Source organism: Convolutriloba macropyga, chromosome 8, assembly GCF_964194025.1.
Source record: "Convolutriloba macropyga chromosome 8, txConMacr16.3, whole genome shotgun sequence".
Lineage (NCBI taxonomy): Eukaryota > Metazoa > Xenacoelomorpha > Acoela > Convolutidae > Convolutriloba > Convolutriloba macropyga.
This window is the reverse complement of record NC_134475.1, coordinates 34,680,612-34,813,203: the sequence shown is the minus strand read 5'-3', so window position 1 is coordinate 34,813,203 and position 132,592 is coordinate 34,680,612. Positions and strand designations below refer to the sequence as shown.

At 34.8% G+C, this 132,592-nt stretch overlaps 2 protein-coding genes across 2 annotated transcripts; one reads left to right on the top strand and one right to left on the bottom strand.

Annotated features, from left to right (window-relative positions):
- Positions 1–29,331: 29,331 nt before the first annotated feature.
- Positions 29,332–123,388, top strand: LOC142344703 (adenylate kinase-like). Its single transcript, XM_075396572.1, has 3 exons — positions 29,332–29,613; positions 110,078–110,248; positions 123,031–123,388. The coding sequence occupies exons 1-3, from the start codon at positions 29,356–29,358 to the stop codon at positions 123,283–123,285; spliced, it is 684 nt and encodes a 227-aa protein (XP_075252687.1). The 5' UTR covers positions 29,332–29,355; the 3' UTR covers positions 123,286–123,388.
- On the bottom strand, positions 56,428–58,871 carry LOC142344704 (uncharacterized). The gene is made up of 2 exons (XM_075396573.1): positions 58,756–58,871; positions 56,428–58,110 (listed from the first exon to the last, which is right to left on the bottom strand). The coding sequence occupies exons 1-2, from the start codon at positions 58,812–58,814 to the stop codon at positions 57,765–57,767; spliced, it is 405 nt and encodes a 134-aa protein (XP_075252688.1). The 5' UTR covers positions 58,815–58,871; the 3' UTR covers positions 56,428–57,764.
- Positions 123,389–132,592: the final 9,204 nt, after the last annotated feature.

Below are 132,592 nucleotides of genomic sequence, written 5' to 3'. Positions count from 1 at the left end.
CTCCACCTCCATCTCTCTCTCTCTCTCTCTCTCTCTATCTCTCTCTCTCTCTCTCCAACCCCTCTCTCTCTCTCTCTCTCTCTCTCTCTCTCTCTCTCTCTCTCTCTCTCTCTCCACCCCTTCTCCCTCCAACCCTTCCCTCTCCACCCCTTCTCTCTCCACTTTCTCTCTTGCTCTCTCTCTCTCTCTCTCTTTTCTCTCTCTCTTTCTTCATACCCCCCTCTCTCTCTCCGTCCCTCCTCTCTCTCTCTCTCTCTCTCTCTCTCTCTCTCTCTCTCTCTCTCTCTCAATTTTCGTTCAAAAAAATTATTTGAAATCATAGGCTTGTAACCGTGTTTTTCTAGGCTGCATAGGCGTAGAATGCAGGCATCAAATTTTTATTGCGGGTAATTTTGAAAATTTCACTCTATTTTAGCCGTATCTTTAGTTTTCTCGAAAGAAGCATTCTTTAAGTGGACAAAACTCTCTCTTTTTCAACACTTTAAACGGAAATAGGAATTTTCTTCTGTTTAGGGCCCCTAAAATAAGCTTACAGTGCTAGTCAAGTGTATTTTCTGTCATGAGACATCCTGTAAAAAGATGGACTTGAAAACATTTTTCAAAACGCTTAAGGCCTCTTTTTTTAAAAAGTTTCGTTCTCATTTTTTGGTTCAAAAAATAGTTTGAAGTCAATGGGCTTGTAACCTTGTTTTTATAGGCTGTATACGCGTAGAATGCACTCATCAAATTTTCATTGCGGCTAATTTTGAAAATTCACCTCTATTTTAGCGGTTTCTTTCGTTTTCTCGAAAGAAGCATTCTTTATTTGGACAAAACGTTCTATTTTTCGTTTTTAAAAACAGAAATAGGATATTTCTTCTGTTTAGGGCTCCTAAAATAAGCTTACAGTGCTAGTCAAGTGATTTTTCTGTCATGAAACATCCTGTGGATGGACTTGAAATTATTTTTCAAAACGCTTACTGCTTCTTTTTTTTAGAAAGTTTTGTTCTCATTTATCGGTCAAAAAGTTAATTGAAGTCAATGCGCTTGTAACCCTGGTTTTCTAGGCTGGATACGCGTAGAATGCACGCGTCAAATTTTTGTTGCGGTTAATTTTGAAAATTCCGCTCTATTTTAGCGGTTTCTCTCGTTTTCTCGAAAGAAGCATTCATTGTTTGGACAAAACTCTCTATTTTTCGTTACTAGAAACGGAAATCGGAAATTTCTTCTGTTTAGGGCTACTAAAATAAGCTTACAGTGCTAGTCAAGTGATTTTTCTGTCATGAAACATCCTGTAAGTGGATGGACTTGAAAACATTTTTCAAAACGCTTAATGCTTCTTTTTTTAGAAAATTTTGTTCTCATTTTTCGGTCAAAAAGATATTTGAAGTCAATGTGCTTGTAACCCTGTTTTTCTAGGCTGTATACGCGTAGAATGCACTCATCAAAGTTTCATTGCGGCTAATTTTGAAAATTCCACTCTATTTTAGCGGTTTCTTTCGTTTTCTCGAAAGAAGCATTCTTTATTTGGACAAAACGTTCTATTTTTCGTTTTTAAAAACGGAAATAGGATATTTCTTCTGTTTAGGGCTCCTAAAATAAGCTCACAGTGCTAGTCAAGTGATTTTTCTGTCATGAAACATCCTGTAAGTGGATGGACTTGAAAACATTTTTTTAAAAAACGCTAAATGCTTCTTTTTTTTAGAAAGTTTTGTTCTCATTTCTCGTTCAAAAAGTTAATTGAAGTCAATGCGCTTGTAACCCTGTTTTTCTAGGCTGGATACGCGTAGAATGCATGCGTCAAATTTTTATTGCTGGTAATTTTGAAAATTTCACTCTATTCTAGCCGTTTCTTTTGTTTTCTCGAAAGAAGCATTCTTTATTTTGACAAAACTCTCTATTTTTCGTTACTAGAAACGGAAATCGGAAATTTCTTCTGTTTAGGGCTACTAAAATAAGCTTACAGTGCTATTCAAGTGATTTTTCTGTCACGAAACATCCTGTAAGTGGATGGACTTGAAAACATTTTTCAAAACGCTTGACTCTTTTTTCAGAAGGTTTCGTTCTCATTTTTTGGTTCAAAAAATAGTTTGAAGTCAATGGGCTTGTAACCTTGTTTTTATAGGCTGTATACGCGTAGAATGCACTCATCAAATTTTCATTGCGGCTAATTTTGAAAATTCACCTCTATTTTAGCGGTTTCTTTCGTTTTCTCGAAAGAAGCATTCTTTATTTGGACAAAACGTTCTATTTTTCGTTTTTAAAAACAGAAATAGGATATTTCTTCTGTTTAGGGCTCCTAAAATAAGCTTACAGTGCTAGTCAAGTGATTTTTCTGTCATGAAACATCCTGTGGATAGACTTGAAAACATTTTTCAAAACGCTTAATGCTCCTTTTTTTATAGAAAGTTTTGTTCTCATTTATCGGTCAAAAAGTTAATTGAAGTCAATGCGCTTGTAACCCTGGTTTTCTAGGCTGGATACGCGTAGAATGCACGCGTCAAATTTTTATTGCGGTTAATTTTGAAAATATCACTCTATTTTAGCCGTTTCTTTCGTTTTCTCGAAAGAAGCATTCTTTACTTGGACAAAACGTTCTATTTTTCGTTTTTAAAAACGGAAATAGGATATTTCTTCTGTTTAGGGCTCCTAAAATAAGCTTACAGTGCTAGTCAAGTGATTTTTCTGTCATGAAACATCCTGTAATTGGATGCACTTGAAAACATTTTTAAAAACGGTTAATGCTTCTATTTTTTAGAAAGTTTTGTTCTCATTTCTCGTTCAAAAAAAAATTGAAGTCAATGCGCTTGTAACACTGTTTTTCTAGGCTGGATACGCGTAGAATGCATGCGTCAAATTTTTATTGCGGATAATTTTGAAAATTTCACTCTATTCTAGCCGTTTCATTTGTTTTCTCGAAAGAAGCATTTTTTATTTGGACAAAACTCTCTACTTTTCGCTACTAAAAACGGAAATAGGATTTTTCTTATGTTAAGGGCTCCTAAAATAAGCTTACAGTGCTTGTCAACAGAATTTTCTACCATGAAACATCCTGTAAGTGGATGGAATTGAAAACATTTTTCAAAAGGCTTAATGCTTCTTTTTTTAGAAAGTTTTGTTCTCATTTTACGGTCGAAAAATTAATTGAAGTCAATGCGCTTGTAACCCTGTTTTTCTAGGCTGGATACGCGTAGAATGCACGCATCAAATTTTTATTGCGGCTAGTTTTGAAAATTTTACTCTATTTTAGCCGTTTCTTTTGTTTTCTCGAAAGAAGCATTCTTTATTTGGACAAAACTCTCTATTTTTCGTTACTAGAAACGGAAATCGGAAATTTCTTCTGTTTAGGGCTACCAAAATAAGCTTACAGTGCTAGTCAAGTGATTTTTCTGTCATTAAACATCCTGTAAGTGGATGGACTTGAAAACATTTCTCAAAACGCTTAATGCTTCTTTTTTTTAGAAAATTTTGTTCTCAATTTTCGGTCAAAAAGATATTTGAAGTCATATGCTTGTAACCCTGTTTTTCTAGGCTGTATACGCGTAGAATGCACGCAACAAGTTTTTATTGCGGCTAATTTTGAAAATTCCACTCTATTTTAGCGGTTTCTTTCGTTTTCTCGTAAGAAGCATTCTTTATTTGGACAGAACTCTCTATTTTTCGTTTTTAAAAAGGGAAATAGGATATTTCTTCTGTTTAGGGCTCCTAAAATAAGCTTACAGTGCTAGTCAAGTGATTTTTCTGTCATGAAACATCCTGTAAGTGGATGGACTTGAAAACATTTTTTTAAAAAACGCTTAATGCTTCTTTTTTTTAGAAAGTTTTGTTCTCATTTCTCGTTCAAAAAGTTAATTGAAGTCAATGCGCTTGTAACCCTGTTTTTCTAGGCTGGATACGCGTAGAATGCATGCGTCAAATTTTTATTGCTGGTAATTTTGAAAATTTCACTCCATTCTAGCCGTTTCTTTTGTTTTCTCGAAAGAAGCATTCTTTATTTGGACAAAACTCTCTATTTTTCGTTACTAGAAACGGAAATCGGAAATTTCTTCTGTTTAGGGCTACTAAAATAAGCTTACAGTGCTAGTCAAGTGATTTTTCTGTCATGAAACATCCTGTAAGTGGATGGACTTGAAAACATTTTTCAAAACGCTTGACTCTTTTTTCAGAAGGTTTCGTTCTCATTTTTTGGTTCAAAAAATAGTTTGAAGTCAATGGGCTTGTAACCTTGTTTTTATAGGCTGTATACGCGTAGAATGCACTCATCAAATTTTCATTGCGGCTAATTTTGAAAATTCACCTCTATTTTAGCGGTTTCTTTCGTTTTCTCTAAAGAAGCATTCTTTATTTGGACAAAACGTTCTATTTTTCGTTTTTAAAAACAGAAATAGGATATTTCTTCTGTTTAGGGCTCCTAAAATAAGCTTACAGTGCTACTCAAGTGATTTTTTTGTCATGAAACATCCTGTGGATGGACTTGAAAACATTTTTCAAAACGCTTAATGCTCCTTTTTTTATAGAAAGTTTTGTTCTCATTTATCGGTCAAAAAGTTAATTGAAGTCAATGCGCTTGTAACCCTGGTTTTCTAGGCTGGATACGCGTAGAATGCACGCGTCAAATTTTTATTGCGGTTAATTTTGAAAATATCACTCTATTTTAGCCGTTTCTTTCGTTTTCTCGAAAGAAGCATTCTTTACTTGGACAAAACGTTCTATTTTTCGTTTTTAAAAACGGAAATAGGATATTTCTTCTGTTTAGGGCTCCTAAAATAAGCTTACAGTGCTAGTCAAGTGATTTTTCTGTCATGAAACATCCTGTAATTGGATGGACTTGAAAACATTTTTAAAAACGCTTAATGCTTCTATTTTTTAGAAAGTTTTGTTCTCATTTCTCGTTCAAAAAAAAATTGAAGTCAATGCGCTTGTAACACTGTTTTTCTAGGCTGGATACGCGTAGAATGCATGCGTCAAATTTTTATTGCGGATAATTTTGAAAATTTCACTCTATTCTAGCCGTTTCATTTGTTTTCTCGAAAGAAGCATTTTTTATTTGGACAAAACTCTCTACTTTTCGCTACTAAAAACGGAAATAGGATTTTTCTTATGTTAAGGGCTCCTAAAATAAGCTTACAGTGCTTGTCAACAGAATTTTCTACCATGAAACATCCTGTAAGTGGATGGAATTGAAAACATTTTTCAAAAGGCTTAATGCTTCTTTTTTTTAGAAAGTTTTGTTCTCATTTTACGGTCGAAAAATTAATTGAAGTCAATGCGCTTATAACCCTGTTTTTCTAGGCTGGATACGCGTAGAATGCACGCATCAAATTTTTATTGCGGCTAGTTTTGAAAATTTTACTCTATTTTAGCCGTTTCTTTTGTTTTCTCGAAAGAAGCATTCTTTATTTGGACAAAACTCTCTATTTTTCGTTACTAGAAACGGAAATCGGAAATTTCTTCTGTTTAGGGCTACCAAAATAAGCTTACAGTGCTAGTCAAGTGATTTTTCTGTTATGAAACATCCTGTAAGTGGATGGACTTGAAAACATTTTTCAAAATGCTTAATGCTTCTTTTTTTTAGAAAATTTTGTTCTCAATTTTCGGTCAAAAAGATATTTGAAGTCATATGCTTGTAACCCTGTTTTTCTAGGCTGTATACGCGTAGAATGCACGCAACAAATTTTTATTGCGGCTAATTTTGAAAATTCCACTCTATTTTAGCGGTTTCTTTCGTTTTCTCGTAAGAAGCATTCTTTATTTGGACAGAACTCTCTATTTTTCGTTTTTAAAAAGGGAAATAGGATATTTCTTCTGTTTAGGGCTCCTAAAATAAGCTTACAGTGCTAGTCAAGTGATTTTTCTGTCATGAAACATCTTGTAAGTGGATGGACTTGAAAACATTTTTCAAAACACTTAATGCTTCTTTTTTTAGAAAGTTTTGTTCTCATTTCTCGGTCAAAAAATTAATTGAAGTCAATGCGCCTGTAACCCTGTTTTTCTAGGCTGGATACGCGTAGAGTTCACGCGTCAAATTTTTATTGCGGGTAATTTTGAAAACTTCACTCTATTCTAGCCGTTTCTTTCGTTTTCTCGAAAGAAGCATTCTTCATTTGGACAAAACTCTCTATTTTTCAATACTAAAAACGGAAAAAAGATTTTTTTTCTGTTTCGGGCTCCTAATTTGAGCTTACAGTGCTAGCCAACTGAAATTTTTGTCATGAATTATCTTGTAATTGGATGAAATTGAAAACATTCTTTCAAAACGCTTAATGCTTCTTTTTTTTCGAAAGTTTCGCTCTAATTTTTAATTCCAAAAGATTTATTTGAAGTCAATGGGCTTATAACCCTGTTTTTTTAGGCTCGATAAAAGTAGAATGCGCGCATAAATTTTTTTTGCAAGTGTTTTTGAAGGTTTTGCTTTGTTTTAGCCTTTTTTTCGTTTTCGCGACAGAAGCATTCTCTATTTGGTCAAAATTCTTTATATTTTAATGCTTAAAACCTAAATGCCATTTTTATTCTGCTGAGGGCCCCTACTTTGAGCTTACAGTGCTAGCCAAGTGAACTTTTGGTATGAAGCATCTTGTAAGTGGCTGAACTTGAAAACATTTTCTCAAAACGCTAAATGCTTTTTTTTCGAATGTCTTGTTCTCATTTTTAGTTCCAAAACATTATTTGATGTCAATAGGCTTATAACCCTGTCTTCTAGGCTCGATACGAGTAGAAAGCGAGCATCAAATTTTTATTGCAAGTATTTTTGAAGTATTTACTTTGTTTTAGCCTTTCTTTTCGTTTTCTCGACAGAAGCATTCTTTATTTGGACAAAAATCTTCATATTTTGTTGCTTAAAACCTAAATGCCATTTTTATTCTTTTGAGAACTCCTACTTTGAGCCTAAAACAAAAAGATTTTTTGCTATAGCTTGTCTAGCAAAAAGATACTATTTCATACGGAAATTTGCTATTCTTTCGATTAAATTTGCGATTATAATTCTAAAAATAGGTCTTTTCGTCGGGTCGAGGAGTTGTTCAAATCTAACCAAACTCGGCATGGAGTTTCCCATGTGTACCTAGAGCCTAAGAACCAATTTTTGCTATAGCTTGTCCAGGAAAAAAGTTATTATTTCATACGGAAATTTATTTCGAATAACAAATATTAAATATAGTTATTTTTGATTGGGTCAAGAAGTTGTTCAAATTGAACCAAACTCGGTATGTAGTAACCCCTGTATATATAGAGTCTAAAACAAAAAGATTAATTGCTATAACTTCTCTAGGAAAATAGTTAGTATTTCATACGGAATTTTGCGATTATTTCGAATAAATTTGCGATTATAATTTTAAAAAAGGTCTATTTCGTCAGGTCGAGAAATTGTTCAAACCTATTCAAACTCGGCATGGAGTATCTCATGTGTACCTAGAGTCTAAAATAAAAAGAATTCTTGCCCTAGCTTGCCTAGGAAAAATGTTCAAGTCAACGATCATTTTCGTAATTTTTTTTTATAAAGTTTCTTTATTTGATGTTTTATAAATTTGTACTCTTTACTCCTGTGCAATGCTAGCGAGTAAAAAGCGCAGGGGAAACCGTCGCTGCCTGTGTGGATTTATCAATTCTACCTTTTTGTTATAGCTTCTCTCTGGAGAGAGTTAGGTTTTCGCACGTAAATTTGCTATTAATTCGAATAATTAATTTTGAAAATTGGTCTTTTTCAAATGGTCAAAAAATGGTTTGAATTGAAATCTATTGCGCTTCACATAGTTATTGTTTTGTGCAGTTTTAAAGAACAAACTTCCTATTGAGTTTCTATATAGATGTTTTATACGTGAAGTTTGTTTCAGTGAAGCTACGCCACGTAGTTATAAAAAAGTCAAAACGGAATCGTACGATAAGAAGGATTTGGAGTTGGCCATACTACAGATACGAGAAAATGGTTATCAAGTATCAACAGTACGGGACAGGTATGGCGTTCCCGAGCAAATTATCCGTGATCAATTGAAGAGAGAGGCGAAAGATCGAACAAGTTGTTTTCTGACGATTTTGAGAAAAAAGATATCAAGAGTACTCATGAAGTTAGCGGAGGCAGGTCATATACGCAATTGGACTAATGTCAGGGAGCGTGTATTCAAAATGTTGAAAAGCACTGACAGTGTGGTGTCTGAAGCATGGAGGAGTGCAAAAGAGGCCAGCTGGGATTGGCTTTATTCTTTTCGTGAGCGACATCAACTTAAACTTGACTTCCGAAAACGAAAAATTATTGAAGCGCCGATGTGCCCAGCTTTTGAATGCAACTGTGGTAGCAACCTTTTCCAAAAAGATTTGTTTCTCTTTGGAAAATGCATGGCTGGTCTTGCAAAAGTTGTTTTTGCTGAAATCAGTCGCAAAGATTGCTTTGGTAAAAATCAGTTGTTTGATTTATAATTGAAGAGTAAAAATACTGATGGGGCTCTACCAGTAGCTTGTGTATCTGTCTATAGATGTGATTTTTCTGTTTTCTGATATGAATTAACTTCTTTGTGTTCCTCATTTGCTTTTTCCTTAAGACCGTTGGTTGAGTTTTGAACGTTGGTTGTCAATGAAGGTTTTTTAGGGCAAAATGATCGGCGTTGTTTCTTCTCCACAAATTGTTGGTAACGAAGAGCCTTGTAATAGCGAAGAACTGCAAAAAAGCTATTTGTGAGCTGAACGAAAGTGTAGAGAAGTTTGATAAGGAGATAGAGGAGTGTCAAAAGCTAAGACGAAAGTTAGAACTCTTCTGCCAGCCACTCTTACCAGCCACTTCTGAGATTGAGACGGACGAAACGGCTAGCTTTATGTACGGCGAATTGAATCTGAGAAAGATACCTGGTTCGAAGCCTTTCAAGAATGGGGTTAATTTAGCGAAAGAGTTGTTTACGCAAATCGAGTTGTTAACACAGATGTTCGATCCGTCTCGTTCTGGTGAGGGGTATAGGACATCTCTTGACGTCATAAAAACCGCTCTTATCAAGAAAGCTGTTCTGGATCGGTTCAAGCGAAATTGTTGGCCGGAGGCAAAGGAAGCTATTAGTCGCCTAGGCCGCAAGGCGAAGCGCCAAAAACGAGCAAGAGCAAGCAGCAAAATCTCAAAGTTGAAAGAAAACTGACATTTAATTGAAAAGCAATCGTTTAAAGTTGAAGAAAAGCTGAAGCTTAATTGAAACCTTATGATTGTATGCACCGATTTGCTTTCTTTACTGGATGTTTCAAAATGTTCACTTTTCAACTCACTCAATAAACGGAGTAATTTTATTATTGAAATAAGGGTTGTATCACTTGTGCTTAAAGCTCTTAAGTTTTAACAAATTTCAGAGAATCTAATGCCTGCCTCAAATAGATCACCAAGAGACCGTGGTGTTGTCTACACGCAAGATCAGAAAAATACGCATTTTCCTAGTCTTTCATCAACTGAACAAAAGATATGACATTCTTCCATTGGACCATCCGGACTGGGGCGAAAAATTGTCAAGAAAAGAAAAATTGGAGCTTATAGAGGGACATGCAATTTGGTTGTTTCATAAAGGAGATAACTTCGAAGGCTTAATGCTTCGCAAGGGATCATATGGAAAACTGACCAGGAAGCGAGACAATCTGGTGCGAAAGCTGGATGAAAGCAAACCCAATGTTTCCGTATATCATGTGGATTTCTTGGACATTTCCGAAAATTGTCATTCCTTTGCCTCAAAAATTAGCCAAAGTGGGAAGAAAAATATTGACAATCAGGCTCCAAGAGCCAAAAAATCCAGCAAGGCTAAAACACTTTTAGCTTTCTTGGAAAGCGAATCGAGTGGAGCTAAAAGTGCGATCGAAAATGATGATGAAAAAAAGGTCAACGATGGTAGAAAAAGTGTGTCAATGGGTGAAATGACTTCAGTGTCGTCGGGAAAAAAACCCAGGAAATGAACTTTGATATGGATTCACAAAAAAAATTACGAGACTACTGCTAAAAAGCTGCAAGTGTCATTCTATGACGAAAACGCAGCTTGTAGTAATAATCAAAATGTAATTGATAAGTTGGAGAAAAACAAAGAGATGAGAGAAAAATGCGGTTGATTCTGTTCTCTCTGAAAGTTTGAGTGGAAGTCTGTGTGGGGTTATGAGAAGCGTGAAAGACAGCCTGGACCAGTCACGCAGAGACGACAGAGATTGTTCCTTGAGCGGCTCACGTTCTCCACTGATAGTTCTGCATCGAACAGTGCTGCTGCTCCAACGCAACAGAAATTGGCATAGGACATCTTGTTTGATGACGTGAATCTGTCCTTAATTGAGGGAAATCGCCCTGGAGTTTATGGAATACGAATGGCATGTGCGCTATTCACCGTAACAGAGCTCAAAGAGGGAATGATTGACCCTTCGAAATCTGATGAAAAAACAAGATCGAGGCTCTCTGATGGAAAGGTAGACGTAATTCGACGGGCACTAGAGCAAAGGTATCCAAAGCAATGGGAGCATGCTAAGAGTAGCATTAACCAAAAAAGAATTGACTTAAGGAAGCCACAAAAAGTTAATATTCCTGCGCGACTGGAAAACAACGAAAAAAGCTTGGAAAATTAAAGATTGGCCGCTTTCTTCGAAACACCTATGATGTTATTATTGCTTCTTATATGTTGGTCTCCAAAAATTTTTATTGTTTGTTATATGGAGTCAGTTTTCTTAATTATTTGCTCCTTTCCAATAATAACCAGATGAACTATGTTTGATCTCTATGTTGATCTATTTGGTATCTAGATTTTTCTCTGTTTTATATTATGTGCAGTCTTTTTTCTTCAACCTGAAACTTATTTTGTTCATTGTTTGTTTTTTACTTGCGGATGAAGCATGGATGCTATTCATTTTAAAACTCTCAAGAATTATTTACTTTACAGTAACGTAAAAACGTTTATCGTTTTTTTCAGAGAATTGAAGTTTTTTTTAGCGTTTTTGCTCAGCGTTTAATGAACCTAAAACTCTCATTTAAAGTACGTTTTATTTTCGATAGAGTGAATGTTAAGTGGAAAGATTTGGCAAGAATTGATGGCCTGCTCACTAGAATTTGTTGATTCAGAGAAAAACAATAGTAATAAGATTAGAGTTGAAGTAAGGCTGACATGAAGTTCGAATTAGAAAAAAGCGAGCTGTATCAAAAAGTCGAGAAATCGTACGAAATGCTGAAAAATATTGTGGATATTAAACCGCTGTGGGGTAACTAATCAAGATACAGTGGCTTCGTCAGCTACGGTGATATAAGGGATGGAGAAAAAGATTTCTCAATTTTTGATTGATCAGGTACTGAGAAACTCCTTATGCTCGGGCCCGCCTCATTTATCAATTCTTCATGCAGGAACAACTCATTCTATGATCCACAACAAAAGGAAAGTAAAAGGAAAGTTTACTGTACATCAAAGTGATTGCAAAGTCTAACTTACCGGGGCAGGAAATAACAGTTCTGTACAGTGGAGGTTATTTCGGACCAAATCGAATCAATTACCAATGCCCTCACGCGGAAGTTCAAGGCGCGGATCCATACGTTTTTGCTACACGAAATCGATCCGGCAAAGTGTTTGCTGAGAATGATTGTATTAGTGATGCTTCTCATGAGGAAAGAGTTGAGTAGATTGAAAACAATAATATGGGGCCATCAGCTGAAGAACAAGATGCTGATAACGAAAGCAACTTTCCAATCAAATTGCAACTAGAAAATAATAGAATAAAAAGCAGAGTGACAAAGCCAACTTTTATACCCTACAGGAGAAGAAAAAAATTGAAGTATTTGCTCTACCGCAGGTTCCTAGCGCCACCAGGGCTTATTCTTCAGACTCGGAGACTCAAAAAAGTAACGCTGACCGTTCTATGAGTGAATTACTTTATTCTGCGTTTTTGGCCCCTTTGCATTCAACGCCGCAAAAAGATGTCCTGATCGGGGATCAAATATGTTCATCCAACTCTGATGATGACGCCCCTACATTGCATGAGTCTCCGGATTCAAGTTCAGGCTCATCTACACAAGATGAGGGCTACGAAGAGGAAAAGTTATTTGAAAATTCTTTGCTTTCCTTGAATGATTGTCGTTCTCAATTACTGCAGATAGCCACTCAGCAGTCTTTTTCTTATTGAGCGCTGAAATCTGTACACTGTCTAGTCGCTCAATGTATGCCAGCAGCAAATAACTTGCCGAATTTCAATTCGAAAGAAACGTATCAATCAAATTTATTGAACTCAGTATCAAAAACAGTTTGCTCTAATGGAGTCTGCCTTACTTTGAATATCAAACCACTGCTATCAAAAGTGATCGAAGTTAATCTCTAAATTTTGGATCAAAACTGGAATCCTGAGAAAGTTTTGAAGCTGCCTTCTGTGTCTAACGATTCCGTTAAAATAATTTATTTGATCATCATTAACACCGACGGAATTTCGCCCAGTAAATCATGTAAATACCAACTCTACCCTGTTTGGTTTCAAGTTGGGAATGTTCGATTCGATCGGAATATAAAAACCATATACTGGCGGCCTTGATCGGAGGAGTTGTAAAGCCAAATTGGGATGTTTTCTTGCATTGTCCGAAAAATCAAATGAAGCAACTGATTGAAGAAGGATTTGAATAGGCTTTAGATCAGAGAAACATCCAGGTAGTCTCCTTTTGCTTTACCTTTTTGTCCTTTTTCATCAAATTGAATTGACTTTTATGTTTAGGTGAAAGTAAAATGCTTTTTTGCCGTTTTTGATGCGGTTGCAAAAGTGTCCTTAATTAAGCAGACTCAATTTAATGGAAGGTACGGCTGTCCAAATTGTTTGGCCATGGGTCGCAGAGCATCAACTAAACAAGTTTGGATTTATCCTTACAGTAGTTCCGCAGCAAAGCGAACCACATCAAGCCGACGACAAATATTGAAAACTCTTGCGAATTGGCAGGCTCTGGCGCCGTTCAGAGGACTTAGTGGTAAATTCTTTTGTTGACTTTTGATCTTTCAATAGAGTTGATAAGAAATTGATTGTTCAATTTGTTGATGTGTGTGTTTAGGGCCATCTATCCTCGAAGACACTTTAGAATTGCCGAAAGCTGCTATCATCGATTATATGCACCAAATTTTTCTTCGGCGTCGTGAAAACTTTTCTGTTCAACCTTCACCGGAAAAGATTGAGCAATAGGAATTCAGAAGTTGGCTCGAACCAGTTAAAATCAATTGTTTTCCCAATTTGTTTTGGAAGGAAGTTCCGATCTCTTGACTTGATTAAGTACTGGAAGGCGTCTGAGTTGAGAAATTTCACGCTTTATGGGCTATCAGCACCACACGGTGTAATTCATGAAAATTTATATGCCCATTTCTGTTTGTTATTGTCATTTCTGTATGGCAATAGGAAAGCTTGCCGAATTTTCGGCTACAAATGTAATCCGCGAAGCGCGTTCCTTTATTGCAGTTTAGCAGAAAAAAGTGACGTCGTTTTTTTTCTGACTCAGCTGAATTACCAATTAACGCGTACGCTTTCGCAAACAGTCACTTCTCAAGCAACACCTGACCTCGTTGTGAAAAGATACCTACGTAAATTTAACGTAGAGCAAAGACAAAAAAGTAATTACAGCAACGAAGTTACGCTTTCAAACAAAATTGTTTAAACCGGATTGCCTACCCATTTGCAGCCGTCAGATCCGTTCCAAAATTATTTGAAGATAACTCTGAGCACAAGAAAGTTTTTTGCTCACAAAAGTAGCTGCAAAGAAACCGGATGCTCCCATTTTGCTACATATACTGCTAAAACAAAAGCTGGTTCTACCACTAAAATTGGACGTAAGGAGGAATTTATTTCATCAACCTCTGATCATTATGTGTATGTCAGGTCCTTCAAGACTGTGTCGAGTCTTTTATCCTTAGCTGAACAGGATTGCAACGACAAAAGAAATAAAGGACTGTCTCCAAAACTCACTTGAAGCTCGACATCTGCATTTTACCATAGAACCAGAAAATAATTTCAAACTCCTCCTAGCTTCCTCGTTGATATCTCCATGCATTGTTTATAAATGTGGAAGCTTCCTTATGTGTTCAGTTTTGTGTAATATTGTTGAACATGATTAAATTGTCTTCAAAAAATACCAAGGAGATGTATTTCTGCGTTATTTCTTTTCCTCTTTCGCTGTAAACGGCTTCGTGCTCAGGTGTCAAAATGCCAAGGAGATGAACTTATGCCAATTGATTCGCACATTGAACGCTCCATATGGATGCTGCGTTGCTTTCTAAAACTGATGTCTCTTTTTTCACATAAAAATTTTCTATTTAGCAAATAGTTTCAAATAATTTGCTCAGACCAAAATACATGTCTTATTTACTAGAGCAATGTTTTATGTGTCTGTGCCTAGTGGGAACACTCTTTGTGGCGGTTGCAACATGTTTAGAGGTAAAAATCAGTACACGAACTCGATCCGGCAAAGTGTTTGCTGAGAATGATTGTAATAGTGATGCTTCTCATGAGGAAAGAGTTGAGGAGATTGAAAATAATAATATGGAGCCATCAGCTGAAGAACAACATGCTGATAACGAAAGCAACTTTCCAATCAAATTGCGACTAGAAAATAATAGAAGAAAAAGGAGAGTGACAAAGCCAACTTTTATACCCTACAGAAGAAGAAAAAAGATTGAAGTATTTGCTCTACTGGAGGTTCCTAGCGCCACCAGGGCTTATTCTTCAGACTCGGAGACTCAAAAAAGTAACGCTGACCGTTCTATGAGTGATTTACTTTATTCTGCGTTTTTGGCCCCTTTGCATTCAACGCCGCAAAAAGATGTCCTGATCGGGGATCAAATATGTTCATCCAACTCTGATGATGACGCCCCTACATTGCATGAGTCTCCGGATTCAAGTTCAGGCTCATCTACACAAGATGAGGGCTACGAAGAGGAAAAGTTATTTTGAAAATTGGTTGCTTTCCTTGAATGATTATCGTTCTCAATTACTGCAAATAGCCACTCAGCACTCTATTTCTGATTGATCGCTGAAATCTGTACACTGTCTAGTCGCTCAATGTATGCCAGCATCAAATAACTTGCCGAGTTTCAATTCGAAACAAACGTATCAATCAAATTTATTGAACTCAGTATCAAAAACAGTTTGCTCTAATGGAGTCTGCCTTACTTTGAATATCAAACCACAGCTATCAAATGTGATCAAAGAGAATCTCCATATTTTGGATCAAAATTGGAATCCTGAGAAAGCTTTGAAGCTGCCTTCTGTGTCTAACGATTCCGTTAAAATAATTTATTTGATCATCATTAACACCGACGGAATTTCGCCCAGTAAATCATGTAAATACCAACTCTACCCTGTTTGGTTTGAAGTTGGGAATGTTTGATTCGATCGCAATATAAAAACAATATACTGGCGGCCTTGATCGGAGGAGTTGTAAAGCCAAATTGGGATGTTTTCTTGCATTGTCTGAAAAATCAAATGAAGCAACTGATTGAAGAAGGATTTGAATTGGCTTTAGATCAGAGAAACATCCAGGTAGTCTTCTTTTGCTTTATCTTTTTGTCTTTTTTCATCAAATTGAATTGACTTTTATGTTTATATGAAAGTAAAATTCTTTTTTGCCGTTTTTGATGCGGTCGCAAAAGCGTCCTGAATTAAGAAGACTCAATTTAATGGAAGGTACGGCTGTCCAAATTATTTTGCTATGGGTCGCAGAGCATCAACTAAACAAGTTTGGATTTATCCTTACAGTAGCTCCGCAGCAAAGCGAACCACTTCAAGCCGACGACAAATATTGAAAACTCTTGCGAATGGGCAGGCTCTGGCGCCGTTCAGAGGACTTAGTGGTAAATTCTTTTGTTGACTTTTGATCTTTCGATAGAGTTGATAAGAAATTGATTGTTCAATTTGTTGATGTGTGTGTTTTGGGCCATCTGTCCTCGAAGACACTTTAGAATTACCGAATGCTGCTATCATCGATTATATGCACCAAATTTTTTTTCGGCGTCGTGAAAACTTTTCTGTTCAACCTTCACCGGAAAAGATTGAGCAATAAGAATTCAGAAATTGTCTCGAACCGGTTAAAATCAATCGTTTTCCCAAGTTGTTTTGGAAGGAAGTTCCGATCTCTTGACTTGATTAAGTACTGGAAGGCGTCTGAGTTGAGAAATTTCACGCTTTATGGGCTATCAGCACCACACGGTGTAATTCATGAAAATTTATATGCCCATTTCTGTTTGTTATTGTCATTTCTGTATGGCAATAGGAAAGCTTGCCGAATTTTCGGCTACAAATGTAATCCGCGAAGCGCGTTCCTTTATTGCAGTTTAGCAGAAAAAAGTGACGTCGTTTTTTTTCTGACTCAGCTGAAGTTTATAACATGCACTTGCTTGGTCATTTGGCAGACCAAGTTCAATCAAAAGGTCCATTGGCTGCAATTTCGGCAATGGGATTTGAAAGGGCCATTTATCAATTAACGCGTACGCTGTCGCAAACAGTCACTTCTCAAGCAACACCTGACCTCGTTGTGAAAAGATACCCAACGTAAATTTAACGTAGAGCAAAGACAAAAAAGTAATTACAGCAACGAAGTTAGGCTTTCAAACAAAATTGTTTAAACCGGATTGCCTACCCATTTGCAGCCGTCAGATCCATTCCAAAGTTATTTGAAGATAACTCTGAGCAAAAGAATGTTTTTTGCTCACAAAAGTAGCTGCAAAGGAACCGGATGCTCCCATTTTGCTACATATACTGCTAAAACAAAAGCTGGTTCTACCACTAAAATTGGACGTAAGGAGGAATTTATTTCATCATACTCTGATCTTTATGTGTATGTCAGGTCCTTCAAGACTGTGTCGAGTCTTGTATCCTTAGCTGAACAGGATTGCAACGACAAAAGAAATAAAGGACTGTCTCCAAAACTCACTTGAAGATCGACATCTGAATTTTAACATAGAACCAGAAAAAAATTTCAAACTCCTCCTAGCCTCCTCGTTGATATCTCCATGCATTGTTTATAAATGTGGAAGCTTCCTTATGTGTTCAGTTTTGTGTAATATTGTTGAACATGATTAAATTGTCTTCAAAAAATGCCAAGGAGATGTATTTCTGCGTTATTTCTTTCCCTTTTTCGCTGTAACTGGCTTCGTGCTCAGGTGTCAAAATGCCAAGGAGATGAACTTATGCCAACTGATTCGCACATTGAACTCTCCGTATGGATGCTGCGTTGCTTTCCAAAACTGATGTCTGTTTTTTCACATAAAAATATTCTATTTAGCAAATAGTTTCAAATAATTTGCTCAGACCAAAATACATGTCTTAATTACTAGAGCAATGTTTTATGTGTCTGTGCCTAGTGGGAACACTCTTTGTGACGGTTGCAACATGTTTAGAGGTAAAAATCATATCACAGAAATAGTTTTTTCCTCGATTTGGGGTAATTTCGTGTTGTATGAAACAGCATTGTTATTTCATTTCCTCTTTTCCTGTAGCTGGCTGCGTGCTAATGTGTCAAAGTACCAAAGCGATGAACTCATGCTAATTGTTCGGCGCATTGAACGCTCCGTATAGATGCTGCTTTGGTTTCCAAATTTAGTGTCCGTCTTTTTACGTAAAATTTTTCTTTTTAGCAAATAGTTTCAAACAATTTGCTCAGACCTAATTTCATGCCTTAATTTCTACAGCAATGGTCAAATGTTTTATTTGTCTGTGTTTAGTGGGAACAGTCATTGGTGACGTTTTCAACATGTTCAGGGTCAAAAATCATATCACAAAAATAGTTTTTTCCTCGATTTGGGTTAATTTCGTGTTGTATGAAAGAGCATTGTTACTTCTTTTCCTAATTCACTGTTGCTGGCTGCGTGTTCATGTGTCAAATCACCAAGGATATCAACTCATGCCAATTGCTTTGCACATTGAACGCTCTGTATGGATGCTGCTTTGCTTTCCAAAGTTAATGACCGTCTTTTCACGTAAAATTTTTCTTTTTAGCAAATAATTTCAATCAATTTGCTCAGACCTAATTTCATGTCTTAAATTCTACAGCAAGGGTCAAATGTTTTATGTGTCTGTGTATAATGGGAACACTCATTGGTGACGTTTCCAACATGTTCAGATGTAAAAATTATATCACAAAAATCGTTTTTTTCCTCGATTTGGGGTAATTATGTGTTGCATGGACCAGCATAGTTAGTTCTTTTCCCCTTTCGCTGTAGCTGGCTGCGTATTAAGTTGCCAAAATACCAAGTTGATGAACCCATGCCAATCGCTCCGCACATTGAACGCTCCATTTGGATGCTGCTTTGCTTTTCGAATTTAATGTCTGTTTTTTCACTTAAAAACTTTCTATTTAGCATTCAATTTCAAATAATTTGCTCAGACCTAATTACATATTTTAATTCTTACAGCAAGATCCAGTTTTTTATGTGTCTGTCTCTAGTCTGATCACTCATTGAAGACGTTTCTATCAAGTCTAGAATTGTAAATCATATCACAGTATTCGTTTTTTTCCTCGTTTTGGGGTAATTTCGTGTTGTATGAAACAGCTTTTTTTTTTACTTCTTTTCCCTTTCACTGTAGCCGGCTGCGTTTTAACGTGCCAACAAACCAAGTTGATGAACCCATGCCAATCGCTCCGCACAATGATTGCTCCATTTTGATGCTGCTTTGCTTTTCGAAACTAATGTCTGTTTATTTACGTAAAAATTTTCCTTTTAGCATTCAATTTCGAATAAATTGCTCAGACCTCATTACATGTTTTAATTCTTAGAGCAAGATCCAATGTTTTATGTTGTATGTGTCTAGTCTGATCACTCATTGAAGACGTTTCTAACAAGTTCAGAGTTGTAAATCATATCACAGAAATCGTTTTTCCCTCGTTTTGGGGTAATTTGCATGAAACAGCATTGTTACTTCTTTTCCTCTTCCGTTGTAGTTGGCTGCGTGTTAATGTGTCAAATTACAAAGTTGCTAAAACCATGCCAATCGCTCCGCACAGTGAACGCTCCAAATGGATGCTGGTTTGCTTTCCGAATTTAATGTCTGTTTTTCCACGTAAAAAATTATTTTTTAGCATTTAATTTCAAATAAATTGCTGGCCTAATTACATTTTTTAGTTTCTACAACAAGTGTCCAATGTTTTATGTGTCTGTGTCTAGTGTGATCACTCATTGAAGACGTTTGTAACAAGTTTAGAGATGAAAATCATATCACAGAAATCGGATTTTTTCCTCGTTTTGGGGTAATATCATGTTGTGTGAAACAGCATTGTTACTCCTTTTCCTCTTTCGTTCTAGCCGGCTGCGTTTTAAGGTGTCAAAATATCAGGAGATGAACCCATCACAATTGCTCTTACAGTGAACGCTTCGTATGGATGCTGCTTCGCTTTCCAAAATTAATGTCTATTTTTTTCACCTAAAATTTTTCATAATAGCATTTAATTTCAAATATTTTGCTCGGACCTAATTACATATTTTAACTCCTTCAGCAAAGGTCCAAATTTTGCGTCGTTGCCTAGTAGGAACACTCTTTGAAGACGTTTCTAACAAAATTAGAGGTGAATACCATATCCAAGAAATTGTTTTTTTTCTCGATTTTGGGTGATTTCGTGTTGTATGAAACAGCATTGCTACTTCTTTTCCTCTTTCGCTCTAGCTGGCTGCGTGTTATTGTGTCAATATACCAAGGACATGAATCCATGCAAACTGTTCCGCAGAGTGAACGCCCAGCATGGATGCAGCTTTGATTTCCATTTTTTCATGTAAAATTTTACTTTTTAGCAATTAAATTCAAATAATTTGCTCAGACCTGATTACATGTTTGGCTTCCCACAGGAAGAGTCATATTTTTTTCGTGTCTGATTCTAGTGGGAACACTCATTGGTGACGTTTCTGGCAAGTTTAGAGGTGAAAATATATCACAGAAATAGTAATTCCTGGACTTGGTTTAATTCCGTGTTGTATGAAACAGCAGTAATTTTTTCCTCTTTCGCTATAGCTGGCTGCGTGTTAAGGTGTCACAATACCAAGGAGATGAGCCTATGCCAATTTTTCCGCACAGTGGACGCTCCATATGGATGCTGTTTTGCGTTCCGAAATTATTGTCCGTTTTCTTTAGTAAAATTTTTCTCTTTAGAATTTTTGTTTCGAATAAATTCTTAGACCTGATTACATATTTTTGTGCCTACAACAAAGATTTATTGTTTTTTGTCCTTCATTAACGGTAACAGTCATTGTTGACGCCTCTAAATGTTTTGGAAGTAAAATTCTTACCACATAAATTGTTTTCTTTCTCGATTTGGGGACAATTTTTAAATAAATGAAATATCATTGATAATCTGATCCTCATTCAAAGTAGCTATGATTTTTCTTTTTTTGCCGGAATAACAAGGATATGAGCCCATGTTAATGCCTCTGCTCAGTTAGTGCTCCGTGTTGATATTGTTTCGCGGTCTGAAATTAATCTTTGGATATCTGACAAATGCTTGATTGTTTTTTCGTATATCTCACACTTAGTAGAAGTCTTCCCACTACTTGGTGCGACTGTTCTTTCAACTTCTCCAGTCTCTCTTTTAGTTCTTGTTATTTGGACTTGCCAGCACAATTTTTATACGGGCATTTTTATTACCTGGATTCTCACGTCAAGGTTTCGAAATTCCTGGTAACAATAGTTGTTACCTTGGGATCAATTGAGTAGTCACTCACACTTTTCTTAACATTTCACTGAGCAATTTTCTGTTCTGTCCGGAAAACCTGGAACATACACTCGAAGATTTGTGATATCTTGCCTTCCTAAGGAAACACCTACAGGAACCACAGTTTTTCCTGGAAAACTGACTTTCTTGATTTTGCCGTCTTTTCTATCCCAGAAACGACTTGCAATGATTATCGACAACGTCATTCACAATAAATTAGCTTTTCCTCTAGTTTCCAAGAAAATTCAGAGAAACACTCCAAGACTTGCAAGATCTTGGGTTCCCACGGCAAGACTTCCAAGAACCAGAGTATTTCCTGGAAGGGTGATGTTCTTGGTCTTTCTGTTTTTTTAACCCAGAAAAGCACTTTAACAATTAAGCACAACGTTATTCTCCAATAAATAACAATTCTCCCTAATTTCCAAAAAAATCTTTAGAAAACATGCCAAGATTTCTCAGATCTTGGATTCCCACGCGAGCGTTTCCAAGTACGTGCAAGTTCCACGCGAGCGTTTCTAAGATCTTGGCAAGATCTTGCAAGTCCTCGCGTGGTTTTCCCATTATCTTGGAAGTCCTCGCGTGGGGTCGCGCACTGGGATGCGAAATAATTTATAATGAGTGCCTCTAAAAGGTTTTGTCAAATGATTATAATGTCAAAGTTTCCAATAGTTTTTCTTTTAAAAAAAGAAAAAAACTAAATTAAGAAATGCCCCACCCCAAAACTGACTGAATATTGGATGATCCGGTGACCTCCTATCACTACCTCTTCATAAAGATTTTCGTGATGTTTAAATCTATCAATAAAACTACAATAATTTACATAAACATTAGCTGAGAAAAATAAACAAAAGACAAGCAGTACAAGATTACTAACAACTAATGGCGAAATTATATGAGTCAAACTAACAGCCTCCCTTATTCAACAACAGCTACCGCTTAGGCATCAATTCTTCGCGCCGCTTAAATGCCCTTAAGCTTCGAATGCAGAGGATGGAGCTCCTTAGGAAAGGAAAGCTGATTTTTGTCCTTAATTATGACATGTCAGCGTAGTTGTCCTTTTTTCGCAGAGAGCTTCGATGCCAGTTGTTTCAGCGCTCTTGAAGCTGATGGACCATCTTCTCCACTGTATGCGAAGACAATTGGACAAAATGTTGCTTTTTCAACATCAATTACACTTTCTTTGTTCATATTTGTTCTTAACATTTTTATTTAGTTGCAAGCGTCGCTAGACAAATGATGCTTTAATGGGAGCTGTGGTTAAAACGGGTGGCTGCTAGTCTGACTCATCTAATTTCGCCTTTAGTTCTTTGTTTTTTAATGCTCTCTGTCTTTTGGTGTACATTGTTCTCAGCTGTTGCCTGTGTATAATTTTCAATTTTGATAGATTTGAACACTATGAAATTTTTTATGAAGACCTAGTGCTGGGAAGGACACTTCTTAATTTAGTTTCTGGTATGTGTGTAGGCTTCCCTACAGCTCTCAGGGCTACTTTGAGCCAGCTGTTTGAAAATTTTTGAATCAAAATATGTCTTGTTGAACCTGGATTTCTTAAAACAATTGGCATTGATATCTAATCTGGAATCACCCTCAGCTGTCGTTAATTTAAGAGCAAAATCTTTATTGCCACGGTTGAAGATGAGTTTCGACATGATGACAGACATTGCGGACAAAATATCTGGACGCCAGGCAGACAAGCAGACAGGACGCCAAGCTACACTCCTTCAGAGGTGGCAGTCTCGGGGGAGAGAACAGACCCTCCAACAGTATAACCAAAAAAATTACACACTGTAACTGTAATCACTGGTTTTAATAATCAGGGGACAAATGCAATTTATTTTTCAAATAACTTGAGCAACTTGATGAACGCAAGGATTCAGAATTTCATGCTCGTTTCATCGTCATCCCATAATCTATTGGCTCCACAAAGATCGTTTTATATATAAACAAATAATTAATCTAAATTATGCTCTACAAAAAGTAATTAGTAGTTTTATTCTTCCAACCGTTCAGATTTTCTCGCCATACTTCAATCTTCCACTTAATCCCTTCTGTAGAGATGGTATTTTTTTCTCTTTCTATGCTAACCATTTGTTTGCCTCTTTTTTAACCCACATGATTGAAAATTTCACTAGCTAGTTAATAGTTAATCGTGTTTTAAGACTACTAAAAGGCTATTTATACCCCACCAACTAATGTCCGTGCAGTCATACTGCTCAAATTGTTCAAACCTTTTGCAGAGGTGGAGGGTTCTGGTGTTACTCATGTGTCACTTATAGCACGTTAAGTGTAGCGGACTCAGCCCTAGGCAAGAACACGATGAGAACTTTCGCTAATTAAGCTGCGACACTAAAGGAATTCTAAACTCCACGGAATCAAAAATTCTATGCCATGCGGCAGCCGACAGCCAAACATTACAAGCTTTTAGGGCAGCCTGTTCTGGACCCTGCAGATACTGAAGTAAACTTGAAGAAAGCAAAAAAGAGCTCATAAAGAACATCTACCAACAATTTGTTCAATGGAAAGCAATCTTTTTTACGCTCCCAAGAAACAAGGCAGAGAGACTTGAAATCCAACGATACCTTGAATGAAATCTTGTCTCAAGTTGAATGATTCTAACGCGGAAAGGCGATTTACTGCGCAGTGCTGATGCCTCATCCTATTCCTGCAGGAACGGAGGATGACGCATCAAACAACAAAACCCTTGCAAGACGGTTAGAGCAATGGATAAAGTGGATAATAGATTCTCTGTTTCTTAAAGCAAAAGCTATCCAGGAACGTATGAGAAGAACAAAGTCAAGACGATCTGCTAATGAAAACAAAGAATTTGATAATTGAATGTCAATAGAAAAAATTTCAATGCCATGATGACGTTTGCTATGATGTCGAAGTTGAGCCGACTCTTAAGATGCTTCAAGGCGAGTCCTTTATACACAAAACTACTAACTGATGAAAACGCGCGTTTAGACAATAAAGCGGATGACCGTTCAGCCGTTATTTCGACGTGAAGATCTTTAACCCACTTGCCAAGTCATGCCTGGAAAAGTCCGTAGAAGCGTACAAGTATCATGATTCGTTGAAGTGCCTGAAGTATGAGCAACGAATAATTGACATCGAGAAGAGTAACTTCGTTCCGTTCGTGTTTTCCTGCATTGGGGGGGCAGGATTTTCCGCAACGCGCATTATAAAACAACTAGCTAGCAAAATTGCTGAAAAGAAAGACGAATCATACTGGGACGCAATAACGTACATACTCACGAGAATAAGATTTGCTCTTCTGCTCATAGCTATCATATGCCTCCGAAGGTGCCGTCGTTCAGAAGGTGCCGTCGTTCCGACAAAAATTGATAGTTTTTTTTGCAGCACGTATATTAAAATTATAACCATACGGTTAAATATACTTGAAACAAAAATACTTCAAATCATTCAAACAAAATAAAGTAACAAACATCAACAAATTTCTGAAATCACACTATAAAATTTTTTCCGATTGTTTTCTTCCTGAAAATAAAAATATATTTTAAAAGCTCCTACGTTACTATTCAAAGGAATTTTTCATGTTGTGAGAGCAAAAAATCATTCAAAGTTTTTATAAAAATGTTTCCATTTTTTGCCAGCCGAAGCCACTCTGGTAACTTAATCCAGTTTTGTACGCATTGACAAACAATCGAATTTATTCCAAAGCTGGTTTTGGCATTCTGTCTAATTTTGAATTGTTTCGTTCGAGTTTCTTAAAGCAAAAGCTATCCAGGAACGTATGAGAAGAACAAAATCAAGACGATCTGCTAATGAATACAAAAAATTTGATAATTGAATGTCAATAAAAAAAATTTCAACGCCATGATGACGTTTGCTATGATGTCGAAGTTGAGCCGACTCTTCAGATGCTTCAAGGCGAGTCCTTTATACACAAAACTACTAACTGATGAAAACGCGCGTTTAGACAATAAAGCGGATGACCGTTCAGCCGTTATTTCGACGTGAAGATCTTTAACCCACTTGCCAAGTCATGCCTGGAAAAGTCCGTAGAAGCGTACAAGTATCATGATTCGTTGAAGTGCCTGAAGTATGAGCAACGAATAATTGACATCGAGAAGAGTAACTTCGTTCCGCTCGTGTTTTCCTGCATGGGGGGGGGCAGGACCTTCCGCAACGCTCACTATAAAACAACTAGCTAGCAAAATTGCTGAAAAGAAAGAGGAATGATACTGGGACGCAATAACGTACATACTCACGAATATAAGATTTGCTCTTCTGCTCATAGTTATCATATGCCTCCGAAGTTGCCGTCGTTCAGAAGGTGCCGTTGTTCCGACCAAAATTGATAGTTTTTTTGCTGCACGTAAATTAAAATTATAACCATACGGTTAAATATACTTGAAACAAAAATAATTCAAATCATTCAAACAAAATAAAGTAACAAACATCAACAAATTTCTTAATTCACATTATACAATTTTTTCCGATTGTTTTCTTCCTGAAAATAAAAATATATTTTAAAAGCTCCTACGTTACTATTCAAAGGAACTTTTCATGTTGTGAGAGCAAAAAATCATTCAACGTTTTTATAAAAACGTTTCCATTTTTTGCCAACCGAAGCCACTGTGGTAACTTATTCCAGTTTTGTACGCATTGACAAACGATCGAATTTATTCCAAAGCTGGTTTTGGCATTCTGTCTAATTTTGATTTGTTTTGTTCAAGTATTTTGATGAAGACTCAGATACCCGTGAAAGTTTTCAGAATTTTCTGGCCTGCCTATATCATAATGAAATTTGATTAGTGACATTGTTGCTATTTTTAGCTCAGCTGGTAGGGTATTTGTCTGGATTAGCAGATCTTTTGCTTTGTCTTACTTTTTGCGTAGAAAGCACACCTTTATAACCCAATTAATTGTCGATTAAGGCCTTTTCGTTTTTTTTGCAGATAAATTTTGAAAAAAGACTGCCGAAAATGAAAGTGTGAAAGCACAAGTGGTTTTAGAAGAAGAATTCGCGCGTTCAGGTGAATTTGATGTCTTATTAAGTAAATTGATCCCATAGCATGAGCCATTTTTATTCAGCTGCTCATCGAAAGTAAGATTCCTGTCAATTTGAATACCAAGATATCTGCAATTTTTTTCTGTTGTGAAAACTTCGTTTTTGTAAAAAATAGATCCGAAATCAGAATTATTGCGCGAGAAAAATATTACTTCGGTTTTGTTTGTATTCAAAGTTAGTTTGTTTATCTCTACATATTCTTCTGTTTTTTGTAAAATTTCCATGACTTTTCCATGTAAGCTATTTCTCTGTCAACAACAGACAATACTTGTGTCATCTACGAATTGAATTAATTTTTCCGTTGTGTTTATATTAGATGAGAAATCGTTCACATATAAAAGAAGAATGAGTGGTCCTAAAAAAGTTCCTTGTGGCACATCATGATTCACAATTTCACAGTCAGAGAACATGCAATTAAGTGTTACCTTTTGTGTGCGGTTGGCAAGAAATGAAAACAGTAATTCTTTTGCTTCGTGGGAAAACCCATACATCTCAATTTTTTAAGGAAAAGGTCATGCGAAATAGAATTGAACGCTTTTGCGAGATCTGGAAAAATAGCAACAGTTTCTTTGCTTTGATCTAAATTAGATGAAACTGTTTCAACCAGTTCTAAAACTGCATCTGTAGCTGGCTTTTTTTCTGAAATCGAAATTGCTCTTTATTAATAATTTTATGGGTCTCAATGAAATCCATCATCTGAGTCAGATGGAGGCGCTCAAAGATTTTTTGCAAAACTTGGAGTTACAGAAATTGGCCAATAGTTTGTGCTATCTAGTTTATCACATTCTTTGAAAATTGGAGTTACATAGGCTAGTTTTATTTTTGTTGAAAAAATTTTCTCCTTAATGCACTCGTTTTAAGCGAACTGTAGATGTACGCCTATAGCTATTTTGCAGGACTTTATGAGACGATTTGAGATTTCACCTGGTTCCGCTGCTTTGCTATTATCCAGCGAGTCAATGACTGAATAAAGTTCTTTTCTAGTCACAGTTCTGAATGTGAATTCAGGTATAATAAGTTTATCAGGGTATTTACAAGCAATATCCGAACCTTTGAAAACACCTAGATTAGCAAATGATCTATTGAGACAATTGACGATTTTTTTTGGTTCCCTTGAAAATTCAACGTTTCTAATCTGATTTCATCATCCTTGACACTTTTTTCACTGAATGATCTTCTGTTTGATGAATTTCCATGGTTCCTTATTTGTTGGTAGTTTTTGGAAGAAATTCATGCAAAAACCGTTGTGCGCCTCCCTTAGTATCCTATTAACTAAGTTTCTTAAACGTCTAAATTCTTTGTATGTTTCGCAATCAGGACTTTTTTACCATTTATTGAACAAAAAACGTTTTTGGGCAATCAAATGCTTTAACTCTTGTGTTAACCAGGGCTTAGAATTCCTCAAATTTTCTCTCCCTTTTTTAACAGTCTGAATTGGTGCGTGTTTCTCAACACTTTTTGCAAAAACATTGAAAAATAAATCAAACATATCGTTGCCATTTTGACATTGCTACTTTCTCCACCATTCGGCAAGGGCAAGATCTCTGTTATATTTAGAACGTGAGAAATATCGAAAATTTCTTATCGTTATTATATTGTCACTCTCAGATTTCAATGAGAGGTTTGATTCGAAGATAACAAGAAAATGGTCGGAGTTAAAATGATTTGTTGTGACATTGTAGGCAATTATCTGATCTTTCGAAATGAAACGGTGATCAATAAGAGTAAATGTTTTATCAGTACATCTGGTTGGATCCCTTAAGTTAACAAATTCTAATCCTGAATTGGACGCAAAAATGTCTAGTTTACTTTTTTCTGTCTTGTTTAGATAATTCAGGTTGTAATCTCACAGCAAAATAACGTTATCTGTAACGCTATATGACCCCGATAGTTCGGTAATTAACTGATCAGGAAAATACTCCCCAAGACGTTTGTTTGGGTAAAAAGAAACATTAACAAATTATTTTTCAGTCAGAGGTTCAGTTACTTCAACCCAAAAGGATTGAAAAAAACTCCCATCAATCGTTTCAATGCTTGAGTTAATACTGGCTGTAAATTTTTTCGGAAAAAAATTACCTACTTCTCCGCCCTTTAAAGCCCCTGTTTTGTCTGATCTATATTTCCAAAAGAAAGAATGTGATGCTGTTAAAAAATTATTTTCAATATTACAATCAGCGTCCAACCAGGTGTTAGTTACAGCGACAAACGTATTAACGGGTGTTGTTTGCAAAAAGTTAGAAAACCCTTCAAACTTGTTTTTCAGGCTATGCCAATTAATAAGGAAAAATAATGGCGAATGGCTTGATTCTCTGTTTTTTAATGTAAAAGAAACCGATTGGTCAAATTAGAGTTACTTCCGATAAATAAAACAAACGTTTTCGAACTTTACGTTCATCGTCAGGTTAAAACTGTTTACAAATTGTTAAAAGATAAAATAAATATGTATTTACATTTGTCTGAGACCACATTTAAAACAATTTCAGGAACTATTCTAAAAAAATCAATCAAAAATTTTTCCATGTGTACAATAGTTAGCCTATTTACAACTCATGTTTGCATCTGTTATCAATTTATTTAAAAACTTTCCTATTCCGGATTTTTCGATTTTGGCCATGTTCTTGTATTTTTAGGGTTATTCCGAATTTGCCCTAAACTTAAGTATCCCTCTTGTGGAGGTTTTGCAAGTTTCGTTTTGTCATGCACAAAATGTTTTTTGCCCTATGTATCCTCATCTAGTCAAATTTATAATTTGAACTAATATTTTAACGTGAGTTCCCACCCCCGATTTTGATCGCGTGTGTTTAGTGCCGGCTTCAGTTTGCTGATGTATAGAGCTTCGATAATCGTTAGTTTTTCTACCGTCCGACAGTCGGCCAGAATTTTCCGGGATTTTCATAAAATCCGGAATAAAAAATGAATTGATTTTAGTGTAATAAGTGTAAATAAAATGTTGTAAATGTGATTTAAACTGTAAATAATTTCAAAAATTCGATGTTATTTTAACTCATTTCTTAGAATTATAGTCAAAGACAAGTTTATATACTTTGGAAATGATTTCATTTAATTTTTGAAACCTGAGGATGAACGCAATGTTCGAAAACGTTCGTTTTAGTTAATCAATTTAAGTTTTAATTGACAATTACTTCTCTGCATCTTTCCATTCAATGTCATTCGTGGCGCCACGACATTCAACCAGATGTTGACCCACCTGTGAATCCTTTTGATGTTCTGTTATCCTTGTGGTAACATGCCGGCTTGTTTGCCCAACCTAGATGGATCCGCATGCATTACATTTAATTTTAAGTAATTTTAAGTTTTTTAAGTAACTTGAATACTCAATCAAATTTTGCAGTTGAGGCCCTGGGTACAGTTCGATGTCACCTGACAGCATGAGACGTACAAGTGAACAAAAAACTACCAGCTTTAGGAAGAAAACAAAAATGTATGAATCAACTGTTCTTGCAGTGCGGGAGGGGAGACTAGATTCATAACAATTTAGCTTATATAGAAATTCAATTCTTTTGACGCAGCTCTAAAAGAGTTATATTGCCTTGTCTTTAAAATTGAATACGATGCAGTAATGTCTCCTAGTGGGGGATCACGACTCATCCATTGGATTGTCCTACGCTGCTTAAGAGCAAACCCCCTTTATTGTTTTTTTAGAAAAAGAATTTATAAAAATGCAGTAAATGATATATTTGAGTTAGATATGGTTTGGTCCAGCGGGCGCAAAAGAGAAGAAAAAATTAGGGCTATTCTGCTGGGACCACCCGGAGCTGGAAAAGGAACTCAAGCGCCATGGCTGGTGGAGAAATATAATGTATGTCACTTGAGTACTGGCGACATGCTGAGAGCTGAAGTTTCTTCAGGTTCTCCTCTGGGAGGAAGATTGAAGAAGGTCATGGATGCAGGAGCTCTTGTTTCTGATGATTTGGTTATTGATCTGATCAACACTAATTTAGATAAGGTAAAGACTCATTTTTTCCCTAGCAGTTCGAGCGAATAATGCTTTAAGCCCACGAGCAGCTTTCATAACTTTTTATTATTAATTTTGAGCTTTAATAGCAATAAGGGATTGATGAATGAAGATCAATGAATTTTTCTGTCAGGTGATATCAGTCGGCCGCTAATTGCAATCACTCCTAATAAATCGTATTAACTGATTATGAATTGGTTAGTAATAAATTCCATATTCAATTAACTGCAGATTAGACAACTGCTTATGATTTATCAAGTTATTAATGAGTTGATGCGTGGCTGAAGCACAAGTGAAATAGTTTATAATGAGTGCCTGAAAACGGGTTTGTCTAATGAACATAATGTCAAAGTTTCCAATAGTTCTTCTATTAAAAATAGAAAAAAACTAAATTAAGAAATGCCCCACCCCAACACTGACTGAATATTGGATGATACGGCGACCTCCTAGCACTACGTCTTCATAAAGCTTTTCGTGATGTTTAAATCTATCAATAAAATGGCAAGAATTTACATAAACTTTAGCTGAGAAAAATAAACAAAAGACAGGCAGTACAAGATTACCAACAACTAATGGCGAAATTATATGAGTCAAACTAACAGCCTCCCTTATTCAACAACAGCTCCCGCTTAGGCATCAATTCTTCGCGCCGCTTAAATGCCCTTAAGCCTCGAATACAGAGGATGGAGCTCCTTAGGAAAGCTGATTTTTGTCCTTAATTATGACATGTCAGCGTAGTTGTCCTTTTTTCGTAGAGAGCTTCGATGCCAGGTGTTTCAGCGCTCTTGAAACTGATGGAGCAGCTTCTCTAGTGCATGCGAAGACAAATGGACAAAATGTTACTTTTTCAACATCAATTACTCTGTTCATATTTGTTCTTAACAGATTCATATTTTTTAAGGCTTCGCTAGACAAATGATGCTTCAATGGGAGCTGTGGTTGAAGAAGGGTGGCTGCTAGTCTGACTCATCTATTTTCGCCTTTAGTTCTTTGTTTTCGCCTTTATCTGCTTTCGCCTTTAGTTCTTCTAATTCTAGCCTAATTGTTGTGATAAACTTATTAAATAGAGATCCGTCTCTATTTAATAAGTCATTCTAATTGTTGTGATAAGCCTAATTGTTGTGATAAACTTATTAAATAGATTTGTTATGGAAAAATCCTTGTACTGGGGACCTCCAATGGGAGGGTTTTAGAGGCAAGGTTCGGGTATGGTTCGCTAGAGTCAAGGTCCGATTCATCACATCAGGTCGTACCATTCTAACAGATTTCTATTTTAGAACAATTTCTTGTGTTTTTGAATGTTAGCAGGCTCCGTGAATGGGATGTTTTGATGCCAACCATCTTCCTTCATCACATCAGGTCGTAGCATTCTAATAGATTTCATTTTTAGAGCATTTTTTTGTGTTTTGAATGTTAGCAGGCTCTGTGAATGGGACGTTTTGATGCCTACCCTCTTCCCTCCAGCTGCTCGGACTTGGTCTTGGGTACTTCTCGTACCAAATATATAGACGAGGGTCAAGTAAAGGGTTGTGTTTACTCCTATCGAGGTGCTAAACTGCTAGATCTCTGATGTTATCAATAAATACCCAGACCAGAAGCTGAACACTGTTGTAGTAATTGCCGGCTTCAATGATCACCGTAGTAGTATTGAAACTTTCATAAAGCATTGGAAATTCCTCATTCAGCTGATTATTGTTAAATTTAGCCCAAATAATTTGATTGTTCCCAAAGTTATACCCACCAGCTGTAATCGCCTCATAAATAAGAAAATCAGTGCCCTTAACTACGCTTTGTATAATTATATTGATTATTGTGCCCTAAAGTTGTTTATTGTTTCACCCTCATTTAGAAATGTTCTTGAACCTAAACTGTTCTGTAAAGACACCGTGCACTTCTCCTTTCATGGAAACCATGTTTTCACTATTATTCTGTTTAACATCATTCAACACTTTAAATATCGTTGCTGTTATTACTCTCCTATAATTAACTTAATCTAGTCCCCCTCAGTGCAGCCTTCCCAACTCCTAGCCCGCAGCTTGATGGCTGATCAAACCCATTGTCCACTCTGCAAGGGTCCCCTACGTAGGGGAGGCGTCTGGTGTCATACATGTTATAAATATTTGCACGTGAAATGCAGTGGTCAAGATTGGACCAAAAACTTCAGCTGCAAAAACTGCTCTGAGATCACCGCAGCCACCGAAACAGCAATCGCAACGCCGGCACCACACAACGCTTTGACCGTTCCCGACACTGCACTCATAGATCCTGCAATAACGCACGCCCCCGAACGTTCCGTCGCCGCAGCATCGAATAATTTTTGGGACCACTTCCAGCCTCATCACGCGGTAACAGTGCGCGAAATATACCGCGAGGTCGTCACTTGGAAGCCCTCGTTCTTCACGCTCGGTAAGAATAAGACAGGGGAACAGTTCGCCGAAGCCCTTCACAGTGTCCTCTCCCCGATTGCCGTAAACACGGATAGATCCGATATATCTCTGACCCTCTGTATGATACTTCCGCACCTAACCCTCAGTCGAACAAAGAACACGGACGATGGATCGAACAATAAGACCATCAAGCGCAGACTGCAAGCATGGTACAGCTGCAACTTCTCAGAACTGTTCTGTGAAGCGAAGGCAATCCAAATGAGAATGAATTCAAGGAACAAACAGCAGCACTCTGACCTCAAGATGTTCAACGATTTCATGTCTCGTGGTAAGATCAGTAATGCTATTCGCGTTCTTTCGGATGAGCACAAAGGCGGCGTGCTCGCACCTACCGATCTCATAGACGGTAGACCGGTCCTCGAGATTTTACGCGACAAACATCGTGAAGGTCAACCCTTGGAGCCCAACTGCATTCAGAGCGAACATCCACGCACGCTTCCTTGCCACCCCGCTGTCTTCGACAAAATCAGTGCCAGGCTCGTCCGAAAGCATGCAATGAAGACTCATGGCAGTGCCGGGCCTTCAGGTCTCGATGCCGATGACTGGCGTAGACTAATTTCTGCTTTCGGGCAGACCTCCACGAACCTGTGCAAGCTTGTTGCCAAGTTTGCTAAGAGGCTGGCCACGTCCATAATACCACCAGATGATTGATTGCGTACAATGGTTGTCGACTAGTGGCTCTGGTTAAATGTCCAGGTGTGAGACCTATTGGTATTGGTGAAGTAATGCGTCGCATCACCGGACGCATAATCGTCGACTGCATCAGGCAAGATCTAACATCCCTCGGTGGAAACATGCAGCTGTGCCTGGGCCCGAAATGCGGCATAGAACATGCCATACATTCGCTTCGCCACAGTTTTGATGATCCCGAAAACGAAGCAATTCTACTAATTGATGCCAAAAACGCATTTAATATGCTCAATAGACGAACAGCATTAGAGAACGTGAAAGCCTTATGCCCATCTTTGCATGTTGCCTTACAGAATTCCTATAGCCACCCGTCTCATCTCTACATCGGTAAGTCGACCATACTGTCTCAGGAAGGTACGACACAAGGCGATCCCCTTGCGATGGCAATGTATGGAATCGCAATCCTACCCCTAATAACAAGACTTCATAATGACTCTTTGACACAAAAATGGTATGCTGTTGATGGTAGCGTCGTCGGTAAGTTAAAAGATATCAGGGCACTCTTCGACAAGCTCACTGAGCTCGGTCACAAGTATGGATATCTTGTCAATCCTCCGAAGTGTCAGTTGATAATTAAGCCAGGAGGCGAGCGCCAAGCGTCAACTGTGTTTGCAGGCACAAATGTTGGAATCACGCAGGGCGCTCGAGTCCTAGGATCAGTTATCGGAAGCTCTGAGGCCAGTAAAAATTTCCTGAAAGATGCAGAAACTAAATACACAAAAAGTTTAGACAGACTTGGTCAATTTGCTCTCACCTCTCCCCAGAATGCCTAGCATGTTTGACGAAGGGGGTTCAACAGAAGTTGAGCTTCCTCTCGCGTACTACACCTTCCATGGACGGGGTTGTGGACAAGGTGGAGGAGCGGCTTGGCGGAGTCATACCGAACATCGTCGGCAAAGAAGTAATCCAAGAGGAAAGAGAACTTTTTTCTCTCCCTCTCGGAATGGGTGGGCTTAACATCGCCCTCCCACAAGATCTTCACAAAAATCTTGAGCAATCAGTTGAACTGTCAAGACCATTGGCGTCATTCAATAATATTCAACAATGTGAAGTAGAACAAACCAAGATCAGTCTCAGACAGAAAGCAGACAATCAACGTGAACTCATCTCGAAAAAATCCAGAATCGAAAACAATCTACCAGAAATGAAGTATACCATCCAGCTGGTCTCGGAGAAAGGAGCATCAAGCTGGCTTAACGCGCTTCCGTTGTCAAAACATGGTTTTGACCTCACGAAGACTCAGTTCCGTGATGGAATAGCACTTCGCTACACCTGGGAAGCGAAAAACACGCCAGCCATATGCCCATGCGGGAAAGAATTCAGCCTCACCCATGCCCTCCATTGCGCCAAAGGCGGTTATACGCACCTACGACACAGCGAAATTAGAGATGTGTTTGCAAACCTGATGGATGACGTTTGCCACGATGTACAGATAGAGCCAAAACTTCAGTCGCTCGATGGAGAAATTTTCTCGAGTAATTCCACCAGCACTGATGATGACGCTCGACTGGACATCAAGGCAAATGGTCGGTGGGGCTACCGCTTTAATCGCACTTTCTTCGATGTGAAGATTTTCAACCCTCATGCGAAGAGCTGCCCTAAGACCATAAAAGATGCATACAAATATCACGAGAGCATCAAGCGAAATAAGTACGAAGAGCGAAACCGAACACAGCAACTTCAATGCACTGGTTTTTGCTTGTTCGGGTGGTGCAGGTCCATCCGCATCGCGCGTTATGAAACAACTCGTAACCAAGATCAGCGAAAAACGCGGAGGGCCGTACGCCGACACTATAAGCTACATCCGAACGAAAATCAGCTTCGCACTTCTGAGGAGCTGTGTTCTCTGCTTGAGCCTCGTGTTCTCAGTGAGACTTCGATTAGCGCCGTCGTGGAGGAGGGAAGGCTGCACTGAGTGTTTGGCTGCTTATCTTTATTCTTTGCTTATTCATTTTTATTTTAATCCTTCCATTCTAGTTCCCTATGTGTGCTATATATATATAGGTGCTTTCCTCTCCACTTGTTATTTATTTTTGTGACTGGGCCGTCTTTACACTGTCTGGAGGGGAACAGCTTGGAGTGCAGCATCCGGCTACTAAGTGCTACTCATCATGCCCTATTTTTCGACCTACATCCATCGATGCCGGATGGTGTACACGGCCCTTTATTGTTATTGACTATGATATAAATTTAATAAGTCATTTCAGTTGAGTTTGCCTCTTTTGCCGGTATTACCCAGCGCCCTCAAGGGATTTCGGAAAATCCAGCCTGTATGTACCGCTCTAGATTCAAGGCCGAGGAGCTGCCGTGGCAATCAAGCAGCCTGATAATTGGAACATCGAGGACAAAATACGTCAGGAACAGGGAGGTTGGAGCAACAGTGCACTCCTACCGAGGGGCAACCCTTTGGATCTCATAGAAGTAGTGCAACAGTACCCGCCCCTCAACTTGAACTGTGTCACCATCGTAGCGGGCTTCAATGATTACGGTAAACCGAGTAGTAAGGTCAGACTGTTCTTCAAAAAAACTTATTGAAATCGTGACTTACAAATTCCAACCGAGCAGCATAATTGTACCCCAGATTATACCTAGTGAAAGTAACAGTGCTATTAATCGAAAAATTTTCAATCACAATTGTAAACTGCATAATCTATTCAAATACTTTCGACCCGGCCCCAAAATTGTGCATCCTAGACTATCTTGTTTCTTTGATAAAAGTTATTGCAGAGACGGAATTCGTTTTTCGTATTATGGAAACTTCGTTCTGACAAATGTGCTCAGAACACTGATTCAAATGTTCTCTTTCTGTTAATAATTTGAGCCTACCCAAAATGTCTTCACAAACTCACTATAGCTTCTGCAAGAAGCACCTGGGAGGACATGGTATATGGTGCGTTATTTGCGGTTATTTGCACAGAAAATGCAGTGGGTTAGCCCCTACCGAACAGTACCCTGAAAAATTCATCTGCAATAACTGCAGCCTGTCAACCCCAGTCAACGAGACAACAGCTACCGTGGAGCAGAGCGCTCAGACATGCGACACAGAACAGCGAGACATGGATCAGCTGTGGACAAACCTCGATAGCTATTAAGAAGAAATCGACAAAATTTACTTCAGTGTGGTACACTGGAGGAGCCGGTTTTTCTCACTTGGCAAAAATAAAGGTGGGACCAAATTTGTAGACACAATGAGAGCGATTTTACAAATTTTTACAGACAGAAAGGGCAAGAACGACATCCCAATGAAATTGATGATGATATTACCCCACTTGATACTACCCAGGACAAAGGCTGAGAATGCCGGCTCAAATGCAATCATCCAGAGAAGACTAGATTCCCTCACACAATGCCAGTTCTTGGAGCTTTATAATGAAGCACGAGCGATACAAGTGAGGCTGCCTAAACAAAAAACGCCGAAAGAAGAGTCAGATTTGAAGAGCTGCAATAAATTCATGTGTCAAGGAAAGATCTCGAGTGCACTGAAATGTCTGTCCGATCACCAGAAAGGAGGAATTTTATCATTGAAAGAAAAAATCGGAGAGAAAACCGTTTTAGATCTATTGAAAGAAAAACACCCCTCACCTGGAACATTGGAGGAAGATTTTATTACTGACAAAGTTGATACCCTCCCATATCACGACTCAATTTTTGACAAGATCAACGCTGCGACGATCCGCAAAGCAGCCATGAGAACACATGGCAGTCTTGGGCCTTCAGGTCTAGATGCGGATGAATGGAGAAAGATCTTGACCAACTATGGACAATATTCAATAGATCTGTGCAAAACTATTGCCCAACTCGCGCAACGAATAGCCCGCGAGAAGCTCACTGAAAATTATCCAGAAGCATACAATGCGTGTCGACTCATACCCTTAGACAAATTCCAGACATCCGCTCCATTGGAATTGGAGAAGTTCTCAGACGGATTATCGGCAGATGCATAATCAGATGCATCTCAAAAGATCTCCAAACGATTGGCGATGCAACCCAACTATGTCTTGGACAAAAATGTGGAATTGAGCACGCTATACATTCGCTTAGAGAAACATACCAGCAACCAGAAACTGAAGCTATCCTCCTAATTGATGCATCAAATGCCTTCAATGCGCTCAATAGGAAACTAGCTATGCGGAATATTGACAGAATCTGTCCTTCGCTAACATCAGCAGTCTACAATTCATATATCTACCCGTCTAAACTTCAATGCACTGGTTTTTGCTTGTTCGGGTGGTGCAGGTCCATCCGCATCGCGCGTTATGAAACAACTCGTAACCAAGATCAGCGAAAAACGCGGAGGGCCGTACGCCGACACTATAAGCTACATCCGAACGAAAATCAGCTTCGCACTTCTGAGGAGCTGTGTTCTCTGCTTGAGCCTCGTGTTCTCAGTGAGACTTCGATTAGCGCCGTCGTGGAGGAGGGAAGGCTGCACTGAGTGTTTGGCTGCTTATCTTTATTCTTTGCTTATTCATTTTTATTTTAATCCTTCCATTCTAGTTGCCTATGTGTGCTATATATATAGGTGCTTTCCTCTCCACTTGTTATTTATTTTTGTGACTGGGCCGTCTTTACACTGTCTGGAGGGGAACAGCTTGGAGTGCAGCATCCGGCTACTAAGTGCTACTCATCATGCCCTATTTTTCGACCTACATCCATCGATGCCGGATGGTGTACACGGCCCTTTATTGTTATTGACTATGATATAAATTTAATAAGTCATTTCAGTTGAGTTTGCCTCTTTTGCCGGTATTACCCAGCGCCCTCAAGGGATTTCGGAAAATCCAGCCTGTATGTACCGCTCTAGATTCAAGGCCGAGGAGCTGCCGTGGCAATCAAGCAGCCTGATAATTGGAACATCGAGGACAAAATACGTCAGGAACAGGGAGGTTGGAGCAACAGTGCACTCCTACCGAGGGGCAACCCTTTGGATCTCATAGAAGTAGTGCAACAGTACCCGCCCCTCAACTTGAACTGTGTCACCATCGTAGCGGGCTTCAATGATTACGGTAAACCGAGTAGTAAGGTCAGACTGTTCTTCAAAAAAACTTATTGAAATCGTGACTTACAAATTCCAACCGAGCAGCATAATTGTACCCCAGATTGTACCTAGTGAAAGTAACAGTGCTATTAAGATTCGAAAAATTTTCAATCACAATTGTAAACTGCATAATCTATTCAAATACTTTCGACCCGGCCCCAAAATTGTGCATCCTAGACTATCTTGTTTCTTTGATAAAAGTTATTGCAGAGACGGAATTCGTTTTTCGTATTATGGAAACTTCGTTCTGACAAATGTGCTCAGAACACTGATTCAAATGTTCTCTTTCTGTTAATAATTTGAGCCTACCCAAAATGTCTTCACAAACTCACTATAGCTTCTGCAAGAAGCACCTGGGAGGACATGGTATATGGTGCGTTATTTGCGGTTATTTGCACAGAAAATGCAGTGGGTTAGCCCCTACCGAACAGTACCCTGAAAAATTCATCTGCAATAACTGCAGCCTGTCAACCCCAGTCAACGAGACAACAGCTACCGTGGAGCAGAGCGCTCAGACATGCGACACAGAACAGCGAGACATGGATCAGCTGTGGACAAACCTCGATAGCTATTAAGAAGAAATCGACAAAATTTACTTCAGTGTGGTACACTGGAGGAGCCGGTTTTTCTCACTTGGCAAAAATAAAGGTGGGACCAAATTTGTAGACACAATGAGAGCGATTTTACAAATTTTTACAGACAGAAAGGGCAAGAACGACATCCCAATGAAATTGATGATGATATTACCCCACTTGATACTACCCAGGACAAAGGCTGAGAATGCCGGCTCAAATGCAATCATCCAGAGAAGACTAGATTCCCTCACACAATGCCAGTTCTTGGAGCTTTATAATGAAGCACGAGCGATACAAGTGAGGCTGCCTAAACAAAAAACGCCGAAAGAAGAGTCAGATTTGAAGAGCTGCAATAAATTCATGTGTCAAGGAAAGATCTCGAGTGCACTGAAATGTCTGTCCGATCACCAGAAAGGAGGAATTTTATCATTGAAAGAAAAAATCGGAGAGAAAACCGTTTTAGATCTATTGAAAGAAAAACACCCCTCACCTGGAACATTGGAGGAAGATTTTATTACTGACAAAGTTGATACCCTCCCATATCACGACTCAATTTTTGACAAGATCAACGCTGCGACGATCCGCAAAGCAGCCATGAGAACACATGGCAGTCATGGGCCTTCAGGTCTAGATGCGGATGAATGGAGAAAGATCTTGACCAACTATGGACAATATTCAATAGATCTGTGCAAAACTATTGCCCAACTCGCGCAACGAATAGCCCGCGAGAAGCTCACTGAAAATTATCCAGAAGCATACAATGCGTGTCGACTCATACCCTTAGACAAATTCCAGACATCCGCTCCATTGGAATTGGAGAAGTTCTCAGACGGATTATCGGCAGATGCATAATCAGATGCATCTCAAAAGGTCTCCAAACGATTGGCGATGCAACCCAACTATGTCTTGGACAAAAAATGTGGAATTGAGCACGCTATACATTCGCTTAGAGAAACATACCAGCAACCAGAAACTGAAGCTATCCTCCTAATTGATGCATCAAATGCCTTCAATGCGCTCAATAGGAAACTAGCTATGCGGAATATTGACAGAATCTGTCCTTCGCTAACATCAGCAGTCTACAATTCATATATCTACCCGTCTAAACTATTTGTCAATGGTGAAACCCTACTATCCGAAGAAGGAACAACACAAGGCGACCCAATAGCCATGACAATGTATGGCATTTCAATCGTGCCAATGATCAGAAAGTTGAATCCATCAATCGTTCAAAAATGGTACGCTGATGATGGCAGCATAGCCGGGACACTTCCCGATTTGCTGGATGCCTTCAAGACCCTCGAAACAATAGGGAAAGCCTTCGGCTATTTTGTTAATGCCCCGAAATGTCAACTGATAGTGAAAAACTGCTTACGTAAGAAGGCGGAGCGCATATTCAAGAATTCTGAAGTCGAGATTACTGATGGTACTCGAGTTCTGGGATGAGTAATTGGGGAAAGAAGAGCCTGCGCGGAGAAAACGAAAGATTTCACAGAAAATGATAACCATGATACAAAACTCGCCAAAACATCACCACAGAATGCCTACGCATGTCTGACCAAAGGCCTGCAAAGTAAATTGACATTCATGTCCAGAACAACACCAGATTTGCACCCACATTTTGACACAATCGAGAGTCATATTAAAACGGAACTGATTGCAGCCATCACTGGCAAACCCAATCCCGATGAAACTATGCGGAAATTGTTGGCTCTGCCCCTCAGACATGGAGGCCTGAATATACAACATCCAGATCAGCGACTGAATGACTACACGAACTCATGTCTAATTTCCGATGCCTTCGCAGCCTGTCGAGAAGACGAATCTCAATTAAGCAAATTAACGATACAGATAAGACAACAGAACTCGAAGTCGTTAATTGAGCGCAGAAACCAAGTACTGAATGATATGGACGAAAAAGAACAATTTATTGTGACATTAGCTTCAGAGAAGGGTTCGTCCAATTGGTTGAATGCTCTGCCACTTAAAAAATACGGATTCAACATGAATAAATCAGAATTTCGAGATGGGCTGTGTTTGAGATATCATTGGGACCTTGAGAGAACCCCCGAACTTTGCGCATTTGGAGAAAAATGGACAATCGCACACTCCCTCCACTGCCCGAAAGGAGGATATACTCACCTGAGGCATAACGAAATCCGTGATTGTTTCGGAGAGTTGTTGAATCAGGTTTGCCATGATTTAGAGATAGAGCCGAAACTTCTTCCGCTTCAAGGCGAGAGCTTTGCAAGCAACTCAGTAACCAAAGATGATGAGGCTCGATTCGACATTAAAGCAAATGGATTGTGGGAGTCACGATTCCACCGTACCTTCTTCGACGTCAAGGTCTTCAACCCGCATGCCAAATCAATGTACAAAAAACACCAAGGACGCTTACAGGTATCATGAATCACTGAAGAAACTGAAATGAAAAGCGGATTGTCGAGGTTGAACAGAGCTCCTTCACGCCACTGATCTTCTCATGTACTGGTGGAGTGAGTCCCAACACGAACAAAGTCATCACAAGGATAGCTCAGAAATTGAGCCGCAAACGAGAAGAGTTTTAGCGATATTGTTAGTTTCATACGGACGAGGTTAAGCTTTGCAGTTCTACGAAGCTGCCTCCTATGCATAAGAGGCTGCAAAGTTTTTAAAAAAAACGGAACTAACCGAATCATCTATAGGGGCCATTATAGAGGAGGGAAGGCTCAAATAATTTTAGTTTCTAAACGCGATGAATTTTACTCATCTAATGTTCCTTTTAATGACTGAATTCACGCTTTTCTCCTTTTAAATTGTATACACCTGCTAATATTGTTCTATGTACCTTGAATGTACGTGCTTTTCTTAACGCTAGCTTCAATTTGATTTGTAATTTGTTGTACCACCGCGTTAAACTGAATTCACGCTTTTTCTCTCTTAGTTCTTTGTTTTCTAATGCTGTCTGTCTGTTGTTTTGCATTGTTCTCTGCTGTTCCTTGTTCATAATATTAATTTTTGATATATTTGAACACTGAAATTCTTTATGAAGACGTAGTGCTGGGAGGGACGCTTCTTAATTTAGTTTTTGGTATGTATGTAGGCTTCCCTACTGCTCTCAGGACAACTTTTCGCCAGCGTTTTGAAAATTGTTACATCAAAATATGTTTCGTTGAACCTGGATTTCTAAAGACCGTTGGCCTTAATATCTAATCTGGCATCACCCTCAGCTGTCGTTGATTTAACAGCAAAAGTTTTCCCACCCTGAGGATCATATGGAATCGCAGCATGGGGAGGGTTCATCTCTGAAGCCTATGTGCAAATGCTAGAGACGTGTGACAACCAAGCAGCGCGAATCATCACAGGATGTCCCCAGGGGACAAACTTGGTGTACACTAGAGTGGAAGCAACTGTCCGTAGCATCAAACAGACAGTGGATGAAGAGACAGCGAAGTTGTACGACAAGTACACGGAATCCCCCTCCAACCACCACCTGCGGAAATTATTGAACACAGGAAACAGTAGACCTAGACTAAAATCAAGAGGAAAACAGAACTACAGGACAGACTGGCGACAGACAAGCAAAAACTACTACAGGCCGCTGAAACCACAACCGTGTCAAATGAAAAGTGCTGTGCACGCGAACAAGAAAAGGATGCACTAAGATTATACCTCCAAGACAAACCCTCTCTCAGACTACCACAAGTTCTGCAAAGGCTGCGAGCCCCCAGTTTATAAAGAAGCCGTAACGAGACACATGGAAACCACAGTCTTCAGGCTCAGGACAAATAGACTGACGGAACTTCAAGAATGCAGAAATATCGCTTCGGAAGAGAGAGCACAGGAATATGCCCACATTTTCGACAAAATCAGTGCGAGGCTTGTCCGAAGGCATGCAATGAAGACTCATGGCAGTGCCGGGCCTTCAGGTCTCGATGCCGATGACTGGCGTAGACTAATTTCTGCTTTCGGGCAGACCTCCACGAACCTGTGCAAGCTTGTTGCCAAGTTTGCTAAGAGGCTGGCCACGTCCATAATACCACCAGATGATTGATTGCGTACAATGGTTGTCGACTAGTGGCTCTGGATAAATGTCCAGGTGTGAGACCTATTGGTATTGGTGAAGTAATGCGTCGCATCACCGGACGCATAATCGTCGACTGCATCAGGCAAGATCTAACATCCCTCGGTGGAAACATGCAGCTGTGCCTGGGCCCGAAATGCGGCATAGAACATGCCATACATTCGCTTCGCCACAGTTTTGATGATCCCGAAAACGAAGCAATTCTACTAATTGATGCCAAAAACGCATTTAATATGCTCAATAGACGAACAGCATTAGAGAACGTGAAAGCCTTATGCCCATCATTGCATGTTGCCTTACAGAATTCCTATAGCCATCCGTCTCATCTCTACATCGGTAAGTCGACCATTCTGTCTCAGGAAGGTACGACACAAGGTGATCCCCTCGCGATGGCAATGTATGGAATCGCAATCCTACCCCGAATATCAAGACTTCACAATGACTCCTTGATACAAAAAATGGTATGCTGATGATGGTACCGTCGTCGGTAAGTTGAAAGATATCAGGGCACTCTTCGACAAGCTCACTCAGCTTGGTCCCAAGTATAGATATCTTGTCAATCCTCCGAAGTGTCAGTTGATAATTAAGTCAGGAGGCGAGCGCCAAGCGTCAACTGAGTTTGCAGGCACAAATGTGGAAATCACGCAGGGGGCTCCAGTCCTGGGATCAGTAATCGGAAGCTCTGAGGCCAGTAAAAATTTCCTGAAAGATGCAGAAATTAAACACACAAAAAGTTTGGACAGACTTGGTCAATTTGCTCTCACCTCTCCCCAGAATGCCTATGCATGTTTGACGAAGGGGGTTCAACAGAAGTTGAGCTTCCTCTCGCGTACTACACCCTCCATGTATGGGGTTCTGGACAAGGTAGAGGAGCGGCTTGGCCGAGTCATACCGAACATCGTCCGCAAAGAAATAATCCAAGAGGAAAGAGAACTTTTTTCTCTCCCTCTCAGAATGGGTGGGCTTAACATCGCCCTCCCACAAGATCTTCATAAAAATCTTGAGAAATCAATTGAACTCTCAACTCCGTTGGCGTCACTTAATAATGAATCATTCGAAAGTCAAGAATGTGAATTCGAACAAACCAAGATCAGTCTCAGACAGAAAGCAGACATGCAACGTGAACTCATCTCGAAAAAATCCAGAATCGAAAACAATCTACCAGAAATGAAGTATACCATCCAGCTGGCCTGGAAGAAAGGAGCATCTAGCTGGCTTAACGCGCTTCCGTTATCAAAACATGGTTTCGACCTCACGAAGACTGAGTTCCGTGATGGAATAGCACTTCGCTACACCTGGGAAGCGAAGAACACGCCAGCTATATGCCCATGCGGGAAAATTTAGCCTCACCCATGCCCTTCATTGCGCCAAAGGCGGGTATACGCACCTACGACACAACAAAATCAGAGACTTGTTTGCAAACCTGATGGATGACGTTTGCCACGATGTCCAGATAGAGCCAAAACTTCAGTCGCTCGATGGAGAAATTTTTTCGAGTAATTCAACCACTACTGATGATGACGCTCGACTGGACTTCACGGCAAACGGTCTGTGGGGCTCCCGCTTTAATCGCACTCTCTTGGATGTGAAGATTTTCAACCCTCACCCGAAGAGCTGCCCTACGACCATAAAAGATGCATACAAATATCACGATTGCATCAAGCGAAATAAATACGAAGAGCGAAACCGAACACAGCAGTTTCAACGCACTTGTTTTTGCTTGCTCGGGCGGTGCTGGGCCATCAGCATCGCGTGTTATGAAACAACTCGCAACCAAGTTCAGCGAAAAACGCGGAGAGCCGTACGGCGACACTATAAGCTACATCCGAACGAAAATCAGCTTCGCACTTCTGAGGAGCTGTGTTCTCTGCTTGAGCCTCGTGTTCTCAGTGAGACTTCGATTAGCGCCGTCGTGGAGGAGGGAAGGCTGCATTGAGTGTATGGCTGCTTTCCTTTGCTCATTCCTTGATATCCTATTTTTAATGCTTCCTTACCAGTTCCTTATGTGTGCTATTTATATATATTGGTGCTTTCCTCTCCACTTGTTAGTTATTTTTGTGACTGGGCCGTCTTTACACTCTCCGGAGGGGAACAGCTTGGAGTGCAGCATCCGGCTAAGTGCTACTCATCATCCCTTATGTTCCGACCTACATCCATCGTTGCCGGATGGTGTACACGGCCCTTTTTATATATATTAGAAGAAATATGCCCACGCTGCCAAGAAGATGACGAGACAGCTATACACTTCCTTCTGAGATGTCCAAAGTGGGAATAAATCAGGAAGAAGTGGGGAATATGCGACCCTTTTGGAGACCCCGACAAAATCACCGGATTCACAATCGACACTGAAATCATCGATTTCTCAGCATACCAATAGCTGACCAGTACAAGAACAAGAATAACAATTGCTTCTTCGTTGCGATCTTTGCGGCTTCTTTGTAAAAATTTTCCTTTATGCCCTCGTTATGTAAGGATCCGTTAAGGTGATAACAGTGGAACTGCGCCACTGGCTTAATTGCTTCAATTCGAATCATAATCGGTCTCGTTGGTTTTACGTTATGTTGGTGTACTGTTTAATCGGATAATAATTCCTGACTGTTCCAAAGCGCCATTTTAGGATTACTCTCATAGGAGTAATTCAGGAAAAAGGTGGAGGTTAACTTCTCGCTGATTTATTTTAAGTTATTTTTGACTCTGTGGTTATCGTAGAGGAATAGATGATTACTGAGAGTGTGAGACCGCTTTTTCCCATGCACCCTATAATTGTTCGACTGTACATCCTTCGGTGTCGGATGAAGGAAAGTTAAACGAGTTAAACGAAAACGAGCGTTTTCAACTTTGGTTTAACTTCCATCAACCGTCACCGAAGGATATGCAGTCGAACAATTATAGGGTGCATGAGACGAAGCTGTTAAATTAAATTAAATTAATTTGTTCCTTCAGGCATCAAATGGTACCTGAAGAGGACAGCTGAAGAGCGGGAAAGCTCATCTAGCAGCTGCCCCAAGAAGTATGAAATCAAACAAAGACAAGGAAACAAATAAAGACACGATAAATACAATGAATTGCGGAGTTCAGATTCAATTTAAAACCGTCAAAAAAATTTAAGTAGATACTACCTTATATAACTTATATATTGGTGCAACCCCCGACGGCATGCAGGGTGCCTCACAGCGCTGCCGACTTGAGAGTCTAAGTACATTCTGAAATGATTAGAATGACTTTCGAGTGCTCAATTAAGGCCACCTCGTGAAGAGAGGTTCAGTTCCACACCTTTGAGCACTGAAAGACACCCCGCACAAGCCAGAGGTTGCACCAACTCAAAAACAAAAGCAATACACTTTATGAGACTGTAGGGTTTATATTAAGGAAGTTACAAAAATTTTAAAACTATTTGAAAACTAAATCCACAAGTTGTGTATCGAAGAGTAGAATATTATCTTTAAAATTATGAACAAAAACGTCTATTTGCGATGCTGTCATAGGCTTATCTACATTTAAGCCAAAAGAGAGCAAAACGTTATACAACTTTCCACCTCTACACTTTAAAGAGTTTTTTTGGAGCGAGTTCTTAGCTCTGAAAGACTTTAAAACACCAGCTGCTGATGCGCGCGTATTTCTGCTTATGCTGCAGCAATTAAAGTAATCCTTAAAAATATATGGACAGTATCCATTTTTAGATCTTAGCACAAATTTAAGTAAATCATAATTATGAAGCTTGAAGACATCGAGAACGCCTTCTTGGCAAAACAAATCCTCAGCGGAATCAAATTTCCTTTTGAAGTTTATCAGTCTCAAAAACTTCTTTTGCAAAAACTTAATTCTATTAAGTTTAACTTTGCTGCTGCAACCATATACCAGGCAGCCATATTGTATTTTTGGTTTAATATAGTAATCATAAAACTTTAGAAGAACGTGTTTCGGTAGAAAGTATCTCAGTCGGCTGACTAATCCTACTAGTTTTGAAACCTTTTTACATACAACGTCTATATGTTTTTCAAAAGTTAGGCTATTATCAATCTGAACTCCGAGGTATTTAGAACATTTGACTACATTCAACACTTCGCCATTGATACGTAGAGAACCTACTTTACTCTGCCTAAATAGTAACAATTCTGATTTGGAGCTGTTTATGGTTAACTTATTTTTTGCTAGCCAGCTTGAAACTGCATCAAGATCTTCTTGAAGGCAACTAGTTGCGGATGATGTTTTCAGCTCGAAAGATATTGATGTATCATCTGCATAATGCAGAACTGAGCTATGCTTGCAAATTGAATGCATATCATTAATGTACAGCAAGAACAACAACGGACCCAAAACGGACCCTTGTGGCACTCCACATTCCAGGGTTTTATAGGATGACATGACACCGGTATGAGAAACACATTGTACTCTTTGACTTAGAAAACTTTCAAGGATCGCTTTAAAAGGACCTCGAATACCAAAAGTTGCAAGCTTTCTAACTAATATTTTGTGATCAACAGTGCCAAACGCTTTTTTTAAATCTAGGAAAATACAAGCGAACAACTGCAAGCTGGATGAAGATTTTATATTCTCTGTTAATTCAGCAATAGCATCTACGCAAGAAAACTTAGGTCTAAAACCAAACTGTTTACTGTATAGCAAATCGTTCGTTATTAGATGATCCATTAGCCTAGCATAGATTATTTTCTCAAGCACTTTACTTAGAACAGTTAAAACCGATATCGGTCTAAAATTGTCAATTTCGTCCGAACTTCCGCTTTTTGGCAGCGGAACAACTTTAGCTTTTGTCAGTGAGCTTGGAAAAAGACCATTCTTTAAACATCCATTGATCATTATGACTAAACGATCAAGGATAACAGGTAAGACGATTTTTAATGACTTATTATTAATGCCATCACAACCTACACCTTTGGAATCAGATAAACTCATAACGATCTGACTTATTTCTTCAGCATTCGTGGGGCGCAGCCAGGCAGAAAAGGATGGTTCTAAAACATCATCTTGATCACAGTCATTGAAGTTAGCAGAAAGAGATGGTCCAATGCTCACAAAATACTCATTCAACACTTCAGAAACTTGAAGAGGATCGTCAACAAGCTTCCCATCTTTACAAAGTTTGACAGGATTGGAGGGCTTCACATTTTTACCGAGTAAGCTATTGAAGAGGGGAAATAATTTACTCGGACTATTAAGTGCTTGTGATACTCGTTTGGTGTAGAACTCTTTCTTTTTAGATCTCATTAAAGTAGTCACCTTATTCCTTATCTGGCAGTATTTAGTTCGAAGTTCTTCGCTGGGAGACAGAATTAATTTCCTAAAAAACTTATCGCACTTTCGAATAGCATTTCTCAACTCCTTGGAGCGTACCCAGTTCTTTTTCTTTTTTGGCACTGACACCTGGCAGGGAGCGAACCTATCAAGCTGACAGTTGATCATGTTGATGAGGACATCAAAGGAACAATCGAGCGACACGTCTACGGTATTCTCGAGATCACTGTCAAGAGCTGATACAAAAGTACTTACCACGTTTTGATTGGCAAAACATTTGAAATTCCGGGACATTTTTCTATTATAACTAGCAGCTAGCACAATAGAAAATGAAACGGATATAGGATAATGATCAGTGATTGTGGAATGGAAAATCGACGGGGAATGGTAATCGCAGAAATTGGTGACAATGTGATCCAGGCACGACTTTGATGTCTCAGTTACCCGAGTATGTTGGTATATCAGTTGTGAGAACCCATTGGAGGAAATGGCTATAGAAAAAGCAGTTTGAGAATGTCCAGTTTTTAAGAGATCAAGATTGCTGTCACCCATAAGAAGCCACTTTCTGTCTCCCAGCTGCTCCAGCAACAAATCGAACTCGTCCACAAAAGACGGAACGTTAGTTTGAGGTGGTCGGCAGTAGGCACCAAAACCCACCGAAGTGCTCCCTGCCTTGCACTCAACTAGGAGGCATTCGAATGCCTGACTGGTCAAGTCCAGCTTCTTTACAATTGTGAGGTCATTCCTCAAGTATAGGCCTACGCCTCCGCCTCTGCCTTCCCTGTTTTCATCTATTAGCTTATGGTACCCATCAATGGCGAAGTGTTCAGTATCATCAACAACATCAGAGAGCCATGTCTCACTTAGAACAATTGCTAAAGGCGGATATTCACAATTCGTTACAAATAAACAAAGTTCATCATAATGTTTGCGAAGAGATCTTATATTAAAATGGACGGCAAACTCAGTCCTCTTCAATGATTGTCTCGCCTCTGTCAAGTGAGTCACTTGTTTCTTCGATCCGAAATGTCTCATGTTCTCTTGACTGGTATTTAGCATTGGGGGTTTCCGATAGCAAGCCTTTCACGTAGTCCACTAGCGCATCACTGTCACTTATCCGTGCCTTCATTTCTTGTAGTATGTCTCTAAGTTCTTTCCTTTCTTCAACGGGAGATAGGTTGGTCCGGTTTCTTTTCAGTGGCGGGATTCTCAGTGACAACGGGGTTCCGGGATGTATCAAAGCAGGTTTGACGAGAGAAGGCATTGGTGTTTCAATATCGTTAGTCGCAGTAGCAGGGTGTCGGTTTTGAATTGGGGTGTGTGCTGACGGTGGCGTGGGAGCTTTTCTGGACTTCTACGCAACATCTTTTAGCTCAAGGATATCCTGTGTTGAGTTGATGACTTGACTGACTCGTTTTCCGTCTTGAACAACATAAAGTAAAGGCTGCGAATTGTACGTTGATACAAAGAGGTTGTGTTGCTCAGCAGCTTGCTTCAGTTCCACATCATACTTAGTCAAGCGTTCGGTAATGAAAACTGGCTTCAAGTTGGAAGGGTTTTGATACGAACGTAGAAGTCTCTTTCTTGCCCAAACCCGGTCTTTTTGATCATTGTAAATGAACTTAGCCACTATTTTCGGAGGATAGCTGCTTGTTCCTTTGCCCAGAGGATGGCAAGCCTTTAGATCTTCTTCGCAAATGTTGACTTGTAGGATGTTTCTCATGAACGCCACAGTATCCGACAGATAAGAGCCATGCTGGCCTATTGGAAGGTTATGAAAAATTAGACAATCTTTGGACTCATAACGCTCAAGCTCATTCACTTTGATGGTTACTCCTGTCATCTGGGACTCAAGCTGCTTTATTCTTTCTCCCTTCCTTTCATTTTCAGTCACGAGATATTGCATCAGGGTTTTGACTGATTCCTCAATATTTTCGGAGGCCATAACACGCTGGAGATGTTCGGGAATATTCATTTTTCGTAGGGGCATCATGATGATACTGCTGATAAAGCCACCCAGTAAGGCTGTTTTATACACTATACAGAGCTCTGAAAAACTTTGATAAACTTACCAAATAGTGAGTCTATTTAATAAGTTTATCACAACAATTAGGCTAAATTAGGCTGTCTAACACTCACAGCAATTACCTGTTCCTCCGCCATAACCGCAAAGTCAAGAATAACTTCATATACATGAGCGAAATGTTAACCTCCCCCTTTTTCCTGAATTACCCCTATGAGAGTAATCCTAATTGGCGCTTTGTAACACTCGGGAATTATGATCCGAGTAAATGTTTCTCATGTGTATGTATGTATATATGTGCATATGTGAGATTGAATATTTCAAGTTCCGCTTGAATGTTTCTACGAGTATATCGTTATCTTGCGATGCCTTCGCATTTATATGATCATCTCCGTACTCAGTTGGGATTTCAAAAAAGTATTTGTAATGAAAAAAAGAATCGTTCGGTAATCGAACTTTATTCTTTAATTCCGGGAAATTTGCTTTTTAGTTAAGATCACTGCCGTAATTGTTTTTTTTTTTCATTTGCTGAGGATGTGTTAGCTTCCGGTCGGGGTGGGTAGTAAATGTTCACTGTGGGCTCTTATTGGCTCAGTCTTTTTAATAAGTTTGAGTTATTTGAAATTCCTGCCCAATTATTGTAATGGGTACGGTGGTTGCTGTATTTTGTTGGTAGAAGTTGGTTCTGGGGGTCTTCGTCGGAAAATCACATAGTCTGACTAATTTGCTACTTATATTGATTTCCATTGATTTGGTGAAAGAACGATTTTTTGTGTTGCTCCTGGTGTTGTTTCGCGTTTGAAAATCTTAAATTCGGTTGTAGATATCGTTTGGGTCTGATATTTACTTCTTGATTATAGCCGATTTTATTGTATTAATATTTATTAATAGCCGCACAGCGATAGCTGGGGCTATTATTGGCCTTCTCTTGGTTTTTATACAATTCAAAGAATTTGAATTGTATTGGGGCGCTGTCTTTTTTTACAATTCAAAGAATTTGAATTGTATTGGTGAGCTGTCTTTTTTTTTAAGATCTGTTCACACATTTTCATGATTTTTGAAGTCAAATCGGAGTAGTGATTTTGGTCACGCCGAAACAGGAAATGGAGCGAAAAAGCGAGTGGTTTTGCGGCGTGAAATTTTTTCGCTCTAATTTTAAAGTAGAGTGCGAAAATGGTATTTGAACAAAAATTCGGTTTCTCGATAGTGGTTTTTTGTTCACATGCGGCAATTTCACTCTGATTTTCACTGTTTTTTTTCCGATTTTTTGGATCGGTTTTTTTTTCTAAATGGTTTTCCCAATCCACTCACAGCTCATTCTAAGCCTAGTTTTTTGTTTGAATTAAATTTTCATTTCTCGCTAGTGGTTTTTTTGTTCACATGCGGTATTTTAACATTGATTTTTTGTTTTTTTTATCTGATTTTTTTTAAAATGGTTTTTTCAATTCACTCATAGTCCATTTTAGGTCTAGTTTTTCTGTTTAGTCAATGAAAATTCTTTGAATTGTACGTCAGGACTTGTCCTGCTATGTTTTTTTTAAGATCTGTTCACACATTTTTATGATTTTTGAAGTCAAATTGGAGTAGTGATTTTGGTCACGCGGAAACAGGAAATGGAGCGAAAAAGCGAGTGGTTTTGTGGCGTGAATTTTTTTCGCTCTAATTTTAAAGTAGAGTGAGAAAATGGTGTTTGAACAAAAATTCGGTTTCTCGGTAGTGGTTTTTTGTTCACATGCGGCAATTTCACTCTGATTTGTACAGTTTTTTCGATTTTTTGGATCGGATTTTTTTCTAAATGGTTTTCCCAATCCATTCAAAGCGCCGTCGTGGAGTAGGGAAGGCTGCACTGAGTGTATGGCTGCTTTCCTTTGCTCATTCCTTGATATCCTATTTTTATTTTAATCCTTCCTTACCAGTTCCTTATGTGTGCTATTTATATATATTGGTGCTTTCCTCTCCACTTGTTAGTTATTTTTGTGACTGGGCCGTCTTTACACTGTCCGGAGGGGAACAGCTTGGATTGCAGCATCCGGCTAAGTGCTACTCATCATCCCTTATGTTCCGACCTACATCCATCGTTGCCGGATGGTGTACACGGCCCTTTTTATATATATTAGAAGGAATATGCCCACGCTGCCAAGAAGATGACGAGACAGCTATACACTTCCTTCTGAGATGTCCAAAGTGGGAATAAATCAGGAAGAAGTGGGGAATATGCGACCCTTTTGGAGACCCCGACAAAATCACCGGATTCACAATCGACACTGAAATCATCGATTTCTCAGCATACCAATAGCTGACCAGTACAAGAACAAGAATAACAATTGCTTCTTCGTTGCGATCTTTGCGGCTTCTTTGTAAAAATTTTCCTTTATGCCCTCGTTATGTAAGGATCCGTTAAGGTGATAACAGTGGACCTGCGCCACTGGCTTAATTGCTTCAATTCGAATCATTATCGGTCTCGTTGGTTTTACGTTATGTTGGTGTACTGTTTAATCGGATAATAATTCCTGACTGTTCCAAAGCGCCATTTTAGGATTACTCTCATAGGAGTAATTCAGGAAAAAGGTGGAGGTTAACTTCTCGCTGATGTATTTTAAGTTATTTTTGACTCTGTGGTTATCGTAGAGGAATAGATGATTACTGAGAGTGTGAGACCGCTTTTTCCCATGCACCCTATAATTGTTCGACTGTACATCCTTCGGTGTCGGATGAAGGAAAGTTAAACGAGTTAAACGAAAACGAGCGTTTTCAACTTTGGTTTAACTTCCATCAACCGTCACCGAAGGATATGCAGTCGAACAATTATAGGGTGCATGAGACGAAGCTGTCTAACACTCTCAGCAATTACCTGTTCCTCCGCCGTAACCGCAAAGTCAAGAATAACTTCATATATACATGAGCGAAATGTTAACCTCCCCCTTTTTCCTGAATTACCCCTATGAGAGTAATCCTAATTGGCGCTTTGTAACACTCGGGAATTATGATCCGAGTAAATGTTTCTCATGTGTATGTATGTATATATGTGCATATGTGAGATTGAATATTTCAAGTTCCGCTTGAATGTTTCTACGAGTATATCGTTATCTTGCGATGCCTTCGCATTTATATGATCATCTCCGTACTCAGTTGGGATTTCAAAAAAGTATTTGTAATGAAAAAAAGAATCGTTCGGTAATCGAACTTTATTCTTTAATTCCGGGAAATTTGCTTTTTAGTTAAGATCACTGCCGTAATTGTTTTTTTTTCATTTGCTGAGGATGTGTTAGCTTCCGGTCGGGGTGGGTAGTAAATGTTCACTGTGGGCTCTTATTGGCTCAGTCTTTTTAATAAGTTTGAGTTATTTGAAATTCCTGCCCAATTATTGTAATGGGTACGGTGGTTGCTGTATTTTGTTGGTAGAAGTTGGTTCTGGGGGTCTTCGTCGGAAAATCACATAGTCTGACTAATTTGCTACTTATATTGATTTCCATTGATTTGGTGAAAGAACGATTTTTTGTGTTGCTCCTGGTGTTGTTTCGCGTTTGAAAATCTTAAATTCGGTTGTAGATATCGTTTGGGTCTGATATTTACTTCTTGATTATAGCCGATTTTATTGTATTAATATTTATTAATAGCCGCACAGCGATAGCTGGGGCTATTATTGGCCTTCTCTTGGTTTTTTTACAATTCAAAGAATTTGAATTGTATTGGGGCGCTGTCTTTTTTTACAATTCAAAGAATTTGAATTGTATTGGGGCGCTGTCTTTTTTAATAGCCGCACAGCGATAGCTGAGGCTATTATTGGCCTTCTCTTGGTTTTTTACAATTCAAAGAATTTGAATTGTATTGGGGCGCTGTCTTTTTTTTTTTTTTTTTAAGATCTGTTCACACATTTTCATGATTTTTGAAGTCAAATTGGAGTAGTGATTTTGGTCACGCCGAAACAGGAAATGGAGCGAAAAAGCGAGTGGTTTTGCGGCGTGAATTTTTTTCGCTCTAATTTTAAAGTAGAGTGCGAAAATGGTGTTTGAACAAAAATTCGGATTCTCGGTAGTGGTTTTTTGTTCACATGCGGCAATTTCACTCTGATTTTTACTGTTTTTTCGATTTTTTGGATCGGATTTTTTTCTGTTTTTCCCAATCCATTCACAGCTCATTCTAGGGGCCTAGTTTTTTGTTTGAATTGAATTTTCATTTCTCGCTAGTGGTTTTTTTGTTCACATGCGGCACTTTGACATTGTTTTTTTGTTTTTTTTCTTATTTTATCTGATTTTTAAAATAGTTTTCTCAATTCATTCATAGTCCATTCTAGGTCTAGTTTTTCTGTTTAGTCAATGAAAATTCTTTGAATTGTACGTCAGGACTTGTCCTGCTATGTTTTTTTATTTCGTCGTCTTGATTTTTGTTACGACCATATGACGTCACAGCCATTTTTTGTTCATTCGTTCATGCAATTTCAACTGAATTGCATGTGTGACGTCATTTTTCGCTCTTAGTGGAGCGAGTTTTTTTGTTCATGCGCGTGATTAAATTTTTGGTCACACTTCACTTACCTCACTCTCAAAAATGACTTCCTCACTTTGAAATTGACTTTTAATTACTTTAATTCAAAGAGATAAGGTCAAATGGGCGTGTGTCACTCTAAATTAAGGTTATTAGAGAGCAGCTAATAGAGGCAGCAAAAACTTATACGGATTTTTAATCAAAATATAACATATCAGCCTTCAATGAAAAGACGAATTTTTTTGGTCTGTCTATTTTACTGTTTTTTTGAGACTGCCGATCTACGAATCTATTGCGGCTATTTTCTGGCAATCTGCCAGCTATGTTTTTTAAGAGCTGTTCACACATTTTCATGATTTTTGAAGTCAAATTGGAGTAGTGATTTTGGTCACGCCGAAACAGGAGATGGAGCGAAAAAGCGAGTGGTTTTGCGGCGTGAAATTTTTTCGCTCTAATTTTAAAGTAGAGTGCGAAAATGGTATTTGAACAAAAATTCGGTTTCTCGATAGTGGTTTTTTGTTCACATGCGGCAATTTCACTCTGATTTTTACTGTTTTTTTTCGATTTTTTGGATCGGTTTTTTTTCTAAATGGTTTTCCCAATCCACTCACAGCTCATTCTAAGCCTAGTTTTTTGTTTGAATTAAATTTTCATTTCTCGCTAGTGGTTTTTTTGTTCACATGCGGTATTTTAACATTGATTTTTTGTTTTTTTTTCTTTTTTTTATCTGATTTTTTATTAAAATGGTTTTTTCAATTCACTCATAGTCCATTTTAGGTCTAGTTTTTCTGTTTAGTCAATGAAAATTCTTTGAATTGTACGTCAGGACTTGTCCTGCTATGTTTTTTTTCAAGATCTGTTCACACATTTTCTTGATTTTTGAAGTCAAATTGGAGTAGTGATTTTGGTCACGCCGAAACAGGAAATGGAGCGAAAAAGCGAGTGGTTTTGTGGCGTGAATTTTTTTCGCTCTAATTTTAAAGTAGAGTGAGAAAATGGTGTTTGAACAAAAATTCGGTTTCTCGGTAGTGGTTTTTTGTTCACATGCGGCAATTTCACTCTGATTTTTACTGTTTTTTCGATTTTTTGGATCGGATTTTTTTCTAAATGGTTTTTCCAATCCATCCAAAGCTCATTCTAGGCCTAATTTTTTGTGTGAATTAAATTTTCATTTCTCGTTAGTTGTTTTTTTGTTCACATGCGGCATTTTCACATTGATTTTCTGTTTTTTTTTCTTATTTTTTATCAGAATTTTTTAATAATGGTTTTCTCAATTCACTCTTAGTCCATTCTAGGTCTGGTTTTTCTGTTTGGTCAATGAAAATTCTTTGAATTGTACGTCAGGACTTGTCCTGCTATGTTTTTTTATTTCGTCGTCATGATTTTTGTTACGACCATATGACGTCACAGCCACTTTTTGTTCATTCGTTCATGCAATTTCAACTGAATTGCATGTGCGACGTCATTTTTCGCTCTTAGTGGAGCGAGTTTTTTTGTTCATGCGCGTGATTAAATTTTTGGTCACACTTGACTTACCTCACTCTCAAAAATGACTTCCTCACTTTGAAATTGACTTTTATTTACTTTAATTCAAAGAGATAAGGTCAAATGGGTGTGTGTCATTCTTAATGTAGGTTATTAGAGATCAGCTAATAGAGGCAGCAATAACTTATACAGATTTTTAATCAAAATATAACAGATCAGCCCTCAATGAAAAGACGAATTTTTTTGGTCTGTCTTTTTTACTTTTTTTTAGACTGCCGATCTACGAATCTTTTGCGGCTATTTTCTGGCAATCTGCCAGCTATGTTTAGAATTCCGGCTACCTGTCCCGTTACTGTTATCCCGTTACGCATATTGTTGGGCCTGGGTGCTGCGTCTCTGACGCAGCGTCCCCCTCTTTAAGTTGTCCCACGCTCGGGCACGTTAGAAGAGGGGTTTCAATGTGTCGTAAAGGTCTTCCGAGTGTCGTTGTAAATTCTCGGGGTTCGGGTGCAGGCCATCGGTGTGAAGTCCTCCCGTGAGGTCGTCTTTCTCTCCCGATCCGCCAACAGTGAATCGTTTGGGGGTGTTGAAGTGGGCTCCGGTACGCTTCGCTGCTTTCTCGTACTTTCTGTTGAGCTGCTTCACCTCTTCCTTGTACCCCACCCTTCGGGGGATCTTCACGATTGTCACTGCAATCCCTGCTTCTTGGAACGTCTTTACGAGGGTTTCCAGTTTGGCCGCAATTTCGTCTACTATTCCGATTTGTTTTTTCTTGTCCACAAGATTGTTGGTAACAGCTTCTATCGCTACCCCAGTGACTCTGGCTTGCACGAATTCTTCCAAAACAGCGTCGTTCAAGAGTCTCCCCAAAGTAGCACCTGGATAGCTCACGATCATCGTTTTCTTCACGTAGGTTCCAACAACGATGGAATCGCCAAGGATACCGAATTTGTATGTTGGTTCGTCTTTCATTACAACCGTTCGGTGGAAGTAGGGGTAGGACTCTTCGTATACGAAACATTCTTTCTCGTCTAATAGTTCGTATATCTGCTCGAGTATTTTTCATCTGAAAAGAGTTCCATCAGTTTTCGCGTTCTTAGGTGGCTCGCTGGTATCTATCTTGTTTGGTCGTAAGGTTATGCAAGAAAAAATCTGTCACATGGCATGTATCGATGCCATATGTCGCGCAATGTTGGACAAAGGTTATCGCTTTCCCGCAAATTTCGCAAGGTTTTTTTCTCAGTTTACCCGAGTACTGATTTTTTACAACTCTTTTGGGACTGCTTCCGCATGCCTTGGAGTACTCTTCGTACCGAACGCCCGCTTACATTTTGGGCATTCGAACTTTGTTCTTTTAGCTTGGTGCATTAGTCGTTCATGATGAACAAGTCCAGTTTTGTTTTTGCAGACTTTGCCACATCCTTCCCACCTGCATTCGAATATCTCAGTCGTTTGGCGGGGTTGGGCTCTCGGGGGCTTGCTCTGTCCTCTATGAACGTCGCACATTTCTTCCTCCCAATCTGGAATCTGACGTTTTCGTCTGTTGATCAATTCTTTCCATTTCTTTTTGCTCTTCGCGAGATTCGATATGTTGGTCCAATCTTCCCCTGCCTCTGCTAGGAGCCTTCTACAGTAGCTATTTATACTGTCCTTTATATTCTGTTTTTAGGCTCATCCCACCGTCCTAGAATTATTTTCTTTGCTAGTCTTGTATCCGCCATTCTAATGACATGACCTAACCGTTCCAGCGCTCTAGTCTCGGTCGGTGTCCATGGCCTCGTGCTCGAGTCAAATAACATTGTTACTCCACCACTGCTTGAATGACGATGGCCCTGGTTCTTTTGCTTAGATTTGATTTCCAAAACCACCTCCTGACTTTTGCCCACACTGCATATCCTCTCTTGATCCTCACTGCTAAATTCGGTTGTAGATATCCTCACTCCTTAAATTCGTTTGTAGATATCGTTTGGGTCTGATATTTACTTCTTGATTATAGCCGATTTTATTGTATTAATATTTATTACAATTCCGGCTACCTGTCCTGTTTCCTCATGTGTGTGTGTGTGTGTGTGTGTGATCCCCGTCATTGATTGGGGGGCTGTTGAGCCGCGACAGCTACAAATTCGGTGACTTTCTCGGGTTCGTTTTGGATTACTGTGGGGTCTTGTGATATGCCCATCTTCTTTCGTTGATTCTTCCAGTTAGGACAGCGTAGCAGCCAGTGTTCTGTGTCCTCATCTTCTAGTCCGCAGTGTGGACAAGTCGCAGTTTCCTCATCCTCTTCGTCATCATGAGCAAGAGGTGGATTTGATAGAGGGCTCGATTGAGGGAGGGGTGGTTGATTCTCCATTTCATCATTGACTGTTATCGTTAAGTTCTTTGCAGGATGTTCTGCTTTGCAATTGACAACGGTGTCGTTCTCCTCGTCCCTAGGAAGATTTTTACTGTTCCTGTTGTAATTGAGGTATGACGTACCTTTACGGGGAGCAGACACCATACTCTTGATTTCACCCTCTTTCACGTTACAGCTGAGGGGACTCGGATCGTGCGTCGTATTAGTTCATTCGAAAGCAATTTCACATTCTAATTACAATTTCACATGATAATTACAGTGGTCAGATTGTAAATGATTTTCAAGTTATGAGTTTATACTGTCAGTTAACAGATTGAAACAAATACAGTATTCTGTTATATATTGTGTTATATATATTCAGCCACAATGCTGATCGCCAGAATCCCCTGTTATGAGACTCATTCCTGCGACAACACCCTCAGACCCACAATGGTTAATTTACAGTCTTGGCTCACCCAATTTTAGTTGCCGCAGTGCGCGAACTTGTTTGTCACCCAATGAGTGGGGCAATGCTCATTTCTTACGTTCAACCTGATTGTGTGGGTTGATGATGACATTTTGAAGACCCGAATGTGAGGGTTTCTGGGAGCAAAGAAAAGGCAAATACTCAATTGCGTGGGCACCATGGTGGTTTGTGGGCATAAGGCTGATCGCATGAAAACTTTGAGAATCAACTGAACTTAGAAATGATTTCAACCATGAGTTCCCCAACCAAGCATACCTTAAATTTATGATTTTATTGAAAAAAAATTGTGTTGGATATACATGACAGTACTTCATATGTATGACAGAAGGTGGTGAGCTATGGGACTGCTTTGTTCCAAGTTGTTTAAATAATATCAGGAATAGATGATTTACATATAAAGATCCTTATTAGAGTATAGGGGTGATCTGTAATGGTTTGTTTAAACGATGATTCACATGATCCGTTGTCATATTGTTTAAATAATATCAAAAATAGATGATTTACATATAAAGATCCTTATTAGAGTATAGGGGTGATCTGTAATGGTTTGTTTAAACGATGATTCACGTGATCCGTTGTCATATTGTTTAAATAATATCAAGAATAGATGATTTACATATAAAGATCCTTATTAGAGTATAGGGTTGATCTGTAATGGTTTGTTTAAAAGATGATTCACGTGATCCGTTGTCATATTGTTTAAATAATATCAAGAATAGATGATTTACATATAAAGATCCTTATTAGAGTATAGGGGTGATCTGTAATGGTTTGTTTAAACGATGATTCACGTGATCCGTTGTTATATTGTTTAAATAATATCAAGAATAGATGATATACATATAAAGATCCTTATTAGAGTATAGGGGTGATCTGTAATGGTTTGTTTAAACGATGATTCACGTGATCCGTTGTCCTATTGTTTAAATAATATCAAGAATAGATGATTTACATATAAAGATCCTTCTTAGAGTATAGGGGTGATCTGTAATGGTTTGTTTAAATGATGATTCACGTGATCCGTTGTCATATTGTTTAAATAATACCAAGAATAGATGATTTACATATAAAGATCCTTATTAGAGTATAGGGTTGATCTGTAATGGTTTGTTTAAACGATGATTCAGGTGATCCGTTGTCATATTGTTTAAATAATATCAAGAATAGATGATTTACCTATAAAGATCCTTATTAGAGTATAGGGGTGATCTGTAATGGTTTGTTTAAATGATGATTCACGTGATCCGTTGTTTATACTGTTCCGATTCATAACTCATTATTAATTGTCAATAACAACGAACTACAAATCAAACCGTTATAACGATTTAGTTTGTATGGGTTTTGGACTCTTCATATTGTTTAATTGAAAGATACTATTATTGTGGATGTTAGGTGAATATTAATAGTTGATAGAATTATGATATATGTAATGAATGTGATATGATGGAGTTGTGATACATATAGTAGATCTGATGGAGTTATAGTACATATGATAGATATGATGGGGGAATGAGTGAGAGGGGGGATAGGAAAGGCTTGGGGGAGATTTACTGTGGAAAGTATGATGGATTTGTTATAAAATAATATGGAAAAGTGACAGTTACTGTTGAATAGTCGCCCTTATCTTCTCAGCCGGCTATTATAGCGCTCCTAATTTTTCTTTACATTTCAAAGAATTTGAATTGTATTGGGGCGCTGTCTTTTTTTACAATTCAAAGAATTTGAATTGTATTGGTGCGCTGTGTTTTTTTACGACTCGAAGAGGAGTATTGGAGAAGTCATTTTTTTAAAATCAATTTTATTGGAGTGATTTTTGAAGCGGGAAATGAAACGCGTGAACAAATTTGGAGTGATTTTGTTGCTGAACAAAAGTGAAGAGCGGAGCGAAAAGAGGGTGGTTTATGTTCATACTGCTGTATTTGAGAGGGCGAGAAATTGATGTGTGAAAAAATTTTCTCTAAGCGAGCGAAATTTTTTGTTCACGTGCGGCTTTTAAAAGCAGTTTTTTGCAACTTTTAATGGCTATGAGGTTTGATTATGATATTGTATTAGTTTTAGGCTTGTTTTGATAGGAATTGAAGGTTTCATGTAGTTAATTTGAGTTTAATGCTAATTTGGAGGTTTTTGATCAGTTTTGCTGATTTTTAGACGAAATTTAATGATTTTTGCCTGTTTTTTGTTTTATTGCTTTAAGTGGGATTTGATTAGAAGCTTGTTACTTAGGGAAATTTCAGATACCAATTGATTAAAGTTCTCTTGGTATGAAACATTTTTTTCTAAGGAAGAATGACAGAAAAATTGAGAAATTTTAACCTCTTTCTTATTTTTTTGCCGTTTTTCTTTTTTTATTAAATCTTAGACTAAATCTTAGACAAGTTTCTTAGCCTATTATGACCTGCCCATTGTTTTGCGAGCTTTTCATTGCTTTAATTGCAAAGTAACTAGACTTTTTGTTTTGATTAGTCTTAGGTTGAAGTTTTTAAAAATGGATGAAGGCTTTTTGCGAGACAAAATTGCTTGTTATGGCTATTTTATGAGCTATATGTTAATTTTGGTACTACAAACACAAACAGGCAAAATGACACTAATTTTTGCAAATTTTTTTTCAGGTTTTTTGAAAATGTTTGTCATTTTTTGAGTTTTTTTAGCCCTAGGTGTCAAGAAACCTCCTCTGGGGTTTGATAGGGGTTTGATGATAGATTACTGCATAGTTTCTAGTGGTAATGGAATGGTTTTCAACTTTTTGCAATCATGAACTGCAGTTTTTTTAATATTTTTTGACATGTTGACATATTGTCATATTGTCATTTGACATATTGTCATTTTTGACATGTTGTCATATTGTCATTATTCAAGTTGTTTGAATCGCAGGGGCCAGAAAACCTCATCAGGGATTGGATAATAAGTTACTGAAATATTTTTGGTTGCCATGGAAAAGGTTTCAACATTTGAATATCACAAATTATAGCAATTTTTTTGACAAAATTTGCATATTTTTCAGGTTTTTGAAAAATTTCATGTTTTCAGTTTTTCCGGCTTCAGGGACCAGGCAATCGCCTTTGAGGTTTGTTAATAGGGCACTGCATAGTTTCTAGAAGCAATGGAATTTTTTTCAACATTTAAATGTCTCGAATTTAAGCATTTTTTGGATAAAATCTGCAATTTTTTTTAAGGATTTCTTAAGTTTTTGTCAGTTTTTGATATTCGTCCATTCTCAAGTGCGAGAAAACATATTGCACGTTCAGATAAAAAGTTACTGCATTGTTTTTAGTTTCAATGGGTTTGTTTTCAACAATTTAGCCTTTCGACTTTTAGAAATTTTTTGATAAAGTTTTCAATTTTTTTCAAGTTTTTTCAAAACAATTTTATTTCTATTTTTTTCTTGCCTCAGTAGCCACTTAATCTCATCAAGGGTTTGATAGTTTCTTATTAAATAGTTGCTAGGGGCAATTGAATGACTTTCATTACTTTAATACAACGAATTTCTATTTTTTGAAGTTTTAAATTTTTTCTAAAAATTATTGCCTATCGGTCTATGAGCCAATGAGTTTTTTTGAAGCTTGGAATTGGGTTACTGATTTCAGAAACAAAAATTGGTTTTGAACATATTTTTGAAACAGGTATTTTTAAAGGGAAAAAATTTTGCCTTAGGTTTAAAAGCTTCAAGAGTTTTAGCAATGAGTATATTTTTGTTTAGTTTTGATTCTTTTAGTTTCTCAATTTTTTTAGATGATTTTGTTTGTGTTCCGGCTGGCATTGTCCAATTGGTCTGCTGGTCAGTTAGAGTACGTCTGAATTTTTCATTCATTTCTTTGAATTGTATTTCAGGACTTGTCCTGCTGTTTTTTTTAAGACCTGTTCACACATTTTCATGATTTTAAGTCAAATCGGAGTAGTGATTTTGGTCACGCCGAAACATGAAGTGGAGCGAAAAAGCGGGTGGTTTTTTTTCGGCGTGAATTTTTTGCTCTAATTTTAAAGTAGAGAGAAAATGATTTTTGAACAAAAATTCGCGTTCTCGCTAGTGGTTTTTTGTTCACATGCGGCAATTTTACCTTGATGTTTACTTTTTTCGATTTTTTGGATAGGATTTTTTTAAATGGTTTTCCTAATTCATTCATAGTCCGTTCTAGGTCGTTTTTTGTTAGTCAATGAAATTTCTTTGAATTGTGCGCCAGGACTTGTCCTGCTATGTTATTTTTCTTCGAACAAAAAAATGTTCTGCTTTACCTCATTTTGCCGCTTTTTCAACATTTTGCGTGAAATATTTTTGACTTCTCTAGGCTAGTTTCTCTATTCTCTCATTCTGCTAAAAGTTTTTTTGAACAACAGTTGCTCAGCAAAGCAATTCGAAATGAACAGAGTCAGTATAAAAAAATGAAGTCCGAAATAGAAACGGGATAAACCCATAAAGCCCAATTTTAGATGCCCACTGTTTTGAAAGTCGTTCCTTTAAGTCTTAGTTACCATCTCTAATGCTTATCGGTATTGATAGTAGCCCCTGTCGCCTCTATCTAATAAACAGAGGTATGTTCAACTACAAAATGCCATCAAAATCGGACTTAAAAAATGTTTTTGTCGAAAAATCTTTTTTTTTCAATATCTATTTCAATCCCAATCATGCTTATTGCAATCAACGGTGGCTATTTTTCGGCAATGTGTCGGGTATGTTCTTTACTTTTGACGTATGCTAGATGGTGTCTGTATAAAGAGGTATATAAAATTTATTGTATGTAGTCATTAGTTGATCCTCCTTCAACGGTTTCGTTTTCTACGGAAAAGCTGTTAGATCTTTATTAATAGCCGCACAGCGATAGCTGTGGTTATTGTTGGCCTTCTCTTGGTTTTTTTTACGACTCGAAGAGAAATATTGGTTTTCTTAAGGTTTTTTCTTAAGGAAGTACTATTCTTTCAGACGCTGTTTTGACCTAAAAGCGAAAGTGAGAAAAATTGCAGTGTGTAGAGAGAAGAGAATTTTGATCATGCGATGCGTTTAGTGAATGACTTTTTGACTTCGAAAAGTAGTTGTTGACTGAATGGCACATAGAGATAACCGTTTTTAGCCGTTTTTTGTCTAAAGATCCAGTTTTTTGCATGTAATGTTTTTTTTGTAGAAATGATTTTTTTTTCGATGCTATATTGAACCCAATTGGCACATAATTTGCCTTTTTTCTATTAATTTCTTCATTTTTGGATCTTTCAGCCGTCTTTTTGTCAAAAATTAGCTAAGGTGGCAACTTGCTGTTGGTAATTCATATACTCAACGCTTACTTCTACCTCGATCTAACTTTGTTTTATAAAATTGTACGTATGCTAATCCGATTTTGGTAGTTTTTTCCAATTTTTGTCAGTTTTTTGTCTGTATTTTGGTTTTAATAAATAGAAAAAGTCTGTTTGTGCAACATGAGGGACTTAAATTAAGTTTCAATAAAAATTCAATCATTTTTTGCGTAAGTTTTTGAAATACAGTTAACATTTTTCATAGATGCAGCTTTAAAAATTTTTTGACCATTTTTTTGCGAAATGTTCAATTTTTCGTATGTTTGAATTCTGCTTCCTTTTTTACTCTGCTCATGAGGATGGATCTTTGTCTCGGATGACTCGTTGACTTTTCTATGTCTCGAGTGCTGAACAATGAAATTATTCGATTTTTTTAAATTTGATTTTTAACTCTGAAAAATCAAAAATTAGTCTTATTAGGTGTTCATTATTTTGTGTCAATATTCTTCGCAAACTAGTTTGTATCATTCTAGTTTTGTCCTGGCACCTACATTTATATTCGTTTTATTGATATTTTTAGTTGTTAAAAATATGAATGATTTTTCTTAGATTTTTGTCATTTCTTTGATTTGCTATTGCTTTCATTCAACGTAAGGCAGTACTGAGAGTTTGCTAGAAAGCATTTTCCAAATTTTCCACTGATTAATTTTTATTGCTGCCAGCCTTTGTGTATTATTTTCAAAAGATTTTTTGCCTTTGAATTTTATTCTGTTGCTTAGGGCTTTTCTATGATTAATTTAATTTTTGAATTAGTATAAATCATGTTGTCAGGGTGTATGCAACAAGGAAGAAGTATGTGTGGTTTTTGTCTTTTTTGCAGTGATTAGAAATCTAATTGTAGTGGTTTTCTGATTGTTGAATTTGAGCGTTCTTTTTAGAATCTAACTTAGTTTCTAAGACTGTTATCTGGCGTCTGCTTTCGCGATCGTTTTGAGATTAGAATTATGAATTATTTGAGGACAATTGATAGCCCTGCCAGCTTTTTCACCCTATGAGTATTTTGACCATCATATTTTTTCTGATTCAACGTTGCCCAACGTTTTCAATAATATAAAATGTTGCTGCATTTTGTTTTTGTTGGTGACAGTGGTTTAAATTTCACCAATTTTTAGATCAGAGCTGGGGAGGTAATGAGTTAATGATTTAATAGAAAAGCTTATGACTTCTGCTGCAATTACTGTTTTTTTCTGAAGTTTTGATGCTTCGAGTCGCTTTCGGAGCTCTTCCCGCTATGTTTTTACAATTCAAAGAATTTGAATTGTATTGGGGCACTGTGTTTTTTTAAAGATGTGTTCACACATTTTTCAATGACTTTGATCTTTCAAAACGGGATAAACAGGTAAAGCCCAGCGGGGAGTAAGTTTCATTAGAGGCCCCAAGTGAGCTTCAGTAGTCCCTCAAGTGCTTAGAGTGGTGCAGCCGCTGGGATCGCCTTAATTAAAGGTTAAAAGGTCATTTTTAGGAGTTTTGGGCTCAAAATGTTGCAATTTTTCGTGTTTTTTGTGATTTAAAAAAAAAATTTGTTTGTCTTACGTTGAAGTTTTTGAAAAATAATGAAGGCCCTTTGCGAGACACAATAACTTGTTATGACCATTTTATGAGCTATATGTTTTGGTACTACTAGTACAAACATGCAAAATGATACTAATGTTTGCAATTTTTTCAAGTTTTTTGAAAATTTTTGTCATTTTTTGAGTTTTTCCAGCTTCAGGGGCCAGGAAATGTCCTTTGCGCTTTGACAATAGAGCACTGCATGGTTTTTAGTAGTGATGGATTGGTTTTCAACATTGAAATGTCTCGACATTTGTCATTCTTTTATATAAAATTTGCAATTTTTTCAAGGTTCCCTAAAATTTTTGTAGAATTTTAAAGTTTTTTGATAAAATTTGCAATTATTTCAAATTTTTTAAAATTATTTGTCTATTATTGAGTTATTCTTGCCTCAGTAGCCAGCTAACCTCATCCAGGGTGTGATAATATGTTGTTTGATAGCTGCTAGGGGGCAATTGAACGGTTTCTGAAAGAGATTTTTTTCTGAAAGTCATTGCCTATCGATCTTTGAGCCAGTTAATTTTTGTTGATGCTTGGAATTGGGTTAATGAATAGCCTGTAGAGACACAGAAATGATTCTGAAGATATTAATTTCACAATTTTCCGGAAACTTTCATTAAATTTTGCAATTGATTTCATTTTTTATATTTTTCGGTCATTTTTGAGTTAATCGATCTTCAAGGGCCAATGAATTTTTGCAGGTCATGCAGATGTAATACTGGACCGATTTCAAAGACAAAAAATGGTCTGGAACATACTTTTGAAACATGCATTTTGAAAGGGATGGAATTTTGCCTAAGAGAAAAAAGCTTCAATAGTTTTAGTAATGCGTATATTTTTGTTTAGTTTGTTTGATTGTTCTGCAGGCAGAGTACTTCTAAGTTTTTCTTTCAATTCTTGAATTGTATTTCAGGACTTGTCCTGCTATGTTTTTATTTCGTCGCGATTTTTGTTACGACCATATGACGTCACAACTGCTTTAAATCTGCTTTTTATTCATTCGTTCATGCAATTTCCACTTAAGTGCGTGCGTGACGTCCTTTTTCGCTCTTAGTGGAGCGAATTTTTCTGTTCATTCCCGTGATTCAATTTTTTGTCACACTTGACTTACCTCACTCTCAAAAATGACTTCATCACTTTGAAATTGACTTTTATTTACTTTAATTCCAAGAGATAAGGTCAAATGGGTGTGTGTCACTCTTAAATGAAGGTTATTTGAGAGCAGCTAATAGAGGCAGCAAAAACTTATGAAGAGTTTTAATCAAAATGTAATATCAGCCTTCAATGAAAAAGCAATTTTTTTTTTGTGGGCTTCCGATTTGTTTTTATTTTTATTTCTTCGAAATCGATTTGTTCTCTCAATTTTTTTTATTGGATGATAGGTCGTGCGTTTAAGCAATGTTGTGTTTGTGTTGGTTTTTCGTAAACCGGTGCACTTGCTATTTATCTCGAAAGAATGATATAACTTTAATGTATCTGGATATGGTGGTATGATAACATTTCGATCTGCTTCATTTTGAGTTACTTGTGGTAATCCTTCATAAAAGATACTTATAGCTGGTAATGGTGGCTTCTTTTTTGTATGTGAGCTAAACTTTGTTGGTGTTAGTTTTAAAGATTGATAGTTTATATTATGTGGTATTATTTCTCGAGGGGGGAAATATCGTGTTATCGGATTTGATGGTCCGTTATTGGGAGTTGGTCTAGGTGGTCTTGATGAGTATATGTTAGTACTATTATTGTTGTTTGGTTATTATTATTATTACTGTTGTTGTTATTGTCTGTTTTGTTTGTATATGTTATTTTTTTATTGCTGCTTTTTTCATTTAGGTGATGGAAGGTTCTGTAGTTTCGATCAATAATTTTTGACTTCCAACTGCTTTGTGGACAGCAAAAGAGTTATAGAATCTGATTGTAAGATTTATGATAAGCATGATTAGGTTTAACATTGCATAAATGATTTCACGTTTTTCTAGTATATACCAAGGCAAACCTAAAATACCTATTATTTGATCTTTTAACCATTTTCCGTTTAGGAGTTGCTTCCATGGTATTTCTGGTTGATGAATTTTAAAAGTTGTATCCATTTATATTAAAATCTTTGAGCCATTTCAGTGAATTTTTGTATTGTATGTATGTTTAATAAACCTAATTGTTCTAGTTCTTATAATTTTAGTTCATTCGCTGATTGAGCTTCCTGTAGCTCTTTTGATGTATCATGTAGATATTCTCTGTGTATCTTGATTTAATTGTTCTGCTGAAAATATTCCGCTGTCAGAGGTAATTGATTGTTCGGACAATTTCTTTACTTTGATTTCTTCTGGGGCAGTAGTTATGATATTTATTCCAAAGGATATGGATGTAATCTGTATTTTTGTTTTCCTTCCGTGTCTAATGATGTTAATTTAAAATTTGTTGATGACCATATTACTGTTTTCGCCTATGGGTAAGTTTTGCGTGTTACTTGGTGTACGAATTGAACTTTATTTTGATAATGGATTGGTATGTTATTGTAGCATTCGTTTGTCTGAGGTACCCATAGTGTTGAAATTTTCTTTGTATTTTTGAACAGTTTCATGAGGTTTTGTCCTTTTTGTTTTACAAATACTGATCTATCACCTGTTAGTATAATGTAATAGTGGTGTCTTTCTTTCTGACGCTGTGCAGTCAAAATGTTCGTACGATAACCGCTTTCCCACTTTCCTGATTGACATCATTATTATATACTACTTCCAAAATTGTTGGGTTCATTTAAAAAATATACTCTTCCCGCTAAAATGCTGTAAGTTAAAATTTTACGGAAACTGAGCAGGAAGCAAAACTCCATGACGTAAACGGAAGATTTAATTTTCGGTATGCTTTACCCCCCCCCCCCCCCCCCCCCCCCTCACTTAAGCTGAAGCTGGCTACAATTGGGAGAGTAGGCCGAGAGCAATGATTCCGACAGTATTCGGTTATATTGTTTATGTCATACGTTTACTTCAAATACTTAATCAGTGAAGGACTGCTTAGAACTTTTCTTGAAAGCTATATCTTTCAACAATTCTCACAAAATCAGCATTGGAAAGTCTTGCTTTTTGTCATAAGCTTGTTTTTGCATGGTGGAAGTTCTGTGATCCAGTTGAATTCAGCAATACTTTCTGTTGAAACTCTTGTCTACGGTATTGTTTTCGTTTGGCATCGAAGAAAACACTCAGAAACAATATATAAGTAGGAGCTGTCTTGATGAGTTTCCTAAATTTTGTATCTGATATTTCTAGTTTTTGCCGAAACAGACTTACTTCTCATTCTCAACAGTTAAATTTTAATTAACTGCTTGATCCAGAGGACAAAATATGGTACAATGTTTGTGCGTTATTATAAAGGTTTTTACGTTTTGGAATCTATATCACTTTTGCCCCCACCAGCATCGGATTGATCCTAATGTTGATCACTTTAAAAATGTTTATGAAAAATTTAGTGGGCACACAATTGATAATGAAATCCACAATATTTGAGACAATTGCATCAAAAAAATATTTACTCAAGAAAAAAAATCACATGTGCGCTATGAAACTAAAATGTCAAATTTGGAAAAAAAATTACTTGAAGTATAGACGGGCTCTTGGTTTCTCTGTTCGACGTTTCGTTGGTCAGCGAGAAAAAGTTGAGTTTTGACACCATGTTTACACCATGTTTTTTGACACCATGTTTATTTCTACGTCTTGAATGGATAGCTTGCAAACCAGGAATTGGTATCTCATAATATCAGCTCAAATGATTGAGTTTTGAACACAACTATTCTTCTATATTGATTGCGTTTTTGAAGAAGTTTAAGTCTTTTTTCTGTTTTTTTTTACTTTACTTCGATAGTGGCAATTGAAACACGATCCTTTGATCTGTTCGGCGCAAGTAGCAGTATGTTTAATCCCCACTCCCAAACTAAGCCTTGTAGTTCTTGATTGATCGATTTTTTTTAAAAGAAAGCGGTTTTGATGTAGAGATCGTTTCTACGGTTTCCATTTGAACTCTGCACACATTCTGTGATTAATGGTTAAATTTTTCTAAACACTACCATTGCGGACAGCAACCTATACCACGTTCTTTATCAAATCATAACATTTCCATTTGGTAATAAATTTTCGTTTCGCACGGAATTTGAAATTGGGACTTAATTTAACTTCTTTCGAGTTTAATCGCAAAGGCGATGAGAAATTGTACCGTCTGGACAGAAAGATTAGAATTAGACGAAGCAAGGGAAATTTTATTCCGCCTATCCTATTCCCACTCAAAAGCCACCTCCTACTATCCCATTTTTAAGCGTCTTAGGATAACCCCCTTCCCACTTTCTTGACATTATTATTATATACTCTTTCCAGAATTTAAGATTTTTTGATGTTTGTTTTAAAATAGTACGCTTCCCGGTAAATTGATAACTTAAATGTTTAGCAAGCTTCAAGTTAAAAGTTCACCGAAGCTGAGGAGGAAGCAAGTAGTGGATAAAACAAGGGATTCAACCACCAGTAAAATTTGTCCCTTTCTCCTAAAGCTAATCGCGCATGTCGAATCGGGCCAAATTTTTCTGTTTGTTGAATCCCTTGTTTTATCCACTACTATATATTAGCTCTAAATTTGATAAAAATTAAAATCAAAATAAAAAAAAAACAAAAAATCAAAGCAAATTTTACATTTCACTCTTAAAGAGTGATTCACTCTTATTCGGAGTGATCCCCAGTAGAAATGATCGCTCTTAAAAAGTGAATCCCTCTTTTTTGATATTTTTTTATTTTTTTATACTTTTTATTTCAAATTATCTATACTTTTCAATAAATTTATATTCTTTTATTTTTTCTTTATTTATTCCATTATTAATAAGAAATGATACAAAATTATAGTATTTACATGAACAACTTTCTTCTGTTTGGTTAATAACTAAAGGACTTACAGCTTTAGGACTTTGCCAACTATGATTAAATGTTTTATCCGTGAAGCGGTTACACCGATCAGTTATATCAGGGAACCTGCTTTGCAGATTTCTACTAAATCCTCTAGTCAATTCTATATCTGGATGTTGTTTCTTTACATGAGCCCGTATCCCATCATATCTCACAACAGAAGTACAATATGGACAATTAACTTTAGCTGAAGTACAACTTCTACATGTATACTTACCCTCATAAAAATTATTTTACTGTGGTTTTATATAATTACACTTATTACAACATCTAGTTAATACTTCTGAGCTGGGGTTAAGGTTGGGGTTAGGGATAAGGTTAGGGTTAGGGTTGGGGTTAGGATCTGAGTTAGAGTTATAGTCATAGATAGAACCAGAACCAGAACGAGAACCAGAACTAGAGCTAGAACTGGGGTTAGAACCAGAACCAGAACTAGGGTTAGAACTAGAGTTAGAATTAGGGTTAGAACTAGAACTAGGGTTAGAACTAGAATTAGAATTAGAATTAGAACTAGGGTTAGAACTAGAACTAGAATTAGATTCATTTTTTAAAGAACAACCCCATGGAGAAAAATCATTAGCACAAATACCACTTAATATTATATTACCACACATACATTTATCAGTTTTATCTTTATGACATGATTCATAATGACATTTTAAAACAGCAATGTTTCCACATTTATAGTTACACTCTGAACATTTTAAAAGCATTTATAATAGGGTAAACCTTAATATTTAACTAATCCTTCACAGGGTAAAATTTAGCCATGATTTCAATTAAATCTTTAGTATTATCTTTAGATGTGATACACTCTGTTAAATATTTATTTCCTAAAGTATTGAAAATATTAGTTTTACATCTCTTATCTAGAATCAAATCAAGGTCTAATTCTTTTATCTTTAACAAAATTTATAATCTCTTCTCTAAACTCTTCATTATTTATATATAGTTTGTTTAAAAACCTTCATCCCTTTCTATTCAAAATTCCCATCTCTTCATTGACGAATTCACAGTTACATTGATCAGTGAACGAACTTTGTTCGTGGTTTACCAAACTGCTTCCCTGATCAGTATAACTGCTTCGTGTTTCACCTTCCAACTCTTCCCCATATCCAACATTAACTAATGTATTTATGCTACTCAACATTGTACTTGCTCCCATTGCTACAGTTCCAGCATTTCTTGATATTGAATTGGGATAAAAACAATTAAATATAAATAAACATGCGCCTATAATTCCACCAATATTTGAAAAAGTTTTGATGCCCTTTCCCATAATCATTTCTTTAGTTAGAACATCATTCTGAATTTTAATATTATTTAAAGTAAGAAGTCTATTAAAATAAAACTGATAATTATCATGATTAATAACATTTCTATCTGTTGCATTAATCATTAGTGGTTTCATATATGCTATAAGTTTATTTATATCTTCTCTCTCTAAATCATCTTTTAAACTAAGAGCTTTTAAATCAAGGAAACCAACTCTTGAATCATATATCATTGTTCTATTACTACTAATAATAATAAAAGTATTTTCCTTTTTATTATATTTAATTATACCATAACGAAGTTCATCTGACATTCCATCTGTATAATTATAATAGTTACTATTTAATTCACTAATTATTTTATTGAAGTCATGTTCACATTTATATATCTCATTAAAGTTTTTAAATAGGTCAGGTCCATTATAAGTTGTTAAATAAATAGTATCACAACTCATTCTTGCTGTATTAATTATTTGAGCTGGTTTATGACACATTACAATCATTTGAATATTATAATGTCTACCTTCGGTAAAATAATAACCTATATCCTTATTTAACCTATCACCCATATCATCAAGTACTATTACACAATTTTGAAATTTATGCATATTATTTTTTGTGATCATATTTATATCACATTTATTAAACCCAGTATAAAACTTATTAGACTCAGGATCTATCCAGTCTCTGTCATCTTTACACACTATAACTATAATTTTAGCTTGATCTTGAACTTGATCTCGATCTTGATCTTGATCTTGATTTTGGACTGAGTATAATTTTAAATATTGTCTAATAAAATATGTTTTACCTGTACCAGTTCCACCATAAACAATAGTATGTAGTGGTGACTTTTCATATTCAAATCTAACTAGACTCCTATTCATAAATCCACCAAAGCTTTCTTCTAGTTTTGTATATTTACTTGGTCTTGAATCATATATTATATAACAAATTCCAATAATAATAATAAAAATAAAAACTGCACTACCTGTTTCCATTTTTATATAATAAATAAAGATTTGATTTAGATTTAGACTTAGACTTAGATTTAATAAATTTATTATATAAAAATGCTTATCCTAACTTTTGAGGAATTCAATAATAAATTTAATATTGACAATAATGCTATGAGTGATATCAGAATAAAAGATATAGGTAAAGATATAAGTTTAACTCCAATTGAAATTGTAATGAGAGATCAAACTCCAGATAGTATCAGGGATCCTAACTTCAACATTATTGTAAATCTACATCCAACTGAAGGTACACATTGGGTTTTAGTTATAAGAAGAGAAGGTGGTCCAACATATTACTTTGATAGTTTTGGTTTAGAAACCCCACCTTTATTTTTAGAAGAATATGTTGATCTAGGCTCTAATGACAGAATACAACAATATGATGAATCTTATTGGGGGGCTTATTGTTTATATATGATCTATCTTATTGATAGAGGATTTAGAACTAAAAGTGCTTTGAATATTCTAGTTAATCAATGTAAATATCCAGGAATATATAATGAGTGTTTTTGTTTAAGTTGTAATGTTAATCAGGGAACCTGCTTCGCAGATGATAATGTTAATGTTAATGATAATGTTATTGATAATGATAATGTTAATGATAATGTTAATGATAATGATAAAGATATTGATAGTGTTAAAGGTAATGTTAATGATAAAGATAATGATCTACGAAGTAGCTTTGCTAATAATGTTGAGGATAATGATAATGATAAAGATATTAATATTGTTAAAGATAATGTTAATGATAAAGATATTGATCTACGAAGTAGCATTGCTAATAATGTTGATGTTAATGATAATTATAAAGATAATGATAATGTTGATGATAATGATAATGTTAATGATAATGATAATGATAGTGTTAATGATAATGATAATGATAATGATAAAGATAATTTTATATATCTATTTGGTGAAAAACATCAAAGGGCTAAACCCAGCAACAAAGAATGTCTTAGTAACAATATCTCTGTAAACATAAATGATGATCTATATTCATGGTTAAATGATGAAGATATAATTACTGAAGCCGCATTCCCAGATAACTTTAGATGTATAATATCTGGTCCTAGTGAATGTGGTAAGACATTCTTATTGAAAAAACTAATTCTAGCTAGTATATAATTTGATAAGCTATACATCATTGGACCTACTGGTGATCAGTACCATGGTATAGGAAGAATAAACCCAAAAGCAGATGTTGAATTTATTAAAGATATAAAAGATTTACCATCTGATAAACTACCCAAAGACTTAAAGAAACTAATGATATTCGATGATGTTAGAGCCAAAGAACCAGTTATTAATGAATACTTTTGTAGAGGTAGACATAATAACTGTAATATGATATATCTTAATCAAAACCTGTTCTCTCTGGATAGGCAGAGTGTTAGAGAGAACTTTAATCTATTTATTTTATTTGAACAAAGAGGTAAAGTCCTCATATCTATATATCAAGATTTCTTTAATAATATTGAACTTAGTTATAATGATTTTGCTAATATTTGTAATAAGGTATGGAAAGAGCCTTATAATTATATTGTCATTGATATAACTAAAAATAAAAATATTAATGGTAAACCAGGAATTAATTGGGATAGGAAAATTTTATAGTTTAGTTTAAGTTAATTCATAAAGATAAAGACTAAACTAGATCAACGAAGTTGTTACTGGTTACACCAGATGTAAAGTAAAACTTAATACATCACCATTAAAGTCTATAGGTCTTCCATGCTCATCTTTAATATGAAATTCTATATATTCTATTCTATCTTTAGTTAAATTTTGATACAAGATATTAGTTGGTATAATATTTATCAAGTAACCTGGTGGTTCAGTTAGATTAAAAGTATATAGTATGTCTGTGTTATTACCATTATCTTTAGCTCCAGATATCACATTACAATGAATGTTAATAGTACTAAAACCCATAATATCCATAATTTTCTGAGATTTATATCTACCTTTTTTATAAATTATTTTTCTAAATCCTAGTAATGAGGCTAGTGAGTTTTCTATATCAAAGCTGAGTGCTCCTTGTTTTATTTCCATTAAACATTTCATCGTATTCTTATCAGGTTCTATTATAACATTACCATCAGTTTCTTCTTTTATTAATTCTGCTATGTCATTTAACTCATATGCTCCCGATGTAATAGTTGAATATAGCAATGGGATTACTTTGTAATTATAATTTAAGTATAGATGTAATGTTTGGGCTTGAGGTAGAGATAGGGTTAAGGTTAGGGTCAGAGCTAAGAGCCCGAGGTAAAGCTTCATCATCTTCTATAACAGTACTAGCATATAAGAATTGATTGTTTCTCCTATTCACATTAAACACCGATTTATAAACAGATAATATAATTAAACCTAATTTTGTTGTATTAAGTATAGGTTCACTAAAGTTAAACTTTTCTGTTGGTTTTATCATTCTAAAGTTAAGTGTATACTCTTCTTTAGTTTAGTTAAAGCTTCGTGTATATTTTGTAGTTCATATAAAATCAAGTTGTCTGTCATTTTTTATCTAATAAAAATGAATGGATTTTAATTTGGATACAACTTATAGTTATAATAATGATATACACAAAAGTAAGATTATAAAATATAAACCTAATAATCTGGCAACAATGAATACGGTTAATACTAACATTAATGTCATACTCAATAGAGAAGAGAATCACTTAAATTTGCGTGATTCATATCTAGAGATAGAGTTTGTTGTATCAGATTATGCTGGTGGTGTATTTGTTAATGATGCTAATATTAGATTAGTTAATTATGGTATGATTGCATTGTTTAGTTCAATTAAACTTGAAACTAGTGGTGGTAGGACTATTGAATATATAGATCATTGTCATCCTAATCTATTGATGTGTAAGTTATTTACTAGTACTGGTGATGAATATGAGAGTGGTTTTGTTAGAAACCAGGGTAATAGAGATAGTCAACTTAAAGGTGACCATATTGCTGCACAACGAGGTCATACGTATATGATGATTAAGATGAGTGATCTATTTGGTTTCGTAAATGATTTAGAAAAGATTATATATGGTTTAGGATTTAAACTATTATTAAAAAGAAATAATAATGATAGAGCTCTATATAGAGTTAATGCTAATCCTGGTGCAGTTGCTAATGATGGAAATATTGAAATTAGAGATATATCATGGTGTGTACCTAGTATTGATCCTAGTAATGATAATAGAATTATTGTGCAGAAAGGTTTAAATAAAAAGAATAATGTAGACTTTAGTTATTATGAAAGAAAGACATTTTATAAGAATGTGCCCAATGCTACTAATTTCCTGTTTGATCTAGGTATGGAAAGTGGTATGGAAAGACCGCAATATATAATAGTTGGTTTTGAAAATAATAATGTTAATGAACAAACTCATGATGCAAGTACATTTGATGTAATGAATGTTACTGAATGTTATTGTAAGATTGGTAGTGAGTTTTATCCCGAGGATAGAATTAATATTAATTATGGAACCAATGATTATAATGAGGCTTTTAAAGAGATTGTTAGCTTTAATAAAGATTATAATGGGCTACCACATAATATAAAACCATATATAAATCATAGAACATTCAAAAGTAATTATAGAATATATGTATTCGATACTAGATATCAAAGGGATCATATTGGTCCACAACCAATACAACTTAATTTTAAATTTAGTGCTGCAGTTGCAGATGTTATATGTCATGCATTAGTGTTAACTAGAAAGGTTGTTAGTGTTAATAGTGATGGTAATAAGATGGTTGATATAATATCATAGATATAATTTAAGTCATAGATATAATTTAAGTCATAGATATAACTCTAGCGATAATTATAATTTTAGATATAACTCTAGCGATAATTATAATTTTAGATATAACTCTAGCGATAATTTATAATTATAGTATTATATAGTTATTGTTATAATTATATACATAACCATATACTTATTCTTATACTTATAGCTAGTCAGCTCTAATTGTTACTCTTGTTAATACCTAACTATTTCTTATTAGTATTAACAAAACCTTTAGCATAAATAATGTCTAATTTCTTTTTATTCTCTAGAGCCAAGCCTCTAGCTTCAAGCTTAATCTTAGCCTTGGGCTTAACCTTAGGCTTGGGTTTAATAACAACAAAAGGATTATACTTTTTAACTTCCATTATTTTTTATATATAGAAATGAGTCTTTTAAATAAGTTCAAAACTAATTCATATTGTGTTGGAGGTAGACATTATAGTGGTACTGTTAATATAAGAGGAGCTATTACTTCAAAAGGTACTAAAATGTTAAAAGGTAATTGTGTTTTATGTAGAAGGAATAAATCAATGACAGTATCTGATGCAGCAATAGAAGCAGAAGGACTTGAAGATTTCTTTAAAAGTGTTGGTAAAGCTACGGTTAATTTTGGAAAGAAAGTTGCTAATAATCCAGTAAGAGCATTAGAAATAGCAAGTAAAATAGGAAGTGCAGCTGCATCTAGAAACCCTAAAGCAGCTCTAGCGGCTACACCTTATTTAATTAAATTTGCAACTACTGGTGAAGGTATAAAAGTAGTACAAAAAGGAAGAGGGTTATGCTTATGTACAAAGAAAAGATAATTATTTGATTTTAATTATGATTATGATTATGATTATATCCATGATTATATCCATGATTATATTATGTTTATGATAATGATTATAGCTATGATTATGATTATATATTTATCGATCGGTGTAACCGCTTCGCGGATAAATATTAATACTAATATTATTATTACTAAAACATTGTTATTACTAAGCACTAATATTTTTAATCTAAAAAAAATACTCAGCTTGTTTTTCTTATTCTTCTTATAATCCTCATATAACTTAACAAATTCATTATACTCATCATTATCTATTTTATTATCATTCATTGATTTAGTATATAGTTTATTAAACTTATCACTAAACTGTTTACTTAAAATATACATTTGTGAATACTTTATAATTTTATTTCTAATTTTAGTATTAATTGTTTTTGATAATGAACCACAAACAGTTGCTGTAGCAAAAGCTGTTGGTATAGAATAAGCTAATCCTATACCTGTTAATGAAACTGATGTTGTTGTTGCCGTTGTTGCTATTGATGATAATACTATTTCTGTTATCTCAGCTATGTTAATATAATTCTTATATCTACCTAACTTCTTATTATAGTTATTAGTTTCAGTTTCATAATAATTTCTAATATCTTATAATGTTAATATCGTTGTTAAATTTATTATTAGCTTGAATCTTTTCGTTTATCAATTTTTCTGATACTGATGACAAATCTGGATATAGTAATCTCTCACTCGGTGCTGTTGGATTGGTCATTGCTTTGCTTATTTTCATTAGTAAAAATTCTTTCTATGTCTTTCATTATATCTTCTTGATTAAAACTATAATGCATCTCAAGTCTGTCTTTCTCTTTATTATCAAGTAGCCTACTTTGTAAAGGTATAGCAATTATATATTGTACTATAACACCTCTAAGAGATTTATTGTATTCTTTCATTTCTCTCAGACCGTTAGTAAACATTTCATCTAAGTGTATGTTAGTTATATTCTGATTAAACTTATTATCAAATTCTTGCTTTAATTGATTATATTTAGAGATAGTATCTGCAGCAACTTTATTACAAAACTTAACAGTATTTCTGACTTCATTTGTTGATTCAATAAACTCATTAATTAGTTCTTCATTAACTTGTGTTTCATTTAGTTGTAATGTTTTAGTTGTAACTTTATCAAAGTCACCCTTTCTTAGTTCAGTTTTGTTTCTACTTAAAATGTCTATTTTATTAGAAGAGGATAATAAGTTTTTGTCACAATACTCTTTATTAACAACATCTTTTTCATCTGTGGGAGGATGAACATTTGTAATTTTATAGGTATCCTTCATATCAATATCATCATTATCTTCTAGGAATAATCCACGAGCCTTAGTGTTAAGTTGTTTGTTGATGTTGATGTTGATTTATGTTTAGCTTGATTGAATCTATTTCTTGTCACTATTTATTTTAAGAAATATATTTAATGATTCCAAAACCTTATTATTAGAGTCAAAATCAAACTCGGATTTCAATAGTTCCTGTTCATAATATTTACCTTCTATTATCTCTCCATTAATATCTTCTATTTTATATGTTGATGGATGTGTTTTTAGAACTTCATTCACTTTAAACAATTCTCTATTCCAATTAGAAGTGTAACCTTTAGAGAAGATTTTACGTTTATCTACATTTCTAACAATCACCAACGTTATGTTTAGGTTTAATATTCTTAAAACTAAAAGTGTATTTAACTTTATCAGGATTATTAGAAGCGTCAATTGGTGTCATATTAATTGTTGAGTGAATGTTATTGTTATATGTTACAACAGCATCATTTAATATATTTACCCAATTACCATCACCGTTGATGAACATTGGTTTATTTATTATGTGTAATAATGTTCTATTAAATCTCTCTATAAAAACAGCCTTTAAATCACTATAAGTAGAATATAGCTCTATCCCTGAAGCGGCTTTGCCGGTTCCATATTCTTTAAGTAAAGATTTAAATGTTTTATTGTAAAACACTACCTCTATCTACCCATAACTTTTCTGGTTTTCTAGGTTCAGAGCCACCTTGTGGATGTTCACTTAATACTATTATAAAACCATTAGTTATAGATAAACCAGATTTATTCTTTAAAGGAATAACCCATGCATATTTTGTGAATATATCTATAACTGTTAATTTAAACTTATAATTATTGTTGTATTTACTTAGAGATGACTTATCAATTAAGTCAGCTGACCATGTTTCATCTTTATATAATGGTATTATTCTTTGTCTTTTAAACTTTGTTATTTGAGGACTGAATTCTTCTTTAGCTAGTTGTTGTTGTTGTTGTTTTTCCACATTTTTTATGAACGTAGTCATGGTTTCACCTATCAACGAAGTTGTGAGCTTGCTCATTTACCATAGTTAAAAACAAAATTATCTAGTTGGTCTTGATTAATAATATTCATAGATAATAGTTGCTTAGATATATCTAGCATTTCATCATATAACTCATCATGACCAGCTTTTGTTTCTAGTATTAATAATTCTAGTCTTTCTACTAAATTATTTGGGTTGCCATTTAATCCCCTGCCAAATATATCATCTCTTACCCCCATTATACGTTTTATTGTTCTATATCTAGCGCTTTTCTTATCCCCTTTTCCTAAATCATATCTAATATCCTTTAAAAACCTTTTAATTTTGTTTTCATCTTCCTCAACCTTATCATCATATGTTACATTTGATTTAGTAAGAAAATCAGTAAATCCTTCTGAAAACTCATACATTATCCCTAACTAAAAATGCACCCTTACCAAATACATTATCTTTTACCCCCAGTATACGTTTTATTGTTCTATATCTACTGCTTTTCTTATCACCTTTTCCTACATCATATCTAATGTCTAGTAATACTTTTTTGTTTTCATCTTCCTCGATATCATCATCAATTGTTACATGTTGATTAGTAAGAAAGTTAACAAATCCATCTGAAAATTCATATACATTATCCTTAACTAAAAATGCACCCTGCTCTGGAGTTATTTTAACGCCATTCATTGTAAACTTCCTACTAGTTAAATCTACGAGTTCTAATTTTAATTGAGGATTAGTTTGAGCCCCCATGTCATGAAGAGGTTTGGCTGTTTTTGTATCAACATAAACTGGTGCTATATCTTGTTTGCTTTATGGTCCCCTTTAACGTTTCACCAATCTGCGAAGCAGTTTCACCCATCTGCGAAGCAGTTTCATTAAACTGGGAACCAGCTTGCTCGATCTGCGAAGCAGTTTCACCAATCATCTTAGTTTGTTTATCTAACTCTTGATTTTGCCAATCTATTGCTCTTAATGTTTGTTCACCTAATGCTAGATTCTGTTCATTTTGGGCTTGCATTGCTTCATTGTTTGTATTTAGTGTTTTGGTTAGAGGATCAAATAACTCTTCTATTTCACCATAATATTCTTGTTGTTTTAATTTATCTTCTAATCTATTTCTTCTGTTTTGTTTTTCTAGATTGTTTAATTCTATAAGTTTATCTAGTTTAGTCATTTTATATGTATTGAAAAATTATAATAAGAGTAAAAAATGGATAATGAAAACAGCTTCTCTCTTAATCTAAAAAGATGTTTAGCTTGTAAAAGACGTTGTAATACTATAGATGAGTTTATTGATCATATTAAGGAACCAAATCATGATGATTCAATATTTTCAACTTATTCTAAATATGTAGATGGGGCTGGGAAGATAATAAAATTTCTAGAATATAATAAAAATATAATAGCTGGAGCTACACTACATAAGAATACAATCATGGGAGACACTATGGAAAAATATATGGCTCAGATAATGGTTTATAATATACTAACTACCAACCATATGGATGTAATGAATGAATTAGGTCTATAATTATTTGTTATAAAAATTAGCAAAGCTCATTATATAATATAATAGCAACTTCAATTAACTTTCTATCATCATTAATGGTTAGTTCTAGAATATTATTAACCAGTAGGTCTTTGTCTCCATCTAATGATCTGCGAATTTGCAAAACAACTCCGTTGAGCAGTTTCACTGATGCTTGGTGGATCATTTTTATTAAATCTCTTTTGAATAGATATAGATTCTCATCATGAGGATAGCTTTTAATATTATTTACATAAAATCTTTTATCATCAAATGTGTTTAGTCTAATCTTACTAGTTTTTGTTGTTGTCATGTTATCACCAACTTTTTGTATTCTACATTCATCTACACTTCTCTCTGTGTTATACATTAGTGCATTATAATACTCCTCATGTTTAGCATTGTTACATTTCTTTATTCCTTTCTCTTTAGTTTTGTTGGGATAATCTTTAAAGCTATGTCTTTGGTGTTAAGGCCACAAACTCTTCTATGATCTTACTTCCCATTTCATGTTTGAATTTACCAGGGACTTTATTATTTGTTTTGATAGGAGGCTCTAGATTACTTAAATCCATGTGTTCATTGTCGACATTACCCTCGCTAAAACTTAATACAAAACTATCAGTATCCATATAATGGAGTTGTAGATTTTTGAGAGATGGTTGTAGAATATTATAGAATACATCATACATGTGTAATTTACTTAATTCTAAGATAGTAACACCTACATATACTGGAGAATCATATTCTATTTTTTTCTTTATATTCTATTTGGCTATAATCTCCATATCTAGTTATATTCTTAAATGTTGGTTTACTTACACTTTTCATTATCATTTCTTCATCATGCAAGAACTTGCTTTGAAAGAAGTGTAGAGGATTCGTGCACATTCTTCCATATAATGAGTTATTCATTAGTTTCCTTACATCCTTCTCTGCTTCAGTTTTAGCTGTTGCTCTTTTATTTGTATTGTTTTGTATAAAACCGCTACATATATCATCTTGTTTAAATTTAATTACTCTATGTATTTTTGTTACTTTTACTCCCATCTTAACGTAGAACTTTAACATCCTATAATGAACCATATATTCTGTTTTGTTGTTTTGGTCTAAGATTAATTTCTCGGATCTTGCTTTACTTTTCTCTCTTAGTCGGTATCCCAATTCATTATCATTTATCTTTCTCTTATTAGGCATTAGTGCTAACTGTTCTGTTCTCTCTTTACATTCATTAGTATAATCAATATCACAAACTATATAGTAACCATGATCACTATCATCTGGAGTATTCAATATTACATCTAGAGTAGTAGTAATAAACTCAAAATCCTTATAAGGTAACTTTTGCATCATTGCATAAACATATAGGTTGTTTGCGTCTATGTACCATATGGTCTTACCATCACTGTTATCTATATATCTATCACCCATTATTCCACATATACCACCTCTCTTTGCTCCAACAAAATTATCTAACATTTGTTTATCTTGTAATGTATCTAAGGTTAAACCGCTTGACATTAACCAACAATCAAAACTATAACCTGGGAGACTTACATAGTGTAGGGGATTGAGCTTGAATTTTTTCATGCTTAGTTTAACATATTCATTCATGCAATAGTCTAATATTTCCACATCATTTTGTAAATACTCTATAGTTAGATATTTTCCAGTTTTATGACTGTTTTCATTATTAAAATTATCTACTTCCTCTTGTGTTGGTAATTTATTATGTAGTGAGGATTTGAAGTCTTCGTTTTTTAGATTACCTATAAGATTATTATACGACTTTGTCGTGGTTCCCAAGGAGTCTAAACCAAAGTTTTCTTGTGGATATAATGTTTTAGTTTTACGCCCATATATCTTTGCCATTTGATCTAGAGGCATAGCTAAGAAGTTATAACTGTCTAAGAATTTGAGACAACCAATGCTAAACATCTTAGATTTACCAGCAGCTAGTGGTATTTTATCTACTTTTCTTTTATCATTATTCTGTTTAAAGAGTTCAGTGTATAGTAGGTTGAAGTCATAGCCAGAGCCATTATGGAATATTACTGGAATGAAGTTTGGTTGTTTGTATCTTAGATTACATATTTTACATGCTGGTCCTCTATATTTACCAGTTTCATGACAATGATCTCTTACTTTATTAATACATGTTTTGCTGCAGATATGACAAGTGTTATTAGTTTCATGATATTATCTTCTTCTGTGAATATCATTTTTTCATTATGTTTGAGATTATTCTGTTTCTATTTCTAACAGATCTCTAGCAAATCTTTTGATGCAGCCTAGACCGAAGTAGTGTTTGAAGTTACCTTGCCAGGTGTAACCCACAGCTATTGGAATATGTTCAGCTATTACATATTTACAATCATTAGTTGTAACTTCAACAATGCAACATTCTATATCGGCAGTTATATTTTTTATAATCTGACGTTTGTGTTCATTTACAAAAGTAATATGTTTTTTCTTAGGACAAACAATCTCTGGTTTGAATGAGGTGCTACATTCGTGTTTATCATATTTAATTTGTGAGTTAAACCAATAGGTACACCTATCACAATAATAATATTTAATGTTGTTTTTATTTGGTCGTTTTATTAGGGCACAGTGTTACCATTACTCCAAACTAGTATTCTTACAACATTTCTATCTTTATTAAAATCATCCACTTGTTTAAACAATTCTATTTTACCATTACCACAAGGTGTGTATACCCAAATAGTAATATTATACAATTTCTGTCTTCTTATTATATAAGCAAAATCATCATGTTGTTGTCTTGGTTCAATTAGTTTATCTACATATTTACTTTCTCGAGTTGCATGGTGTGGGCGGGATGTAGCCAAGCAGTAATAGTTAGTTGTAAGCAGTTGTATTTGTAACTACGTATATTTAATATCGATTTAGAGTTTTTGAGATCTGGAGGTAAGTCTATATAACTACCAATAGATGCTTTAGTTGGTTCAATGTTTAACTGAATACTTCTTATTCCAAGAAACTCAAAATCATAACCATAACCTTCATATACTTCCTTTTCGAAATCTAGCCACCGATTGAAGTCACCATATTCATATATTGCATTATTATTAATATAATCAGTATTGAAAAATATTTTAGTAGTTTTAACTTCTTCTTTGGTTCTCTTCTTATAATCACATTCAGCCGTGATCTTATATTTAAACTCTTAACTTTACGAAACTGGTAACAGTTTTTAATTTCTTCTAAAGAGTAATTAGTTGCTTCATCTATATCTTCAATGCAATTCCCACCTTTATCAGTAATATAAAATTCTCTCATGTTCTGACTTTGAGTTTATATTGAAGTCTTCTGTGTTTTCTAGATACATGCGATTGTGACTATATGAATGAGTAGTTAGAGCTACTTTACTTCTAAATTCTTCATGACATTCTTTACATTCATACTTTATTCTGGTGTAGATATCCTCTTCAGTTTTAGTTTTAGGTTTGGTGGCTGGTTTAGTTTTAATAATATAATCATCTTCATCCAAATTATACACCCTCTCCGGGATTTCCTCTTCTTCAGACTCAAACATTTTCTCCAATAGTTCCTTATGTTTGAGATCATAAGATTGGTGTCTGTAGAAACCCTTCTTTGATTTAAAGGATAGATTACAGACATCGCAGAAGTTTGACACTAGTATTAGTTGATTGAGACATGTATTTTTTTAGGGAAATAATCAAAAAATAATTTTTCGAAAAATGAAAATGAAATGCGATAAGTGTATAAATAAACCTTGGAAAGAATGTTGTAATAATTGTAAAGAATTAGAATATTCTGGTTATGTATGTAAAAATATGGTTAAGGTTAAAGATTATATAGAACATTTGGGATATCATTATTCTGATCCTGATCAATATCTAACGTGTAGTATGTGTAATGTTCATAAACATATATCATTATATAGATTTAGAAATAGGAAATGTAGACTATGTATTTATCTTCATAGATATAGATATGGTCACACTAGAAATCAATTCAGAGAGCATGTTTTTAAGTATAATATTCAAGAAGACATAGAAAAACACTAATCACTGTGTTTCCACCGTTCTCAGTGTTTTTGACTGTGCTATTATTGTTCGCTTTCTTTCATATTTAGCAACCGCTAATAGTATAAGAAGTCAACAAGCTTGGTTTAACATCGCATTACACTGCTTAGCAGATCGAATGAAAAGTGCATGTCATGCTAAAATGGCCGCCGCCATTGACAAAGAAAGCCACCACCACTAACAGAATGAAAACAAGTGAAAGTTTCGAATATAAGATACCCTCAAAAATTAGCTAGTAAAGTGAGTATTTATTAAAATCTTTATTTAATTTTTAATAGATTATACAAATCATTCAATTTAATAGAAGGATTTAATTATTATTTTACTTTAAAACATCTAATTACTTGGGAAATGATAACTAATTTTAAGTTAAAAATCATGTGAGAATATTCTAGAAAAAGAATGTTCTAGAATAATTCTCCACGTGGGGACCTTTATTCTCCACGACACTTTTTGGCTATTCATCATGAGTTTCACTTCACTACAAAAGCTAGCAAAAAATTTTAAACAATTTTCGTCATTTGACGAGACTTTAATAACTGGAGCTTTATCATCCACTTTATCTGAAGAGAATATAAACGAGTTGACTAATTTAGCAACTCAAATGATTACATTTTGTAAGGAGAACAAATGCAAACCCGACAACACCGCCGAACATGAAGGTGAGACTGGAAAACGAACTAAAACAGAACTCTTCCAGTTGTTCCTCTCCAAGTTCAGGAAGGACCTACTAAGTTACGAGCATCAGGAAACACTGGACAAGTTTGAAGTGAATGTGCCGGAATATTTATCTTTCCACAATAATTTCAGGAGTTCATTCAATATTGGTGAATTTGAGTCTTATCTCACGACAGTCAATAACATGAAAGGAAAGCTGAATCGTTTATATCTACTGACAATTTCTGACAGAGGATACATATGGGGGAAAGTGAAACAAAATCATCAAGAAAACAATAAGGATATTCCTTGGAAACAACTGCTGAACGATAAAGGATATTCCTACTCTACCATCCAGAGTTATATCAACTTCTCTCAGGCATGTGAAAGCTATCCGAGGATCCTAGTCTCAACAGACTACTACTCAGAATGGAAAAAGTTCCTAACAATGTTTTTGGCAGAAGTTCAGAAGGATAGCCAGCTACAATCTAGGTGCATGACAGAACTACAATTTTCATAAATGATAAATGAGTGATTGTTTATTCAGAAATATATTTAATATTAATATTGATATCGATATCCCTACAAATGATACATTAATATTGTTCAGTCAGCTTAATATTAGACTTCAGTCAGCCTAATAATTAAAATTAAAAGTGTTCAAGCATTCTGTAGTTGGACCCTCCCCCACAGTTGCCATTAAGAAAGGTCGAGCAGTACTGCCGTAGCGTGGTAAAGGCGAGTCAACCTTTTAACAAGACCTCCCAAGACTCGGCTCAAAAATGTAACCAGGTACAAAGAATCACTCAGTTAAACATCATAGATCAATCGTCTCCCGATTAAAGTCAAAATTTTAAAGAAACTTGTTTCTTATTATCCAGTTCTAAGCAATTTTGAGTTATTTTCAATCCATCCGATTCTATTGAAAGAAAAACTTTGTGAGATGATTAACCTGATTTATTTCAGTATAGTTTGGCATATTAGATATGAAATTAGGATTAAATCTAGCTTTGAGAACTTTTGCATATTAGTGTATGAATTGCATAAATTATACTAGCTATGTACATTTTTGTACACAAAATTGTGCGTGTAGTATGTATTTATAGTGGTGAATATAGTAGTGGATAAAACAAGGGATTCAACAAACAGTAAAATTTGGCCTGATTCGACATGCGCGATTAGCGTTAGGAGAAAGGGACAAATTTTACTGGTGGTTGAATCCCTTGTTTTATCCACTACTGAAGCAAAACTCAATGACGTGAAGGGCAGTTTTAGTTTTTGGTGTGCTTTAACCCCCTCGCCTAAGCTGGAGCTGGCTTTAATTGGGCGAGTCTGTCGAGAGCAATGATTCTGACTGTATTCGTTGATGTTGCTAATGTTATGCTTGTACTTCAAATAGCTAATCAGTGAACGACTGCTGGCAACTTTTCTTGAAAGTTATATCTTTCAACAATTCTCCCAAAATCAGTTTGTGAAATCTTGGTTTTTGTGATAAGCTTGTCTTCGCGGTTAAGGAGACAAGTCTTTGCATATATTTTTTGGTCCTATTGTTTGGTGTCATATATTTTTGGGATTTAGTTGAATTCAGCAATACTTTGTAAATGAGGGCTTTGTCTCCAAATAGGATTTAACTGTGTCTAAAGGTGGCTTGCTCTGTCTGGAAATGTTTTGCGCTTCTTTGTCATACAGGCACCTTTTGAATAAAGCGGACTCCAAAGAAAGATCCATACTTCTGATTGGGTTTGTCTGTTAGGTCGGCGGTCGTTTCCTTGTTCTCTTTGCAGGATTGATTTTGAGCTTGGTCTTGGCTTGAGTAAATTTCCTGATAACTTTCAGACCATGCTTTTAAGATTTGCTTTGCGTAAGTTTTCAACTAAATGCGTTGGTATCCCGAGAGCATACAGAATTGTTGAACATGCTAGTTTTTTTGGGTTGTTGCAAATCATACAAAAAAATCCAAAACATGACGCTGTTTTTTGACATGACATGTCTGTTTATTGTTTCCTTCTATCAAAATAATGTGAAATGAGTTATGGTTTCAGGTCTTTCAGTTGCAGCATTGGTTCACTCTGCGTGGTCTGTCATCTCTGGCCGGTTCTTATGTCCGTTCTCTGGTTCGCACGTCTCCGTTGAAAATACTCATATTTTCAACTGGTTGCTCTTTCTGTAATTTTTCCATGTCGCTCGACTGTTTTTTCGGAAGAGGGATAACTGAGCATCTTTTGGTTGATAATTTGGGTTGTCAACTATTTCGCTTTTCTCTGGTTGATTGGAGATTCGCTGGGGAGCATTCGCTGGAGAAATAATAAAAACTCTTGATAGAAGTTTTCTATTCTAAATGAAGATGACTGGAAAGACTTATAGTTTTGAGCAGTTCAATTTCTCTAGCAAAACTTAGTTGTTTGTCTTTGAGATTGGTTTTGTTGAACAGTATACGTTAAAATGTTTTTCCGTGATTTCAGGATTTTTGTTGGCGGCATTGTTTCCGTTTACATCGTTTAGGAAACACTCACTTAGAACCAATATATAAGTAGGAGCTGTCTTGATCGATTTCTTAAATTTTGTTTTTGATTTTTCTAGTTTTGCAGCAGCAGACATACTTCTCATTCTCTCTCACATCAGTTAAACTTGTATTAACTGCTTCATCCGAAAGAACACAAAATAGGGTACAATGTTTGCGTTAACGTAAAAGATTTCAAGTTTTGGAGTCTAAATCGATTAGTGAGTGTGCAATAGGCTGTTTTTTGGCGACTCGTATCTTTGTCCAGAAATTGAGTTTTCAGCGGTCAATCTATTAAAATGATCTGTTGAACATCACAAGTTAAATAAAATGTGGGCTGTGTTCAGATCAAGTTCTGCGCAATTTTCCTTGTTGAAGTAGATTGTTTTTAATGTATATGAGACTACTGTATTTCTGACGTTCTGCTGTAGCTTTTTTAGAGAATCCCCTATCTTTGAAATTTTTTCCCTAAGAATTGCGAAAAACTTGAAAAAGTTGATTCGGTTGAATTCAGCTTTTTTTTTGAAATTTCTGTTGGCGGCATTGTTTCCGTTTACATTGTTACCGTTTCATTGTTTCCGTTTAACTCTCATCAGGTAACTTTGTATTCACTGCTTCATCAGGGGGAAGACAAAATATGGTACAATGTTTGTAAGTTTACGTTAAAGTTTTTACGTTTTAGAATCTAAATCGATTATCAAGTGTGCAAAAGGCTGTTTGCTTGGCAACTCGTAACTTTGTCCAGAAAGTGTGTTTTCTTCAGCTGTCAATCTATTAAACCAATCTGTTGAACCTCACAAGTAGAGTTTAGTAATCTGATGGGGCTGTGTTTAGATCAACAGTTCTGGACCTTTTTCTTTGTTGAAATAGATTTTGTTGAATGTCTTTGAGACTAGTGTTTTAAACTTGTTCTGAGAAATCTCAATCATTAAAGATTTCTCTGCAAGAATCGTCAAAAACCAACACAGTGTTCAAGATCTGATATTAAATCAAGACTTGAAATTGTCGTTAAATATATGTGCAGAGTTTTCCCTAGAGACCTTCCGTTTTTCAGTGGTTTGTTTTCCCGCAACTTTACGGACCAGAGACAGCCATAAAGAGTCGATCAGTTGTCGACATCCCCATCTTCAGATCTGGGAACTTGCGAATCACAAAACCTCAACAATCTCATGATTCTTGTCATCAAAGACAAATCATTTATACCCCCACCAGTATCGGATTGATCCTAATATTGATCCATTTAAAAATGTTTCTAAGCAAAATTTAGTTTACACACAATTGATAAATAAATCATAGTTTTTAATACAATTGCATCAGAAAACTGTTTATCAACAAAAAACATTCACATTTGATGATTTAGAGACGACGTTGTTTTTTTAGGCAACTGTGTAGCTTGCTTTCTTCTTAGCTGATTACCATTATTGTTTATTTTATTGTACTTTTCCTCAATTTGTTGATTTTTTTATAGAAAAATTTCATCATTCAGACATCTGAATTGGCATTGGCATGTATAAAAGAGTTACGTTTGAGTTTGTGTTGTGCATATTTGCCGATATAGACATTATATATTGAAGTAATTCAATGGCGAAAGTTACGAAAGCAATCTATTTTGACAAGAGCATTTAATTTTTTGGATGCTCAGTACAGTTTGTCAACGAGTATCGATTCACTCCTCTCTGATGAGAGTGGCCGTCAGTTGGCGATCAGGCGCTATGAAACTTAGACGTAGAAATTGTAAACAATACTTGAAGTATAGACGGTCTCTTGATTTCTCTTATCGACTATTGGACTTATCGACTATTCTCTTTTTCGTCTTAGACAACGGATAGAATGCAAATCAGGAATTGGTGTCTCCTATCAGCTCAAATGTATCAGCTCAACACAACTTCTATGTTGCTTGCGTTTCTGAAGAGGTTTCATTAAAGTCGTTTTTCTGTTATTCTGACGCGGAATTGCAATAGTGGCAAGTGAAAACGATGCTTTGATCTTTTCGGTGCAAATAGCATTGTGTTTAATCCACATTCTCCCAAACTAAACCTTGTATGAATTTTGAGACTCACTGATGAGATCTTACTGGATGAAAGTGAATTGAAAGAGGTGGGCGGCTTAGACTGTAACTGTATAGTTTTCAGTAGCCATCGCTTTTTTTGGTCCTATTGTTTGGTTTCATATATTTTTGGGATTTAGTTGAATTCAGCAATACTTTGTAAATGAGGGCTTTGTCTCCAAATAGGATTTAACTGTGTCTAAAGGTGGCTTGCTCTGTCTGGAAATGTTTTGCGCTTCTATGTCATACGGGCACCTTTTGAATAAAGCGGACTACAAAGAAAGATCAATACTTCTGATTGGGTTTGTCTGTTAGGTCGGCGGTCGTTTCCTTGTTCTCTTTGCAGGATTGATTTTGAGCTTGGTCTTGGCTTGAGTAAATTTCTTGATAACTTTCAGACCTTGCTTTTAAGATTTGCTTTGCGTAAGTTTTCAACTAAATGCGTTGGTATCCCGAGAGCATACAGAATTGTTGAACATGCTAGGTTTTTTGGGTTGTTGCAAATCATACAAAAAAAATCGAAAACATGACGCTGTTTTTTATCTGTTTATTGTTTCCTTCGATCAAAATAATGTGAAATGAGTTATGGTTTCAGGTCTTTCAGTTGCAGCATTGGTTCACTCTGCGTGGTCTGTCATCTCTGGCCGGTTCTTATGTCCGTTCTCTGGTTCGCACGTCTCCGTTGAAAATACTCATATTTTCAACTGGTTGCTCTTTCTGTAATTTTTCCATGTCGCTCGACTGTTTTTTCGGAAAAGGGATAACTGAGCATCTTTTGGTTGATAATTTGGGTTGTCAAGTATTTCGCTTTTCTCTGGTTGATTGGAGATTCGCTGGGGAGCATTCGCTGGAGAAATAATAAAAACTCTTGATAGAAGTTTTCTATTCTAAATGAAGATGACTGGAAAGACTTATAGTTTTGAGCAGTTCAATTTCTCTAGCAAAACTTAGTTGTTTGTCTTTGAGATTGGTTTTGTTGAACAGTATACGTTAAAATGTTTTTCCGTGATTTCAGGATTTTTGTTGGCGGCATTGTTTCCGTTTACATCGTTTAGGAAACACTCACTTAGAACCAATATATAAGTAGGAGCTGTCTTGATCGATTTCTTAAATTTTGTTTTTGATTTTTCTAGTTTTGCAGCAGCAGACATACTTCTCATTCTCTCTCACAGCAGTTAAACTTGTATTAACTGCTTCATCCGAAAGAACACAAAATATGGTACAATGTTTGCGTTAACCAAAATATGGTACAATGTTTGCGTTAACGTAAAAGATTTCGAGTTTTGGAGTCTAAATCGATTAGTAAGTGTGCAATAGGCTGTTTTTTGGCGACTCGTATCTTTGTCCAGAAATTGAGTTTTCAGCGGTCAATCTATTAAAATGATCTGTTGAACATCACAAGTTAAATAAAATGTGGGCTGTGTTCAGATCGAGTTCTGCGCAATTTTCCTTGTTGAAGTAGATTGTTTTTAATGTATATGAGACTACTGTATTTCTGACGTACTGCTGTAGCTTTTTTAAGAGAATCTTCTATCTTTGAAATTTTTTCCCTAAGAATCGCGAAAAACTTGAAAAAAATGATTCAGTTGAATTCAGCGATTTTTTTGAAATTTTTCTTTGGCGGCATTGTTTCCGTTTACATTGTTACCGTTTCATTGTTTCCGTTTAGCTCTCATCAGGTAACTTTGTATTCACTGCTTCATCAGGGGGAAGACAAAATATGGTACAATGTTTGTAAGTTTACGTTAAAGTTTTTACGTTTTAGAATCTAAATCGATTATCAAGTGTGCAAAAGGCTGTTTGCTTGGCAACTCGTAACTTTGTCCAGAAAGTGTGTTTTCTTCAGCTGTCAATCTATTAAACCAATCTGTTGAACCTCACAAGTAGAGTTTAGTAATCTGATGGGGCTGTGTTTAGATCAACAGTTCTGGACCTTTTTCTTTGTTGAAATAGATTTTGTTGAATATCTTTGAGACTAGTGTTTTAAACTTGTTCTGAGAAATCTCAATCATTAAAGATTTCTCTGCAAGAATCGTCAAAAACCAACACAGTGTTCAAGATCTGATATTAAATCAAGACTTGAAATTGTCGTTAAATATATGTGCAGAGTTTTCCCTAGAGACCTTCCGTTTTTCAGTGGTTTGTTTTTCCGCAACTTTACGGACCAGAGACAGCAATAAAGAGTCGATCAGTTGTCGACATCCCCATCTTCAGATCTGGTAACTTGCGAATCACAAAACCTCAACAATCTCTTGATTCTTGTCATCAAAGACATATCATTTATACCCCGACCAGTATCGGATTGATCCTAATATTGATCCATTTAAAAATGTTTCTAAGAAAAATTTAGTTGGCAGACAATTGATAAATAAATCATAGTTTTTAATACAATTGCATCAGAAAACTCTTTATCAACAAAAAACATTCACATTTGATGATTTAGAGACGACGTTGTTTTTTTAGGCAACTGTGTAGCTTGCTTTCTTCTTAGCTGATTACCATTATTGTTTATTTTTTTGTACTTTTCCTCAATTTGTTGATTTTTTATAGAAAACTTTCATCGTTCAGACATCTGAATTGGCATTGGCAAATTGGGCATGTATAAAAGAGTTACGTTTGAGTTTGTGTTGTGCATATTTGCCGATATAGACATTATATATTGAAGTAATTCAATGGCAAAAGTTACTAAAGCAATCTATTTTGACAAGAGCATTTAATTTTTTGGATGCTCAGTACAGTTTGTCAACGAGTATCGATTCACTCCTCTCTGATGAGAGTGGCCGTCAGTTGGCGATCAGGCGCTATGAAACTTAGACGTAGAAATTGGAAACAATACTTGAAGTATAGACGGTCTCTTGATTTCTCTTATCGACTATTGGACTTATCGACTATTCTCTTTTTCGTCTTAGACAACGGATAGAATGCAAATCAGGAATTGGTGTCTCCTATCAGCTCTAATGTATCAGCTGAACACAACTTCTATGTTGCTTGCGTTTCTGAAGAGGTTTCTTTAAAGTCGTTTTTCTGTTATTCTGACGCGGAATTGCAATAGTGGCAAGTGAAAACGATGCTTTGATCTTTTCGGTGCAAATAGCACTGTGTTTAATCCACATTCTCCCAAACTAAACCTTGTATGAATTTTGAGACTCACTGATGAGATCTTATTGGATGAAAGTGAATTGAAAGAGCTGGGCAGTAATGTGTATATGGGTACCTCCGCAACATAGAGCCGCGATACGGTACCCATATACACATTACTCTAATTATCTTTATATATCCACTACTCTATATTCACTTCTTTTATATTTTAAATCTATCATTTCTTGTCTCACTTAGTGCAAGCCACTAGTACAGAGTTAAGCTGGTAATTAACCATTATCAGACGGATATTTCGGGTTCTATCCTCACTGACTCCAGTGAACGTATCCCAGATACTAGTATAAAACTAGTGAGACCGTGTAAAAAGCACGTAAAACCAACTTGCGAAAAAACTTGAACAAAAATTGAAAGAAATATTAAAATAATAAAAATTTTCATCTATCCCCTAATCAATATTTAATCAATTTAAAAATAAAACTTTCTGTCTCACTTGGTGTAGTGGTTAAATCATCGAGTCTAGTTAAGTTGCTTTAGCAAACGGAAGGTTCGGGGTTCCTTCCTCACTGACTCCGGTGAACGTCCCCCGACTCTGATGAAATACTATAAAACTAAGTGAGATAAAAAAAACCAAATTCACAGTTCTTAAAAAGGATGATCCCTGCTGTGAGACTGTATATGGGACACACTGTGATGGGTATACAGTCAAAATCACTGAGATCGGTGGAAACACAGTGATTAGTGTTTTTCAGTATAACTAGTGAGACCGTGTAACAAGCACGTAAAACCAACTTGCGAAAATTGTTGTAACCACTTCGTGGATAACTTGAATAAAAAACCAGCTTAACTCTTTTATAAATTTTAACTTTTGCTATTATTTTATAAAAATTAATTATCTGCGAAGCAGCTTCACTGGTAAAACCTAAATTCACCATTACTTTCTCTAATGCCCTTATCATCAAATGGATCTATAGCTATTTTATATTGTTCTTTAGTTTCTAAATGATGTTTATTACTATCAATAGTATAATTAGTTACATATTTAGTTTTACCTTCATATATAGCATTTTTATAATCTTCCAAATTAATCTGTTTTTTAATCGTAGCTTTAGTTATACCTTTTAACTTTTTCTCTTCTTCTCTTTTAACAGTATTGTAACAATATGCTTTAGCTTTAAGGAAACGTGCTTCTATAATAGTATCATTGGGTAATTCATCTTTCATCTTACTTAACTCATTATTATGTAAAATATCTTTTATTTTATCCATTTCCTTTTCTATAGTACTATCTAATGGAATATTTATGTTTATAAATATACTATCTGTATCTGTGTAATGATAACTACAATCTAACACAATCTATATAGCTTTATACATAAACAGTTTAGCTTTTTCATATATAGCAAATCCAATATAATTAAACTTATCTAATTTAACATTACCTCTCGTTTTATGTACGGCTACTGAATCATCATCAAACTCTACAGAATATTTGAAACCAATATTTTCTACTAATTTAATATATCTATCTACATCATTAACTAACTCTACATCTTGTCTATTATATACATTCTCTATTGTTTTTCCATAGAAGGCATTATTCATTAACTTAAAGAATACATCCCCAAATTTATCACACTTAGCTTTAGCTTCTTTTCTTTTCTGAATATTAAACTCAATATAAGGCTTTAACCACTCACTCTTACTATACTCTAACTTTTGCTTAATTGTAATATCTTCCAACTTCAAACCACTAGCTAAATACCAATCTAACATCTCACCATCAATTACATAATCGTTTTTATCCGTTAACTTCAACATTAACTTCTCATTGGGTTTATATCCTTTCTTTTTATTTTCATTTTGATAGTCTGTAAACTGATTAATGTTAGCTTTTGTCTTTTCAGGAAAGAATGGATATTTCTTTGTTTTCTGTTTCAACTCATCATTATACTTTATATCAATGGTATAGATATATCCAGTATTAGAGCTAGATCTAGTATATACTGTATCTGCTAAGCTAGTTTCTGGATCTTCACATACTTTGATCTCACCAGTAGGTAAAGCTTGAACCATAGCAGAAGCATATAATGAGTTGAAGTCTAAATACTTTAAATAATTCTCTTTACCAGCATACTCAGGATCTATCTGTTTATTCATACATTTTACATGACAATCACCTAATATTGAAGCTAAACCACCTCTAATACCATGTTGTATTGTATCATAAATATTAACTGTATTTTCTTTATAGTACTTAAGTCTAACATTAGTATATTTCAACCCACACAACAGGTTAACCCAGGAATAGAATATGTGTAACATGGATCTATTTCATAATATTCTAAACACATAGCTCTAAATTTCTCAAATACATCAACTGATAACAATACATCTGTTTTAAGATATAACATCATATAATCCTTTATTGTCTCACATTTAGTATCTTTCCAACAATCAATTGCTTGCTTATATTCTTTATCTGTAATACCACTTTGTTTCAACTTAGAATAGAATGCTTCCTTAGGTGGTAATGTTGTTTCATATAGTTTATCTATACTATCAAACCATTCATATGGGAATATAACCTTTACGTCTTTCTAAGCCACATTTATTTAATGTTATACATTCTTCATTACTCAATGTTTTACTTATAGCATCTAAGCTAAGTGGATGGAAGAACCTAAACATATCTAATGCTTTAGCATAACCCATATCAATACTAATATAATTCTCATCAGTTTTAGTTAATACTTTTAGTCTAACTTTCTTTGCGAGTTTAGTTATAAACAGATGATTATCATAATTAGAAGAATTAAATGCATACATTGGTACAAAATTATTCTTAGCTTGGAGGTTACATTTATTGTGAGCATATCCTCTAAATTTACCATTTAGATGATCATGATCTCTAACGATGTCTTCACCCAAGTTCTCATTACAATAATAACATCTACTATATAACGGAGTAATAGTCTCTTCTTTCAATGGAATATTTATACTAAATATATCTTTAAATAATTTATTATAATAATCTACTCTTTCTACAAACCAATCAACTACTTTATCACCACAGTTACATTCATACTTATCTTCTAATATATCAGGATAGTCACTTTTTATATATAAACCACAAGCAATGGGAATGTGTTTACCATCTTTTATACATTCAAAATCAAAATACATAGCAAATGGTACTCTGTTTTTATAATGGAACTTATCAAACTTTAGGTAATCATCTTTATGGAATGTTCTTCTTCCTACATGTTTCTGTGTATTACATAATTCTAAATGTTTATTTAATGCATCTTCTGTTCTAAAGGATACACAACATTTTAGACATGGATAACATATATGTTTAGATGATTTTCTTAATAAGAATGATACATCTTTACATAGTAAGTAATGATTATCCCAGTATAATATATTACATCCTTTAGGATCATTATGATTAATTAATACAGGATTAATAGTTTTATTTTTATTTAGATTAAACACATTAATTAATATTTTATCTTTATTTAGTTCTTGAATTTTCTTTAAGTGATAATATTCATATGGGGGTGTAACTCCTATTGGTAATTTTATCTCATTAATATATTCTGGTTTATTATAATTACTAATTCTACTAATTCTACTGGGATTATGTGGTGCAGGATGTAGATAAGCAATTAGACACCATAGTAAACATTTATTATCAGTATTATGTATATTAATTATATATCTAGATGTGAATGGTAACTCAGTATCACATCCACCACTAGGATAAAACCTATGTATATACATTGTCCTTTTAACAAATCGTTCCATACTCCATCCAGATTGATTCATTTCCTGTTCCTGCATTCTTGTCTCTAGTTCCCCATTCAATAAATCCAAGTCATGTGCACCATTATATTGCCTAGTCATTAACCTAAAGGTGAATTCGTTTTCTAGTTTATCATCTGTAGGTTTTGTATACTTAACTACATCAAAGGTGTTAAACTTAATATGGGGATGTATGTTATGCAATGACTCCAGTATATTCAAGAATTTAGGATCTTCATAACTACTACTAGTTATTATTATTTGATTCTGCTTCATGTTATGATCTAATCCTAACTCACTAACTTTATCTCTCCACTTCTTATCAAAAATTTTTTCTGTTTAACATTTTCTTAATGTTCATCTGATTCATTGTGTTCATTTTTGTTGTTATATCTAGTATTACATATATTGCAAAATCCTTCAGTTATATCAGTGAAGCTGCTTGGTTGATCTTTAGATATATTATCTTTACTCTTACCTGTAACATTATCTAGATGCATCTTTGTTTTTAAATGTCGGTCAACACTATATTGACTCAGACTTGTCTTACATGTCACACAATCAAACTTACTTCCATTCCTTACTATTTCCCCAGTAACCAATCTTACATTATTCCTATGTTTTAATGTTGTTACATGTTTATTATAAGCAGTATTATTATCAAGATACATATCACAACTATCACAAAACTTTACTCCTTCTTCTATATTGGTGTAACCACTTCGTGCATACTGCTCATCCAATTTTTGTTCTATATCCTCATTAGTAACTTTTATTCCATCCTCATTAGCACTCTCAATAATTTTATTTCTATTATACATTCGCTCATTCTTTTTATGTTTAAGTGATGGAATGTGTCTGTTATAATTCTTTCGAGTCATCTCTTCATCACATTCTTCACATCTAATCCTATTTGTTTTAAGCTTTTGAACATAGACAAAATCATCAAATGAGTCTAAATCTGAGTCCTTATCTTTATCAGAATCTACATCTTTATCAGAATCTACATCTTTATCTTTATCCTTATCATAACCTAAATCCTTATTGGTGTAACCACTTCGTGGATCTAAATCTGGATAACATTTTGCTTCTGCCTTTCGCAATGACTCACGCATATCTTCTTCTCTTTGTTTTAATTTTGCATTGTGTTTATCATATGTTTCTTTTATTTCTTCATTTATTTGATTAAACCTTCTGATTGATTCTAAAGATTTTTCTAATTCTATCTTTTGTGTTTCCTTATCAGTGAAACTGCTTCGCTGATCTACTGGTTTATTTTTATTTTTTAACATTTGGACCGCCATACTAGAAGCACTAGATTGGACTTGTCCATGGGATTGAGCTTGTCCATGGGATTGAGCTTGTCCATGAGATTGGACTTGTCCATGAGATTGGACTTGTCCACTTCCAAATTGAGCTCGCTCACTTCCAGATTGGACTTGTCCATGAGATTGAGCTTGTTCACTCGTGGAATGAATGTAACCGGTACAATCTTGTTGATTCATTTTTATATGCAAAATTTTGAAATAATATTATTATATAGGTTTTCAATACTATAAAAATGATTAGTACCAAATGTGATAAATGTAAAAATAAGGCTTGGTTTTGGAGTTGTGATGAGTGTCAAAGTAAACCATTACAATGTTTTGTTTGTCATAAGATTATAACATATAGAGACAGACATAATCATTTGCAAGTGCACTTTAATAATCCCAATCAATATTTAGTATGCAGAATGTGTTAAGTAAATAAACACATCTCTCAGTATAGATTTAAACACTTCTATTGTAGGTTATGCATATATCTCCATAGATATAGGTTTTATCATACAAAAGAAAGCTTCTTAGAACATGCAAAGAAATATAATATCCACGAAGTGGTTTCACCAATCAGCGAAGCTGGTTCCCAGATTGAAGTAAAGCTATAACTAAATATAATAAATTTTTCGCCCAAATAAAATGTTGCTGATGTTTCCGTTTTTTATTATGTTGATACTTATTATTATAATTGTTTGTTGGAATTATGACAAATATTCTGATTTAAGGATGAGATTCAAAGGATATAGGAATATTGCACCAGAACCATTTGAAATTAAAAAACATAACTTTATTATTTATGGTCCATCTAATTCTGGTAAAACAACTTTTATAAAAGATTATTGTGGTTTGTATGAGACTGTTAATGTATTCTGTATTGATGGTAGTAAGTGGAAAGGATATAATGTATATGGTGTTGATGATTTAAATTTATTAGATAATTTAGATAGTTTTGCTAATAGTCTTATTATATTTGATGATATGGGAGAAAACATTAGATTACCAGCTATAGACTCATTGTTTTCTAAAGGTAGACATCACAATATTAATATAATATGTGTAGGTCATACTGTAACAGATTTAAATACAAAAGCAAGAGATAACACCCCAGCTATATATATTACTTTAAATAGTTCACAACAATTCTTTGAAAGAGTACAAGAGAAGTTTAAAATTGATTCTAATCTATATAGATTTAAACATTATAACTATGGTGTAATAAATCATAATACTATTAGTGACTATTATATTGTATTAGATAAAGATAAAAATGTTGTATATGATTCTAGGATAGGTGATCTTGATATTGAGAAGTATGTTGATTATGCAGAGTTTAAGGAAAAGGAATATAATATACTAAGTAGTTATTTAACAGATAGAATGATAGAACCAACACATATTAAACCAAAAGAGTTAATGTTCTATTTTGAAGAATATTTAGAGTTTAAGGGAATACATAAATCAATTAATTTATATAAAATATATGCAAATATAAAAAATGTACATAGTCAGATACATAGTGGCTATTATGCTATTGCTGGCATGGTTACTATGGTAGGATTTGGTTATTCTTACTTTCAAAAACATGGTAATAATATTAATAATTTTAATGGTATAGATATAATGAATATAGATAAAGCAAAAATTAAATTAAAAAATGGTAAGAATATGACAATAGGTTATGGTTTGATTGATAAAAGCAATTATGATCTCAATCATTCATTTAATTTAGTATGTATGTTAGCTAGTTGCCTTGTAAGTATTTATGCAACTCATAATCATATTAATTCTATATCTGAAAATGAGAGTAATATGTAGAGAATGTAATAATGAAATTGATACTAGTAGTGGTTATCCAGAACATGAACTAATGGATCATTATAATATTTTTCGTAAAAATTTAATGGTAAGATGCACGAAATGTATGCAAAGAATATATAGTGGTTATCATTTTAAGGATAGATGTATAGATAATCGTACAGGCCTTATATCATCATTACATAGTTATATTGACTATATCAATATTTATGATAATGATAGTAATGATAATATTGATATCAATAAAGATGATAAAGATGATAAAAATTATGATTTAAATAATGTTTTAAATGAACTGAAAGGTGATATTAAAGAAGATTTAAAAGAATATATTAAGACCAATTTAAAACAAGAGATCATTAATGAATTAAAACTAGAGATTAAAAATGAAATAAAAAAAAGAAGTTAAAAATGAAATAGAAGGAGGTGCTATAAATAATTTAAAGACTGATGTTAATATTAAGAATCCATCTAAGCAAATTAAATCAACTAGGACTTGTTGTTTTTGCAAAATTGAAAAGAATAGAGATTGTTTTTATAAGACTGGAGGTTTATGTAAAGAGTGTTCCTCTGAAAAGGTTCAATGTCAATTGTGTAACATTTTTCTAAATAGGTCTTCCCTTAGAAAACATATGAAGAGACCACATATAAATTAGAAAGATACTTTTTAATGAAAAATTAATTATAAGCCATATATTTATGAGATAATTCTCTCATTATACCTTTTACTTTGTTAATTACAAAATTACACAGAATAACAGAGAATAACAAGGATAACTAGAATTATGGATTAAATTAGAATCTTAGTAATTCTGCACTCGTGCAGAATTACTAAGATTCTAATTTAATCCATAATTCTAGTTATCCTTGTTATTCTGTGTTATTCTGTGTAATTTTGTAATTAACAAAGTAAAAGGTATAATGAGAGAATTATCTCATAAATATGTGGCTTATAATTAATTTTTCATTAAAAATTATCTTTCTAATTTATATGTGGTCTCTTCATATGTTTTCTAAGGGAAGACCTATTTAGAAAAATGTTACACAATTGACATTGAACCTTTTCAGAGGAACACTCTTTACATAAACCTCCAGTCTTATAAAAACAATCTCTATTCTTTTCAATTTTGCAAAAAACAACAAGTCCTAGTTGATTTAATTTGCTTAGATGGATTCTTAATATTAACATCAGTCTTTAAATTATTTATAGCACCTCCTTCTATTTCATTTTTAACTTTTATTATTTCATTTTTAATCTCTAGTTTTAATTCATTAATGATCTCTTGTTTTAAGTTGGTCTTAAAATATTCTTTTAAATCTTCTTTAATATTATCTTTCAGTTCATTTGAAACATTATTTAAATCATAATTTTTATCATCTTTATCATCTTTATTGTTATCAGTATTATCATTACTATCATTATCATAAATATTGATATAGTCAATATAACTATGTACTGATGATATAAGGCCTGTACGATTATCTATACATCTATCTTTAAAATGATAACCACTATATATTCTTTGCATACTTTTCGTGCATCTTACCATTAAAATTTTATGAAAAATATTATAATTATCCATTAGTTCATGTTCTGGATAACCACTACTAGTATCAATTTCATTATTACATTCTCTACATATTACTCTCATTTTTAGATATAGAATTAATATGATTATGAGTTGCATAAATACTTACAAGGCAACTAGCTAACATACATACTATATTAAATGAATGATTGAGATTATAATTGCTTTTATCAATCAAACCATAACCTATTGTCATATTCTTACCATTTTTTAATTTAATTTTTGCTTTATCTATATTCATTATATCTATACCATTAAAATTATTATTATTACCATGTTTTTGAAAGTAAGAATAACCAAATCCTACCATAGTAACCATGCCAGCAATAGCATAATAGCCACTATGTATCTCACTAAGTACATTTTTTATATTTGTATATATTTTATATAAATTAATTGATTTATGTATTCCCTTAAACTCTAAATATTCTTCAAAATAGAACATTAACTCTTTTGGTTTAATATGTGTTGGTTCTATCATTCTATCTGTTAAATAACTACTTAGTATATTATATTCCTTTTCCTTAAACTCTGTATAATCAACATACTTCTCAATATCAAGATCACCTATCCTAGAATCATATACAACATTTTTATCTTTATCTAATACAATATAATAGTCACTAATAGTATTATAATTTATTACACCATAGTTATAATGTTTAAATCTATATAGATTAGAATCAATTTTAAACTTCTCTTGTACTCTTTCAAAGAACTGTTGTGAACTATTTAAAGTAATATACATAGCTGGGGTGTTATCTCTTGCTTTTGTATTTAAATCTGTTACAGTATGACCTACACATATTATATTAATATTGTGATGTCTACCTTTAGAATACAATGAGTCTATAGCTGGTAATCTAATGTTTTCTCCCATATCATCAAATATAATAAGACTATTAGCAAAACTATCTAAATTATCTAATAAATTTAAATCATCAACACCATATACATTATATCCTTTCCACTCACTACCATCAATACAGAATACATTAACAGTCTCATACAAACCACAATAATCTTTTATAAAAGTTGTTTTACCAGAATTAGATGGACCATAAATAATAAAGTTATGTTTTTTAATTTCAAATGGTTCTGGTACAATATTCCTATATCCTTTGAATCTCTTCCTTAAATCAGAATATTTATCATAATTCCAATAAACAATTATAATAATAAGTATCAACATAATAAAAAGCGGAAACATCAGCAACATTTTATTTGGGCGAAAAATTTATTATATTTAGTTATAGCTTTACTTCAATCTGGGAACCAGCTTCGCTGATTGGTGAAACCACTTCGTGGATATTATATTTCTTTGCATGTTCTAAGAATCTTTCTTTTGTATGATGAAACCTATATCTATGGAGATATATGCATAACCTACAATAGAAGTGTTTAAATCTATACTGAGAGATGTGTTTATTTACTTTACACATTCTGCATACTAAATATTGATTGGGATTATTAAAGTGCACTTGCAAATGATTATGTCTGTCTCTATATGTTATAATCTTATTACATACAAAACATTGGAATGGTTTACTTTGACACTCATCACAACTCCAAAACCAAGCCTTTTTTTACATTTATCACATTTGGTACTAATCATTTTTATAGTATTGAAAAGCTATATAATATTATTTCAAAATTTTGCATATAAAAATGAATCAACAAGATTGTACCGGTTACATTCATTCCACGAGTGAACAAGCTCAATCTCATGGACAAGTTCAATCTGGAAGTGAGCGAGCTCAATTTGGAAGTGGACAAGTCCAATCTCATGGACAAGTCCAATCTCATGGACAAGCTCAATCCCATGGACAAGCTCAATCCCATGGACAAGTCCAATCTAGTGCTTCTAGTATGGCGGTCCAAATATTAAAAAATAAAATTAAATCAGTAGATCTGCGAAGCAGTTTCACTGATAAGGAAAGACAAAAGATAGAATTAGAAAAATCTTTAGAATCAATTAATCAAATAAATCAAGAAATAAAAGAGACATATGATAAACACAATGCAAAATTAAAACAAAGAGAAGATATGCGTGAGTCATTGCGAAAGGCCGAAGCAAAATTTTATCCAGATTTAGATCCACGAAGTGGTTACACCAATAAGGATTTAGGTTATGATAAGGATAAAGATAGATGTAGATTCTGATAAAGATGTAGATTCTGATAAAGATAAGGACTCAGATTTACTCATTTGATGATATTGTCTATGTTCAAAAGCCTAATACAAATAGGATTAGATGTGAAGAATGTGATGAAGAGATGACTCGAAAGAATTATAACAGACACATTCAATCACTTAAACATAAAAAGAATGAGCGAATGTATAATAGAAATAAAACTATTGAGAGTGCTAATGAGGATGGAATAAAAGTTACTAATGAGGATATAGAACAAAAATTGGATGAGCAGTATGCACGAAGTGGTTACACCAATATAGAAGAAGGAATAAAGTTTTGTGATAGTTGTGATTTGTATCTTGATAATAATACTGCTTATAATAAACAAATAACAACATTAAAACATAGGAATAATGTAAGATTGGTTACTGGGGAAATAGTAAGGAATGGAAGTAAGTTTGATTGTGTGATATGTAAGACAAGTCTGAGTCAATATAGTGTTGACCAACATTTAAAAACAAAGATGCATCTTGATAATGTTACAGGTAAGAGTAAAGATAATATATCTAAAGATCAACCAAGCAGCTTCACTGATATAACTGAAGGATTTTGCAATATATGTAATACTAGATATAACAACAAAAATGAACACAACGAATCAGATGAACATAAAGAAAATGTTAAACAGAAAAAACTTGTTGATAAGAAGTGGAGAGATAAAGTTAATGAGTTAGGATTAGATCATAACATGAAGCATAATCAAATAATAATAACTAGTAGTAGTTATGAAGATCCTAAATTCTTCAATATACTGGAGTCATTGCATAACATACATCCACATATTAAGTTTAACACCTTTGATGTAGTTAAGTATACAAAACCTACGGATGATAAACTAGAAGAAAACGAATTCACCTTTAGGTTAATGACTAGGCAATATAATGGTGCACATGACTTGGATTTATTGAATGGGGAACTAGAGACCAGAATGCAGGAACAGAAAATGAATCAATCTGGATGGAGTATGCAACAATTTGTTAAAAGGACAATGTATATACATAGGTTTTATCCTAGTGGTGGATGTGATACTGAGTTACCATTCACATCTAGATATATACTTAATATACATAATACTGATAATAAATGTTTACTATGGTGTCTAATTGCTTATCTACATCCTGCATCACATAATCCCAGTAGAGTTAGTAATTATAATAAACCAGAATATATTAATGAGATAAAATTACCAATAGGAGTTACACCCCCATATGATTATTATCACTTAAAGAAAATACAAGAACTAAATAAAGATAAAATATTAATTAATGTGTTTAATCTAAATAAAAATAAAACTATTAATCCTGTATTAATTAATCATAATGATCCTAAATGTAATATATTATACTGGGATAATCGTTACTTCCTATGTAAAGATGTATCATTCTTATTAAGAAAATCATCTAAACATATATGTTATCCATGTCTAAAATGTTGTGTATCCTTTAGAACAGAAGATGCATTAAATAAACATTTAGAATTATGTAATACACAGAAACATGTAGGAAGAAGAACATTCCATAAAGATGATTACCTAAAGTTTGATAAGTTCCATTATAAAAACAGAGTACCATTTGCTATGTATTATGATTTTGAATGTATAATAAAAGATGTTAAACACATTCCTATTGCTTGTGGTTTATATATAAAAAGTGACTATCCTGATATATTAGAAGATAAGTATGAATGTAACTGTGGTGATAAAGTAGTTGATTGGTTTGTAGAAAGAGTAGATTATTATAATAAATTACTTAAAGATGTATTTAGTATAAATATTCCATTGAAAGAAGAGACTATTACTCCGTTATATAGTTGATGTTATTATTGTAATGAGAACTTGGGTGAAGACATCGTTAGAGATCATGATCATCTAAATGGTAAATTTAGAGGATATGCTCACAATAAATGTAACCTCCAAGCTAAGAATAATTTTGTACCAATGTATGCATTTAATTCTTCTAATTATGATAATCATCTATTTATAACTAAACTAGCAAAGAAAGTTAGACTAAAAGTATTAACTAAAACTGATGAGAATTATATTAGTTTTGATATGGGTTATGCTAAAGCATTAGATATGTTTAGGTTCTTCCATCCACTTAGCTTAGATGCTATAAGTAAAACATTGAGTAATGAAGAATGTATAGCATTAAATAAATGTGGCTTAGAAAGACGTAAAGGTATATTCCCAAATGAATGGTTTGATAGTATAGATAAACTATATGAAACAACATTAGCACCTAAGGAAGCATTCTATTCTCAGTTGAAACAAAGTGGTATTACAGATAAAGAATATAAGCAAGCAACTGATTGTTGGAAAGATACTAAATGTGAGACAATAAAGGATTATATGATGTTATATCTTAAAACAGATGTATTGTTATCAGTTGATGTATTTGAGAAATTTAGAGCTATGTGTTTAGAATATTATGAAATAGATCCATGTTACACATATTCTACTCCTGGGTTAACCTGGTTGTGTGGGTTGAAATATACTAATGTTAGACTTAAGTATTATAAAGAAAATACAGTTAATATTTATACAATACAACATGGTATTAGAGGTGGTTTAGCTTCAGTATTAGGTGATTGTCATGTAAAATGTATGAATAAACAGATAGATCCTGAGTATGCTGGTAAAGAGAATTATTTAAAGTATTTAGACTTCAACTCATTATATGCTTCTGCTATGGTTCAAGCTTTACCTACTGGTGAGATCAAAGTATTTGAAGATCCAGAAACTGGCTTAACAGATAAAGTATATACTAGATCTAGCTCTAATACTGGATATATCTATACCATTGATATAAAGTATAATGATGAGTTGAAACAGAAAACAAAGAAATATCCATTCTTTCCTGAAAAGACAAAAGCTAACATTAATCAGTTTACAGACTATCAAAATGAAAATAAAAAGAAAGGATATAAACCCAATGGGAAGTTAATGTTGAAGTTAACGGATAAAAACGATTATGTAATTGATGGTGAGATGTTAGATTGGTATTTAGCTAGTGGTTTGAAGTTGGAAGATATTACAATTAAGCAAAAGTTAGAGTATAGTAAGAGTGAGTGGTTAAAGCCTTATATTGAGTTTAATATTCAGAAAAGAAAAGAAGCTAAAGCTAAGTGTGATAAATTTGGGGATGTATTCTTTAAGTTAATGAATAATGCCTTCTATGGAAAAACAATAGAGAATGTACACAATAGACAAGATGTAGAGTTAGTTAATGATGTAGATAGATATATTAAATTAGTAGAAAATATTGTTTTCAAATATTCTGTAGAGTTTGATGATGATTTAGTTAGCCGTACATAAAACGAGAGGTAATGTTAATTTATATAAGTTTAATTATATTGGATTTGTTATATTAGAAAAAGCTAAACTGTTTATGTATAAAGCTATATATGATTACTTTGAGAAAGAGTTAGATTGTAGTTATCATTACACAGATACAGATAGTATATTTATAAACATAAATATTCCATTAGATAGTACTATAGAAGAGAAAATGGATAAGATAAAAGATATTTTACATAATAATGAGTTAAGTAAGATGAAAGATGAATTACCCAATGATACTATTATAGAAGCATGTTTCCTTAAAGCTAAAGCATATTGTTACAATACTGTTAAACGAGAAGAAGAGAAAAAGTTAAAAGGTATAACTAAAGCTACTATTAAAAAACAGATTAATTTGGAAGATTATAAAAATGCTATATATGAAGGTAAAACTAAATATGTAACTAATTATACTATTGATAGTAATAAACATCATTTAGAAACTGAAGTACAATATAAAATAGCTATAGATCCATTTGATGATAAGGGCATTTGAGATAGTAATGGTGAATTTAGGTTTTACCAGTGAAGCTGCTTCGCAGATAATTAATTTTTATAAAATAATAGCAAAAGTTAAAATTTATAAAAGAGTTAAGCTGGTTTTTTATTCAAGTTATCCACGAAGTGGTTACACCAATTTTCGCAAGTTGGTTTTACGTGCTTGTTACACGGTCTCACTAGTTATACTGAAAAACACTAATCACTGTGTTTCCACCGATCTCAGTGTTTTTGACTGTATACCCATCACAGTGTGTCCCATATACAGTCTCACAGCAGGGATCATCCTTTATAAGAACTGTGAATTTGGTTTTTTTTATCTCACTTAGTTTTATAGTATTTCATCAGAGTCGGGGGACGTTCACTGGAGTCAGTGAGGAAGGAACCCCAAACCTTCCGTTTGCTAAAGCAACTTAACTAGACTCGATGATTTAACCACTACACCAAGTGAGACAAAGTTTTATTTTTAAATTGATTAGATATTGATTAGGGGATATATGAAAATTTTTATTATTTTAATATTTCTTTCAATTTTTGTTCAAGTTTTTTCGCAAGTTGGTTTTACGTGCTTTTTACACGGTCTCACTAGTTTTATACTAGTATCTGGGATACGTTCACTGGAGTCAGTGAGGATAGAACCCGAACTATCCGTCTGATAATGGTTAATTACCAGTTTAACTCTGTACTAGTGGCTTGCACTAAGTGAGACAAGAAATGATAGATTTAAAATATAAAAGAAGTGATTATAGAGTAGTGGATATATAAAGGGAATTAGAGAAATGTGTATATGGGTACCGTATCGCGGCTCTATGTTGCGGAGGTACCCATATACACATTACTCTGGGCGGCTTAGACTGTAACTGTATAGTTTTCAGCAGCCATCGCTTTTTAAAAAAAAGGGATTAAGGCAGAGATCATTTCTATTTTTTCCATTTGAACTCTGCACACATTCTGTGGTTAATGATTAATTTCTCCTAACCACTAACATCCTACTATACTACGTTTTTATTGAATCATAACATTTCCATCCTATGTATTAAACGCATGAGTTCTAAAATGGGACAAAATTTCTGCATGTTCATGTGGTCTCTCGAAGCGCATGTTTAAGAGCCGCGTTGAGCGGCCTTGTTAAGCGAACTTATCGAGAGTTCAATGACCTAAAAGTCTCACAGTGGATGGGTGGGAACCGAACCTGGGACAAAATATTGTTAGTCAGTTGCAGTTACCACGAGGGTATGTGGGCTTGAAAGTATGCTCGGCCAGTGTGAGGATTAAATATAATGGGTACTATGTACTGTTTAATTGCTCTCAAAGTTTGAAGTAATTGGTAAAAACGTGTTTTTTTGCATATTTCTGCTGTACCGATTTTGCGCATCTACATTACCTTGGCTAGCTTTGAAGTGCAATTCTTTCGACGTCTGTGTGTGTTTATGCTCATGTGTTTGTATCTTTTTGATTGTATGTATGTGTTGAGGAGGAGGGGTTTATCAAAACATGGCAGTGGTTTTCTCTTTGTAGCAAATCTTTTCCCCTGTCTTTTGGTCTTATTTTGGGTTTTTAGTTTCAATTTTTTGAACCGTGGTTTTCGATAAACAAATGGATTTTTTTGACTTTTGTTATTTGATTGCGTTATTTTTTTAATTGCTCTGAAACAAAGTTTTAGGTAATCATCTTTCACATTCTTTTTTCTCTTTTCTGTCGCTATTTCTTTCGTTCTCTCTCTCTCTCTCTCTCTCTCTCTCTCTCTCTCTCTCTATCTCTCTATCTCTCTCTTTCTCTCTCTCTCTCTCTCTCTCTCTCTCTCTCTCTTCTCGCTCTCATTCAATAAAAACTCTCGCATTTAAATAAAAACTCTAAGTGTTCCATTTATGAAAAACTTAGAGCACTGAACATTACGCACACTCGAACGAGCCGTTAGTTTGCTGATTTGCATAGAACAATCCCTTACTGATTTCGTTACTAAGTTGAATGTCACTTCACTTATTTAGTGTTAACAGATCGCAGATCCTGCGTTGCATTTATAATCGTTAGTATGGTTTTCGAAAAGTTTTAGCTCAAAATTCCTATAACCTTGGCTCTGATTGGTTCATCTTAAAAGTAGTCTTCTTCATTTGTTTAGGAAGCTTGCCAAAATGGGTTCCTGCTAGATGGATTTCCACGCACAGTGAAACAGGCTGAGGGATTAGACTCTCTTCTGGAGAGGCGAAAAATGAAATTGAACGCTGTCGTAGAGTTCAAAATTGACGACAAGCTCTTAGTTTCCAGAATTACAGGTCGACTTATCCACAAGGTACAACATTCGCAATGCTTCAGTGAAAAAGGTAGTTATCTGTGAGCAGTAATGGTTGCAGAGAATTTCAACAAAGGTTCAGCAAACGAGATGGGACAGGCACAATTTGACGACCTTTTTTTGGCTGCTCTTCTCTTTATTTCGTTTAGAGGACAACAACATTCATAAAAAGTCCGGGACCGTTTTAAAATTATCCATAAAAAATTATTCAATATACTTTTGAATAATTTTTTATGGATAATTTTGCGTCAGCAATTCCAGGCGGCTATTATAATTTTTTTTAGAATTCAAAGAATTGTATTGGGGCGCTGTCTTTTTACAACTCGAAGAGGAGTATTGGAGAAGTCCTTTTTTAAATCAATTTTATTGGAGTGATTTTTGAAGCGGGAAATGAAACACGTGAAAAAATTATGAGTGATTTTGTTGCCGAACAAAATGAAGAGTGGAGCGAAAAGAGGGTGGTTTTTGTTCATATCGCTGTTTTCTGGAGAGCGAGAAATTGAGGTGTAAAAAAAAAATTCTGTAAGCGAGCAAAATTTTTTGTTCACGTGCGGCATTTTAAAGCAGTTTTTAAAATTTTTTATAGCTGCGAAGCTGTAAGCTGAACGTAGCTATATTGCGGTGCTCTTGGTTTTTTACAATTCAAAGAATTTGAATTGTATTGGGGCGCTGTCTTTTTTTTAAAGATCTGTTCACACATTTTCATGATTTTTGAAGTCAAATTGGAGTAGTGATTTTGGTCACGCCGAAACAGGAAATGGAGCGAAAAAGCGAGTGGTTTTGCGGCGTGAATTTTTTTCGATCTAATTTTAAAGTAGAGTGCGAAAATGGTGTTTGAACAAAAATTCGGTTTCTCGGTAGTGGTTTTTTGTTCACATGCGGCAATTTCACTCTGATTTTTACTGTTTTTTCAATTTTTTGGATAGGAATTTCTTCCAAATGGTTTTCCCAATCCCTTCACAGCTCATTCTAGGCCTAGTTTTTTGTTTGAATTAAATTTTCATATCTCGCTAGTGGTTTTTTTGTTCACATGCGGCATTTTGACATTGTTTTTTTTGTTTTCTTATTTTTTGATCTGATTTTTTAAAAATGGTTTTCTCAATTCACTCATGGTCCATTCTAGGTCTAGTTTTTCTGTTTAGTCAATGAAAATTCTTTGAATTGTACGTCAGGACTTGTCCTGCTATGTTTTTTGTTTCGTCGTCTGAAGCTCTTTTTTCGTTTTACATTTGTTCACACAGCAACGCTGAAGTCAAATTTTCTGATTGACTTCTTCCTCTCACTAACGGCATTTGCGCGCGTGACGTCATTTCTCACTCGCTTTAGCGAAAGTGTTTAGGTTATTTGCGTGATTAGATTTTGATCATACGTGACTTACCTCACTCAATAAAATGACTTTTGCACTTTAAAACTTAAGTTTAATTTGAATTTGTTTAAGGTCAAAGGAACTCATATGTACAGTAAAGGTCCCTAATAAGAGGCTTCTGTGGAATGAATCTTAACAAGCTTTATTAATTTATCACTGAATGTTTTTTAGCCTAGTTTTTTGAGCGGCGTCGATTTTTTTTTTTCAATTTAGATCTGCATCTGTTTCTATCTCTATTATATAGCACGCAGGTCTATTCTTTCGAAGCTATTCCGATAATCTTCCGGCTATGTTTTTGGTTAAGAGGTTTGGTTATGATTTTGTTTTAATTTTAGGCTGCTTGTGGTAGTGGTTCGAAGCTTTCTGGAAATTCGTATGAATTTTATGCTAATTCGGAGGTTTTTCATGTATTTTGCTGATTTTCGAGCTAATTTGCGTTTTTTTGACGATTGTTTTGTTTTACTATATCAGTACTTCGTTTCCGGAATCCTTCCGGCTATGTTTTTTTCAAGATCTATTCACACATTTTCATGATTTTTGAAGTCAAATTGGAGTAGTGATTTTGGTCTTGCCGAAACAGGAAATGGAGCGAAAAAGCGAGTTGTTTTGCGGCGTGATGTTTTTTCTCTCTAATTTCAAAGTAGAATGAGAAAATGGTGTTTGAACAAAAATTCGCTTTCTCGCTTGTAGTTTTTTGTTCACACGCGGCAATTTCACTTGATTTTTACCGTTTTTTGATTTTTTGATCGGATTTTTTTTTCTAAATGGTTTTTTCAATTCACTCATAGTCCGTTCGAAGTCTAGTTTTTTGTTTGGTCAATGAAAATTTGGGTCTTTCCCAATATAGCCCCCCCCCATGAAATTATAGCCCCCCCATTATGGTATGATTACCATGATTGGGGGGTATAGGTTACATGCCCACTAAGTTGAGGGGGGGGGGTGGTATAATGGGAAAGACCCGAAAATTCTTGAATTGTACGTCAGGACTTGTCCTGCTATGTTTTTTTACTTCGTCTAAAAGATTTTTGTTTCGTCTTACCCTGACTTCTTGGAATTGACTTTTTCATTGATTTACCTCACTAAAAATTGACTTCTGAACTCACTTATGGAAATTTAAATTTTTGTGAACATTTACTTATTAAAGGTCAATAGTGTGCATCTAAGTAGTGCCAAAACATATGCCCTAATTCTTGATTATTAGAGTTGAGTTTTTGATTTCGAATCTTAATTTTGGGATCTTTTCCGTTTGTGCCCCCAGTACGTTATGCGCCCCTAGTTACAGAGAAGGTGCCATTACATAATAAGTCATAATGTAAAAAATATTGCACGTGCATCTGGGGGTTGCAAATAATATGCGCCCACTAATCTGGGGGGGGGGGGCACAAACGGAAAAGATCCTAATTTTGAAAAGCACTATTAGGGTTTTCTCATAGAGCTTATTTGTCTCATAAAAATGACGTCCAAAGCTAACCCAAAAAGTCTAGTGCTCTATTAAAGGACTAGTGGTCGATATGTCTATTTTATTTCTATGGTTGTTTCAATTCATGTAACGCCACAAGCGGCTATTTTCCGGCAATCTGCCGGCTATTTTTTATCTGAAAAATCTGAAAATTGCGGTCAAGATTAATATGCGATTTCAAAATGCTTTACAAATCAAATCTACCTTCATTGGCTTTTGAGCTTACTCTTCTGTACAGTAGATCACTCGTGCTTTTTCATGTATGTAAAAATTGCTATGCAGAAAATGATTTCCATTTCCAACAGATGGTTTTTTTACTTTTTTCTAAGTTTGCGTGGCAGCTCGGGATAAGTGGTTCATATTCACATTGGAGTAGCTGACTATTGTATGTTTGTTTTTTATTCGATTTTTTGATTGACCGATTTTTGGTTTGACCCATTTGACTTTTCGTCCTCAAAAACTTTTTGTCCTCCCCCCATTGTTGCCCCCACCCCCTTCGCCCCTCACCCCGCTGCTCCCACCGTGGCTAGCTACTGACGAAGCCAACCGCTCGCCTGTCGTTTGAGAGCAATTCGCCTGACGTTAGTCGGTAATGTTTTCTGTTGTTTCAGTGAAGAAAATTAGAGCACTCAGTGTTCACTAAATGTTGTTTCCCAAAATCAAATTGAGTGGGCTCGAATAGTGTTTAGAGATGTGTTAATTAGTTTGCATTTGCATTTATATTGATGACGAACTGGTTGAATGAATCTAAGCAGCTCAGCTAACTCGAAGCAGGGGAGGAAAGGTCGCATGTGGTCGTATTGAATAAGGTCCTATTGACAAGGGTCGCAAGGTGCTATTGAAGAAGGTTAAAGAGTTTGCTAACGCTAAGACAAGAATAGCTTCTCTGAACCCGTCACTCAACAAAAACCGAACTTTTGAGAACTTAGATAAAATTAACTTTCGTCTGGTCAAAAACGAAACCCATTTGGCCTAATGGAAGGTTAAAGTTTGTCGTTCTTTATGGTGCATTTTTAAATAAGGGCGTGCATTTTGTTTGACTTAGATAAAAGTTACATCGCAGTTTTTGATATTACATCTACAGGTGCTTCTTGATGCTTGTCCAAATAGAATTGAAAACCAAAATTTGCTGTCATGCTTTTATCAAAAATTTATAATAATTGCTCTACTTTTGAATTGTGAACACGTTTGCAGACAATTGCCGTATGATGAGACTGAATATGTGGTTACCCTCTATTAGTTTTTAAGGGGAAAATTAGTATCGACATTAATATAATCAAATTTGTGTCACGCTTTTAGAATTCAATTAGTTAAAAATTATCAATGTTATAACCATTAGAATTCGTCATGCGTCCGTTGCTGATTTTAGATCTAAATCAAGAGCTAATTCTTCACAAAACTGGCGTTTAGATAATTATTTTTCGGCTAATCTATACAAAAACAGCACCTCTTTTTAACTCACCTCTTCTCCGAGTCATAATTTTTGTTACGTTTTCCTCGTTTATTATCTATCAGTTGCTCGTTTAAAGAAGTTGTTCTATTTAGCCAAATGAAAATTGAACTAACGATACAAAAAATAATTGGATAATTCAAATCAAAACGACAACGCATAAAAACAGTTTTGTCAGATTTTAAACCTTCACTTCCAAATGGAATGACGATTGAGCAATTTTTAGCATTCAGAAAAGGAAGTATTGACTATTTAGGAGTTCAGGTTTGTTTGTTTAAAGATAAATCGAAATTGCATCTGAAAATACAGGCGGCTTTTGATTCTTGAAGTAGAGTTTAGCAATTCACGAGTTCATCTCTACTCCTTTTACTAGAGAAACTTGCCCATTTTAGCTTAATATGCAGATATGCAATCACTTTCTATATTTGGAAGCAGAATTCGAGTAAACAAACAAAAACTAAATCCGAAAAAACAACTTTTATGGAAGGTGATGAAGAAATTACGATAACCGAATCAGTTGTACACGCAAAAAAGAATTCGTTTGTAGACAAGTAAAGCTCCAAATAGGATAAATAAGGTTTTTAATTGCTCTTGAAGGAAGTTCATAGCAATTCTTGTAAACGTGTTTTTTTGCAAATTTTTTGCTTGACCCTTTTGCGCTTTTCTTCTAGAACATTCTTTGACTTCTCAAGTGACTTTTTGTACGCTTTCGTTCTTCATTTTTGAGTGATCTCTATTGCTCTCACTCCGAAGAAAAACTTGTTGCTAATATAAAACAGATTGCAGCATAGCAACAATAAGGGCCTGATAGCGGAGTGGTCAGTCAATGCGGTTATGTATCGGGAGGTCAATGGTTCGAATTCCGATGGGGTTTTATTCTACTTGCCTGTCGTTCAAGAGCAATTCCGACATTAGTCGGTTTATGTTTCCACCTCATTATGAGGTAAAAGGGAACGTATTTCCCCCATCTTTGTTTTTTTTCTTCGATTGGTTGAATGAGGCTATATATACAAGCAGCAGAAACAACCGTAATAATTTGCTTCATCAGTATATTTTTCGTGTTTGTTAAACGGGTCTTCAATTGACGTTCGTCCCACTACTAAGGATTCTTTTGCAATGTAATTTTTTTTGCATGGCTGTTTTTTGTGGGATTTTTTTGAGCTTTTGAGTTATTTGCAATTTTTGAGGTTATGCCAGGTAAATCTCTTTTGAGCTGGAAGCTGGGTTCTTGCGTCATTTTTAGAAGCAACGTTGGATTTCTTAATAGACTTATATCTGAAGATATAGACAAGAATTTTCGGAGGATCTTTAGTTTTTTCAAGGACATAATTTTTTTTAACAATATTTGATGTTTTGACTGCGTCTGCTTTTCTGTTGTATATCAATCGCAAAGCTTCTGAGATTTTTGAATTTTTTGTTCTTATATACCTTTTCTAAATTTATGACACTAATTTTAATCTCTTTGGCTTGTAACGTTCAACTGCTCTACTAATCGGGTGAAGATTTTTATGGTTCTCTCAATTCTTTGGATTGTTTGTAAGGACTCGTCCTGTTGTTTTTAATTAGTTTTACCTTTGGATCATGTTTTGCGCTTTACAAAGTTATTACTTTACTTTCGCGTTCGATTTTTTGACTTGCCTCACTCACGGTTTCAACTGAATGAAATTCAAATTGATTCAGCAAAGCAAATTGTTTGACAAATACGTTTAAGTTCAAAAATTAACATCATATAAAAATGGATAGACCAATAAATCCCGGGCTCTATTAGTTAATGTCTAAAAAATTGACTAAAAAGCGCATTGAGTTTTTTTGATTATATTGCAAACCGGTTAATTGCTCTCAAACTAAGTTTCTAGCAGTTATATTACTCCTAAGGTCTTCTGCGATTTTTCCCTCGACCAATTTTTCTGTTCGATTCGATTTTTGTTGATTAACAGGTAACGCTCTAAACAAACAGTTAAACATGATAAACAAGTAACGCCTTAACTTCTAGATATGCAATTCACTGAAACTTGTCTTGGAGACAAATATTAATGTCAATGCCCCCCACCCCACATCACGACCCCCCACAACCCACCTTTACCCCCCATACCCAACCCCTGCAGATCGTACCACCCGTAACACAGCCCGGTAGACCCTCTCGTGAGCCCCACGCCCCTTCAATTAAGCTATAGCTAGCTTCTCTAAACCTTAGCTAGCCAGTCCTGTGATAGCAGTTCGCCCAACGTAAGTCGCTTATGTTATTAGTATTTAAGCCAATTGCCCTCTAATTTAGACGCTGAATGCGGCATATTATGTAATCAAACGAAACTGCAGATGAAGTCAGAACAATTTTTTACACCTCGAATAAAATAGGTGGTCGACAATTTTGTGTCTGACTCGTTCAATCCGAATATTGGTCAGAAATTTGTTTTGGTGCGAATTCTATTTCCATCAGAAACCGTTGTGATGTTTTAGTCAAGTGGACATTCATATCACTCCCATTTTGCTAGCACCTATTTTCTAATTATAGGTAATTTTTTACACGTTTTGGATCGGGATATGCCCTTGGCTCGTATATAACCCGAATTTGTATTGTAGCCCACAGTTTTGCTATTTTGTATATTTTGAAAATTAGTCGGTTTCGGGGAAATTCGTGTGTTTGAATGGAGCTAATATTTAATTAATTTCAAGTTTCAATTTATAATTTTATCTTCATTATTTTAGTTTTTCGCTATAACTATTAGCTAACGTTTTTGTTTATAGAGATCCCGTTTGATTTCGAAATTGTTAAGTGGGTTTGTGAATTTTGCGTTCACCTGTAGTTCGTTTGACCCCTTTTCGGCCATCAGAACTGCTGAATTGTTTTGACTTTGTATGATTTTTGTATTTTGTGGTCAACGAATTTTATTTGCAGCTGTTTTTTCTTAATTTGACGCCACTAGCTTTTGCAAATTATTCTGATTTTTGCATATTTGTTTAGTTTTTGATCTGTCTGTTTGCCTCAATGAGTTTTATCGTGTACTCATTCTAAGGATGCTTGGAGTCAAAATTTTTACAGTTGTATTATTTTCAAGGCCCAACGCCCCTTCAATTAAGCCAAATTTAGCCTCCCTAAACAGTGGCTAGCCAGTCGTATGAGAGCAGTTTGCCCTACGTTAGTCGGTTATGTTATTTGTATTAAGCCAATTGTCCTCCAATTTTGAGGCTGAGTTTGGCATATTTATCTAATCGAACAAAACTACAGAATTAGAACAAATTTTTACACTTCGAAAAAAAATTAGGATGTAGACGCTTTTCTCTGACTCTTTCAATCCAAACACTGGTCAGTAGTGTCAAATGTCTAATGAGATGCCTTTGATTTCGATTTTTTTAAGTGGGTTTTTGAATTTCGCGTTCACCTGTAGTTCGTTTGACCCCTTTTCAGTCATCAGAACTGCTGAATTTTTTTGGCTTTTAATGCTTTTTTGTATGTTGTGGTCAACGACATTTTTTTTTAATTTGACGCCACTAGCGTTTGCCGATTATTCTGATTTTTGCGTATTCTAGTTTTTGATCTGTCTGTCATTGATATCCTCAATGAGTTTTATCGTGTACTCATTCTAAGGAGTTTTCGAGTCAAAATTTCGAGGCTGAATTTGGCATATTTATCTAATCGAACAAAACTACAGAAGAAATAGATCAATTTTTTACGCTTCGAAAAAAAATTTAGGTTTTAGACGATTTTGGCTGACTCTTTCAATCCAAACACTGGTCAGTGGTGTCGATTGTTTGGTCATGAAATTTGTTTTTTTTTGCGTCTGCCTTTTCAACCAGCACCGTTGTGATGTAGTCAAGTGGACGTTCATATCACACCCATTTTGCTAGCACCTATTCTCTAATTATGGGTAAATTTTTCTCTGGGTTTGGGCCGGGCTATGCCCTTTGTGTGGCTCGTATATAACCCGAAATTGTATCGTAGCCCACAGTTTTGCTCTTTTGTATTTTTTGAAAAAGAGCCAGTTTTGGGGAATTTGGTGTATTTGAACGGATATAAAATATCACCTATTTTCAAGTTTCTATTTTCAAGTTTGCAGCCATCAGAACTGCTGAATTTTTTTGACCTTGAATGGTTTTGGTATGTTGTGGTCAACGACATTTATTTGCAGTTATGTTTTTTCTTAACTTGACGCCACTAGCATTTGCAAATTATTCTGATTTTTGCGTATTTTAGTTTTTGATCTGCCTGTACTTGATACCCTCAATAATTTATCGTGTACTCATTCTAGGGATGATTCGAGTCAAAGCTTTTACAGTAATAATATTTTTTAGGCCCACGCCCCTTCAATTAAGCTAAATCCAGCCTACCTAAACAGTGGCTAGCCAGTCGTATGAGAGCAGTTTGCCCCACGTTAGTCGGTTATGTTATTAGTATTAAGCCAATTGTCCTCCAATTTTGAGGCTGAGTTTGGCATATTTATCTAATCGAACAAAACTACAGAATTAGAACAAATTTTTACACTTCGAAAAAAAAATTAGGATGTAGACGCTTTTGTCTGACTCTTTCAATCCAAACACTGGTCAGTAGTGTCAAATGTCTAATGAGATGCCTTTGATTTCGATTTTTTTAAGTGCGTTTTTGAATTTCGCGTTCACCTGTAGTTCGTTTGACCCCTTTTCAGTCATCAGAACTGCTGAATTTTTTTGGCTTTTAATGCTTTTTTGTATGTTTTGGTCAACGACATTTTTTTTCTTAATTTGACGCCACTAGCGTTTGCCGATTATTCTGATTTTTGCGTATTCTAGTTTTTGATCTGTCTGTCATTGATATCCTCAATGAGTTTTATCGTGTACTCATTCTAAGGATGCTTCGAGTCAAAATTTCGAGGCTGAATTTGGCATATTTATCTAATCGAACAAAACTACAGAAGAAATAGATCAATTTTTTACGCTTCGAAAAAAAATTTAGGTTTTAGACGATTTTGGCTGACTCTTTCAATCCAAACACTGGTCAGTGGTGTCGATTGTTTGGTCATGAAATTTGTTTTTTTTTGCGTCTGCCTTTTCAACCAGCACCGTTGTGATGTAGTCAAGTGGACGTTCATATCACACCCATTTTGCTAGCACCTATTCTCTAATTATGGGTAAATTTTTCTCTGGGTTTGGGCCGGGCTATGCCCTTTGTGTGGCTCGTATATAACCCGAAATTGTACCGTAGCCCACAGTTTTGCTCTTTTGTATTTTTTGAAAAAGAGCCAGTTTTGGGGAATTTGGTGTATTTGAACGGATATAAAATATCACCTATTTTCAAGTTTCTATTTTCAAGTTTGCAGCCATCAGAACTGCTGAATTTTTTTGACCTTGAATGGTTTTGGTATGTTGTGGTCAACGACATTTATTTGCAGTTATGTTTTTTCTTAACTTGACGCCACTAGCATTTGCAAATTATTCTGATTTTTGCGTATTTTAGTTTTTGATCTGCCTGTACTTGATACCCTCAATAATTTATCGTGTACTCATTCTAGGGATGATTCGAGTCAAAGCTTTTACAGTAATAATATTTTTAGGCCCACGCCCCTTCAATTAAGCTAAATCCAGCCTACCTAAACAGTGGCTAGCCAGTCGTATGAGAGCAGTTTGCCCCACGTTAGTCGGTTATGTTATTAGTATTAAGCCAATTATTCTCCAATTTTGAGGCTGAATTTGGCATATTTATCTAATCGAACAAAACTACAGAAATAGAACAAATTTTTACACTTCGAAAGAAAATTAGGATTTAGACGCTTTTGTCTGACTCTTTCAATCCAAACACTGGTGAGTGGTATCAAATGTCTAATGAGATGCCTTTGATTTCGAATTCTTTAAGTGGGTTTGTGAATTTTGCGTTCACCTGTAGTTCGTTTGACCCCTTTTCAGCCCTCAGAACTGCTGAGTTTTTTTGACTTTGAATGATTTTTTGTATGTTGTGGTCAACGACTTTTATTTGCAGCTATGTTTTTTCTTAATTTGACGCCACTAGCTTTTGTAAATTGTTCTGATTTTTGCATATTTGTTTAGTTTTTGATCTGCCTGTTTGCCTCAATGAGTTTTATCGTGTACTCATTCTAAGGATGCTTCGAGTCAAACTTTTCACAGTTTTATTATTTTAAAGGCTTAACGCCCTCTTCAATTTAGCTAAATATAGCCTCACTAATTAGTGGCTAGCCAGTTGTTTGAGAGCAGTTTGCCCGACGTTAGTGGGTTATGTTATCAGTATTAAGCCAATTGTCCTCCAATGTTGACGCTGAATTTGTCATATTTATCTAATCGAACAAAACTGCAGAAATAGAACAATTTTTTACGCTTCGAAAAAAATTTAGGTTGTAGACGATTTTGGCTGACTCTTTTAATCCAAACACTGGTCAGTAGTGTCAAATGTCTAATGAGATGCCTTTGATTTCGAATTTTTCAAGTGGGTTTTTGAATTTTGCGTTCACCTGTAGTTCGTTTGACCCCTTTTCAGTCATCAGAACTGCTGAAGTTTTTGGCTTTTAATGCTTTTTTGTATGTTGTGGTCAACGACATTTTTTTGCGGTTATGTTTTTTTCTTAATTTGACGCCACTAGCGTTTGCCGATTATTCTGATTTTTGCGTATTTTAGTTTTTGATCTGTCTGTCATTGATATCCTCAATGAGTTTTATCGTGTACTCATTCTAAGGATGCTTCGAGTCAAAATTTCGAGGCTAAATTTGGCATGTTTATCTAATCGAACAAAACTACAGAAGAAATAGAACAATTTTTTACGCTTCGAAAAAATTTAGGTTTTAGACGATTTTGGCTGACTCTTTCAATCCAAACACTGGTCAGTGGTGTCAATTGTTTGGTCATGAAATTTGTTTTTTTTTGCGTCTGCCTTTTCAACCAGCACCGTTGTGATGTAGCCAAGTGGACGTTCATATCACACCCCTTTTGCTAGCACCTTTTGTCTAATTCTGGGCAAATTTTTCTCTGGGTTTGGGCCGGGCTATGCCCTTTGTGTGGCTCGTGTATAACCCGAAATTGTATCGTAGCCCACAGATTTGCTCTTTTGTATTTTTTGAAAAAGAGCCAGTTTTGGGGAATTTGGTGTATTTGAACGGATATAAAATATCACCTATTTTCAAGTTTCAATTTAAAATTTTTATTCTTTATCAGTTTTTTGCGATAATTATTTGCTAACGTTTTTGTCTGAGATGCCGTTTGATTTCGAATTTTTCAAGTAGGTTCGTGAATTTTGCGTTAACCTGTAGTTCGTTTGGCCCGTTTTCAGCCATCAGAACTGCTGAATTTTTTTGACCTTGAATGGTTTTGGTATGTTGTGGTCAACGACATTTATTTGCAGTTATGTTTTTTCTTAACTTGACGCCACTAGCATTTGCAAATTATTCTGATTTTTGCGTATTTTAGTTTTTGATCTGCCTGTACTTGATACCCTCAATAATTTTTATCGTGTACTCATTCTAGGGATGATTCGAGTCAAAGCTTTTACAGTAATAATATTTTTTAGGCCCACGCCCCTTCAATTAAGCTAAATCCAGCCTACCTAAACAGTGGCTAGCCAGTCGTATGAGAGCAGTTTGCCTCACGTTAGTCGGTTATGTTATTAGTATTAAGCCAATTATTCTCCAATTTTGAGGCTGAATTTGGCATATTTATCTAATCGAACAAAACTACAGAAATAGAAAAAATTTTTACACTTCGAAAAAAAATTAGGATTTAGACGCTTTTGTCTGACTCTTTCAATCCAAACACTGGTCAGTGGTATCAAATGTCTAATGAGATGCCTTTGATTTCGAATTTTTTAAGTGGGTTTGTGAATTTTGCGTTCACCTGTAGTTCGTTTGACCCCTTTTCAGCCCTCAGAACTGCTGAATTGTTTTGACTTTGAATGGTTTTTTGTATGTTGTGGTCAACGACTTTTATTTGCAGCTATGTTTTTTCTTAATTTGACGCCACTAGCTTTTGTAAATTGTTCTGATTTTTGCATATTTGTTTAGTTTTTGATCTGCCTGTTTGCCTCAATGAGTTTTATCGTGTACTCATTCTAAGGATCCTTCGAGTCAAACTTTTCACAGTTTTATTATTTTAAAGGCTTAACGCCCTCTTCAATTTAGCTAAATATAGCCTCACTAAATAGTGGCTAGCCAGTTGTTTGAGAGCAGTTTGCCCGACGTTAGTGGGTTATGTTATCAGTATTAAGCCAATTGTCCTCCAATGTTGACGCTGAATTTGTCATATTTATCTAATCGAACAAAACTGCAGAAATAGAACAATTTTTTACGCTTCGAAAAAAATTTAGGTTGTAGACGATTTTGGCTGACTCTTTCAATCCAAACACTGATCAGTGGTGTCATTTGTGTTTGGTCATGAAATTTGTTTTTTTATTCTGAAATGTTTTGTTTTTTTATGTTTTTTCATGAGATTTATTCTTGTTCAATCCGAATATTGGGCAGTGGGGTCAATTGTGTTTGGCCATTAAATTTGTTTTGGTGCGACTTCCATTTCCACCAGCACCGTTGTGGTGTTTTAGCCAAGTGGACGTTCATATCACACCCATTTTGCCCCTCCCAAGGTGCCGGGAAAGGACGATATAACAGGCGAGCCTCTCATACAAAGATCGGACGATACAGCAGAGGCATTAACGAAGCGACTCAGGGGATACCACGAGATGACTGTACCATTGATGAATCATTACAAGAAGTTTGGAATCACTTCCTGGATTAATGCCGACCAAAAGCCAAACAAAGTTTTCCAAGACTTGGTCGATATATTTTCAAATATATAACTGAACGGTACCTGCGCTCTGTTGGATCTATTCGGTTTTACGCTCCTTCCCGGAGTTTAAAATTATGTTATATAGCCCGTTACTATGTAAAAAAAATGGCACGTGAGCCTGGGAGAGGGGGGCGTGAATGATAAAAGCCCACTAAGCTGTTGGGGGCAAAGCTGAATAGATCCGCTCTGCTGATATTTAATTGCTCTTGAACGAAGTTTGAGGCAATTATTGTAAACGTGTGTCTTTTTAATAGCCACAGTCAGCCTCCCAACAACCATTATTTAGACGCTCTTTTTCTTTCCCGTTTGTGCCTCCCAGTACGATATAGAGCACGTGCCATTGCGTAGAAAATTATTATTAATAGCCGCCCTCATCTTCTCAGCCGGCTATTATAGCGCTCCTATTTTTTTTACAATTCAAAGAATTTGAATTGTATTGGAGCGCTGTCTTTTTACGACTCGAAGAGGAGTATTGGAGAAGTCCTTTTTTAATCAATTTTATTGGACTGATTTTTAAAGCGGGAAATGAAACGCGTGAAAAAATTTGGAGTGATTTTGGTGCTGGACAAAAGTGAAGAGCGGAGCGAAAAGAGTGATTTTTGTTCATACCGCTGTTTTTGAGAGAACGAGAGTAGTGGATAAAACGGGGGTGACAGCCACCAGCCCGATTTGACTCATTCCCCTCATGCTAGCCGCATTCGGTGAAATGAGCCAAATTGTACTGGTAACTGTAACCCCCATTTTATCCACTACTCTATATTCCCATTCTTATACAATTAAAAACTATCATTTCCTGTCTCACTTAGTGCAATCCACTTATATCGAGTTAAGCTGGTAATTATCCATTATCAGACGGATAGTTCGGGTTCTATAGACCTTCGGTCATGCTTCGCCATCCTCACCGACTCCGGTGGACGTATCCCAGATACTAGTGTAACTAGTGAGGCCGTGTAACAAGCGCGTAAAACCAACTTGCGAAAATAACTTGAATAAAAAAACCAGCTTAACTCTTTTATAAATTTTAAATTTTGCTAATATTTATATAAAATAACTCTACTTGTGCTTATCTTATACACCAAGAGCAGAGCCCCCGGCTTCACCGATCAGGGAACCTGCTTTGCAGATATTATATTTATAAACATGCTCTCTGAACTGGTTTCTAGTATGGGTGAATCTATATCTATTAAGATAGATGCACAATCTACATCTTCCATTTCTAAACCTAAAGAAAGAAATAAGCTTATAAACTTTACACATATTACACTCTAGATATTGATTGGGATTAACATAATGATCTTCTAAATGTTTGATATAATCTTTCACTTTAACTATATCCTTGCATATATAAAAACAATATTCTAAATCTTTGCAATCATTACAACAATCTTTACAATGCTTATTTTTACACTTATCGCCCTCCATTTTTCATTTTCGAAAAATTATTTTTCCAAATTTTTCCCTAATAATATACACCATGTCTCACTCAACTAACAGCAATGTGAACTTCTGCGATGTCTGTAATTTATCCTTTGAAACAAATAAGGGTTTATGCAGGCAAAATCATATGATTCTAAACCTAAAGAATTGTTAGAGAAAATGTTTGGTTCTGATGATGAAGCCCCAATCGATGTTAAGCCTAAAGCTGAAAGGGTTATGCCCCAGTAACTCCCACCCATACCTGAAAACATGGAGAGTGTATGACTCAGAAGAATATTACTTCCTCAGACCTAAAAGGGATTCGTCCATGACCCCCCAAATTAAAACTAAAGATAACACCAAAGGTATTATTAAAACTAAACCTATCACTAAACCTAAAACTAAAACTGAAGATAATATCTACACCAGAAGTAAGTATGAATGTAAAGAATGGCATGCAGACTTTAGAAATAAAATAGCCCTAACTACTCACTCATATAGTCATAATCGCAAGTATCTAGAAAAAAACAGAATACTTTGATAAACTCTAGCTAGAACATGAAAGAATTTTATTTTACTGATAAAGCCGGAAATTACATTGAAGATATATATGAAGCTATTAAGAACTCTTTAGAAGAAATTAAAAACTGTTACCAGTTTCGTAAAGTTAAAAGTTTTAAATATAAGATCACAGCCGAGTGTGAGTACAAGAAGAGAACCAAAGAAGAAGTTAAAACTACTAAAATATTTTTCAACACTGACTATATTATTCCTAACGCAATATATGAAAATGGAGACTTCACACAATGGCAAAACTTTGAAAAGGAAATATACCAGGGTTATGGCTATGACTTTGAGTTTCTTGGATTAAGAAGTATTCAGATAAATATTGAACCAACTAAAGCTAGTATTGGTAGTTATATAGATTTACAGCCCGATCTCAAAACTCTAAGTCAATATTAAAATATTAAGTATACGCAATTCCAAATACAACTGCTTACAACTAACTATTACTGCTTGGCTACATCCCGCTATGGACCATGCAACACGTGAAAATTAATATGTAAATAATCTAATTGAACCAAGACAACAACATGAAGATGACTTTGCTTATATAATAAGAAGACAGAAATTGTATAATATTACTATTTGGGTATACACACCTTGTGGTAATGGTAAAATAGAATTGTTTAAACAAGTGGATGATTTTAATAAATATAGGAAAGATGTCAGAATATTAGTTTGGGAAATTGCTGGAGAAGAACACTGCGCTTTAATTAAAAACATAGAAAACTTGTTAGATCGACCAAATAAAATGAATCTTATATTCTATTACTGTGATAAGTGTACATATTGGTTTAACTCTCAAAATTCAATATGACAATCATATATGTAGCCACTCCTTCAAACCAGAGGTTGCTTGTCCTATGAAAAAGTATATTACTTTTTTAAATGAACATAAACGCCAGAATATAAAAAATATTATAACTGTCGATATAGAATGTTGCATTATTAACGTCTCATCTAGTGACTGCAAATATGCAATAGCTGAACACATGCCAATAAGTGTGGGTTACATCTGGCAAAGTAATTGCAAATACTACTTTGGTTTGGACTGTATCAATTGCTAGAGATCTATTAGAAATAGAAACATGGAATAATTTCAAGCGCAATGCAAAGATGATATTAAATAAAGAAGATAAACTTTATCATGAGGCCAATAACACTTGTCATAAATGTGGTAAAACATGTATTAATAAAGTAAGAGATCACTATCATGAAACTGGTAAATATAGAGGACCAGCATGTAAAATGTGTAATCTGAGGTACAAACAACAAAATTTCGTACCTATAATATTCTATAATGGTAGCGGTTATGATTTCAATCTACTATATAGTGAACTCTTTAAACAGAATAATGATAAAAGAAAAGATAGATAGCATAGCTCTAGCTGCTGGTAAGTCTAAGATGTTACGCATTGGTTGTTTTAAATTCTTAGATAGTTATAACTTCTTAGCTATGCCCCTATATCAAATGGCAAAGATATATCATTGTAAAACTAAAACCTTATATCCATATGAACACTTTGGTTTAGATGACTACGACAAACTTATAGGCAATCTAAATATAGAAGTCTTCAAATCCTCACTATCTAATAAATTACCAAAACAAGAAGAACTCAATATCTTCAATAAAGACAACAGTCATAAAACTGGTGAAGATCTACCTATAGAATATTTACAGAATGATGTGGAAATATTAGACTACTGCATGAATGAATATGTTAAATTAAGTATGAAAGAACTCAGTCTCAACCCTGTACACTATGTAAGTCTCTTGGGATATAGTTTTGATTGTTGGTTAATGTCAAGTGGTGTTACATTAGATACATTACAAGATAAACAAATGCTGGATGATTTCGTTGAAGCAAAAAGAGGTGGTATATATGGTATAATGGGTGATAGATATATTAATAGCAATACCAATAGCAATAACAATACCAATAACAATAGGGATAACAATAGCAATAACAATGTTGAAACATGGACGAAGTCCCATAGCAATGACAATAGCAATAACAATAGCAACATCAATAGGCTAACATTGTACATAGATGCAAACAACCTATATGGCTATGAAATGATGCAAAAGTTACCTTTTAAGGGCTTTGAGTACTCTAGCACATATCTATGCTATATTAAATACTCCAGATAATAGTGATCTAGTTTACTATACAGTTTGTGATGTTAATTATACTAATAGTTGTAAAGATAGAACAGAGCAACTATCATTCATGCCTAATAAAAGAAAGATAAATGATAATGAATTAGGTCATATAGAAAGATAGTTAGAGCGAAAAAAAAGAGAAATTAATCTTAGATCAAAACAACTAAACAATATATGGTTCATTATAGGATGTTAAAGTTCTATGTTAAGATGGGTGTAAAAGTAACTAAAAATCATAGAGTAATTAAATTTAGACAAGACTACATATGTAGAGACTATATTGAAAACAATACTAATAAAATAGCAACAGCCAAAACGGAAGCGGAAAAGGATGTAAGGAAATTAATGAACAACTCACTATATGGAAGAATGTGCATGAATCCTCTACACTTCCTTCAAAGTAAGTTCTTACACGATGAAGAAAAGATAATGAAAAGTATAAGTAAACCAACATTACTAGACATGAGGATTATAGCCAAATTGAATATATAAAGAAAAAATAGAATATGATTATCCAGTATATGTAGGTGTTACTATTTTAGAATTAAGTAAATTACACATGTATGATGTATTCTATATTAATCTTCAACATCAAAATCTCTCAGACTTACTCTAAGGTTTACAACTCCATTATATGGATACTGATAGTTTTGTATTAAGCTTTAGCGAGGGTAATGCCGACAATGAGCACATAGATCTATCCAATCTCGAACCACCAATCAAAACTAATAATAAAGTTCCAGGTAAATTCAAACATGAATTAGGAAGTAGAATAGTAGAAGTTTATAGCCCTGTCTTCAAAGACAAATAGCTTGGTTACCCACGGGCAGAGCCCGTTTAAGGATTACCCAAATAAAACTAAAGACAAAGGAATAAAGAACTGTTACAATGCTAAACATGAAGAGTATTATAATGCATTAATGTATAACACACAGAACTGTAGATAAATGTAGAATACAGAAAGTTGGTGATAAAATGACAACAACAAAAACAAGTAAGATAAGTCTAAACACATTTGATGATCAAAAAGATTTTATGTAAATAATATTAAAAGCTATCCTCATGATGAGAATCAATATCTATTCAAAAGAGATCTAGTAAGTAAAATCTACCGAGCATCATTAGATTTAGACAAAGACCAACTGGCTAATAATATTCTAGAACTAACCATTGATGATGATAAAGTGTGATTATAAATATGAATAGGAATATGAATACAAAAAATAATTAGTAGTTAGTATATTATATATCATTATCTCTCCCATATATATAAAAAATAATTATTTTTTCTTTAAATATAAAAAATGACTAGATAGATAATTTTATTGAATTAAACAGTCTAGAAAAACAAAGTCTAGAAGAAATAGATTAGAAGATAAATTAAGACAAGAATATGCTGGAGAAATAAAAGAGTTATTTGATCTAACTAAAACTTTAAATACCCATAATGAACAGAATCTAGCATTGGATGAACAAACATTAAGAGCAATAGATTGGCAAAATGAAGAGTATTCCTCTAAAGCTATCGAGGAAGCTGGTTCTCAGATCGGTGAAACTGCTTCGCAGATCCAGAAAGCCCGTTCCCAAATCCTTGAAAGCGCCTCCAAGATTAATGAAACGTTAATGGAAGCCACAAAGGAAACTCAAGATATAGCACCAGTTTTTGTTGATGCAAACACAGCCAATATTCTTCACTCAAAACTAATCCTCAATTAAAATTAAATCTCGTATATTTTCCTACTAGGAAATATACAATGAATGGTGTTAATACAATGATTGGTGTTAGAGCAGGGTGCATTTTAAGTTAAGGATAATATATATGAATTTTCAGATGGCTTTATTAGCTTTCATACTAATCAACATGTAACAAATGATGATAATATCGAGGAAGATGAAAACAAAATTAAAAGGTTTTTACCAGATATTAGATATGGTGTAGGAAAAGGTGATAAGAAAAGCAGTAGATATAGAACAATAAAACGTATACTGGGGGTAAAAGATGATGTATTTGTTAAGGGTTTAAATAGTTTTGACATCCGCGAAGCGGGTTCCTCGTTTAACCCAAATGCCTAATAAAAAGACTACAATTACTTATACTAGAAACAAAAGCTGGGCATGATAGATTATATAATGAAATGTTAAATATATCTAAACAACAATCAGGAACAAATAGACAATTTTGTTTTTAATTATGGTAAATGAGTAAGCCCACAACTTCGTTGATGAACGAACTTCCTGCAAAGCAGATAGGTGAAACCATGACTACTACGTCCATAAATAAACTACAACAACAACAACAGCTAGCTAAAGAAGTATTCAGTCCTCAAATAACAAAGTTTAGAAGAGAAAGAATAATACCATTATATAAAGATGAAACATGGCCAGCTGATTTAATTGATAAATTATCTCTAAGTAAATAAAAAAATGAAAACATTATTATTTAAAAATAATTACATAAATACAATAATAATAAGTTTATATTTACAGTTATAGATATATTCACAAAATATGCTTGGGCTATTCCATTAAAAAATAAGTCCGGTATATATATAACATCCGGTATATATATATATAACTAATGGTTTTATAATAGTTTTAGGCGAAAGTCGAAAACCAGAAAAATTATGGGTAGATAGAGATAGTGAGTTTTACAATAAAACATTTAAATCTTTACTTAAAGAATATGAGATAGAACTACATTCTACTTATAGTGAATTAAAGGCTGTGTTTACAGAGAGATTTAATAGAACGTTATTACACATAATAAATAAACCAATGTTCATCAACGTGGATGGTAATTGGGTAAATATTTTAATTGATGCTGTTGTAACCTATAAAAATAACATTTATTCAACAAATAATATGACACCTGTTGATGCTTCTAATAATCCTGATAAAGTTAAATACTATGGTAAATCTACCAAAGCAACACCAAAGGTTAAACCTGGCTACGCTCAACTTAAAGGTGGTGATTATGTCAGGAATGCTGTTAAACGTAACATCGTCTCTAAACGATACACGTCTAATTGGAATAGAGAATTATTTAAGGTTAATGAAGTTTTAAGAACACAACCAACAACATATAGAATAGAAGACATTAATGGTGAAATAATAGAAGGTAAATACTATGAACAGGACTTATTAAAATCCGAGTTTGATTTTGAATCTAATAATAAGATTTTGGAATCTTTAGATATAAATCTTACTGTAAACAAATACAAAGGTGACAAGAAATAGATTCAATCAAACTAAACAGCAAGGGGGCATCATCAAATAACGTAACACTAAGTAAGGCTCGTGGTTTATTCCTAGAAGATAATGATAACATTGACATGGAAGATACTTATGAAATTACAAATGTACACCCTCCCATAGATGAAAAGGATGTTGTTAATAAAGAGTATTGTGACAATAACTTATTATCTTCTAATAAAATCGATATTTTAAGTAGAAATATAACTGAACTTGGAAAATGTGATTTTGATAAAGTCACAACTAAAACATTACAACCAAACAAAATACAAATTAATGAAGAACTAATTAATGAGTTTATTAAATCAGCAAATGAAGTTACAAATACTGTTAACTTTTGTAATAAAGTTGCCTGTGACACTATCTCTAAGTATAATCATTTAAAACAAGAATTTGATAATAATAAGTTTAATCAGAATTTTACTAACATTCACCTAGATGATATGTTCACTACTGGTCTAAGGGGATTTAAAGAAGTTAATGAAAAGACTAATTCTTTTATAGATGAAGCCCTTTTAGAGAATAAAAAACAATAGTACAATATATAATTGCTATATTACTTGAAAGTAAACTTCTTGGCAACAAAGAACAAGCAAGACTAGAGATGCATTATGATTTTGATCAAGAAGATATAATGAAAGATATTGATATACATTTTACTGCTGAAAATGAGTCAACCATCAGCACCGAGTGAGAGATTACTTTACCACAACTTGACAACCATTAATGAACAATACGACAATGATAAAATCCTAGCTAATAATAAATTTTATAACAAAATGAACATTATAAAAGATATTAGAAATTATGAAACTGAAACTAATAACTATAATAAGAAGTTAAGCACATATAAAAAATAAATTAAAAAGCTGAGATAACAGAAATATTATTATCATCAATAGCAACAACTGCAACTACATCATCAGCTGCATTAACAGGTATATGCTTACCTTATTCCATACCGAAAGCTTTTGCTACAGCAACTGTTTGTGGTTCATTATCAAAACAATTAATACTAATTTAAGAAACAAAATTATAAAGTATTCACAAATGTATATTTTAAGTAAACAGTTTAGTGATAATTTTAATAAACTATATACTAAATCAATGAATGATAATAAAATAGATAATGATGAATGTAATGAATTAGTTAAGATATATGAGGATTAAAAAAAGAACAAAAGTAAATTTAGTATTTTTTAAATTATTATCGTGTTTAGCTATAGTAATATATTTAGTAATAATAATATTAGTGTTAATATCTACCATTAGATATATCTAGTCATAGTCATAGTTATTGTTATAGCCATGCCTATACCCGTAGCCATAGTTATAGCTATGTATCTATATTTACCATTAGATATATCTAGTCATAGTCTTAGTTATTGTTATGGCTACAGTCTTAGTCATAGTCTGAGTTATACCCACACCCATAGCTATAATCATATTTATATTTAAACTCTAATTTAATTATATTTAAATTCTAATATAATTTATCTTTTCTTTGTACCTAAATATAACCCTCTACTTTTTGTACTACTCTTATACCTTCACCAGTAGTTGCAAATTTAATTAAATCAGGTGTGGCTGATAAAGCAGCTCTTGGGTTTTTACTTGCAGCTGCACTTCCTATTTTACTTGCTATTTCTAATGCTCTTACTGGGTTATTAGCAACCTTCTTTCCAAAGTTAACTGTTGCTCTACCAACACTTTTAAAGAAATCTTTCAATGCCTCAGCTTCTATTGTTGCATCAAATACTGTCATTGACTTATTTCTTCTGCATTTAGTACAATTACCATTTAACATCTTAGTTCCTTTAGCTGAGACAACCCCTCTTATATTATTAGTACCACTGTAATGTCTACCACCAACACAATATGAATTAGTTTTAAACTTACTAAAGTTACTCATTTTTATATA

Bases quoted from the DNA above. Each gene is read 5' to 3' on its own strand.
- LOC142344703 (XM_075396572.1), top strand. From the start codon at position 29,356: ATGGTTTGGTCCAGCGGGCGCAAAAGAGAAGAAAAAATTAGGGCTATT. The intron at 29,614-110,077 runs GTAAAGACTCAT...TCATTTGTTTAG, and splicing joins TCAACACTAATTTAGATAAG to GAAGCTTGCCAAAATGGGTT. The intron at 110,249-123,030 runs GTACAACATTCG...GTGGTGTTTTAG, and splicing joins CAGGTCGACTTATCCACAAG to CCAAGTGGACGTTCATATCA.
- LOC142344704 (XM_075396573.1), bottom strand. From the start codon at position 58,814: ATGAAGTACTGTCATGTATATCCAACACAATTTTTTTTCAATAAAATC. The intron at 58,111-58,755 runs GTATGCTTGGTT...AAATCTTCCTAG, and splicing joins AATAAAATCATAAATTTAAG to GGACGAGGAGAACGACACCG.